At 36.9% G+C, this 144,179-nt stretch overlaps 10 protein-coding genes and 1 long non-coding RNA gene across 12 annotated transcripts in view; 7 read left to right on the forward strand and 4 right to left on the reverse strand.

Annotated features, from left to right (window-relative positions):
- Positions 1–22,812: 22,812 nt before the first annotated feature.
- LOC136241252 (uncharacterized) lies at positions 22,813–30,556 on the reverse strand. Its single transcript, XR_010694220.1, has 3 exons — positions 30,439–30,556; positions 29,847–29,964; positions 22,813–23,010 (listed from the first exon to the last, which is right to left on the reverse strand). It is a non-coding gene; the product is annotated as an uncharacterized lncRNA (long non-coding RNA).
- Positions 30,557–40,919: 10,363 nt separating this feature from the next.
- On the forward strand, positions 40,920–42,002 carry LOC136240697 (uncharacterized). Its single transcript, XM_066031723.1, has 3 exons — positions 40,920–41,003; positions 41,055–41,133; positions 41,441–42,002. The coding sequence occupies exons 1-3, from the start codon at positions 40,956–40,958 to the stop codon at positions 41,872–41,874; spliced, it is 561 nt and encodes a 186-aa protein (XP_065887795.1). The 5' UTR covers positions 40,920–40,955; the 3' UTR covers positions 41,875–42,002.
- Positions 42,003–47,647: 5,645 nt separating this feature from the next.
- On the reverse strand, positions 47,648–89,370 carry LOC136240680 (ragulator complex protein LAMTOR4-like). Its single transcript, XM_066031703.1, has 4 exons — positions 89,244–89,370; positions 89,050–89,118; positions 49,268–49,385; positions 47,648–47,803 (listed from the first exon to the last, which is right to left on the reverse strand). The coding sequence occupies exons 1-4, from the start codon at positions 89,244–89,246 to the stop codon at positions 47,724–47,726; spliced, it is 270 nt and encodes an 89-aa protein (XP_065887775.1). The 5' UTR covers positions 89,247–89,370; the 3' UTR covers positions 47,648–47,723.
- Positions 55,439–56,541, forward strand: LOC136240400 (uncharacterized). Its single transcript, XM_066031367.1, has 3 exons — positions 55,439–55,535; positions 55,587–55,665; positions 55,970–56,541. The coding sequence occupies exons 1-3, from the start codon at positions 55,488–55,490 to the stop codon at positions 56,401–56,403; spliced, it is 561 nt and encodes a 186-aa protein (XP_065887439.1). The 5' UTR covers positions 55,439–55,487; the 3' UTR covers positions 56,404–56,541.
- LOC136241063 (uncharacterized) lies at positions 67,904–68,926 on the forward strand. Its single transcript, XM_066032238.1, has 3 exons — positions 67,904–67,972; positions 68,021–68,063; positions 68,219–68,926. The coding sequence occupies exons 1-3, from the start codon at positions 67,925–67,927 to the stop codon at positions 68,677–68,679; spliced, it is 552 nt and encodes a 183-aa protein (XP_065888310.1). The 5' UTR covers positions 67,904–67,924; the 3' UTR covers positions 68,680–68,926.
- On the forward strand, positions 80,772–83,427 carry LOC136241216 (uncharacterized). The gene is made up of 4 exons (XM_066032400.1): positions 80,772–80,850; positions 80,909–80,987; positions 81,373–81,584; positions 83,323–83,427. The coding sequence occupies exons 1-4, from the start codon at positions 80,803–80,805 to the stop codon at positions 83,425–83,427; spliced, it is 444 nt and encodes a 147-aa protein (XP_065888472.1). The 5' UTR covers positions 80,772–80,802.
- A 41-nt stretch (positions 89,371–89,411) lies between the features above and the next one.
- Positions 89,412–97,555, forward strand: LOC136240681 (uncharacterized). Its single transcript, XM_066031704.1, has 8 exons — positions 89,412–89,543; positions 89,596–89,735; positions 90,329–90,716; positions 91,083–91,276; positions 91,493–91,659; positions 94,733–95,168; positions 95,219–95,282; positions 97,151–97,555. The coding sequence occupies exons 1-8, from the start codon at positions 89,456–89,458 to the stop codon at positions 97,408–97,410; spliced, it is 1,737 nt and encodes a 578-aa protein (XP_065887776.1). The 5' UTR covers positions 89,412–89,455; the 3' UTR covers positions 97,411–97,555.
- Positions 97,556–101,137: 3,582 nt separating this feature from the next.
- LOC136240853 (major facilitator superfamily domain-containing protein 8-like) lies at positions 101,138–107,010 on the reverse strand. Of its 2 annotated transcripts, XM_066031913.1 has the most exons (8): positions 106,907–107,010; positions 106,714–106,853; positions 104,331–104,718; positions 103,317–103,510; positions 103,036–103,202; positions 102,537–102,978; positions 102,351–102,414; positions 101,138–101,456 (listed from the first exon to the last, which is right to left on the reverse strand). In XM_066031913.1, exons 1-8 carry the CDS (start codon positions 106,968–106,970, stop codon positions 101,221–101,223), a joined length of 1,695 nt encoding a protein of 564 aa, XP_065887985.1. In that variant the 5' UTR covers positions 106,971–107,010; the 3' UTR covers positions 101,138–101,220. The 2 variants fall into 2 exon arrangements, with proteins under 2 accessions (XP_065887985.1, XP_065887986.1); XM_066031914.1 differs by lacking the exon at positions 106,907–107,010 and having other exon boundaries at positions 106,611–106,726.
- A 2,421-nt stretch (positions 107,011–109,431) lies between these two features.
- On the reverse strand, positions 109,432–111,064 carry LOC136240790 (probable succinyl-diaminopimelate desuccinylase). Its single transcript, XM_066031835.1, has one exon. The coding sequence runs from the start codon at positions 111,005–111,007 to the stop codon at positions 109,532–109,534; it is 1,476 nt and encodes a 491-aa protein (XP_065887907.1). The 5' UTR covers positions 111,008–111,064; the 3' UTR covers positions 109,432–109,531.
- Positions 111,065–111,732: 668 nt separating this feature from the next.
- On the forward strand, positions 111,733–121,096 carry LOC136240491 (serine-rich adhesin for platelets-like). Its single transcript, XM_066031482.1, has 11 exons — positions 111,733–111,870; positions 114,769–114,846; positions 115,325–115,494; positions 116,870–117,023; positions 117,109–117,207; positions 117,264–117,338; positions 117,435–117,494; positions 117,556–117,594; positions 117,654–117,753; positions 118,023–118,080; positions 118,484–121,096. Exons 1-11 carry the CDS (start codon positions 111,858–111,860, stop codon positions 120,869–120,871), a joined length of 3,234 nt encoding a protein of 1,077 aa, XP_065887554.1. The 5' UTR covers positions 111,733–111,857; the 3' UTR covers positions 120,872–121,096.
- A 15,339-nt stretch (positions 121,097–136,435) lies between these two features.
- Positions 136,436–144,179, forward strand: part of LOC136239868 (crystal protein-like) — a 10,832-nt gene continuing 3,088 nt past the window's right edge. Inside the window, exons 1-5 of the mRNA XM_066030617.1 lie at positions 136,436–136,509; positions 136,566–136,595; positions 142,891–142,951; positions 143,064–143,125; positions 143,188–143,248. The gene's annotated coding sequence lies outside the window, so the exon portion shown is untranslated. The remainder of the gene's footprint in view (positions 136,510–136,565; positions 136,596–142,890; positions 142,952–143,063; positions 143,126–143,187; positions 143,249–144,179) is intronic.

The raw sequence follows: 144,179 nt of genomic DNA on the forward strand, positions 1-144,179 counted from the left end.
TATCTATAGTCTGGAAGAAACACAGGATTACAACAGGCTACACAAAAGGTTACAACTATATGTATTAGTATTACTACTACTACCTTCGCAGTGTCCAGCACTAAAGGTTGACGGTCTTTGAATTAACTATCTTAATAAATAGAATGCTTTAGAATTTGCGAACAGCTCAGGTTACACAGGCTTCACAGGGGTAATTACATGAGGTTACAATGAGCTACACAAGGCTGCATTGGGTTACATGAGGATGACTACACTGAGGCTACAGGAGTACAAAGGGTTACAACAAGCTATGCAGGTTTACAACATGCTATACTTGGCTACTACACTGAGGATATACACAAGGTTGCACCAGACTACACAGGAGTTCATGAGGATAAGCCTGTTAAATGAAGCTACACTTGGTTGCAAGTGGATCTGTGGATACACCTAGGTAATAGTGGATCATGATACACTGGGCTACAAGTGCACATTACTACACAGTCACTTCTATAGAGGATACACTGGGTTACGTCAACTGAGTTACAACAGGGTTTCACATCGGTACACAGTAGGTATACTTTGTTACATGAGAATACACTGGGATACAAATGGAAGTACTGGGTTACAAAATGGATACTTGGGTGTATACATACAATCAGTATTTTTCCTATAATACAGTGCTGTAATTCACAATAAACTTGTGCTAGTCTCCATTTAACCGGGTTTTTAGCACAACTATATAGATAGATATGGCTTTGTTTCTTCCATATGCTCTAAGTTGTAAGGCTTTAGCAGGTTACTAAACAAGTACATAATAAGAATACAGATTTATCTTTATGTACGCTTGCTACACTAGTGGAAAAGGTTTAGTTACTCTAATAGACCAGTTACACAGTCTATTCATGATCAACCTCAACTCTATAGCTACTCTTCACTTAATTTTTGATTTGGTTATTCCCCTCAACATGTATCTATCACAAAACTTCAATGTAAATAATAGTCATGTAAAAGCAGCAATAAGATATTTAATATTGTTTAGTAAAAAGGTGAAAATTTTATCATAAATGTTAAGCCCAAATATGAGTAAGGCAAATTACAGTACACAACAATACACAAGAAAGCTTATGTAGTGTATGTGGAATCACATCAACCATTAGGTATTTGTAACTTTAAATTTATAACCACAACCCTTGATAAATTTACTCAACTTTTTTAGACTTTAAAGAACCCCTAAAGCTCATTTAAATATTTAAAGCTGAAACACAGTTTAATACACTATATACACAATCTCCTAGAGTATCTGTAACCAGGTGTAACCCTGTGTAGCCTCATGTATGTAACTGAGTGTATATATCCCCATGTAACCCTGTGTAGTCTCATGTAACCCTGTGTAGCTTCATGTAACACTGTGTAGCTTCATGTAACCCAGTGCATCCTCATGTAACCATTTAACCCTTTGTATCATCATGTAACCTCGTGTAGCTTCACATGTGATTGAAAATGGATCTTCCACACACATCCAACACTATGAACTGTGAAGATCACATATAAGCCTGAACTTCTTGCCAACCAATAATCCATGTTGGGTCTCTACTGAGCAAAATTCAAGTAACTAGCTTTTTCTCAGCTGAAGTTATAAATTGTCAAAGTTGGTAAACTGGATGTGTGTGGAATACCTCTTTTGCAAACCTGGTCACATATGTGACCGGATGTGCGAAAAGGAGTCTTCCACACACATCCAATTCTCTGAACTTGAGAGCCATGTTGGTACTCACTACTGACCAAATTTCAAGTCAATATCTTTTTCCAATTTTATAAGTTATTAATTGTCAAAGTTAGTAAATTGGATGTGTGTGGAATACCCCTTTTCGCAAATCCGGTCACATATAACCAGGAACTCCGTGTATAACAATAGCCTCGTGTATCCTATTGTAACCCTGTGTAATGCTGTGTAGCTTCATGTAACCATGTTGTAACCCTGTGTAGCCTAATGTGTGTATCAACATGTAACCCAGTTTAGCCTTCAATATAATCTGTGTTGCAATCCTTTGTAGCCTCCTAGCCGAATGTAATGTAATGTATTCTCATGTAACTCTGTGTAGCCTCATGTAACCCTATGTATCCTCATGTAAAGCTGTATATAACCTAATGTAACCTCATGTAATTTGGTGAAGCCTCATGTAACCTGTATAATTATCCCTTTGTACCCTGATGTAACTTCATGTAGCCCTGTGTAGCCTCATGTAACCAACTGTAGCCTCATGTAACCCTTTGTATTTCCTCATGTAACTCTGTGTAGTCTCATGTAACCCTGTGTATTGCCTCATGTAACTCTTTGTAGCCCCATGTAACTCTGTGCAGCCTCATGTAACCCTTTGTAGCCTCATGCAACCCAATGTAGCTCTGTGCAGCCTCATGTAACCCAATGTAGTCTCATGTAACTTACACGAGGCTACATTGGGTTGCATGAGGCTACATGAGGCTACAAAGGGTTACATGAGGCTGCACAGAGTTACATGAGGTTACATTGGGTTACATGAGGCTAGACATGATGTGGTTACATAAGGAGACATTGGGTTACATTAGGGTACACAGAGTTACATGAGGCAATACACAGGGTTACATGAGGCTACACAGCATTATATGAGGCAATACACAGGGTTACACGAGGCTACACAGGGTTAAATGAGACTACACTGAGTTACATGAGCCTACAAAGAGTTACAAGAGGCTGCACAGAGTTACCTGATGCTACATTGGGTTTACAAAAGGTTACGTGAGGCTGCGTAGCCTCATGTAGCCCAATATAACATCATGTAACTCTGTGCAGCTCATTTAACCCTTTGTAGCCTCATGTAACTATGTCAGCCTCATGCAACCTTGTGTAGCCACTGTGTAACCTTATGTAGCCTCATGTAACCTAGTGTAGCCTCATGTAACCCTTTGTAGCCTCATGTAACTCTGTCAGTCTCATATGCAACCTTGTGTAGCCTCATGTAACTCTGTGTAGTGTCATGTAACCTCAAGTAACCCAATGTATAGCCTTGTGTAACTCTTGTAACCCTTTGTAGCCTCATGTAACCCTGTGTAACATCGTGTGAGCCTGTGTAGTTTCATGTAACCCTATGTATAACCTCTGTGTAACCTCATGTAATCCTATGTATCCTTATGTAAATTTGTGTAGCCTCATGTAGCACAGTTTAGGTTCATGTAACCCAGTGTAGCCTCATGTAACTCAGTGTAGCCTCATGTAACCCAGTGTAGCCTCATGTAACTCAGTGTATCCTCATGTAATCCAATACAGTGTAATGTTGTGTAGCCTCATGTAACTCTGTTTAGCCCCATGTAACCCTGTGTACTCTCATATATATAATAATCCAGTGTAGCATCATGCAAAACTGTCTAGCCTCATATAATTATCCCAATGTAAATTCGTGTAGCTCCATGTAACCCAATGTATCCTCATGTAACCTTGCGTATAACCTCATGTAACCCTGTGTACCCTCATATATATAATAATCCAGTGTAGCATCATGCAAAACTGTCTAGCCTCATATAATTATCCCAATGTAAATTCGTGTAGCTCCATGTAACCCAATGTATCCTCATGTAACCTTGCGTATAACCTCATGTAACCCTGTGTACCCTCATATATATAATAATCCAGTGTAGCATCATGCAAAACTGTCTAGCCTCATATAATTATCCCAATGTAAATTCGTGTAGCTCCATGTAACCCAATGTATCCTCATGTAACCTTGCGTATAACCTCATGTAACCTTGTGTAGCCTCAGGTAACTCTGAGTAGCCTCCGGTAACTCTGTGTAGCTTCATGTAAGCTTGTGTAGCCTCATGTAATCCTCATGTAACCCAGTGTAGCCTCATGTAACCCTGTAAAGCTTCATGTATCCCAATGTAGCCTCATGCAACCTTGTGCAGTATCATGTAACCCAGTGTAGCCACATGTAACCATGTGTAGCATCATGTAACTCTTTGTAGCTTTAATGTAACCCAGTGTAGCCTTATGTAACTCTGTGTAGCCTCATGTAATCTTGTGTAGCCTCATGTAATCTTGTGTAGCCTGTTGTAGATGTTGATCGCAAGGTTTGTTAAGATTAACGGTACATTAAGTAAAGAATTTAATGGTTTAACAACTAATGGTTTAACAACTAATGTTCATGACTTAATAAATAATGAAAAGTACTATAGAAATCTTGCACATTTTTGGGTAAACAATATCAAGGAAATTTATTTCCATTTCTATTTTTGGCAATGTAATTAAAAACCTAAATTTTGATACAAATGGCATCTCAAAGTTCAGGTTTTGTGCCAAAATGTGTAACAGGACAACGAATGGCACATAATAGAGAAGATACTTGTCATTGTCTTGTCATTTGAGCATTATATATTAAATAATGTAAATTATTTATTTAAAAAGAGTCATTATTTATTTATGAAAATGTACATATGTATAAACCATGTACAGCAAGCACATATAACCTAGTTTTTTATACTTATTATATTGTTATAATTTTGATACAAATGGCATCCCATAGTTATCAGGGAGTTTATGAGATCTATACCCTATGTATATATACAGTGCAAGTTTTAATGGGAATTTTATTGACAAACTTGATTTGCATTGCAATTTCCCTTTCAAAATTTTAAATTTATTTAGTGTACTCACTTATACATACAGCATCAAAGCATTCATCAAAATCTTACTCCTCAAAATGCTCAATTTTCTGATTCGTCAAAATTTCCCTCATCAAATATTTGCACTATACAGTAACTTTATTGTGTGCTGAAATTCTGAGATACAGTTTCGTCAGATATATATCCTTAATAATCAGTTGAAAGATATATTCTCCCACATTTTCAAACTTACGTACTTTCACGCTGTTTCAAAAACTGCATAGTTATTATCATACCAAACATTGTAATGCTGTCAAAAATCGCTGTCCAGTCTTTCTTTAAAATGCCTAACTATATAATATATTATGTCTGCTTAGTTGATGATGCACAATTGAATTGCACTGTTAAATCTCAATAGCTGCATTAGGTAGGTCACTTTGTACACAAATGACTCACCTGTACAATTACCATTTGAGACACTCAGGTGACTGTTATCCTGATTAAGAAGCATTCCCTATACACCATTAATAAACTAAAAACAAGTTAGCTAATGTATAAATGTATAGGAGTATAATATCATGTAGTTTGAAATAACTACGTAGAATTCACATGGTTAACCATTACAGATAATTTTCATTGTTAATACAACATGCAATCAACATAATGCATAGTCCAATTCATGTTCTTGATTAGACTCTATTTCTTCTCTTTACTACAAACACTTTCTGGTTGGACACACATATCACAAGTGTGTGAGATCTGTAAGTGACTGAACAGAGCACAACACTTAATGCTCAAGTCACATGACCATATGATACAATGACAGTTTTATTAGAACTGTTATGAGTACTGTTAGCTAGAGTGTCTAAAAATAATTTTTGGAGCATTGTATAAGCAACAAAACATTATGAAATAGTGGTCGAGAGACTTGTTAGTAGTACAAGGTAAGCCTGAGTACCATATGTGTGGTAAAAACCTGCACAGTTCATAGATACTTATCTTTCAAGACTTGATTGGTGAAATAATGCATGCTGTGAAGAAAAAGTTATGCAACTTTTAATCCAGTGAAACAAATCTTAAAGGGACACTCTGACGGTATTGTTTACATCATGAAGCTGTTCAAGTTTATGATTATCTGATAATGTAAAATATTATAGTAGTGGGCTAAGGTATGCTGCAGTATTGTACTACTAGTGCTTCTGTGAAAGGATAGCAAGTTACAGCTGTACGTAATTAACACTATACAACAACTTGAGTCATGTATCACAACCAAGTGGATTGTTTGACTGTAACCATCGTGGTTGTTAAAGTGCTACACAGTGTAATAGTCTGCCACACAGTTGTGTGCTGAGAAAACATTTTAGGCCAGCCTAACTATCGGTGTACAAGCCCAAATCCTGTCGTTTCTTTTCCACTTGCCATAAAATTGTGTATAATTATGGTTATGTGATGATTTCAAGGAATGTGAAATAATGGGGAGTTGAATGGCTTTGATGCCAATGGAGTTCCCTTTAAACCACTTATCACTTGCTATACCATCTTGTTTCCCAATTCAAGCATGGAAAGTTGAGTTGAGTATCTTTGTTAAATTTCTGCAGCTTCAAGGGAACACAAGTAACCCATGTTTGTTAACAATGCAGTAGATGCAAACAATGTTGCTGTCATTTCTTCATTTGAAATGTCTTCACATACAGAACATTTATGTGAAGGCTAAAACTAGACATAGTAAATTTACCGGTTCATTTTCTAACACTTTGAGGTACTGATGTATGTCCAAACACTGTAGACCTTTCTGCAAATTTAAGCATTTGTAGTTCATTTTCAGTGTAATAAGTGCTGTTGTAAGGCTTTAGTTAGTCAGTCAGTCAATAGAAAAATTTAGTTAATTTGAAACAAAATGAAATTTTATAGAAACTATGTTGAGTTGTTCTGCAGGCATGTACTGTACAATAGGGATCAACGCTCCTGTCAATAAACATCACTTAAAAGCCAGCCTCACCTCACACAACTTGGCAGTATTGGTTAGGCATAACCAAACAGTACTATACATTAAACTTGAGAATGGTGAATGTGACCTACCATGAAAACACTCTGTATTGAAGTGTACTCTGGAGGATTTTATGCAAGTGAACACCATAGAGAAGTATAGTGAAAACTGCCAAAACTTTATTTCTTAGTGTGTATTTCTTACTAATTAAAATGTTGTGAGTTCCATGGTAAACAACTTAAATATGCATGTGATTAATGTTTACCTAATTTTGAAATAATAAACTGACAAATAGTAAACAGATTAGTGCCATCTAAACATCTAATTTTTTGGACTTAGCAAAACTTTCACCTTGTACAGTGAAACCTGCGTCAATGATCACCTGAACTAAGTGATTACTTTTGTATAAAAGCTGTTGTCACGAGGTCCCAAAATATTTTCTCAGTCTAACAGCAACTAGTTAGGAAATAACATACGAATCACTCTACAGATAACTTCAACTCTCATAATATAGTGGTAGCTGACTTATAAGGAGCTGTTAGTGGGCTTAGTTTAATTAACTTGCAATTATCACACTTCCTGCTTGTCAATGAATATAATCTAACTGGCTTCATTACTCAATGGGCTTGTGGCCATTCATAACAAGCTTATGTTGCTGTAGTGATAAAATGGAACTTCACAGTTGGCAGGAGCTTCATAATAGTAATTACCATTATAACGGTCATAGCCAAAAAAAATTCTGCTAACTTTCTGGCCAAAAAACAACTGTTATTCATAAATTCCACTGTATAATTGTTTTGTTGCTATGACAACAATACTAATACTGCAACTGGTAGAACATACCGGAAAGAATTAATAAAATACAGAACTGTATTAATGAGACAAGACTTTTAGGGGATATATGTATACTTTGAACAAGAAAATATTTCACTTACTAGACAATCTGTTGAATGTTCCCTTCCTGTAAAAAGTGTTTATCAGTCTGTTACAGGACATGGCCATACATAGAGCAATAGCTGCAGTATGTTCATCACCCAACAACTCTCAATCTGACTGTAATGGAGACACGACCAGTACTAGGGACCTGCCAATTATGCTGGTATAATTATAAGCATAATAGGTGCCTGAAAGTATTGAGCATAATGCTAGCATATAGGAAGAATATTTGAGCCATACTACAAATCCTTGATGGTCAAAATACATATCACAGAAAAAGATTGATATACTCTAATAGAACAGTCAATAACTCTATTAGAACAATCAGGCAGTTGACTGTACTATTAGAGTATATCGATCTTTTCTGTCACAATGATTTTGAAGAACAAAGATGTGCTTCAGCCACTTATTATGTGCCCATGACTGCAAATTTATTAGTAAAACATGGGAAATGAGGCATAAAGCTTGAACATAATTTTGAGCATAATGGGTAAAATTTTTGAGTAGTGCAGCATAGCATAATAGGTAAAATGTTGAGCATAATAGGCGGGTCCCTAATCAGTACACATGGAATACATGTTGACTTAGCTAGGTAGTGTACACATGTGACACAACTATTGTATGTGTTCAAGATTTATTGGAGTTACCCTACCAGTGAAACATGTGAAGGATATTTGCAACTTCTGATAATCAAAATAACTGTATTCATTTTATGTATACACAAAAAAATTCCAATAATTTGTTCCGTTATCAAGTAGTACTTGGCCGAAGGCATTGGTCAGTTGAATCAGACAGTCGGTCAGTCCGTCAGTTGGTCAGTCAGTCCACTGTCACATGACTTCAGACTAGCATGCCAGCACACACAAACAAGTATATTTTCTCAAATTTTGTAAATCAGGCGTGTGTCTCTACAACAAGCTTACAGGTACATTAATTTAAAAATAAATAAACAAAGCAATTTGATTTTGTAAAGATTTGATTTGCTAAAGCTTGTTGGAACACACCAGAGAGACACTGACATTTCATCATTCACTTTAGATCGGGAGCATGATGAAGCCATTTCAGTTATAAACAGTCACATGAGGAAATGGTGAGTAATAATCTAGTAAGATAGCTAATTAAGTAACTTAACTGCAAATAACTGATCAGAAAGAAAGAGGCATTATGGCAGTGGAGTTGAATGTACGTAGCTCTCGCAGATTCTACATGCGAACTGTTGGCCACCTTACTGTTCTCACAAATACAAAATCTCTATAGAAACTTCTGCATGCCATTAGGCTATATTTTAAGCACTGTTCTAGGTTTTTTAGTCCAGTTGTTCTCACAGGGACCACAAACATGAGCTATTATCCACATTATATTTATTGACTGCTATGTGCAATCCACCCATCCAGCTGAAATTTGGTGGGTGGATGCTGCTGATGAGTTGCACAGACTAGGGCAGAGTTATCAGGTGGAAAGTTATTGTCAGAATACAGTTGCAAAACAATAACATCTTTGTCATTACACTGATCTCAAATCAGAATTTATCCACATACTTACTTGTGCTATCTGCAAGTTGCATGCATGGTGAACTAGGTCAACATGTGGCTGAATTTTTTTCACCAAGTATGGTTTTTGCCTCCAGAAAATGACAGCACTTAGCTAACAAAATAACAAGTGTGTCTAACCATGGATCTCTTCATGCTGGCTGTAAAATTGTTTTAAACAATAGATAATTTACAGGAGAGTGCTTAAAACAGTTGACAACATTCAGTAAAAAGATAGGTCTGACACTTACTTGATATGGCAGTACAGTAAGGTGGCCTTATAATTTGCTATGAAGACGCATGGCCAGTGATTTTAGACATACGTACATAAGTACACTTTTACAACAACAACAACAACAAAGATATGCACTGGTCAGTAATTCACTACTTGCTTTGAGTTTCAACTACGTATCTAAGTACACTGTAGGTTAGATTATCTGCAAGTAAAAGTATTATACTTTGCAAGAGCCAGACATAAATATCAAAACTGCAGCTTTGTTGACATCAAAGGCTTCTTGTTTACATTCAAAGTTCACAGTTCAGTCACTGTGAACACATACATGTGCTCCATTCGTTTCCCTACAGCACCTGTAGTGCACCCACCTTGTAATGAGTAGTTGGCTATGCAACTACTTTTGTTGATTTGAATTTTCCACTAGAATTATGGGATGCATTTTTGTATAAGTAGTTCTGAATGAATCTTTTCAAGTAAAGACTACTGAAGATGGGAACTTTAACATGGTATGATGGTGTAGTTCATCCTTTACACGTAATCATCCAATACAATGTACGTTTATTATCTCAATGGAATATTTACATTTCTTGCACAATTTTAAATATACAAAAAACATTACACAGGTACTGAATACTGTACATATATGTCAGGTGTAAAGTCTGTGAATAACAAATTACACCATTGCTCCAGACAACAAGACAATATTGTCTAATCAAATAATTAGTCCACTCTTACAACACAGAACCTTTATTGTTAAGGACAGCACCAACATATGTAGAATAAAATTAATCAGCTTACGAAAATAGATTGTACAACAAAGGAAGTAAACATTGGTATTCGCATCATATGCATGTATACGCACTTGATGGACAGAATTCTTGTTACTTCCAAGATGTCGTACATACATATATTGTTTACCAATATGCAATAAAACCTACAAAATAAAGATTATATGCACATCACAAAACTGAAACAATGTAGGAACTCAGTATGGACCTTATCCACACTGACATCACAACATAAAAATGGCAGCAATAGTGTGGGCACTTTGTACAGGGTTGTATTGGGAGAGATAGTGTTTTGCTACGATAACATTTATGTACAGCAGGAAGAGACAAGGTGAGATATACATGCTTACTTACACGACAAAAATGCATGCAATTTTGTATCCATATCAAAACCATGGACTGGTGGGATTCTTTTGCATCACCACATCATGCTTACTAGCCTCTTACATTCATTCTCCAATGTGAAAGCTGCAAACAATGTTCATTTTAGTTACTACAAATGAAAATGTGATGAAATGTCCACACTATCACTGCCATTTTGTCAATTATGACGTCAATGTGGATAAGGTCCATACGTGACAAACTCTAACACACACCAGACAATTCCATGTAGCACATTACTGTACAGTACTTTAGTCCATATGCCAACCTACTATTCATGTCCATACACTTGTACACATATATTCACAGTAACTCATAGGTAAAGAAAAGGAGTTACATTATCAAAGGGTGTTATGCAACAAGAAGACAGTACGTACTACATATTTAGTATCACTTTTGGACTTCACTAATACACTCCATCATGGTACCGTACCAGCAAAAGGGACTGACTTACATGTTTGTCAAGTCCAACTGAGTACTGCAAAAATATACAATTTTTATGCCTATGCCTCACTTAAGTTTTTGATTCAACATTAAGGCACATAGAATGCTATAGGTGATATTCCATGTGATCAAATGCCAAATGTGCACCATAGCATTATAACCTTGATACTCAGATGTTGACAGTCTTCTTGGGTGTACTTTAACCTCAAACACACCTGGACACCAATCACCAACTCATAATCACTCTGGTCACATGAAGTTTTGCAGAAGACCACACACAAAAAACCACCCTTGTTAGTTGTTATCACTGACTAATTCACTATTACTACCCACTAGGTGGGCCACAACTCAGTCACATGACAATCAAACTACATTACAGCCAGTCAGAGAACTAGTATAAAAGAAGTATGGCCTGAGAACGATGGGCATGTGAAATTAGTGTCTTAAGCAAGCAGAGAAAATGATGTTCTCAAGTTTGCTGTTCACTGTGATGTGCTATGTTCTCCTTGTAAGCAGAAGAAATACCAGTAGAGTAAAATGGTTAAATTTTTGTCTCGGTAGGTCGGCAACGTCCATGGAATAAACCTGTATTCGTCCACTACCACTGAAAGTCAAGTGGAAGCAGCTTATATGATAAGTAAGAACATGATACAATCTTGTGTATGCATATTAAAAGAACCACACTTCTTCTACAGGTGATTCCAAAGCCAACTCTGAATACAATTCCCTTACTGTAAGTGCTACTGCCAAGTCCACTCTCCAGTGTGCCAATGGACCTTATCACAGATTTTACTACAAACCTGGCTACTTCTACTGGCCACCAATCAGAATAAGGCTGTGTGATGGACTAGTTTGTGCACAGCATTTTAGGAAATGTGTAGCCAGTCATATACGTGTGATCTACCGATGGGCCATTGTGTTCAAATGCACACAGCACCGCTGCTACTTTCATGGGATTAAATTCTTACGATTAATAGAACACCTCAGCTGTAAATGTGCCGAGTGTAAGGATGACTCAGACTGCACCTGGCCAAAGAAGTGCAATCAGAATACATGGACCTGCCAGTGCCCTGTAATTGGGCTTTGCCCACATGGACAGATATGGGACCACAACCAATGCAAATGCGTGCCTTGTCAACGTCACTCATGCCCTCCTGGGTATTATTTTGACTATGGCATTTGTGATTGCAAGAGTTTCGATCATCCTACAATTGCAGTTCCTTAAAATACAAGGTACAGCAACCCCATACTGTCAGTTGAATACTAGAACATTAGAAACAGGCTCACAAAATATTTCATGCACACATATTGTAGTGTTTTTTTTGTGCAAAAAAACCTTTGAAATGTGAAGTTTAATGTAATCTTCCTATTGAATCAAACCGCATGAACTGATAATCACTGAACATTCCACTACAAGTACAACTACACCTAGTCTAGCATGCCGGCTTGTTTGACTCTTGCTTCTTTCAGCAATCTCTATTTCCCATGTTTCGGTTTTTTAAAATTATTTTTACACTATTAGGTTTCTTGTCTGTTTTCTTATACACACATTCTTTTCTCATCACTTATACATAGCTGTTCTTAATTGCACAAAATTTTTGACACCATTATATCCCAGATGAAGTGATTCCCATTGAAACGCAAGGCTAGAAGTTTTTACTCACACAGGTGTAAAACGTCTGTACAGTACATAAGAATGCTTTACATACAATGAAGTCACATCTTTTAATGAAAAGAGCTTATAGGAGAGGTTTATTCTTACTGTACCTGGGTATTTAGTACAGTGTGTAAATGACATTTACTATACTACTTTTCTTTACCTGGGTGTGGACAGACTGCATGTAAACAAACAAATTACACACATACACACGGTTACTAAAACAAATAGGGAAAGTGGGGGCACCTCTTGTTAAAAAAATTCTAGGACATAGACTAGTCAAAAGTGCAGATACCTAGTCACCTGTAGTGCTAAGATGGATAATACCCTTACATATTACACCACTTTGTTGTCAAAACATTCCTAATTCTTGTCCCTATACAAACATGTACCAACAAATAATGCACCAACAATTTTGACCTATCCACCCTCTATTGCAAATATCCTGTTCAATAATCTTAAATCATTGTTCTGTATTTACAAATATTTTGATTATTTAGAATTTCTCAGCAAATGATGGGTTAGCATTGCAGGAAAATCTTGATATTTACATCAGTAGAAGTTAAAGACAGAAAGCAAATGCACACTCTGTTTTTAAATTAGAAGTTGGCATAGTTGGTCCCCTCTACAGCCGATCTATGTATTCTTTCCTCACACACAAGTTTGTTAGTTTAAGATTTCAGGGTTGCACTATACGTGCTTACTTAGTGAAATAATTATACAATTTGTTTTGCTTGTGATTTCAATTCATTCTGTAATTCATCAATTACCAATGAGTAAGTCATTTCAGAGACAGGTTTCACCACACTAACTGATTCCTTACTACAAGAGATATTATGTTTAACCACACCAGTACATACAGAAGTGCATTCTCATTATTTATGACACTTCTTTGACAGAAAAAGATTGAATGCCATTTGCAAAGCACAAAAGCATTGTTTTTCATAGTTAAATCAATTATGTTTTTATACTGAGAATACGTATTAATCCACAAAGTCTAGTAATGTCACATTGTGATGTGTATTACTGCTGCTATTATGCACATTACAACGGAAAGAGCATGAAAGTTTACTGTGTGGGTAGCAGTGGCGTGGCATAGCTAAGGTTGGTACTGGTAGGGCACAGGCCCAACCAATCAGTTCCAATGCCCTACCAACTCAGGTACTCACCATACATAGCTAGCTATAGCTAAATTGTGCAATATGAGGTGCAATATGAAGCCTCCTCAACAGGTACGTAACTAATAATTACTATGTACACAAAATGTACGTACAGCTAGTGTCTTACAAATTTTAGCTGTAAAATGCCACCAAATTGAATCTCAGCATGTAATTTTCCAAAAATTCCCTTGGGAGGGCATGCCCCCAGGCCCCCTAGTGCAGCATGCATCATGGTTGTGGCAGCTTGTATGTATACAATGGTGCCCAACCAATCCTTCTGAGCTAGCTACACCACTGGTGGGTAGCCTAACAAGATGTGTTCCTACCAAGATGAATTCTACTGGTAAATGATAACTGTGCTTATGCTTCATCATGCATCTCCCTTAGTAAGACTTGTCTAGGTGTGTTTACAAAACTGGGTTTGCAGTACCATGAAATTGGTGCAATTACACATCACCATTAGAGTTACTTGTCAATGAGTGGCACAATGATGGAGGTTTCTACGTAGGAATCCTAGTAGATGATTTGCTTTGTTGCAAATTGAGTTAATGTGGGGGGTCCATGATAACTTACTATCTAAGAGCACTCCCAGGTAGTGATGCTTCTCGACAACTTGTAAAAGGGTTTTGTAGATTGTATATGTAAAATTACTAGTAGTGTGTAGAGTAGATACCCGTAGGATGCAGCACTTTTTGACATTAAACCTCATCTACCAGATATCATCCCATATTGATAACCTGTCAAGGTCATCTTGAAATATCTTGTGATCTTCTGGTGAATTAATAGGGCGATAAACTAGACAATCATCAGTCTAAGTTGGCTGTGGATATTAGTTGTTATGTCATTTATGTAGATAAGAAATAAAACTGGACCGAACACTGATCCTTGTAGTACTCCGGATGTTACATTACAAGGAGAAGAGCATATACCATCAACAACAGAAAAGATTGGAGCCACTGCAGCAAGTCTCCTCTTATACCATAATAATCTAGTTTATGGGTTAACCTGGTATGAGCAACTTTATCAAATGCCTTTTCAAAGTCTAAAATGGCTACATCAACTTGAAGTTTATTATCCACTGCTCTTGCTAAATCATCTACAGTGAGGAAGAGTTGTGCTTCACATGATCGATTGGATCTGAATCCATACTGTACATCAGCTAGTATCTGATTTGACTCAAGGTGTTTCATGCATTTATTGGAGCAAGTATACTATTAGCTGCAGCTCTCACGCTATTAATCCTACATACTTGGGGATAATTGCTGCTTAGCTAGTGTAGGCTACCTTGTGGTACAATAACCAAAGTTGTTGGATTTCCATGAAGTGAATGGCAGCTGTTTGAAAATCATATTTCCCGATAATTGATACTTCACTCTATATAGTAAAGTAAGCTATAGAAATAGCAAGTAGCTAAAGATATATAATTTTTTACAAGCCTAGGTAACTACACATGTCTAGGTAACTACACACATATGTATGCGCTTTTTCAAATATGAATTTGTAATAAGTAAGAGTCCCAGAGATGGGCTTGTATTTCTAACTAAATAGCTCAGTGGCAAAGGAAGTAGTTCATGTGAGGGGAGCTGACCAGAGTATAGTACCTCTGGGGTCTGGGGGTGCAGCCCTCCAGAAGCTGTAGCCATTTTAGCTTTCATGATTTCTCAAAGTTCACCAGAATTAATTAATAAGTAGCTACAATTTGAAACATTACAACTAAAATTTAGTCAAAAGTATTTGCAGTCAATGAAAACCTAGCTTTTTTGGCAAAGCTTTTAGCTGTTCACTACAGGGTTAATAAACAAACAAAGCAGTACAAAACAACCTTTAGACACCTGGAACACTTGGTACAGTTATAAGATACACCAGCACTCAAGTAAACCAGCACTCAAGTAAGAGATCAGTGGTTCAATTCCCACTGCAGGTAGTTTTATATTTTTGATTTTTAGACTACTTTTAGGAACAAGTTTTTATGAAGTGCTTTGACTACTCTATTAGAGTATTTGAGTGCTCTATATTGATCTTTTTCACAGCTTTCAGCCCCACTCCAAGAAGGATAATTTCGGCTAAATGTCATTCTGAGGGGCTCAGCCCCTTCCCACCCTGCCACCCATGGTTATAAGGAACACATGCATCAATGTGTAAACTTCAAAAAACTGACTAACCTGAGTATGCTAAGAACATGCTCTAATGCTATTCAAATGGAACTTTACTTCCATTACATGATAGCTTCATTTAAGAAAGCCTTAATTTAACCCCTGCACCAAAATGAGAAAATCTTCTCAACGTTTCAGCAGCGTATCCAACATGTTCATTGACCTTAACATTCCCAGTTTAGAGCACCGCAGACAAGTATCCAGTATCACCCTCCTCTACAAAATTGTTCATAATCTCATTGAAATATCTCCTGTTGATTTAATCCCTGTCACTTCTAACACCAGAGGACATGACCAAAGATTTCATCACATCTATGCAAGGACCTATCAGTACAGTAATTCATTCTTCCCTAGATCAATAAGACTGTGGAATTCACTCCCACCTGACCTAATCCAACAACAATCATTACAAATTTTTAAGCACCAACTGAAATTATTATTACTTTCCCCTACCAATCAGTAATCCCATAATCAATCATATTGTAAAACATTTTGTATACATGTTTCATATGTGCATTAATCCTCAAACTGAGGCTGCACATTTCTTGGAAAATAAATAAAAAATAAATAAACAAATCAATAATGTAAAAGGCTAACTGGCTGATGTACTCTATTGTACTCAGTATGACTGGTGGTGAGACTGAGACTTACAAGGACCTGTCCTCGGACCTGTCGCATTATACAACCAGTATTATAACAAGGTATATACATCAGTGGCGAATCCAGAGGGGGCATAGGGGACGCACGTACCCCCTTCCCCCTCCCCATAAAGAGTTCTATACACAAGATCGAGATACTCTACTAGATCAGTCAGTAAAATACTCTAATAGAACAGTTACTGCATGTAGCACTAACAAGAATCCTCTACTGAGTGTGAAAACTTCCATCTGCAGCACCAACCCATGGGCACACTTAGCTATGTAGCCTGCTAGGAGTTTTGCAAACTATATCCACTTGGTCCTTTGTATAATGATATTCTAATATGACAATTTACTTGAGGGTCATTGAACTCATGACAGTCATTGATTCTTGCATGGGTATAGGTCTGTGTAGGCTCTGTAGGTTTAGCTGCTTTTTGTCTTTTCATTACCAAGTTTGGATGGACAAAAGGTTATGATTAAAAAAGGAAAAATAATGTATTGCAAACATATGGGAATGCAAATTTAAGGCAATGTGGCGCAGCAGTGTTGAATAGCATCAAAAGTTGTCAGCCATCTATTAATATATGATTTACCATCAGAAAATCAAGAAAATATTGGTGTTGTCACCTGGAAATTTCAGTATTTTATAATATTGCATTCCTAATACAAATGTACTATAGTATGTTCACGTTGAGCTGAATCCTGAAAAAGGCTAAAAATTATAAGTGTTTTTTCTCAACAGAGTTAACATTTCAGCCAACCAGATGATTATTGGTAACAGCAAAGGTGTTAACAACAGACACGTATGGTTTGGCTTCATTACAAGTTTGGGAAAGGGCTGTAATGGACAATGTACTTATATGGCTTCACCATAGGAAATGTATTGTGAAAATTTTGATTGGCCATAAATATTATGTCAAACATTTGAACAAAAAGATATTTTTAGCAGGTCAAGCAGTACTACAAATGAGCCAAATTCAAGATCATGTGTAATTGCATCCACGAGTTATTAAATGTTTTTGAGGATTCAGCTCAACGTGAACATACTATAGAAATGCAGTATTATATAAATACTGAAATTGCCAGATGACAACACCAATAATTTCCTGATTTTCCGATGCTAAATTATATATTAATAGATGGCTGACAACTTTTGATGCTATTCAACAGCAGCAGTCTTTTCACTGCTGCACCACATTGCCTTAAATTTGCATTCCCATATGTTTGCAATACATTATTTTCCTTCTTTTATCATAACGTCATGTCCCTTCTTCTACAGACAAAGTTGGTAATGTATAAATTAGGTTTAACTTCTAGCTAGAGATCGCCAGATCTGGGAGTATGGGAGTGCCATTAGCAGGGGCGGATCTAGGATTTTTTGAAAGGGGGGGCTAAGCTGGACAGGGACATAGGTAACTAGCCAGGCAGGGACATAGGTAACTAGCCAGGCATTAGAAGATACCAAGCCTTCTCACAAGGCCCTAGTGGTAAGATTCATGTAGTATCCATGGTCAAATTAGCTATTTGGATGCTTCACACACTAGCATGCAAAGCATGCTAGCCTAGGGGGGTCTGGGGGCATGCCCCCCCAGGAAATGTTTGAAAATTAGGCCCTCTAAAGGTGAATCTGAGTGTTTTTAGCAGTTTTTCAGTGGAAAATAATGGAATTTCAGTTTATCAAAACACATTGACTTTTCCATTAAATCAAGACTAATTGCAATATGCATTGAGTAGCTATGATCATGCATACATGACAATCTTATCATTTGTAGCTACCAAGCATTTAGATATAGCTAGCTATATACCATAATGCATCAGCTCCTCTTTAACAGCCTCAACTGCCTATCTTACTAATAAAATAATGTTGTTGAATCCTGCTGGAAGGAGTAGACTATTTGACACATCATGAAGTTGGAAGAATTGTGGAAAATGCTTACCCCAGCCTCAACATCAACAGATTCAAGGCAGACTCTCTTTATGGAACACCAGACTATCATCTTCTAAAGACCATCTGGGATTCATCAACATTGGGTGACTATGACTACAAATTACACAAGTTTGACTGTGATGATTTTGCAGTCTGCATGAAGGATGCTGTTTCTAAATACTCCCATGATCAAACAAAGCCAGACAATAGGGGAAGCCTTTGTGGGATAATGTGTGGAAGAAACATGTATAGCTAAACAGAGGCAGAAACATGTATAGCTAAACAGAGGCAGAAACATGTATAGCTAAACAGAGGCAGAAACATGTATAGCTAAACAGAGGCAGAAACATGTATAGCTAAACAGAAGCAGAAACATGTATAGCTAAACAGAGGCAGAAACATGTATAGCTAAACAGAGGCAGAAACATGTATAGCTAAACAGAGGCAGAAACATGTATAGCTAAACAGAGGCAGAAACATGTATAGCTAAACAGAGGCAGAAACATGTATAGCTAAACAGAGGTAGAAACATGTATAGCTAAATAAAGGCAGAAACATGTATAGCTAAACAGAGGCAGAAACATGTATAGCTAAACAAAGGCAGAAACATGTATAGCTAAGTAGTAGTGGTGTTTAACATCACAATTATTAGTACGCATGCTCGTTAGCCTAGTGACACTTTGTTAGCCTTAACACCAATAAAATGTACTGAAAAGCAGAATGCAGTGAAGGATACTAGTAGCTGTCAGCTAGTCCACTGGAAATCCTTAGCAAAGTGCAACTATATTTGCATTTATGGGGTTTCTGAATTTGCTGTTGTGATAGTCAACTTATTTCTAGATCTGCTGGTTATGAAGACTGATCTATAGCTAGCTACAAATAGCAGCACCATAACCCACAGCATGGGGTCATATCAGAAGGCAACTGATACAGATTTTACATTCATAGACAAAAGTGCTATGGCTGCCTTAAAATACCAAAAGACAACAGTTTGCTAAATGGCTGAGTTAGTAACTACATAATATTATACTGATAACACTCTAACCAATTAAACCATGACACTTTTTGAATCAAATAATCAATTCATTTTAAAATATTAAACCACACTAATTACCTCTTATAGCCATAGTGGAAAATACTGCTAATTATCTGAATAAAACAAAACCCACAATTAAAACTTTTGTAACTAAAAATGCAACCCACAATCGAAACCTTTTCTTGAAGAACACTTGAGGAAAAAGAAGCTGTACTCTCCTGGAACAGAGTTGAACAATAGGTATAGTTACACAGACATTATTTGTGCTGGTAGTGATGCATAGTTCCTGGAATAACTCTGCTTTTGATACACATAGAAGAATTAGGGTTTTGTTGGCCAAGTACTAACTTAGAAAGGAAAGGGGAGGGTGGCTACAGCACCCTTAGCCCCCCCCCCCACCCCTAAATCCGCCCCTGATTAGGGCCTGAATAAAAAAATATTTAAAAACAAAAATTCTTGTATGCAGCTGTACACCACTTAGAAAGCTAAATACGGTGCGTACCTCCATTTAGGCATGGCTGGATACAAACAGGGGTGGTAGAATACTACTGAGACTGTTTGCTTCTTTGGATCCCGGATTAGCTAGCTCAGTAGCTACACCTCATAACTCTCACACTTAGGCCACTCCAATTAGTAATTATGTTTCTGGACCAACGCCTGCACCCTCTTTTGGAGAATGTGAAATGAAATTTCAGAAATACATGGGTAAAATGCCTGCATCAGCTTTTTGAAAAACCTGGATTTCATAAACAAATATTGGGCTGCAACGAATATGCTAAATCTAACTATCTTAGTGCCATAATTTGTATTTTATCAGAAGAAATGGGCAGAGTGCATAGTACAGATTGATATACTCTAATAGAACAGTCAGTAAATCACATTCACAAAAATACTCTAATTGAGCAGTCACTTCATTGTTGCTGAATTCCGCCCGCCCGCCCGCCTGCACCTGAAATTGATTTTCAAAGGACCAGAAACATACTTACCAATTGGAGTGGCCTAGCCTGCCTAATGAAGAGAGTATATTCCACTCCAGCTCTCCATCATCACTGTTATTATATACACATGCTTAGGCTTGTACGTAGCTACCTTCCTTTTAAGTTGCAAAAATAACATAAAGTTAGGAACATAATGGAAACACTGAAGAGCGTAACAGGCAAAAATCTCAGGATTCAAATCCAGAAAGCATTTTTGGCATGTCTAACTCAGGCGGCAGGCCTATAGTAATTAATAAGTTAATATTTCAATAGCAAGTAGGTGATACTTTATATGATGTGTTGAAACCTAGCACTTGTTCTGAAGAAAACAAATTAGCTACATTTTAGGATATACTCTGTCCAGAAGATTGCAGTTACAAACAGTATAATAGTGACCATTCTTGCTTTCCAAACTGAAAGGCAACAGAAAAACCTGATCACAAGAGTGTATAACACTAGAAAGTTTAGTAGCCAGTTATATTATTATGTACACATTTCTTAGCAATGTGTCATGTTTAAAAGAAAAATGCATCAAATACATCTATAAAGTATATATCTGATATAGGGTATATGTATTTAAAGTTGAAAAGCGGTCACTTTCTAACTGTTTAATTTCATAGCTATTGTAAATGTTATTCTATACCCATCAGTGCTCAAGTATCAAAACAAATTCATGATGTTTTCACAGGTTGCAAATGAAGCAAGCATGCAGCCATACTAACTTTAACCTAGCTACTGTGTAAAGCTTATAGATGTTTTGTGATGCTCAGCAAAAATCCTCCTACTGAATCCTTGTGAACGCATGCACAGATTGTTCTGCTGACAGTTATCACAGTTTATGAGATCTCTTTCCTATGTATACAGTGTAAAAGTTTTTAATGGGAGATTTTTAAACAAACTTGATTTTGTATTGCAATTCCCTTTCAAAATTTTGCATTTATTTAGTGGACTCTCTTATACGTACAATATCAAAGCATTCATCAAAATCTTATGTATCAAAATGCTCAATTTTCTGATGTGTCGAAACTTCAAATACTTGCACTATATGTGACCGGATTTGCGAAAAGGTACCTTTTTCACACACAAATATTGACCCATTTTTTGAACTTCGAATCTTCATAACATTTTGATCATCAAATATAATTGCCTGAAATTTTTCATAAGTGTAGCTACAGTATCTGGCTGCACTTTGAGACTAAGAGCAAGTTGATCAGTATCAGTAGTCAAGTGTTACTTCATTTTGTTTGCTGGTATGTAAAATGTGTGGAAAAGGTACCTTTTCGCAAATCCAGTCACATATAGTAACTTTATTGGGTGCCAAAATCCTGAGATACAGTTTCATCAGATACATATCTTTAATAATCAGTTGAAAGATATGTTCTCTCACATTTTCAAACCTGCACACTTTCATGCTGTTTCAAACACTGTATAGTTATTATCATACCGAACATTGTGACACTGTCAAAATCACTGTCCAGTCCTTCTTTAAAATGATCTAGCCTAAATGGTCTAATTATACACGTCTGTTTAGGTGACGATGCACAATTGAATTGTACTGTTTAATCCCAATAGCTGCACTAGACAGGTTATTTTGTACACGAATGACTCACTTATACAATTACCAATTGAGACACTCAGGTGACTGTTATCCTGATTAAGAAGCATTCCCTATACATCATTACCAAACTAAAAACAAGTTAGTTAATGTATAAATGTATAGGAGTATAATAATATATGTGACCGGATTTCATATAACAAGGCTTCCACACAACAAAATCAAATTTACGTTTTTACCAGAAATGGATTGCTGGTCTAATACACTATCATATTCCACACTGTACTTCCTTCAGGACTGGCAAGTCTGGTTTCTGTAGCAGCTTTCTTCCAACCCTGTCAAAGCCATGAGTGGGAGATTGGCACCATTAAATGACCATGGCTTTGTGATAATGGTGTGTAGTGAGCTGGGACTTCACAGAGAGCTCGCCAATAGTGTTCTCAGTCAATTTGGAGTGATTTTAGGGCCATGGAGGGCCATGGAGAGCCCAAACTTGGCCTCTGGATTCCAATCGTCTTCTTACTTCATTTTATACCCCTATATTAAGCCCACTCACCACCCCCCACCCTATTACTACCACCTGTGATATTATTACCCGCTAGAAAAAAGCTGCCCAAAACAGGGCAAATTTTGAGTATCAGAAATGTATACACCCACTCAGTGATAGCTAGTAAATAGATGAATAATTGGTGCAAATTTTGTTTACACAGCTGTAGGCACTGGGAAGTTATTACACAATGATTACTTAAAATCGCCATATCTCCTAACGAAGCTTTGTACGTTGAAGCCTGGTTTTGTCAAATTCAGTCACATAAGTAGTTTGAAATGTGTAGAATTCACATGGTTAACCATTACAGATAATTTTCGTTGTTAATACAACATGCAATCAACATAATGCATAGTCCAATTCATGTTCTTGATTAGACTCTATTTCTTCTTTTTACCACAAACACTTTCTGGTTGGACACACATATCACAAGTGTGTGAGATCTGTAAGTGAGTGAACACAACACAACAATTAATACATAAGTCACATAACCCTATGATACAGTAAAACTCTAGTTATCCGTACATCAGTGTAATGAAAAATATTCTTAAACTGAACACAAAATGATAGTTATACTAGAACAGTTGGGAGTACTATTAGTTAGAGTGTCTAAAGGTAAATTTTGGAGCATTGTACAAGCAACAAAACATTATGAAGAGAGACTTACTAGTAGCACAAGGTTAAGGCTGAATACTACATATGTGTGCAGTAAAAACCTGCACAGTTCATAGATCAAGACACACGGTAGTGTGTCGTGTGGCCCAAGAAGCCGGCACGTAACACCCGTGAGTATATTGACTTGAAGAAAGAAAATGCAATTTTCGCACCTCCGTAGCTCTGTGCTTCCTTGATGAAACAAGACGATTTTTGCTGTGGACATGCCCTCCAACTGCAGCACTCCACACTCCAAATTTGAGCGAAATCGCTTCACGCGTTCCCGAGATATGCGACTTCAAAAATTGGCTCAGTTTCTTCGTTCTTTTTTCTTCTTATTTTTCTTTTTCTTGACGCACACTTACAAAAACTGCTATAAAACACAAACGCCACATCCGATTACCTTGACATTTGGCACACAGAAGGGGGATATAAAGGCGCATCTCGGTACCAACTTTGGCTGGATTACGATAAACAGGCGAAGAGTTATGAGCAATTATTCACGAAAAATAACACCAATATGTTGTCACGCTCACAGTGTAAACCGAGTATGGGAAGAAGCTGAAAATCGGTGGGTGAATAGGTTAACTATTGAATCTCAAACCTTTTGTGGTTTGAAAGAAATCGAGCTAAAAAACAGGAAGATACAACGAAAAAACCAACAATGTGTAACAATTATGCAATCGAGATTAGCAAATAAAAAAAAACCACTGCTTGCCACGCCTACAAGATAAACCGTTTGGGGTAATGCTTTGAAAATCGTTGTACAGTTGGAGTAATCATCTTAGAAAGGCTCATCAATGGTGTAGAAGAATCAGACTTAAGCCACGGAGTTATAACACGAAATCCAACTTGGTGCAGCAAGTGCGAGATCGAGATACTCTAATAGAGCAGTCATCCTAATAGAGCAGTCATCCTAATAGAGCAGTCACGCTGAAGAGAATTCAAGAGATCAGCTAGAAACAAAAAAACCTGTAGAGAGATCAGCTACACACAAGTCACCCTGTAGACAGATCAGCTAGAAGAAGTTACCTTGTAGGGAGTTCATGCAACTATGGAAATGGATAGTTCAGCTAGAAGAAATCACCTTGTAGAGTTCAGCTACAAAGAAACCACCATGTAGAGAGTTCAGCTACAAACAAATCGCCCTGTGGAGAGATCAATAGAAGAAGTTACCTTGCAGAGAGTTCAGCTACAAAGAAACCATCATGTAGAGAGTTCAGCTACAAACAAATCTCCCTGTAGAGAGATTAGCTAGAAGAAGTTACCTTGTAGAGAGTTCAGCTACAAAGAAACCATCATGTAGAGAGTTCAGCTACAAACAAATCTCCCTGTAGAGAGATCAGCTAGAAGAAGTTACCTTGTAGAGAGTTCGGCTTCAAACAAATCACCCTGTAGAAAGATCAGCTAGAAGAGGTCACCTTGTAGAGAGTTCAGTTACAAAGAAACCACCATGTAGAGAGCTCAGCTACAAACTAGTGACCTTGTAGAGACATCAGCTAGAAGAAGTTACCTTGTAGAGAGTTCAGCTACAAAGAAACCATTCTTTAAAGAGTTCAGCTGCAAACAAATCACCTGTACAGAATTAAAATCACCCTGTAGAAAGATCAGCTAGAAAAAGTTACCTTGTAGAGAGTTCAGTTACAAAGAAACCACCATATAGAGAATTCAGCTACAAACTAGTGACCCTGTAAAGACATCAGCTAGAAGAAGTTACCTTGTAGAGAGTTCAGCTACAAAGAAACCATTCTGTAAAGAGCTCAGCTGCAAACAAATTACCTGTACAGAATTCAGCTACAAACAAATCACCCTGTAGAGAGGTCAGCTAGAAGAAATTACCTTGTAGATAGTTCAGCTACAAACAAATCACCCTGTAGAAAGATCAGTTAGAAGAAGTTACCTTGTAGAGAGTTCAGCTACAAAGAAACCATTCTGTAAAGAGCTCAGCTGCAAACAAATTACCTGTACAGAATTCAGCTACAAACAAATCACCCTGTAGAGAGGTCAGCTAGAAGAAATTACCTTGTAGATAGTTCAGCTACAAACAAATCACCCTGTAGAAAGATCAGTTAGAAGAAGTTACCTTGTAGAGAGTTCAGCTACAAAGAAACCATTCTGTAAAGAGCTCAGCTGCAAACAAATCACCTGTACAGAATTCAGCTACAAACAAATCACCCTGTAGAGAGGTCAGCTAGAAGAAATTACCTTGTAGATAGTTCAGCTACAAACAAATCACCCTGTAGAAAGATCAGTTAGAAGAAGTTACCTTGTAGAGAGTTCAGCTACAAAGAAACCATTCTGTAAAGAGCTCAGCTGCAAACAGATCGCCTGTACAGAATTCAGCTACAAACAAATCACCCTGTAGAGAGATCTGCTAGAAGAAATTACCTTGTAGATAGTTCAGCTACAAACAAATCACCCTGTAGAGAGATCAGCTAGAAGAAATTACCTTGTAGAGAGTTCAGCTACAAAGAAACCACCATGTAGAGAGTTCAGCTGCAAAGAAATCACCCTGTAGAAAATTCAGCCACAAACAAATTGCCCTGTAGAAAGATCAGTTAGAAGAAGTTACCTTTTAGAGAGTTCAGCTACAAAGAAACCATTCTGTAAAGAGCTCAGCTGCAAACAAATCGCCTGTACAGAATTCAGCTACAAACAAATCACCCTGTAGAGAGATCAGCTAGAAGAAGTTACCTTGTAGATAGTTCAGCTACAAACAATTCACCCTGTAGAGAGAGCATCTAGAAGAAGTCACCTTGTAGAGTGTTCAGTTACAAAGAAACCACCATGGAGAGTTCTGTAATAAATATATGTATTATATATATAATTTGTACATTTACTGATAAAATCAGATATTTAAAGCACATCTGCTTCATCTTTTCTTCTTCCTGTGGTAAAGAAAAAAAAAGACAGGTTAAAAAAGTCCCAAAGCCGGCCTATGGTATACAAATACAAAAAGAAATGAAATCTAAAGCGGCACAAAAATTCACCTGAATTGTCGTTATTAAAATTTTTACCATTAACCTACCATCACAGCCATTTCTTGGACGCCACCTTGGATTTCACATCTTTTTTCACCATAGCCTTTTTGAGGGCCGCACACTTTTTTTACAGCTTGGCTGTTTTGGATTAGATATGTATCTTTCAAGAATTAATATTGGTGAAATAACATATGGTATGAAGAAAAATTGTTGAACTTTTAATTCAGTGAAACAAATCTTAAAGGGACACTCAGTCGGTATTGTTTACATCATGAAGCTGTTTAAGTCTATGATGCAATATTACTTATTAAATTAATATAGTAATGGGTAGTGCTGCACCGATAACCAAATTAGCCGATTATTCCGATAACCGATATTAAGCAGCCGATACCGATAACTGATCTGATATACACTAATAACACTATCTCTCAACCTCATCATTATATGACTCACATTAATGACATAAGCATTGATTTACAGTGGGAGGCGGGGGCCCTGGAATTTTACTACTGCTGTATGGTTGAGACAAATGGCTGGTACTACATAGAAACCTTAAACCTCAGTTTACTGTTGGGAAACCCTGACAGTTTATTCTGGGCATGGCTTGTAGTCACCACTAAACCATCAACACATAACTTAATTAAAATGCCAAATTACTTATGTCTAGCCTCCCCCACATCTTTATGCTACACAGCACAGCGGAGATTAACATCGGCTTTAATTTAATCAAAACCGATTAATCGGCTAGTAGCCAATATCGGCCCGATACCGATTACTGAACCGATATTATCGGTGCAACTCTAGTAATGGGCAAAGGTATGATATAGTATTGTACTACTACTTCTGTGAAAGGAAGTGAGTTACAGCTGTACGTAATCGTGTAACAACAACTTGAGTCATAAGTCTCTCACACAACAACTTGAGTCTGTATCACAACCAGGTTGATTGTTAGACTGTAACCATCGTGGTTATCAAAGCACTACACAGTGTAATCATCTGCCACACAGTTGTGTGCTGTGAAAACTTTTTTAAGCTGTATACCACCACCCTAACTATTAGTGTACAAGCCCAACTTGCTGTAAAATTGTGTATAATTATGGTTATGTAATGATTTCATGGAATGTGAAGTAATGGGGAGTTGAACGGTTCTGATGCAGACAGAGTTTCTTTTATACCACTTACCATTTACTATACCATCTTGTTCCCTTTTCATGCATGGAGAGTTGACTTGAGTGTCTTTGTTAAATTTCTGTAGCTTAAAGGGAACACAAGTTACACATGCTTGTTTACAATGCAATAGATGCAAACAATGTTGCTGTCATTTCTTCATTTGAAATGTCTTCACGTATTTTTATGTGAAGGCTAAAACGTGGATTTGCCAATTCATTTCAAACGCTGAGGTACTGGTATGTCCGAACACTGTAGACCTTTCTGCAAATTTAAGCATCTTAGTTATTTCAGTATAAGTGCTGTACAAATCAATTTTTAAGGCATTAGTTAGTTAGTCATTCAATAGAAAAATTCAGTAAAACAATTTTATAGAAGCTAGTTGAAGGCATGTTGAGTCTTCTGCAGGCACGTTTTGAGCTTGTACTGTACAATAGTGTATAATAGGGATCAACGTTCCTGTCATTAAATATCACTCAAAAACCAGCCTTACCTTTCCTTTACGACAACTTGGTAGTATTGGTTAGGCATAACCAAACAGTACTATATATATTCAACTTGAATGGTGAACATTATGTACCATGAAAACACTCTGTATTGAAGCAGGAGGACTTTATGTACATAAGAACACAATACAGAAGTATAGTGAAAACAGCCAGCAATTTATTTCTTTGTGTGTATTTCTTACTTTAGTGTTTTGTGAGCTCCATGGTAAACAACTCAAACATGCATGATTAATGCTTACCTAATTTTGAAGTAATAAACTGGCAGATAATAAACATATAGGTACCTAATTTTTCAGACGTAACAAACCTTTCACCTTGTACAGTGGAACCTGTGTCAACGGTCACCTGAATTAAGCTGTCACTTTAATATAACAACCATTATCATGAGGTCCCAAAATCTTTTCTCAGTCTAACATCAGCCAGTCAGAAATAATCTATGAATCACTCTACAGATAACTTCAACTCTCATATAGTGGTTGCTGCCTTATAGAGAGCTGTTAGTAGCTTAGTTTAATTAAACTTGCAATTGTCACACTTCCTGCATATCAAAGAATATGGCTTCATTGCTTGTGGCCAAATAGTAATGCTCATAACAAGCTCACCTTGTTGTACTGATAAAATGGAACATTACAGTTGGCAGAAACCTCTTAATAGTGATTACCATTTTATAATGGTCATCAGTGTTGGGAGTAACGCGTTACTTGTACATAAGTAACGCGTTATGTAATATTATTACTTTTGTGGTAACTAAGTAATATAACGAAATACACTATAAAAACAGGTAATATAACTCAAGTTACTTTACTCACAAATGTAACGCGTTACCTAAGTAATATAGTTACTGTAACGAGTCTAATATTATGCAATATTATTACTACAAGTAACAAAGTTACTAATTTTGTTAGTGATCCACTGAGTAACGCCTAGCCACAACGAAGTAATGAAGCCTACTGAATGAAGCTTATTCACCAGCTTCTTACTTATAACTAAGTTTGCACATTGTCCTACAACGCAATCATGCCACGTGATAAAGTGGTAGTTTCACACGTGATAAAGTGGTAGTTTCACACGTGACAGCTTAAAGCTGTGGACACAAAGTAATATAATATGTAATATTATTATAGTTACTTTATTTTATGGGTAATATGTAACTGTAACTAAATAGTTCAGTTGCAAGTAATATGTAATATGTAACTAGTTACTTTTACAAAGTAACTTGCCAAACACTGACGGTCATAGCCACTAAAACTCTGATAACTTTCTGGGCCAAAAACAACTATTATTCACTGTATAATTGTTTTGTTGCTATGACAACAATATTAATACTGCAACTGACAGGAACATACCAACAAGAATTAATAAAATACAGAATAGTATTAATGAGACAATACTTTAAGACTGTACAGTATGGATATATGTATACACCGTAGTGTTGCACCGATAATTGGTTCAATAATCGGTATCAGGCCGATATTGGCTACTAGCCGATTAATCAGTTTTGATGAGATCAAAGCCGATACTGCGCTGTGTAGTATAATGATGTGGGGGAGGCTAGACATAAGTTATTTGGCATTTTAATTAAGTTATGTGTGCTGATGGTTTAGTGGTGACTACAAGCCATGCCCATAATAAACAGTCAGGTTTTAGGCCATGTCCAACAGTAAGCTGAGGTTTTAGGTTTCTATGTAGTACCAGCCAGCTGTAGAAGCAGTAGTAAAACCTGTTTACCATGAGTAACTTTTACTTGTGGTATACATCTAACTAGCCTAGAATAGGTGTATATCAATACTTATATCACTAATATGAGTCATTTAATAATGATGAGGATGAGTGTTAGTGTTATCAGTGTAGATCGGATCGGTTATTGGTATCGGCTAATTCTGTTGCTTAATATCAGTTATTGGAATAATCGGCTAATTTGGATATCGGTGCAACACTAATACACTGAACAAGAAATATCATTTCGCTTACTAGATAATCTGTTGAATGTTCCCTTCCTGTTAAAAGTGTTCATCAACTTGTTACAAGACATGGCCATACGTAGTGCAATAGCTGCAGTATGTTCATCACCTAACAACTCTCCATCTGACTGTAATGAAGAAACAACTAGTTACACCAGTACAAATGGAATACATGTTGACTTAGCTAGGTAGTGTACACATGTGACACAACTATTGTATGCAACACTTTCACACTTCAGATCAAAGGAGCCGCCCGGGCTACATTTCGTATGTAGCCCAGCTAGCCAGGCTACATACGAAATGTAGCTGGTCTACAACTGGGCAGTGATTATATAGAGGTCGCTGCTGAAATCGATTGTGGGGATCGATCATCACTCACGTGATTAGGATGCATGAGCCTGGCTTGGATTTCGCTATGGAAACCACTCAGACGGAGTGTTTTGTTATCCTTACCATCCTACAAGTTGAAAAATGTTTGGCTAAGGTGAAAACTAGTGCTATAGCTTATTCATCGATCATTTCCGCATGTTTTCGAATATGGACACGCCCCCATCACGAAGCTACCACTCTGCACGGAGTAACCAATCTACAAGCAAGCTTACCTGTCTAGGCGTTTAGTGAACTGTGTAGTTTTTCCATAAACAATTCAATAGCACTGATTAAAACATTAAACTCTCGTAACGGAAATTCTTCGTGATATCTCTAGGATATGTCCATTTATCATAAACAAACGTAACCGGAACGTACTAGCTGCTGACCCCATAATTGAAATTTTTAAGTATGCATCTAGTGGCTGCACTCATATTGGCTTGGGTGATTGATCGCCCTGTACAGGCTATCAGCCTAATAAGTGTTACATATTAGCTGTAACACGGGCATTTGGGTTTTGCCTGATATGTACAACCTCGGGCAGTTGGGCATACATATCAGGCAAAGCCCTCATGCCCATGTTACAACTATTACATGTGTTCAAGGAAGTAGATTTATTGGAGTTACCCTACCAGTGAAACATGTGAAGGATATTTGCAACTTCTGATAATCAAAATAACTGCATTCATTTTAGTATACACAAAAACAATTGCAATAATTTGTTCTGGTATCAAGTACCACTTGTCTGAAGGCATTGGTCGGTCAGTCGGTCAGTTGGTACATCAGTCAGTCTGTCATTTGGTCAGTAATTCTGTCTGTTTGACGGTCAGTCAGTCAGTCAAGCAGTAGAAAATTTCATTATTCAAAAAAAAAATTCATATCGTACTGAAGGCACTTTTGGACTTGGTTAATACTGCCAAGGCACCAGGGTGGTATTGTGAGGCTGGTTTTAGGGTGATGTTTTTTTTTGGCCAGAAAAGCCCAAACTTCATGATCCCTAATATACTACTGTACTGTATGATTACTTTTGTGGCGATATATAATTTTAAGCTTTTCCTAACTAACCACTCGTAGTAAGCAATACAGACATCCTTGTACAATGTGCTGAGGATGGCATTAAATAGAACCAAAGTATGCAAACAATTTTAAGCTACAAAAGTGTTACATAAAATCTTGTACAATGTTTGCCACTCTCAAGTACTCACATCCCTTCATGCTATGCACAAAGAGAAAGACACACTCCTTCGTCCAAAAAGTCGACCTCTACAAACTGTCACATGACTTCAGATTAGCATGCCAGCACACACAAACAAGTATATTTTCTCAAATTTTGCAAACCAGGCGTGTGTCTCTACAACAAGCTTACAGCTCATACATTCATTTAAAATAAATACAGATAGCAATTTGATTTTGTAAAGACTTGATTTGCTAAAGCTTGTTGGAACACACCAGAGAGACACTGTTATTTAATCAATCACTTTAGCTCAGAAGCATGATGAAGCCATTGCAGTAATAAACAATCACATGAGTAATAAACAGTCACATGAGTAACAATCTAGTAAGATAGCTAATTAAGTAACTGCGACTAACTGTCGTGAGCGGAAAGAAAGAAGCATTGTGGCAATGGAGTTGAACATACATATCAGACGAAGGCTCTTGCAGTTTCTACATGTGAACTGTTGACCACCTTTCTGTTCTCAGAGTTACAAATCTCTATGGAAACATCATAGAAACTTCCGCAAGTACATTTCAAGCACTGTTCCAGGTTTATAGTCAGCTATTCTCACAGGGACCACCAACACAAGCTATTATCCACATATATTTATTACAATAACTTTCCACCTGATAACTCTACCCTACTCATCAGCATCCACCCACAAATTTCAGGTGAATTTGTGCAATAAAGTTGCAAAACAATAACACCTTTGTCAACACAGCAAAGGCTATAATCAATTGTCATCACACCGATCTTAAATCAGAATAATATATCTATATACTTGCTTGTGCTATCTGCAAGTTGCATGCATGGTGAACTAGGTCAACATGTGGCTGAATTTGTTTCACAAAGTATGGTTTTTGCCTACCGAAAATGACAGCATTTAGCTCACAAAATAACAAGTGTGTCTAACCATGGATTTCTTCATGCAGGCTGTAAAATTGTTTTAAACAATAGATAATTTACAGGAGAGTGCTTAGAACAGTTGACAATGTCCAGTAAAAAGATAGGTCTGACACTTTCTTGATATGGCCAGTACAGTAAGGTAGCCTTATTTGCTATGAAGACGCATGGTCAGTGATTTTAGACATACGTACGTAAGTACACTTTTACAACAACAACATCAACAACAACAACAAAGATATGCACTACTAGTTGATAATTCACTACTTGTTTTGAGTTTCAACTACGTATTTAAGTACACTGTAGGTTAGATTATCTGCAAGTAAAAGTATTGTATTCTGTGTAAAGCCATAAAAACTGCAACTTTGTTTACATCAAAGGCTTCTTGTTTACATTCAAAGTTCACAGTTCAGTCACTGTGAACACATACATGTGCTCCATTCTTTTCCCTACAGTACTTGTAGTCCACCCACCTTGTAACAAGTAGTTGACTACACAACTACTTTTGTTGATCTGACTAGAATTATGGGATGCATTTTTGCATATGTAGCTCTGAATGGATCTTTTCAAGTAAAGACTGATTTGAAGATGGTAACTTTAGCATGGTATGATGGTGTGGTTAATCCTTTACATGTGATCATCCAATACAATGAATGTTGTTTATTATTTCAATGGAATATTTATACAATTTTAAATATACAAAAAACATAAGACAGGTACTGAATACTGTACGTATATGTCAGGTGATGATGGTAAGTAGATTGTCCAAAGTCTGTGTTAAACAAATTATACTATTGCTCCAGACAACAAGAAAATATTGTCTAACCAAATCATTAGCCCACTCTTACAACACAGAACCTTTATTGTTAAGGACAGCACCAACATATGTAAAATAGAATTAATGAGCTTACAAAAATGGATTGTACAACAAAGAAAGAAAACGTTGCTATTCACATCATATGCATGTATAACACACTTGGTGGATAGGATTCTTGTTACCGCCAAGATGTTGTACATACATACCGTATATTGTTTACCAATATGCAATAAAACCTACAAAACAAACATTAGATGCACATCACAAAACTGAAACAATGTAGGAACTCAGTATGGACCTTATCCACACTGACATCACAACATAAAAATGAAAGCAATAGTGTGGGCACTTTGTACAGGGTTGTATTGGGAGAGATAATGTTTCACTATGATAAATGTATAGCAGGAAGAGACAAGGTGAGATATACATACTTACTTACAAGACAAAAATACGTGCAGTTTTGTATCCATATCAAAACCATGGTCTGGTGGGATTCTTTTGCATTACCACATCATGCTTACTAGCCTCTTACATTCATTCTCCAATGATCCCTTGTTGTGAAAACCGCAAACAATGGTTACTACAAATGAAAACATGACGAAATTCCCACACTACCACGGCCATTTTGTCAATTATGACATCAATGCGAATAAGGTCCATACGTGACAAACTCTATCACACATCAGACAATTCCATGTAGCACATTACTTTAGTCCATACGCCAACCTACTATTCATGTCCATACACTTGTACATATATATACACAGTAACTCAGATGTAGGTCAAGTAAAGGAGTTACATTATCAAAGGATGTTATGCAGCAAGAGGACAGTACATACTGCATATTTAGCATCACTTTTGGACTTCACTAATACACTCCATCATGGTACTGTACCAGCAAATGGGACTGACTTACACGTTTGTTGAGTCCAACTGAGTACTGCAAAAAATGATACAATTTTACTGCCTATGTCTCACTTGGTTTTTGATTCAACGTTAAGGCACATAGAATGCTATAGGTGATATTCCATGTGATCAAATGCCAATGTGCATCATAGTAATAATCTTGATACTCAGATTATGGCAATTTCTTGGGTGTACTTTAACCTCAAACACACCTGGACACCAATCACCAACCCATAATCACATAGTCTCTCTGATTAAAGTTTTGCAGAAGACCACACACAATAAACCACCTTGTTATTAGTCATCACTAATTCACTATTACTACCCACTAGATGGGTCACAACTCAGTCATATGACAATCAAACTACATTACAGCCAGTCAGAGAATTAGTATAAAAGAAGTACGGCCTGAGAACGATGGGCATGTGAAGTCAGTGTCTTAAGCAAGCAGAGAAAATGATGTTCTCAAGTTTGCTGTTTACCGTGATGTGCTACGTTCTCCTTGTAAGCAGAAGAAATGTTAGTAGAGTGAAATTATTAAATTTTTGTTTCGGTAGGTTGGTAACGTGCATGGAATAAACCTGTCTTCATCCAGTACCTCTGAAAGTCAAGTGGAAGCAGCTTATATGATAAGTAAGAACAAGATACAATCTTGTGTATACGTATACTAACAGGACCACACTTCTTCCACAGGTGGTTCCAAAGCCAACTCTGAATACAATTCCCTTACTGCAAGTGTTACTGCCAAGTCCACTCTCCAGTGTGCCAATGGACCTTATTACAGATACTATTACAAGCCTGGCTACTTCTACTGGCCACCAATCAGAATAAGGCTGTGTGATGGACTAGTTTGCAGGCATCCTGGAAAGTGTGTACCCAGTCATACACGTGTAATCTACCGATGGGTCATTGTATTCAAATGCACACGCTATCGCTGCTACTTTTATGGGATTAAATTCTTAAGATTTACTGAACACCTCAGCTGTAAATGTGCCGAGTGTACTCGTGACTCAGACTGCACCTGGCCAAAGAAATGCAATCAGAATACATGGACCTGTCAATGCCCTGCTACTGGAATTTGTCCACATGGACAGATATGGAACCGCAACCAATGCAAATGTGTGCCTTGCCAATACCGCCAGTGCCCTAATGGATATTACTTCGACTACAGTGTTTGTCGTTGCAAGAGATTCGATCGTCCTACAATTGCAGTTCCTTAAAAGAAGACTACAGCAATCCCTGGACTGTCATACAAATACTAGAATGTTAGAACTATTAACAACCCTGTATTCCATGCACACACAATTGTAGTGATATTGTTTTTCCAAAATGTGCAAGAAATGTCTAAAACATACATTTGAACGTGAGCACGTTTTCGAATCAAATCATGTGAAATATTAATCACCAAACACACTCAGCACATCCCACTTCAAGTACAACCACACCTAGTCTACGATGATAAAGTAGTTAGTACCTTCCAATGACAGTAAACAGGGCAGTCATTAGCTCATTATGACTATAGAGGGACAATTGGAAACCAAAACCTGGTCAGTGTTGGCTGGTAAATAATGGAAGTTAGTTCAAAAATAGACACAATGAAAGAATAAGATTAAGTAACCCACATTGATAGACTGAATTAGAAGCCAAGTAAACCAGAAAATAAAGTGTCTAGAAGATACCATACTGAATGATTGCCGTTATCACTTCACAACTTCCTAAACAACCCAGCTATGAATGGTGTGTGCTTGATTTAGTACATGTGTAAAGTAAAAATGCCTTTAAAAATAAAAGTATTGAATGGATACTACCCGTGACGTTCAGAATGGGTTCAAATTGCACCATTCTTGCAGTAGTGCTCAAAATAGACTATAACATCTTGATTATTAGAATCTTGATCTCTATTATCTGACTGTAATTCATCTATTAGTACACTTCATCAACCCAAAGTACGTCTTACTTATAGAAATGCAGCCTGGACAATATGTTTACACACAACTACTGTACATACACAGAAAGTATACATATAGTGAAGTCATGCTTTCTTTCAATGAAAACAGCCTATAGGAAAGGCTACCTTCCTGGTTATTTAGTACAGTATGTAAGTGACATTTAGTACAAGCCTTTTTACTTGGGTGTGGACAGACATGCAAACACAAAACACACACATGGTTAACAAAATGTCTGATTTAAGGACATAGACAAGCCAAAACTGCAGATACCAGCTGAAGTGCTAAGGTTGATAATACCCTGTACAAATTACACCCACTTTTATTTATTTATTTATTTATTTATTAATGCTTTACAGATCAAATAACACAAGTACAGAACATTAGACAAATCAAAAAGGGAAATTACATGATCTGAGGGTCAGCTAGCCACCAGTGCCAGCTGCCTTAAATTAATTAACTACTTAGCTACTTATTTACAACTAAACTTTACTTACGTACAGTACAACTACAAAATATTAAAGTTACATGAGTGGGGAAGCTTACTACAGTTCCTACAAGGACATAAAAAATGCAAAGTACAATTACTGTTAGTGTCAAAAGTATTTGTAAAATGATTCCATAAAAAAATAATAAGTTTATGTTTGATAGTAGGGAGGGAAAGGGATAAGTCAATGATAGGTAATGCATTCCACAATCTAGGGATTCTGTAAAAATATGAATTTGCTGTAATGACATTGTCAGAATTTCTGTGGCATAACTTGCTGCTGGATGATCTGGTACGACTGTTGTTGAAGCAAACATGGTCGGATATGTTGAAGCTACGAGTAGGGGAGTTCAAAGATTTTATTAGAAAAAGAACATCATGTAATTCTAACACATACATCAAAGGTAAAAGCTTCAGATGAAACAATCTTGTTTTGTAATCCATAGTATAGTTATTCAATATAAATTTAGTTGCACGGCGCTGGACTTGCTCTAACAACAAAATGTCCTTCATAAGATGGGGTCGCCATAAGGCAGAACAATATAAAAGCTTGGATCTCACTAGAGTCAGATATAGTGTTTTTCTAGCTTGAATAGAGAAGGTGTTCTTAAAAGTTCGGCGGAGTAGGCCAAAGGACTTATAAGCCTTAGCCACTGTAGAATCAATATGACTGGCCCAAGACAAATTTTTGGAGAAAACTATTCCGAGGTCACGATGTTCTGTGACATTAGATAGTTGAACACCATTAATGAAATAGTTTGTGTCGTGTAATGTGACCTTGAAATGTAAAACGACACACTTCTTAATACTGAAAGAGAGATCATTATCAAGACTCCATCCATATAGGGAGTTTAAATCATTCTGAAGTTGGTTGGAGTCAGTGATACAATGGATTGCCTTGAAGCATTTGAGGTCGTCAGCAAACTTAAAGATTGTGGAATTCTCAACTTTATCACACAGATCATTAACATATATTATGAACAGCAATGGTCCCAAGATGCTACCCTGAGGTACACCAGATTTAACAGGTAGAGAGCAAGATAAACTATTATTGACCAAAACACGTTGACTACGGTCAGACAAATAGGACCGTAGCCATGACCACACATCACCTGTGATGCCAACAGACCATAACTTCAACAACAGTTTAGTATGTGAAACACTGTCAAAAGCTTTGCTGAAGTCAAGGTAAATACTATCAGTTTGTTTCTTGTCAGAACATAGATCATCAAAATATAGTAACAACTGTTGCAAAGTAGATTTGTTTTTACAGAATCCAAATTGATGGCGTGATATGGAGTCTGAATAGAAATCAAGAAGTTTGTTATGTACTAGTCGTTCTAAAACTTTAGATACATTGCATAGTAATGAAATAGGCCGATAGTTTTTGACAGAAGATTTATCACCCGACTTATAAACAGGTATTATGTTGTGGCATTTCCAGTCACTGGGAATGACACCATTTGCCAAAGACAGAGAAAATAGATGATGTAGAGGTGCAGTCAATGAATCTGCACAGCTATTTAGGACTTTAGGTCCAATATTGTCTGGACCAACAGCTTTAGAAGTCTGTAAAGATCTTAACTCTTCAAATATGTCTTGGGAACTGAGAGTAATATCAGGAATAGTACTGGATGGAATGGACACCTCTTCTAAATTTGGTAAAGGGGTGGCAGCATCAGTAAAAACGGAGTAGAAATATTGGTTAAACAGTTCAGCCTTATCCTTATCTGACACAGCTTTTACAGAATCGTTGACTAAAATTGAGGGAAGGGATCCAAACTTAGTGATACTTTTGATATAATGAAAAAGTTTTGGGTTCTTAGATTGTGCGTAACTGTTAATCAGTTCTTTCTCATAAGTTTCCTTTGCATTATATAACTCTTGTTGGGTGAGCTCTTCAAGTTGGATCAAACGTTGTAGGGAGGCAAGAGTAAAATGACGACGTAATTTTTTACGAAGAGTACGGAGACATTTAAGATGATGTCTAATTGTTGGAGAAAACCAGTTGGGATACTGAGTGGGTTTTAGTTTGATTTTAGGAATGAACAAGTCCATGCCACTAAGTAATAGTTCCTTTAATATAGCCCAGGCACTGTTGACGTCAGTAGTATTGTAGTAAGCTGTTAAGTCACAAGTAGAAATGAACTGATTCAAACTGTTGTTGTCAAAACCTTCATAATTCTTGTCCCTATACAAACATCACCAACAAATTTTGACTTATCCACCCTCTATTGCAAATATCCTGTTCACTAATCTAATATCCTAAATCACTGTTCTGTATTTACAAATATTTTCATTGTTTAGAATTTCTCAGCAAAATGATGGGTTAACATTACAGGAAAATCTTGACATTACATTGGTGGGCATTCAAAGACAGAAAGCAAATCCATGTTCTGATTTCTTTTTTAGAAGTTGTGCACAGTTGGTCCCCTTCTACATGTACATTCGTTGGTTTAAGATTTCAGAGCTGCACTGAAATGTAAGAGTTGCCATGTTTACTTAGCGAAATAACTATACATTTTGTTTGTGATGTTAATTCATTTTGTAATTCATCAATGACTAATAGTTTTGTAATTCAATAATCGTTTATAGTTTTGTCAATTACCAATAAGTAAGAATTTCAGAGACAGGTTTCACTGTATGTACTAACCGATTCCTTACTATAGAAGTTACTAACAAAGAAATGTTTAACCACAACTGTACACACAGAAGTACATAAAGATTGACTGAAATTGAATGCCATTTAAACATACTGCTTATATTGTGCAAAACACGCAAGAAGTGTTTTCAATTACGTTGAGATACATATGAAACCACAAAGTCTAGTAACATCACATTCTGATGTGTAGTGTAAGAACTGAAGGTACAGTACTGTTGTTAAGATTGAAAGAACGTGAAAGTCTATTGTGTGGGTAGCAATACCAAGCTCACTCTTTTAATGACAAGTAGAAGGAATAATTAGGAATTTTAAGTTGGTTAAACTTATGGAATTGGTCTGAAGACAGTTTTGGGCTTGGCTGTGCCTAACCAATGCTGCCAAGCTGTCATGAAGGGAAATTGAGGCTGATTTTAGGGTAATATTTGGCTGGAAAGCCCAGTTCTTCATGGAGTCTACCAAGATGAGTTCTTTTGTAGCTTATGCTTCATCATGCATTTCTAGTAAGACTTGTTTTGGTGTGTTTACAAAACTGTGGTTAGTACCAAGAAATATGTGATGGTGCAATTACACATCACCGATAGAGTTACTTGAGTGGCTTCTCAAGGTCATTAGCTTTCTGCATATGGTGTAAACCATATGGGTGGAACCTTCACAAGTACTGTACGTATTGTTCTACCTGAGTGCTTATAGTAAATAACACCTGATTGCATGTAATCTGTTTAAATCAAGCAAGCATTGCTGTTAGGTTATACGTATGTCTCTGTGAAATACGTGTCACATCTCTTGTAACAGCCTCTATGAACTGTGTAGGTGGTTTGCCTCCAATGTCCATGATTAACAAATTACATTGTTATCCTGTGTACTAAATAAAACAATGTTATCTTAACATCGTAATGATCTATGCAATAATATAATCAACAACCTTAATCACATAATCAGTCTTTTTTCTGCGCAGACAGACTACTCTTACCAACCACAAATATTTAACCAGCTGAATAATGTACATACGTAACTCTGCCTGCATGTTCAGACTCTGGTCTCACTAAATGGGTTGGTGGTAAAACCCTGGTGTTAGTAACAATGGATGAGCATATATATTGAAACAGCAGCTTGGAATAATGACAATGTTGGAGCCAACCCAAGACCACAGATTATTCACTACTTCATTTATAAAGCTGGCAAAAGAAATGCATGTCATCTATAAAAGACTTGGCACCTTGCATCGTCAGTGAAAGAATTGGGACACAAAGGAGGACAAAGGTAAGTCCATGATGCACATATTATACATACTGCAGTCGGTGAAAAGGCATGTCTCAGGATGAAGCAACATCAAACAGTGAAAAAAAAATCTTGTGGCAAACATAACAACAATGTAATTCATTCAGCCTCATAAATATGTTGACCATAACTCAACTTATGTTTCTTGAAGATTGAAGATAGAGTGGTAGAACTGTAGATACAGTAAATGGATTAAAGTGCAAAGATCACATAATGGTGGGAAGTCAGAGCCTGTCCACTTTCTTGCTCTCAATATGGACTAGGGTCCCTACAATGTCTTTTGATGACTGTACTTTACCTCACAGCTAATGGGACTAACCCATAATGACAAATTCTTGGGAAGCATGTACTACTAAAGACAACACATCCACCCTTGTTTATTATTGATACCCACTAATCTATTAATACTGCCCACTAACAACATCAATTATGACGACAACAAAATACAATAAGCTATGACAGAGACCTAGTATAAAAGGGATACAGCTTGACCAGAAAGAGCATGTGAAGTCAGCATCTTAAGCAAGCAGAGAAAATGATGCTCTCAAATTTGCTGCTTACTGTGGCGTGCTGCATTTTTCTGGTAAGCAATAAGCAAATATTTAATATGAAAGGTTTTGGTTATCTTTGATAGGTTGGAAGTGCAAATGGAACAGTAGACCTCTTCTCTCGTAGAACCAGTTCCTCTGATGTCGGAGGAGCTTACAAGATAAGTTAGTACACAGTCTACATATGCATGTTAATAGCAGTACTATTTTTAGTATACGATATTTCTTTCGTGTTAGTTTTCTACCAGTTTTAAATTAAGCCTGCATATACCGGTGTGAACAGTTAGTTTAAATGGTTAAAAAGTTTCGGTCCTACGTATTATACTCAAACAACAAATATTAAAAACTTACATAGACAAATCTTGTTATCAAATTAGAAGTTAAAATACTCATGAAAAATATACCTTTAGTAACTACATCTACACATACTGTATATGACACTAGTATTAATATGATGCTCTTGTTTCTAAAGGTAATTCCAAAGCCACCAAAGAATACAAAGATTTAATCAGACCAAGGCGTTACCCCCACTGCACAAGTGGACCTTTCAGAAGAGATTACTACCAGAGTGGATACTTCTACTATCCACCAGTCAAGGTCTGGTTGTGTGATGATCTGTACTGTAAGCGTCCTGGCAAATGTGTACCCACCCGTATACGTCACTTCTATCGATGGGTTGTTGTGTACAAGTGCTCAAGCCGATATTGCTACTTTTATGGAATCCGGTACTTAAAATTCACCCATCACTTGAGCTGCAAATGTGCCGAGTGCACTAGTGATGCACATTGTCGTTGGCCTAAGAAGTGCAACAGATACACATGGACCTGTGAATGCCCTGCTACTGGATCATGCCATCGAGGCTACACATGGGATCGCTACAAGTGCAAGTGTGTGAAGAAGTACTGAAGGACCAAGGAAAACCGGATTGTCACATGAGTACACTAGAAACTTTAGAAATGTTACAAAAATGTTTTGTGTAATATCTGCATACACATTGTATTTACCACCATGCATTAAAAATTTATCAAAGAAAAGTTAAACGTAGGACTTTACGAATATCATGGGACAGCCCAACTAACACACCGAACACACTCAATACATCCCACTTCAAGAGTACGTACAACACACCTAGTCTATCATGATAAAGTAGTTAGTATCTTCCAATGACAGTAAACAGGACAGTTACTAGCTGTCCTGTTTATTGTCATTGGATTTCCAATGACATACTGACATGACATATTTCCAATGACATCCTTTACTGTCATAGGATTTCCACTGCAAAACAGGATGATTCCTCAGGTATTTTCATTGTTTCTGATGATTTTCACACAGACTGACCTTAAGATAAAATGAATAAGTGCTAATATATTATTAAACTCTGCATTGCTTTCAATATCAGTGCAGTTTTAACTATAAGTACCTAGAAAGTGGTTATAGTATAGCAGCGTAGCCCCTAAAATTGGCAATATTGTGCACTTTTTCATAAAACCATGAAACTTTCCACATAAATAGTACTCCTCATGACATGTAATTTTAGATATAGTGCCATCGCTGAGTTGACCTTTGGTGACCTTTACAGCCATTTTTGTACAGAAAATTGATCATTTTTGTCTTTAACTCCCTGAAGCAGTAATTAACTTGTTAAAACATGGTATCAAACAAAAGATCTTGCCAATAGAAACAACTTGGTTTTTATTTAAAGTTATGATCATTTTTACTAGCTGAAAAGTTTGTTAATTTACCTGCCCTCTAGATGTAAATTATCTGTGGGCAGATAATTATGCATAAATTTATCAAATTTTGCAGCTAATAAAAATACTCATAACTTAAGAATGAATCACCCATTGTCTTCAACTAAAAACCAAATTGTTTCTATCAGCAAGATATTTTGCTTGGTACTATGTTTTAACAAGTTAATTACTGCCTCAGGGAGTTAAAAACAAAAATGATTAATTTTCTGTACAAAAATGGCAGTAAAGGTCACCGAAGGTCAAATCAGCGATGGCACTATATCTAAAAATACATGTATTGGGAGGACTAATATTTATGTGGAAAGTTTCATGGCTTTATGAAAAAGTGCACAATTTTTGGGTTGCGCCGCTATACTATCAAGTGGCCAACAATCCTATTACAGCTATACAGGATGTACTATAGCACTACAAGATCTAAAAGTCTTCATTATAAGGTAAGAAATACACTGACTGTGACTTATATCACACTAAAATGCAAAGACTTTCAAATAAACAGTCCAATGTAACTATTATAGTATTTTTGGTCACGTGGCCACTTTTTGTATGTTTTTGTGTGTTAAACTTATGCTGATACCCAATACTACAAGCAATCCAATAACAAATTAGCACTTGTTTGCTTTATCTTAAAGGTCAGTCTGTATGAAAACCTCCAGAAACAACAAAAAAAGCACCTTGCTTTTTTGAGTTGGAAACCCTAAGTATTAACAAGATATATACATCAGTGGTGAATCCAGGGGGACATAGGGGGCACGTTCCCCCTCCCCCCAAAACAGTTCTAAACACAAGATCGAGATACTCTGATACAGCAGTCAGTCAAATACTCTAATAGAACAGTCACTGCATGTAGCACTAACAAGAATCCTCCACTGAGTGTGAAAACTTACATCTGCAGCAACAACCCATGGGCACTGGGGGTCAAACGAATATCAATCTGAATATTCTTCAAATTAATGAACAAATTTGAATTGTCCTTTAAGAATTTTTTGCATAGCTAACTAGGTGCTCAAAAGGGATAAAATCACTTTGATTACTACTACATCCTATTATGAAAAGTCCTTTACATACATATATTTGTCCTTAAAAGACAATGAATTACAGTTTAAAATGACAGCTTTCAGTTTATAGAAGCGGTTAGCTAAATGTGTAATTGTCTAGTGATTCAATGAATATTTCTTAACAAATACGAATAGCAAATATTCATACTATTCTTTTCAGCCTTAATGGGCACATTTAACTATGTAGCTTGCTAGGAGTTTTTGCAAATTATATCTACTTAGTCCTTTGTATATATATATATGGTATTCTATTATGACAATTTACTTTAGGCTCTAATTGAACTCATGACAGTCATTTATTCCTGCATGCAGCTCTACACCACATAGAAAGCTAAATACTGTGCGTACCTCCATTTAGGCACAGCTGGATACAAACGTTAATAGGGGTGGTAGTACCGTTACAGGTAGATCACAGCTTGCTTCTTTGAATCCCAGATTAGCAGCTACACCTCATAACTTTCATACTTAGCCTGCCTAATGAAGAGAGTATTCCACTCCAGCTTTCCATCATCATTGAATCGGTATTCTGGTTATGACGCTTGGACAGGCTTTATTTACTTAGAGTCTGTTCATTTAGTACGAGATTTAGCGGTTCATTGTTGCATTTTCTGGGTCCAAGCGACAAAACCATTTTCTTCTTAGTAATTCATCTAGTTTTTCTCACAATGCAAAAAAGATGCAAAACAGAGCATAGCTACTATACGTGAAAATTGTAAATGCAGGAATGTGCAGTAGACATAAATATATAAAATGAAAGCAGTGTAGCATGGTTCCAGTAGGCCACTCCAAATAAATTCTCTATTTTCCTCAGACATATTTGAGCTTTACAATCCATTATTTGCCTGGCACAATCATAAAAAGTTGTATAAAAGCATTGTACCTTCCTTTTCAGTTGCAAAATAACAGAAACATGGACTTGTTAGCACTGCTGACATGTGAGTTGACACTGTTACAAGATAGCTTTTACTGAACATGTACAGAATGCAAGAATAACCGGAAAATAAAGGAAGAATACGGAATAATGGAATATTTAGAATGCGGATGCTGGATAGGAAACAAAGAATGCATTTGGAGTGGCCTTAAATGAATGCTTCTAAATGTGAGGCCCTTCATACATATTTCAAATAAATGTAAGGCAATACTTTTGACTATGTTCAGTATGTTGTCACTTGTCAACAACTCTCCGATATTTAGAAGTCTACTGTGGGGTCAAGCTCCTTCAAATTTATGATGGTATGAGTTTGTGTCAGGCAAGTCTTTAAATTGTCTTAGACACAGCCTGTAGGGTGTTGCAACTGAAGCCAATTCAAGTCTATGGCTTACAAGTATCTCATGTGTCCATCTCTAGAGTATACTTGCACAGTGTGAACCCTCACACTGTCTCAGGAAAAGTCACACTAGAAACTGTTCAACAGTGAGCAGCTCGGTGGGTTTGTTGAAGTTGCTGCTCTCCTTGACAAATTGATGGAGTTTGCCTGCAAGAAAATGTCAACAGCCTACCATTGCATCACATCAAAAATACCTAAGTGTATATTAACGATGTATGACATTGTGCATGATCAGTACAGTTGTTTGGGTGGACTTCAGCTCCAGCTCCTCCTGCACTCATGCTCATTCCGTATCTCTTGTTCTGGCACAATTGTGTCCAGTTTTGTCATTGTTAAAACTTTGGCATTGCTTTTGTTGCTGTGTTGTTAATATTTCTACATTTAAAATGTCTTTGTGTTTTGGGAGGCACCCTCATACAGGTCGGCTTTGTCTATTGGTGCCACCTGGTCTTTTGACAAGTAATTGTTGTACTACCGGTATGTAAAACTGACACATCTTAGGCCACTCCAAGTAGATTCATTGTTCATTGACCATAAAATGCATGCACAAGGGTGGGCAGTTTACTATGGCAACTGCTATTAATTTTAAAACCCGCACAACAGATATAACATAAAAGCTTGATGAGCTAAAACTTTTTAAACACATAGTTTAAAATCTTTAAACAGGCTGTAGGACCAGGTGTCCTACAGACCTTCTGCAGCGGTGCTTAATTAAAAAATAAATAAAATAGTACCTTAGACAATTACATGATAAAAATTAATAATGAATAAAATGTTCAGTCGACCATCTATGTGTGGTGGGAGCAATATGAATCTCTTTGGAATGGCGCGGCCATATTTAGATAATGCATGCTGTACAAATTATTCCCTCTGGTGTTTCAGCTATTATAGTGGTAGTATGAGTTTGCTGCCACTGCAAAAAGTTGACTTCATGTTGACAGAAAACATGGAGTGTCAATTTTGTTGTGGTCGCATGCGTGCACACACACAAGGCAAAAAGTTTTGGCAACTGTGCCAACCCAGTGAACCACTGAACCCTTCGTATCATTACTATGATTCCTACTGAAATGTAATTTTTTATATTATGATTTAGAACTGGTAAACCAATTCATACTACATCAAAAGAAAGAATGGTGTCGGCCAGACATAATATATACAGAGCTATAAGAATAGTATGAGAAGCACCTTTGCAATCAATCCAGCCATTACGAATGATTGTCATGGCTGCACTGAAGCAACTCCTACAGGGACCTTCACACCAATATTCCCAAACCCTTCTACCACTTAGTCACTGTGAGGTGCTCACCTCACTTAATTTTCACATTATAAAGGAAAGTCCAGTGTACATGTGTCAAACGATCAAGGAAAACCAATGTGTTTGAGCATATGACAGTCAAGCATGTTTTTACAGGAACCAAGAACAAGCAATTTTCATGTATTTGCATACCTCAGTAATGGCCAAACAGAAATGGCTCATTATTTACATATATGAAACATTACTTGGGGTAGGACATCGACCTCGCTTGCCAAATTTGAGTTTAGTCTAACTAATCTGAGTTGAGTTTAGTTTAGTCAAACTTGGTCTAACTAATAGATGTCTGCTTAGTTGATGATGCACAATTGAAAATAGTAAGAAGAAAATATCTTCACTGCCTGGCAGACTCCTGTAAGCATTCGAGCGTTAATCGAATGGCTGCAGGTTCGAGGCTGCCCAGGTCCAGTCATGGATTTTTTCTTCTTTCTCCTACTTTTCAAACACAGTTAATAATCTTAGGCCTTCTGGTATACAGGCTCTGCCTTTACCAGGTACTTTAATCATAATAAAAAAAACAACAATTGAATTGCACTGTTAAATCCCAATAGCTGCGTTAGACAGGTCACTTTGTACATGAATGACTCACTTGTACAATTACTATTTGAGACACTCAGGTGGCTGTTATCCTGATTAAGAAGCATTCTCTATACACCATTAACACAAGTTAGCTAATGTATAAATGTACAGGAGCAGTGTTGGGGGTAACGCGTTACGCAATAATTATTACTTTTGTGGTAACAAAGTAATATAACAAATGCTGTAAAAACAGGTAATATAACTCAAGTTACTTTACTTACAAATGTAACGTGTTACCTAAGTAATGAAGGTACTGTAAAGAGTCTAATATTACTTTAAGTAACGAAGTTTACTAATCTCGTTAGCAATCCACTGAGTAACGCCTAGCCACAACGAAGTAACAAAGCCTACTGAATGAAGCTTATTCACCAGCTTCTTGCTTATAACCAAGATTTGCACATTGTCCAGCAACGCAATCATGTCACGTGATAAAGTGGTGGTTTCATACGTGACAGCTTAAAGCTGTGGACACAAAGTAATATAATAATATTATGTAATATTATCATAGTTACTTTATTATATGGGTAATATGTAACTGTAACTAAATAGTTCAGTTGTAAATAATATGTAACGAGTTACCTTTAAAAAGTAACTGTCCCAACACTGTACAGGAGTATAATATTATGTAGTTTGAAATATGTAGAATTCACATGGTTAACCATTACAGATAATTGTTGTTGTTAATACAACATGCAATCAACATAATGCATAGTCCAATTCATGTTCTTGATTAGACTCTATTTCTTCTCTTTACTACAAACACTTTCTGGTTGGACACACATATCACAAGTGTGTGAGATCTGTAAGTGACTGAACAGAACAGAACAATTAATACTCAAGTTACATGACCATATGATACTATGACAGTTTTGCTAAAACTGTTATGAGTACTATTAGCTAGAGTGTCTAAAAATAATTTTTGGAGCATTGTATAAGGAACAAAACGTTATGAAATTGTGGTTGAGAGACTGACTTATTAGTAGCACAAGGTAAGCTTGAGTACCATGTGTGTGGTAAAAATCTGCACATTTCATAGATAAGTATCTTTCAAGAATTGATTAGTGAAATAATGCAACAAATCTTAAAGGACACTCTATCGATATTATTTACATCATGAAGCTGTTCAAATTAATGATTATTTGATAATGTATAGTGGGCTAAGGTATGTTGTAGTATTGTTCTACTAGTGCCTCTGTGAAAGGATAGAGAGTTACAGCTGTACGTAATTAATACTACACAACAACTTGAGTCATGTATCACAACCAGGTGGATTGTTTGACTATATAACCATCATGGTTGTCAAAGTGCTACACAGTGTAATCATCTGTCATGCTGGGAAAACTTTTTAGGCTGTATTCCACCAGCCTAACTATCGGTGTACAAGCCCAAATCCTGTTGTTTCTTTCCACTTGCCATAAAATTGTGTATAATTATGGTTATGTGATGATTTCATGGAATGTGAAATAATGGGGAGTTGAATGGCTTTGATGCCAATAGTTCCCTTTAAACCACTTTAAACCACTTATCACTTGCTATACCATCTTGTTTCCCATTTCATGCACAGAGAGTTGAGCATCTTTGTTAAATTTCTGTAGTTTAAAGGGAACACAAGTTACCCATGTTTGTTTACAATGCAGTAGATGTAAACAATATTGCTGTCATTTGAAATGTCTTCACATACAATACATTTATGTGAAGGAGTAGTAAATTTGCCAATTCATTTCAAACACTTTGAGGTACTGATGTACGTCCAAACACTGTAGACCTTTCTGCAAATTTAAGCATTCGTAGCATATAAGTGCTGTACAAATCAATTTTAAGGCATTAGTTAGTCAGTCAGTCAATAGAAAAATTCAGTCAAAATGAAAATTTATAGAAACTATGTTGAGTTATTCTGCAGGCATGTGCTGTATAATGGGGATCAACGTTCCTGTCAATAAATATCACTTAAAAACCAGCCTCACCTTACAACAACTTGGCAGTACTGGTTAGGCATAACCAAACAGTACTATATATTATGGCAAGAGCTTCGTAATAGTAATTACCATTATAACGATCATAGCAAAAAAATTTTTTTGCAAACTTTCTGGCAGAAATGCAACTGTTATTCATAGATTCCACTGTATAATTGTTTTGTTGCTATGACAACAATACTAATACTGCAACTGACAGAACATACCGGAAAGAATTAATAAAATACAGAACAGTGTTAATGAGACAAGACTTTTATGGGATATATGTATACTTTGAACAAGAAAATATAATTTCACTTACTAGACAGTCTGTTGAATGTTCCTTTCCTGTTAAAAGTGTTCATCAGTTTGTTACAAGACATGGCCATACGTAGAGCAATAGCTGCAGTATGTTCATCACCCAACAACTCTCCATCTGACTGTAATGGAGACACAACTAGTTACATCGGTACAAATGGAATACATGTTGACTTAGCTAGGTAGTGTACACATGTGACACAACTATTGTATGTGTTCAAGACAATAGATTTATTGGAGTTACCAGTGAAACATGTGAAGAATATTTGCAACCTCTGATAATCAAAATAACTGCATTCGGTTTATGTATACACAAAAACAATTTCAGTAATTTGTTCTGTTATCAAGTACCACTAGTCTGAAGGCATTGGTCAGTCAATCAGTCAGTCAGTCGGTTGGTTCGTCAGTTGGTCAGTCGGTCCATCAGTCAGTCAGTCGTTTGGTCAGTCAGTCAGTCAAGTGGTAGAAAAATCCATTTAAAAAAAAATTCATATTGTACTGAAGGCATTTTAGGACTTGGTTATACCTAACTAATACCGCCAAGGCGCCAGGAAGGTATTGCAAGGCTGGTTTAGGGTGATCGTTAGGGACCCGCCAATTATGCTCATAATTTTACCTATTATGCTATGCTGCACTGCTCAAAAATTCACCCATTATGCATAAATTAATGCTCAATATTTACCTATTATGCTCGATTATGCTCAATGTTCATGCCTTAGTTCATATGCTTTGCTACTAGTTTAACACTGTATAGAAAGAAAAAAATGAGTGGCTGAAACACAAATAATAAATTCTTGCTGCATGCCTGCATGTAAGAGAAAAGATCTATATACTCTAATAGAACAGTCAGTTTGATGATTGCTCTATTAGAATTACTGACTGCTCTATTACAGTATATTGATCTTATTTTGCAATTGTCATTTTCCAGCAAGAATTTACACTATCGTACAAATATTTAACTTATTATGCTGGCATTATGCTCAATGCTTTTAGGTACCTATTATGCTCAAAATTATGCCAGCATAATCGGCGGGTCCCTAGACTGATCGTTTTTGCCCAGAAAAGCCCGATCCCTAATATATAGCACTACTGTACTGTATGATGATTACTTTTGTATGGTGATATATAATTTCAAGCTTTTCCTAACCAACCACTCATAGTAAGCAATACAGACATCCTTGTACAATGTGCTGCAAATGGCATTAAATAGAACCAAAATATGCAAACACAACTTTAAGCTGTAACAAAATCTTGTACAATGTTTGCCACTCTTAAGTACACACATCCCTTCATGCAGTGCACAAAGAGAAAGACTTACTCCTTCACAAAAAAGTCGATCTCTACAAACTGTCACATATCATTGACTTCAGATTAGCATGCCAGCCAGCACACACAAACAAGTATATTTTCTCAAATTTTGTAAACCAGGCGTGTGTCTCTACAACAAGCTTACAGCTCATACATTCATTTAAAAATAAATGTACGTTGCAATTTGATTTTGTAAAGACTTGATTTGCTAAAGCTTGTTGGAACACACCAGAGAGACACTGATATTTAATCATTCACTTTAGCGCAGGAGCATGATGAAGCCATTTCAGTAATAAACAGTCACATGGGAGTAATAATCTAGTCAGATAGCTAATTAAGTAACTGTGACTAACTGAGCAGAAAGTAAGAGGTATCGTGGTAGTGGAATTGAATGTATGTATCAGACAAAGGCTCTTGCAGTTTCTACATGTGGACTGTTGACCACCTTTCTGTTCTCAGAGTTACAAATTTCTATGGAAACATCATAGAAAGTCATTAGGCTACATTTTAAGCACTGTTCCAGGTTTGTAGTCAGTTATTCTTACAGGGACCACCAACACAAGCTATTATCCACATATATTTATTGACTGCTCTCACGATAACTTTCCACCTGATAACTCTACCCAACTCATCAGCCTCCACCCACCAAATTTCAGCTAGATGGGTGGATTGCAAAATACAGTTGCAAAGCAATAACGCCTTTGTCAACACAGCAAGGGCTATAATCACTTGTCATCACATCAGATTATATCTACATACTTGCTTGTGCTTTCTGCAAGTTGCATGCATGGTGAACTAGGTCACATGTGGCTGAATTTTTTATGGTTTTACCTCCAGAAAATGGCAGCACTTAGCTCACAAATTAACAAGTGTGTCTAACCATGGATTTCTTCACACTGGCTGTAAAATTGTTTTAAACAATAGATAATTTACAGGAAAGTGCCTAGAACAGTTGACAAGATTCAGTAAAAAGATAGGTCTGCATGACACTTCCTTGATATGGCCGGTACAGTAAGGTGGCCTTATTTACTATGAAGATGCATGGCCAGTGATTTAAGACATACGTATGTAAGTACACTTTTACAACAATAACAACAACAACAACAACAAAGATATGCACTGGTCGATAATTCACTACTTGCTTTGAGTTTCAACTACGTATTTAAGTACACTGTAGGTTAGATTATCTGCAAGTAAAAGTATTGTACTCTGTGTAAAGCCAGACATAGCTACCAAAACTGCAGCTTTGTTGACATCAAAGGCTTCTTGTTTACATTCAAAGTTCACAGTTCAGCCACTGTGAACACATACATGTGCTCCATTCTTTCCCTACAGCACTTGTAGTCCACCCACCTTGTAACAAGTAGTTGACTATACAACTACTATTGTTGATTTGAATTTTCCACTAGAATTATGGGATGTATTTTTGCTTACGTAGCTCTGAATGGATCCTTTCAAGTAAAGACTGTTCTGAAGATGGTAACTTTAGCATGGTATGATGGTGTAGTTAATCCTTTACATATGATCATCCAATACAATGTATGTTGTTTATTATTTCAATGGAATATTTACAGTTCTTTCACAATTTTAAATATACAAAAAACATTACACAGGTACTAAATACTGTACATATATGTGAGGTGATTATGGTAAGTAGATTGTCCAAAGTCTGTGATTAACAAATTACACCATTGCTCCAGACAACAAGACAATACTGCCTAATCAAATAATTAGCCCACTCTTACAACACAGAACCTTTATTGTTAAGGACAGCACCAACATATGTAGAATAAAATTAATGAGCTTATGAAAGTGGATTGTATACCAAAGAAAGAAAACCTTGCTATTCACATCATATGCATGTACACGCACTTGGTGGACAGAATTCTACCAATATGCAATAAAACCTACAAAACAAAGATTATATGCACATCACAAAATTGAAACAATGTAGGAACTCAGTATGGACCTTATCCACACTGACATCACAACATAAAAATGGCAGCAATAGTGTGGGCACTTTGTACAGGGTTGTATTGGGAGAGATAGTGCTTTGCTACGATAACTTTTATGTACAGCAGGAAGAGACAAGGTGAGGTATACATACTTAATTACAAGACAAAAATGCGTGCAATTTTGTATCCATATCAAAACCACGGACTGGTGGGATTCTTTTGTATCACCACATCATGCTTACTAGCCTCTTACATTCATTCTCCAATGATCCATGTTGTGAAAGCTGCAAACAATGTTCATTTTGGTTACTCAAAAGAAAGCATGGCGAAATGTCCACACTACCACGGCCATTTTGTCAATTATGACATCAATGTGAATAAGGTTCATACGTGACAAACTCTACCACCACACACCAGACAATTCCAATAGCACATTACTTTAGTCCATACGCCAACCTACTATTCATGTCCATACACTCGTACAATATATTCACAGTAACTCACAGGTCAAGTAAAGGAGTTACATTATCAAAGGATGTTATACAGCAAGCAGTGTTGGGCAAGTTACTTTATAAAAGTAACTAGTTACATATTACATATTACTTGCAACAGAACTATTTAGTTACAGTTACATATTACCCAAAAAATAAAGTAACTGTAATAATATTACATATTATATTACTTTGTGTCCACAGCCTTAAGCTGTCACGTGTAAAACTACCACCTTATCATGTGACATGATTGCGTTGTTGGACAATGTGGAAATGTTGGTTATAGCTATGCTCCGCCCACTACACAGCATTACAAACGAAGAAGCATTTCTACCAGTGGCTATGGAAAATACGGACAATAAGCATAATAGCCAACACGAACATGCATTTGGCTATTGCAATATTTTTATTTAGAAGTTGTGCACAGTTGGTCCCCTTCAAAGCCACTCTACATTCGTTGGTTTAAGATTTCAGAGCTGCACTGAAATGCAAGAGTTTCCATGCTTAATTAGTGAAATAATTATATACTTTCTTTTGTGATTTTAATTCACTTTGTAATTCATCAATGACTAATAGTTTTATAATTCATCAATCGTTAATAGTTTTGTGAATTACCAATAAGTAAAAATTTCAGAGACAGGTTTCACTGTAAGTACATATAGAAGTTACTAACAAAGAAATGTTTAACCACAACTGTACATACAGAAGTACATAAAGATTGACTGAAATTGAATGCCATTTAAACATATTGCTTATAGCAGCAAAACATCCAAGAAGTGTTTTCATAATTCAATCACGTTGAGATACGTATGAAACAACAAAGTCTAGTAATGTCACATTGTGGTGTACAGTGTAAGAACCGAAGGTACAGTACTGTTGTTATTAGCACATTACAATGGAAAGAACATGAAAAATCTATTGTGTGGGTAGCAATACAAGCTCACTCTTTTAAGTTCCACAATAGTTAAACTTATGGAGTTGGTCTGAAGACATTTTTGGGCTTAGCTGTGCCTAACCAATGCTACCAAGCTGTCATGAAGGCAAATTAAGGCTGATTTTAGGGTGATAATTTTGGCTGGAAAAGCCCATTTCTTCATGGAGCCTACCAAGATGAGTTCTACTGGTAAATGACAACTGTGCTTTTGTAGATTATGCTTCATCGTGCATCTCTAGTAAGACTTGTTTTGGTATGTTTACAAAACTGTGGTTAGAAGTGCCAAGAAACAAGTGATGATGTACAGTAACTACACATCACTGTTAGAGCTACTTGAGTAGTTTCTCAAGGTCATTAGCTTTCTGCATACGTATGGTCTAAATTATATGAGTGGAACCTTCACAAGTACTGTACGTATTGTTCTACCTGAGTGCTTATAATAAATAAAATATGTGCAAGCATTGCTGATAGGTTATATGTCTCTGTGTGAAATACGTGTTGCATCTCCTCTATGAACTGTGTAGGCGGTTTGCCTCCAATGTCCATGATTAACAAATTACACTGTTATCCTGTGTACTAAATAAAACAATGTTATCTTAACATCATAATGATCTATGCAATAATATAATCAACAACCTTAATCACATAATGGGTCTTTTTTCTGTGCAGACAGACTACTCTTGCCAACCACAAATATTTAACCAGCTAAATAATGTACATAGCTCTACCTGCATGTTCAGACTCTGGTCTCACTAAATGGGTTGGTGGTAAAACCCTGGTGTTAGTAACAATGGATGAACATATACATTACATGCACTGAAACAGCAGTTTGGAATAATGACAGTGCTGGAGCCAACCCAAGACCACAGATTACTCACTACTCCATTTATGAAGCTGGCAAAAGAAATGCATGTCATTTATAAACGACTTGACACCTTGCATCATCAGTCAAAAGAACTGGGACACAAAGGAGGACAAAGGTAAGTCCATGATGCATGTATTGTACACACTGCAGTTGGTGAAAAGGCATGTCTCAGGATGAAGCGATGTTGAACAGTGAAAAAAAAAGCGAAAAAAAAAGCGAAAAAAACAAAACCTTGCGGCAAACATAACAACAATGTAATACATTTAACCCCATAAATATGTGTTGACCATAAACTCAACTTATGTTTCTTGAAGATTGAAGATAGTGTGGTATGTAGAACTATAGATAGAGTAAATGTGGGAAGTCAGAGCCTGTCTACTTTCTTGCTCTCAATGTGGACTAGGTCCCTATATTGTTGCTTGATGAATGTACTTTACCTCACAGCTAATGGGGCTAACCCATATTGACAAATTCTTGGGAAGCATGTACTACTAAAGACAACACATCCACCCTTGTTTACTATTGATACCCACTAATCCATTAATACTGCCCACTAACAACATGAATTATGACGACAAAATACAATAAACTATGACAGAGACCTAGTATAAAAGGGATACAGCTTGACCAGAAAGAACATGTGAAGTCAGCATCTAAAGCAAGCAGAGAAAATGATGCTCTCAAGTTTGCTGCTTACTGTGGCGTGCTGCATTTTCCTGGTAAGCAATAAGCTAATATTTAATATGAAAGGTTTTGGTTATCTTTGATAGGTTGGAAGTGCAAATGGAACGGTAGACCTCTTCTCTCGTAGAACCAGTTCCTCTGATGTCGGAGAAACTTATAAGATAAGTTAGTACTCAGTCTACATATGCATGTTAATAGGCAGTACTATTTTTAGTATACGATATTTCTTTCGTGTTAGTTTTCTACCAGTTTTAAATTAAGCCTGCATATACCGGTGTGAACAGTTAGCTTAAATGGTTAAAAAGTTTTGGTCCTACGTGTTATACTCAAACAGCAAGTATTAAAAACTTACATAGACAAACCTTGTTACCAAATTAGAAGTTAAAATACTCATACCTTCAGTAACTACACCTACACATAAAAAAAAATATATGACAATAGTATTAATATGATGCTCTTATTTCTAAAGGTAATTCCAAAGCCACCAAAGAATACAAAGATTTAATCAGACCAAGGCGTTACCCCCACTGCACAAGTGGACCTTTCAGAAGAGATTACTACCAGAGTGGATACTTCTACTATCCACCAGTCAAGGTCTGGTTGTGTGATGATCTGTACTGCAAGCGTCCTGGCAAATGTGTACCCACCCGTGTACGTCACTTCTATCGATGGGTTGTTGTGTACAAGTGCTCAAGCCGATATTGCTACTTTTATGGAATCCGATACTTAAAATTCACCCATCACTTGAGCTGCAAATGTGCCGAGTGCACTAGTGATGCACATTGTCGTTGGCCTAAGAAGTGCAACAGATACACATGGACCTGTGAATGCCCTGCTACTGGATCATGCCATCGAGGCTACACATGGAATCGCTACAAGTGCAAGTGTGTGAAGAAGTACTGAAGGACCAAGGAAAATCGGACTGTCACATGAGTACACTAGAAACTTTAGAACTGTTACAAAAATGTTTTGTGTAATATCTGCATACACATTGTATTCACCACCATGCATTAAAAATTTATCAAAGAAAAGTTTAACATAGGACTTTACGTATATCATGGGATAGCCTAACTAACATACCAAACACACTCAACACATCCCACTTCAAGAGCACACCTAGTCTATCATGATAAAGTAGTTAGTATCTTCCAATGACAGTAAACAGGACAGTTACTAGCTCATTATGACCATAGCGGGACAATTGGAAACCAAAATGTGGTCAGTACTGGCTGGTAATAAAATAATGGGAGCTATATATATACAGTTAAAAATGGAAAGAATGAAGAAACAAGATTACAAATCCACATTGATGCAATAATCAGAAGCACAATAAGACTGACTAATTAAGACTGTGGAAGACACCATATATACTGACTGCTTTTAAACAGTTCATTTAAAAGGTACACAATATTCTGAAAAAAAAAAAAAAATAATAAACAACAACATACAGTATAACCACAGTATGGTGCACTGTTTTTAAACCATTTTCATGCCATGTACGTATCTGCCGGTGGTGTCCATGGTACTAGTTTATACAAAGAATATAGGTGTGTGGGATCTGTATGCATTTAGGAACACATATAACACAAAGCTCTGCCACAAGCCAATAATTACATACTGTAACTGTTTTTTAATGCATATGCTTCTCACACAACAAGTTATCAGGTGGATTTGAATAAAACAACAACGATAGTACAAACTACAGACCTAGGAGTAATACTTAAACAAAATGTGAAATTATAAAATTAGCTATAGAATTACGAGAGTATTCAACTACTCTAGTAAAGCTTCATTTATTTAACAGAAAGAGTTTAGATAGCCAGTATTTGGATAACCAAAGTTTACGTTATGAAGATTTTGGTCCTATGTGACTATGCGGTTGTGACTTCACACTGCATGGTTCTGTTGTAATACCATCAGACCAACAAACACACATAAAACAAATGCACCTTTTCTAAAAAACTTTAAGTGTGAGCATGGCTGAGCCAGACACTAAGAACGCTCATTTAAGGACATTTAGATCTTTAATTTTGGCTGTAGGGTAATTTCTCTGTGTGAAGGGAAATGATGCAACCCCAGTCTTCCTTAAACTGCATGGGTATAGCAAGACTAAATTTGGTATTGTTTGCATAATACTGTAATCAAATAGACTACATCATTGTTCAGTGTACATAAGACAATGTCACCTTAAAGGCACAATAGTTATATTATATAATTTGCATGTTTCGCGTATGCACACAAGCATGGCAGCACACACACTTTTACCTAACTGTGCAAGTATCATTCCTTTGATTGACTGGAACAAAATACTAGATACTGCACCAATCGTGTAGAGTACTTTAATCTCAAAAATGACATTTGTGGTCTACAAAGACAACAAAGAATCGAACGGAACTTGTTGCAAGGTGATAGGAGCAACCGTTATCATGTCATGGACCACTTTATTTAGGTATGCAAAGGGTTTGGGTGCTTCCTTACCAAAAATTTATTTACACGGCTAGTTTTGGTCTCACCATTCAGTGTTAGGGTAAAACCCAAGGTATTATTTTAATCTTTATTACACTACAAGTAGAATAACAAAAAATTGTATAGCCATCGGACAGATGCTTCAAAAGTTACAGTGTTTTGTGCAAGGCATATTATTATAAGTTTGAATCCAGTTTTCTTGGTTTAAAGGTTAAGACAATGACTTCTAACGGTCATTCTAGTCAGGTCGAACTTTTATACTATACAGTTCCTAGTCAGATCTTAATGTAGTTTTTATTCTTCATTTAAGCTTCTCCAAGTAGCCCAGCGAACAGGCTTTCAACCAACATGTAGTTTTAGACTATGAGAATTGTCACTGTACATCACCTAATGTCGCCATGCAAGCCCATATTGTGTAAACAAGCATTCCCCATAAGTTATCTGCAGGTTTAAGGGTTAAGCAAGCAGAGAAAATGACACTCTGAAGTTTACTGTTCACTGTGATGTGCTGCATTCTCCTTGCAAACAAAGTGAATATCATGTGAGTATGGCATGAAACATTGCATTTCTTGATGTTGAGAGTGCACATGGAATAGACCTCTATTCTTCTTGTACCAATAATTCCCAAGTGGAAACTTACAAGATAAGTCATTACAAATACAAGTAGAAGGAAAAATTAAGAATTTTAAGTTGGGAATATAAAAAGTGGTGAAACAGGAAGGTTGCCTATACTTGCAGATATTCTAGTGGAAATAACCCCCAAACTTCAGTATACTAACCATGACTGAATTAGGGATTAAATGTCCACCAGTATATAGGCAATCTTCCTTGTTTCACCGTTTTTTAGCTATTCCCTTGTTTCACAACTTTTTTTTTCTTTGATCCTAATACAACTTAAAATTCCTAATTTTTGTTTACTGTAAAATAACAAAATGAACCCATGTATACACCACATAAAAGAAAGAACAGTGCCAGGAATGCCATAAAAGTAATCTTGAGTCAGAATGCGTACCCCAACAATCAATTATGTAACGGAAAGGGAGGTGGCCATTACACTTTGTTTTCAGCTATGCTCCACCCACTACGCAGCATTACAAACAAAGAAGCATTTCTGCCAGTTGCTATGGAAAATATGGACAATAAGCATAATAGCCAACACGGAGATGCATTGGGCTATTGCAATTTTTATTTTATTTTAGAAATTGTGCACAGTTGGTCCCTTTCAAAGTAACTCTACATTCGTTGGTTTAAGATTTCAGAGCTGCACTGAAATGCAAGAGTTGCTATGCTGCATTTCCATTATGGTATCTTGAGCACAGTATGGATATGACACTTCTTATTGTTTTACTGTGATTTAATATCGTGCTTGTTTCAGTAGTTTCTATCAACGTGCTATGGTCTCTACTCTAGTTGAAAATTCCAAATTTTTCTGTGTACTTATTTGTTAACCATTTTTGTAAATAATTATGACTGGTGAATCCATGCATACCGCATCTGAAATAGCATTGTGCACCCCAATTATCATCTGAAAAGTGAAGTATCCATTGCGTTTCATTGTCAGTTATGTTCAACCCGTTATGCAGCATTTCGAATCAAGAACTATTTGAAAAGCATCTCTGCAATCCACGCATAACGAAAGAAAAAAATGGTGCTGCACGCCCCAGTAATCATCTGGAAAGTGAAGTATCCATTAAGTTTTGTTGTTGGCTATGTTCAACCCGTTACACAGCAGTACGAATCAAGATCAGTTTGAAAAGCACCTCTGTTATTAAAATAGCCACTATGAAAAATACAGACCATTTCCGTTACGAAGAAAAGCCATCACGTGCTATTGCCAAATCGACATTTTTTGCTGTCAGCAAAGATGAATGGGACACAAAGGAGAGCACTGGTAAGTCCATGAAGAATGCATTGTACATACTGCGGTATGCCAAAAGGCACCTGTCGGGCCGAAGTGAAGTTGAACAGTGAAATAATCAAGCACATAGTCGTAGACATTATCAAGTTACGCTTGTCTGAAGGCATCAGTCAGTCAGTCAGTCAGTCAGTCAGTCAGTCAGTCAGTCAGTCAGTCAGTCAGTCAGTCAGTCAGTCAGTCAGTCAGTCAGTCAGTCAGTCAGTCAGTCAGTCAGTCAGTCAGTCAGTCAGTCAGTCAGTCAGTCAGTCAGTCAGTCAGTCAGTCAGTCACTGGAAAATTCTGTTAAATACATTTTTTTTTAAAAATTCTGTAGCAACTTGTTGAAAGCCTTCGGGTTGATCTGAAAAGCTTGTTTGGGCTTAGTTTTACCTAACCAATACTGCCTCATCGTTGTCAGGGGAAATTGAGGCTGTTTTTTTTTGGGTGATATTATTTTGTGGACCACGCCTACTCCTTTGTGGTCCCTACTATACAGTACTATCGTACCGTATAATTAAGGACCAGACATTAGCTGTATTGTTGTACTACATAAAATACAGTAAGTATACACCTGTAGATCATGGTGACACTTACATACATATGTTGGACTTTACTAATACATTTACACTCATGTCTTCATATGCTCACAAGCATGCAAATATGCACTGTTTCGACCAAACTGTGAAAGTTAGTTTTTTCATTCTTTTGCTTGACTGAACAAAATACTAGAAAACGGAATCCACTAAACTCAAAAATGACATTTGTGGTCTACAAAGACTACACATCCACCCTTGTTTACAATTACCAGTTACTAATCCACTATAACTGCCCACCAGCACAAGAATTACCTGTCATGTGACAACAAAAACTATGACAAGGAACTGTACAGTATAAAAGGAGTACAACCTGACTAGAACAAGCACATGAAGTCGCTGTCTTGAGCAAGCAGAGAAAATAATGTGTGCTCCAGTTTGCTGTTCACTGTGATGTGCTGTGTTCTCTTTGTAAGCAAAGCAAATACTGTATGTGTGTGGTACGAAAGGTTGCATTTCTTGATAGGTTGAGAGTGCACATGAAATAGACTTCTAGTTCCTCTCGTACCCTCGTACCAATAATTCCCAAGTGGAAGCAGCTTACAAGATAAGTCATTATAAATACAAACATGCCTTAATTAGTATTGTCTGATTATAGGATTGGTAAATACGCTATACAACCTAGTTTAAAATTATATACAGCATGAATCTCAATCTAACAATCATACTAGTTTAGCAATAGGGATTACTCATGCATTGAATTACTCATCAACAACTTTGACTTTAAAAGATATATTAAAATGATTATAGGATTGGTAAATACGCTATACAACCTAGTTTAAAATTATATACAGCATGAATCTCAATCTAACAATCATACTAGTTTAGCAATAGGGATTACTCATGCATTGAATTACTCATCAACAACTTTGACTTTAAAAGATATATTAAAAGAATCAAGACACACGATGGTGTGTCGTGCGGCCCAAGAAGCCGGCGCGCCACACCGTGAGTATATTAACAGGAAGAAAGAAAACGCAATTTTCACACCTATGTAGCTCTGTGATTCCTTATCCGATTGGAACCAAATTTGCTAGAGACGTGCCGCCCAGTTAGGGGAGTCTACATACCAAATTTGAAGAAAATCGCTCCAGCCATTTCCGAGATACGAGCGAACAAAATTTCGTTTTAATTTCTTCGTTTTTTTCTTCTTCTTCTTCATCTTCTTCATTTCGCACACTTCGCAAAATTCGCCATAAAACACGAACGCATGCTCGGATTGGGCTGAAATTTGGTACACTTAAAGGGCTCATTAAGGCGGATCTCCGTACCAACTTTGGTAGGAATCCGATAAACATTCACGGAGTTATGACGGATTATTTGCGTAAAATAAGGTCGAAAGTCTGTCACGCCTACAGGGTAAACCCATTGGAGGAATCAGTTGAAAATTGATATGTGGATGGAGCAACCATCGTAGGAGTGCCTTTTTGTGGTTTGAAAGGAATCGGGATAAAGACCATGGAGATATGACACATAACCCAACCTGTGTCAAAATTACGCGATCGATTTTTATGAATAAAAAAACTATTAGTTTTCGTGTCTACCAGGAAAACCGCTTAGAGCAACGAGCTGAAAATCAGTATGTAGCTGGAATAATCATCATAGAAAGTTCTTGCAGTAGTACAGAAGAATCGCATTACAAATCACTGAGTTATGATTCGAAAGGCAACTACGTGCAGCAAATGCGAGATCGAGATACTCTAATAGAACAGTCACCATAATAAAGCATTCAGCTGCATGTATAATTTACACAGTTATATTACATTGCAAGTTATTCTGTAGGGAATTCAGCTACAAACAAGTCACCCTGTAGTCAGATCAGCTAAAAGAAGGTACCTAATAGAGCGTTCAGCTACAAAGAAGCCATCATATAGAGAGTTCAGCTCAAATAAATCACCCTGTAGAGAATTCAGCTACAAACAAATTGCCCTGTAGAGAGATCAGCTAGAAGAAGTTACCTTGTAGAGAGTTCAGTTACAAAGAAACAATCATGCAAAGAGTTTAGCTGCAAACAAATCACCCAGTAGAAAGTTCCGCTATGAACAGATCACACTATAGAGAGTTCAGTTAGAAACAAGTTATCCTGTAGAGAGATCAGCTAGAAGAAGTCACATTGTAGAGAGTTCAGTTACAAAGAAACAATCATGCAAAGAGTTTAGCTGCAAACAAATCACCCAGTACAAAGTTCCGCTATGAACAGATAACACTGTAGAGAGTTCAGTTAGAAACAAGTCATCCTGTAGATAGATCAGCTGGTAGAAGTCACTTTGTAGAGAGTTCAGCTACAAAGAAACCACCATGTAAGAGAGTTCATATGCAAACAAATCACCTGTAGAGAGTTCAGCTAGGAACAAGTCACCCTGTACAGAGATCAGCTAGAAACAAGTCACCCTGTAGAGAGTTCAGCTAGAAGAAGTTACATTGTAGAGAGTTCAGCTACAAAGAAACTACCATGTAGAGAGTTCAGCTGCAAACAAATTGCCCTGTAGAGAATTCAGCTACAAACAAATCACCCTGTACAAAGATCAGCTAGAAGAAGTTACCTTGTAGAGAGTTCAGCTACAAACAAATCACCCTGTAGAGGGTTCAGCTACAAACAAGTCACCCTGTAGAGAGTTCAGCTAGAAGAAGTTACATTGTAGAGAGTTCAGCTACAAAGAAACTACCATGTAGAGAGTTCAGCTGCAAACAAATTGCCCTGTAGAGAATTCAGCTCCAAACCAATCACCCTGTAGAAAGATCAGCTAGAAGAAGTTACCTTGTAGAGAGTTCAGCTACAAACAAATCACCCTGTAGAGAGTTCAGCTAGAAACAAGTCACCCTGTAGAGAGATCAGCTAGAAACAAGTCACCCGTAGAGAGTTCAGCTAGAAGAAGTTACATTGTAGAGAGTTCAGCTACAAAGAAACTACCATGTAGAGAGTTTAGCAGCAAATAAATCGCCCTGTAGAGAATTCAGCTACAAACAAATCACCCTGTAGAAAGATCAGCTAGAAGAAGTTACCTTGTAGAGAGTTCAGCTACAAACAAGTCACCCTGTAGAGAGTTCAGCTAGAAGAAGTTACATTGTAGAGAGTTCAGCTACAAAGAAACTACCATGTAGAGAGTTCAGCAGCAAACAAATTGCCCTGTAGAGAATTCAGCTACAGACAAATCACCTTGTAGAAAGATCAGCTAGAAGAAGTTGCCTTGTAGAGAGTTCAGTTACAAACAAATCACCCTGTAGAGAGTTCAGCTAGAAACAAGTCACCCTGTTGAGAGATCAGCTAGAAACAAGTCACCCTGTAGAGAGTTCAGCTAGAAGAAGTTACATTGTAGAGAGTTCAGCTACAAAGAAACTACCATGTAGAGAGTTCAGCTGCAAACAAATTGCCCTGTAGAGAATTCAGCTACAAACAAATCACCCTGCACAAAGATCATCTAGAAGAAGTTACATTGTAGAGAGTTCAGCTACAAACAAATCACCCTGTAGAGAGTTCAGCTACAAACAAGTCACCCTGTAGAGAGATCAGCTAGAAACAAGTCACCCGTAGAGAGTTCAGCTAGAAGAAGTTACATTGTAGAGAGTTCAGCTACAAACAAATCACCCTGTAGAGAGTTCAGCTAGAAACAAGTTACCCTGTGGAGAGTTCAGCTAGAAGAAGTTACATTGTAGAGAGTTCAGCTACAAAGAAACTACAATGTAGAGAGTTCAGCTGCAAACAAATTTCCCTGTAGAGACAAACAAATCACCCTGTAGAAAGATCAGTTAGAAGAAGTTACCTTGTAGAGAGCTCAGCTAGAAACAAATCACCCTGTAGAGAGTTCAGCTAGAAACAAGTCACCCTGTAGAGAGTTCAGCTAGAAGAAGTTACATTGTAGAGAGTTCAGCTACAAAGAAACTACCATGTAGAGAGTTCAGCTGCAAACAAATTGCCCTGTAGAGACAAACAAATCACCCTGTAGAAAGATCAGCTAGAAGAAGTTACCTTGTAGAGAATTCAGTTACAAACAAATCACCCTGTAGAGAGTTCAGCTAGAAACAAGTTACACTGTAGAGAGATCAGCTAGAAACAAGTCACCCTGTAGAGAGTTCAGCTAGAAGAAGTCCCATTGTAGAGAGTTCAGCTACAAAGAAACTACCATGTAGAGAGTTCAGCTGCAAACAAATTGGCCTGTAGAGAATTCAGCTACAAACAAATCACCCTGTAGAAAGATCAGCTAGAAGAAATTACCTTGTAGAGAATTCAGCTACAAACAAATCACCCTGTAGAGAGTTCAGCTACAAACAAGTCATCCGGTAGAGAGATCAGCTAGAAGGATCACCTTGCAGAGAGGTCAGCTACAAAGAAATCACCATGCTTCATCTTTTCTTCTTCCTGTAGTAAAGAAAAAATGACAGGTTAAAAAGCCCTAAAGCCGGCCATAGGCCGGCTTTGGGGTATACAAATACAAAAAGAAGTGAAATCTAATCCAAAACAGCCAAGCTGTAAAAAAAGAGTGCGGCCCTGAGAAAGGCTATGGTGAAAAAAGATGTGAAATCCAAGGTGGCGGCCAAGAAATGGCTGTGATGGTAGGTTAATGGTAAATATTTTAATAACAACAATTCAGGTGAATTTGGTGCCGCTAGGTCTTGGCACAAAATTCACTTGAATTGTCGTTATTAAAATTTTTACCATTAACCTACCATCACAGCCATTTCTTGGCCGCCACCTTGGATTTCACATCTTTTTTCACCATAGCCTTTCTCAGGGCCGCACTCTTTTTTTACAGCTTGGCTGTTTTGGATTAGATAGCTACAACAGCGTGATTGTAAAAAAACATGATACGTAGTTTGCTCCTAATGGTACTAGTGATGCACTAATACCGATGCTAGTATCGGTATCGGCCCTATTTTGGCGGTATCGGACTTGTATCGGTAAAGCTATAAAAGCCCGATACCAACTGATACTTTAAATGACATCATTAAATTACTTATCAAGATGGCGGCGTACATAGCACATCAAACAGAGTTGAGCAAAAGCTGATATAAGCCATGAATTCCTTAAAAGAAGCCAGCCACTAGCATTATTTGGAAACCTGAAGTAAGCCACGAAATAAGATTCATTGAAGCCATAAACTATTATCTTCATGCAAATTAATAGCCACAAAACCAGCAAACTGCACTTGATGAGATTAGCAAATGAGTTTAGTAATAAGTTAAATCACTAGCTGGTTCTTGTGAGAAACACCTGTGGGGAAAAGTATTGGTATCGGCCATTTCCGGAATCAAATGTATTAGTATCAGATCAGTAGTGAAAAAGTGATATTGGTGCATCACTAATTGGTACAGGCAATTTCAACCAGAGCACAAAGGTCTTGTCCCTAAGTTTACACCAAACACATGCCCAAATGGGAACGTGCCAAACACAGATGTGCCTCATGTCCATACCACAAATGTCCTTTAGGATTTTACTTTGATACGAGGTTGTGCAAATGTATTAGAAGCAATCGATCCACAGCTAATGTTCCAATTGTAAGACCACAGCTAACCTGGATTGTCAGACACTGAAGTGGCTACTGATATTCATCGATTGATAACTTGTATATAGAAGGTCACATAGACTTGCAATTTAGATTGTGGAATGCTGACATCATAAAGAACAAAATGGTATAGGAGTTTCACTGATTGGGATGTTCCTTCATCAAATAATGATTTAAACGCAGTGTGTAATTCATGAAATGTTTGATATCCTTGAGATTTGTGAAAACTCTGTAGATTCCAGTAGTGTGAAAAGTTTATTCATTCACAAGTGGAGTCTTCAAGTAATCTAAAGGCAATTATTGTTGATTGAGGACAGATTTTCAACCAACTAGAGAAACAGCGCTAACTGTTTTATTGTTAACATCTGTGTATATGTACAGCAGTTTCGTTGCCACAACAGTTGTTACGTAAACATTATGTGTTTTTCATGTGTAATTTTTAATATTGTCACTATTGTGGCTTAAAGAGATACAAGAGAGAGTATCACTGGATAGTAGTGTTGCACCGATGATCGGTTCAATAATCGGTATCGGGCCGATATTGGCTACTAGCCGATTAACCGATATTGGCTACTAGCCGATTAATCGGTTTTGATTAAATCAAGGCCGATGTTAATCTCCACTGCGCTGTGTAGTACAATGATGTGGGGGAGACTAGACATAAGTTATTTGGCATTTTAATTAAGTTATGTGTTAATGGTTTAGCGGTGACTACAAGCCATGCCCATAATAAACTGAGGTTTTTAGGTTTCTATGTAGTGCCAGCCACTTGTCTTAACTGTATAGCAGTAGTAAAATGTACTTAAAACCTGTTTACCATGAGTAACTTTTACTTGTGGTATACATCTAACTTGACATTTTAGCCTAGAATGAGCTGTATATCAATTAATATGAGCCATTTAATAATGATGAGGATGAGTGTTAGTGTTATTAGTGTATATCGGATCGGTTATCGGTATCGGCTAATTCTGTTGCTTAATATCGGTTATCGGAATAATCGGCTAATTTGGATATCGGTGCAACACTACTGGATAGCCAAAACTAAAACACCAAACACACTCAGCACATCCCACTTCAAATACAACCACACCTAGTCTATGATGATAAAGTAGTTAGTACACTGTATCTTCCAATGACAGTAAACAGGACAGTTATTAGCTCATTATGACTATAGAGGGACAATTGGAAACCAAAACCTGGTCAGTACTGGCTGATAAATAATGGAAGTTAGTTCAGAAATGGAAGTGACAAAAAAATAAGATTAAAAATTCACATTGATGCTGTAATCAGAAGCACAATAAACCAGACTCATCAGTGTCTAACAGAAACCATATCGACTATCTTTTACTGTTTTCCAACTTCAAGTGTAACAAGGTGCTGTATGAAGGCTATTGAAAGCATTACCTGTATTATGATGTGTTTTCCAAATGCACATATGTATTCTATAGCTGGTATATGCTTGTAAGAGTGGCAGTTACGTATAACAGCACTAAGAGAGCTAAACCTCCAGCACAATATGTTATATGGATTCTTGACTTACCAATGTTATCTTGCTCTTTAGTGTTGGTCATATAATCCCTTTTTTTCATTTACATGACAGGAACTGGTGTTCAACCACAGTAATGATTATATTATGACGCTCACTACTATATACCATTGTGATATTATTAGTTTACAAAACGCTGTTGAAGCCATATGAACAGTGTTTCGAATTACACATACAAGATACCAAATTTAGATATTTCACAGATGTGCTAAAGTCACGTATACAATGTATTTTAACCTCAAGGATAACCCATCCTTATGTAGCATGTTTTATAAAAGACAAAACATCCACCCTTGTTTACCACTAATCCACTATTATCAACATGGAATGACCAAACCACAACAGGAACTGTTTAGTATAAAAGGAGTTTGAGCTGACCAGATTAAGAATGTCACATCTGCATCTTAAGCAGGCAAAGAAAATGATGCTCTCAAGTATGCTGTTCACTGTGACATGCTGCGTTCTCCTTGTAAGTAGCAATTGAAAGGGTTGTACATAATTCTATACCATATCATAGGTTGGGAGTGTACATGGAATAACATCTCAAGCTAACAAGATCAGTGAGGCCAAAATAAATATATAAGTGTACAGCTGCTACAACAGACAGATTGTATCTATACAGTTTTATGCACTTACGTTGATAAAGTTGTAAAACACTGCAAACTAAAAGTCAATGTGCTAACACTTTAAGGTATTTCAAACTTGTTGTTCACAGGTAATTCTGCAGCCACTACCCCAATACACATGCCCCATTGTTCAAGTGGTCCTCTTAAAAGAGATTACTCCGAGCCTGGATACTTATTCTCACCAACAGTAAGAATCGGGTCATGTGCTGGATTGGTTTGTAGTGATGATGACAAATGTATAGTCACTCATACACGTACATGGAGACAATGGGTCAGTGTGTTCAAATGCAAAGATCAAAGTGATCGATTCTGTAGTTTTGTTGAAAAAAGGTATTTAGAATTTACTGAAGACATCAAATGTGACTGCCGAGAGTGTACAAGTAATTCAGACTGCGAATCACCAAAGAGCAGATGTGACAAAAACACGAATACCTGTGAGTGCCCTGTTATTGGATTTTGCCCCCCTGGATACATATGGGACCCTGACAAATGCAAATGTGTCCGATGCCCGTACATCGGTTGTCCACCGGACGGAGTTGAAGATCCCTAACTGTATGGCGATAGCCAAAATCTGGACTGCCTCCAAAACTCTGGAAACATTTTGAAAATGCACACATATTCTGTAGCAGTATTGTAGTCACCGTGTATTAAACACATAATTATTATGTATGTCAAAAAAGAACAGTTCAATTAAACACATGCAAATATTAGAATTTGGCTAATCCAACTAAAATACCACAGACACTCAACACATCCTACTACAAGTACAACTACACCTAGTCTATGATGATAAAGTAGTTAGTACCTTCCAATGACAGAAAACAGGACACTTATTAGCTCCATTATGACTACAGAGAGACAACAGCTCTTCTGCTGCTGCTGTCACACCTTCCCACACACACATTTGTCATGTTACCAATTTACACTTCTAAATGCTTGTGCAACTTTAGATGCCCAACAGTGACGTATCTATATCCTTATGCACCAAAGCATATGTAGTTGTAATGCTTGTGTGTATTTTTCTCTTGTTAAAACACATCGTGTTAATTTTAGCATTGAGTCAAAGTTGTGCTAATCACGAAAATTTGTTTATCACTGATCAGTCATGTGACATCGTGGTAGTGTGAAACAACAGTTGGTTGGAGAAGTAGTGTCTCACGTATCTGTGTGTGATGGAATTGAATACAACTATAACCGATGGATCATCTGTAGATGATTACTTTGATACAGCATATTCTCTTTATGCCACTTTGCTGAAGCTGTTTTTTTCGTTGTTGGCAGTCCCTGTTACAACCATTCCAATTTTGATGGTCATCTTGGTCATACTCTGCAACAAAGAATTGAGGGATTTAAACAACCTACTGATTGTCAATCTTCTTGGTTGTGATGTTGGATTTGTAGTAGTACGTTGCTTCAATGATGTTTTTTTGATAATAATGTATCTTGTAGGTCTTGATACGATTATCAATTGTAAAGTAGTGATAACCTTCTTTGTGGTTAGTACTATGGTAGGTAGGCTAATGTTTCTGCCACTAGGGATTATTTGGTTTGTCTGTGTTGCATTTCCGTTTACCCACAAGAGAATTCTGACTACCAAACGTATTACTGTACTGTTAACTATCTTGTGGCTGTTAGGAATTGGCTTGTCATTGATCATTTCGTTGAAATCTGACCTGCTCTACATTCCATCATTGGGGGTCTGTACGTTCTATGAACACAGTATGGTATCTCTTGTTGCCATAGTAGCACCTGTGTTTGTATCTGCCTCATTGGTTGGTATATCCAGTCTTTACCTGCGCCACAAGATGATCCGGTCAAACAGGTTTATTCATGGCATCAGGAGAAGTGTTGCGGAAGAAGAGAAGGTGGTCAGATTAGGGAGGTTAGTGGACATACTGAGAGAGCAGCTAGAGCCAACTCTTGCAGTATTCATCGTTGGTGGGGTTGATGTGTTACTCAATCTGGTTTTTGCTATCGTGCTGGGAGTTGCATCCTACTACCATTCTCCAAAGGCGCTCATTCTGGTTTACGAGTTTGCACTAGTCCCACTGCGCTTTTTCCAATGTCTATGCCACTCTCTAACCTTTGGGTTGTACAAGAAGGAGATCCGAGACAAAATCTGTGGCTGTACAGATCTGTGCCCCAAACGCAGTAGAGTAGTTGTACTCTCTGATGTCAGTGGACACTAGCCTTATGAGAGTGAACTCACTTGTAACATTCTATAACAATAATATAAAACTGCTGTGGCCATATTTATTGTTGTATCGCTTATTTACTCCTGAATGTACTTATTACACATATACTGTATGTCTGCACAGATGACACAGTTTTGCCAAGATTGTATTGATCCATGTTGTACTTTGCAAACAGTATCTGTTACCTGTATATGTGTAGGCAGATATGTACAGTATGTGTCTTTACTGAAACTTATATTTACCATTTAACCTATTATCCACCAAATTCTCAGTGACCGCTAGCCGAATTGCTGAATCGTTTCGTACTAATCATCCAATACACAACTTACGTAGTGACTGCACAATAGGAAACCAAAACGTGGTCAGTAGTGGCTGATAAATAATGGAAGCTCGTATAAAAATGATGTGATTAAATACCAAATGTAGATAGATGGAACAATAGCTCAGACTCATTAGAATATTAAAGATATCTTACAATGGTTTCAAAAAGCCATATCACTTGTAGGATGCAATTAATCGTTATCAACAACGGAGCAGTGGTTATCAAGAAAAGAACCACTTTCTCACAACTAGCATACAATGCTGCATACATGTACACAGTACATACATAGCTAATGAGACACTCTCTTTACAAATTCGGATCATGGGTAGACACTAGTTTTGTAGCCAACATGTAAGTAAAGTTTCTTTAATATACAGTGCAATTGTGAATGGCAACACAAAGATGGTACCCACACTGGTATGGTATGTAATCAAATTATTGTTGCCATACTCAAGTATGAAGGAGTGCTTGTCTGGGAAGTTGTTACAGGAAAACTTATCAACTATGAAGACTACCAGTACCTTTCCTTATACAAGAAAAGAGTTTGCTATAAAAAGGTTCACCTAGTTGATCCAACACGTAGAGATCAAGCAACAGCAAATTTGAATTGATTTGAATTGCAGTTATTTCGATGGAGATTGGCAAAATTGCTTTCATCATCCTTGGTATCCTGGTGAGCCAGCAAACACACAGCACAACACCTTGCTAGTTGTATCACCTTGCTAGTTGTATCAACGACTAGATGGTTTTACTAATAATGCACTATAGCAATGCTTGAGAGCTACTAGAGATGGCCACTATAAACAGGTGGTCTCTTAGCCAGTTTTATTGTACTGTTGTGTTTCATTTCACTAGCTGAAGAAATGGCATTTGGATTTTACAATGTGTCACTGAGCTCTGATGGTGAAGATGACTTTGATCTGAAGTTCGTAAGCTCTATTGGGTACTACAGGCCATATCCATATGGCTTCTGTCCAAATGGGCCACTCTGGGGAGTACACTTTGTATATGGATACTTCTATTTGGCCACCAATTGCAAGATGAGTTTGCGCCCGCCCCTGTTCAATATTTGGCCACCGATGTCGATCATCTTGTTGTGATACACCTTGCCTCTACCGTTACGTGTGGCAGTGTTACTCAAGTCCGACATTAGGCTACTACTGCAGCAGGATCGGCTACAAGCATTTATGTTACGAACAACACAACTGCTGCAAGTGTACATGTGCTTATTCCTCTAAATACTGTCGTATTGGATACCCTTAAGCCACAACCATTTACATTGAAACAATGAACTGAACATATACACATTCACTATAATCACAACTGTACACACGTATGTATGTACCTGTGTATGTATGTACGTCTATCAAATACACACAAAAATTGTATCATTTGCACTACTCATTGTAAGTTGGTGTCATTATGAATTCATCTAAGTACACACATACGAACGATTCAGCATATAGTATTCAAATCATAGTTTTCTATAGGTACACACTGTACTAAATACACAAAGTATTGCTTTAAAATTAGTTTAAAATGTAGAGATTTAGAACTCGTAATTCCAAAGACAGTTAGCCAGCTCAGCACACAGTACAACTACCTCAGAGCACATGCCAATGGACCTTTCAAAAGAGTTTACTCCAGGTCTGGATATTTTTAATGGCTTATGATCAGTAGCTACAAGGTAGTATGATGGATTGGTCTGCAGGCATTCTGGACAATGTGTACTCAGCCATGTATGTGGGTTCAACTGATATGTAACTGTGTACAAACTGATACTACTATACTGTGTATATCAGAGCAAAGTTTATAGTGTTGCAAACACATGATTGTCAAGAAGCAACTCAGAATGTACTTTTGAATATGCACAGCAGAATTGGTCCATTAATTCTCAGCTGATGGATATGCACACTGTAGCTCAGTAACCCCTTCCAACAAGTAAGAAAACAGTTAGACAATTAATAGTGAGTACACCCACTAAACGATTCATACAAGCAGTAAAGCAAAGAGGGTTATTGGGAGGAACTTCAATTCCTGGTGCACTCTTCATGATACAGTCCATGAAACAGAATGTACATTGTTAAAAGAATGTCAGCCAACATAATCATGTAGTATTAAAAGCCAATATGCAATGAAGTTAACTGGTACCCTTAATCTTAAATTTCTGCAATACAGCAGTTCCAAATTGTGTCAAATAGCCACCGTTAGCTCCATCTACTGTTACATTGGTCTCCTGTAGCACCTGTAAATAGCCACATAGTTCAAGTACAGTTGGCATACAGGCAATTGCTTAAAACTGCAAGTACATACTAATAAACTATCGCCTACTATTTGTGTATAAGCAACCAAGAAAAAAGTTCTGTTTTACTGTTCCTTAGCAACCCACTACAAAAATTAACAAACTCTACATATTAGCTAATTACAAATTAACAGTTCAGACATCGGCGGTGTCGTACAGGATAAAGGACATCCACTTGGTTTTTTAAACATTCACTATTCTTGTTGTTGTATACCCACAACTATCTACTGTTTCCTAAACTAATGCATAGTTATAATATATCCTCATTTCTACAAGTCCATGTCACAGTGAGTATAAATCAAATTAAAATGAGAAATCAAGAGCATTTCTGTTCCCATGGTAATAGACTAGTTACACAAACAAAACGGTATGTCCACGTTGACCTGATATGTACCTAGTAAGTAGATATTTTTTATATAAATGCAACCTAGACAAATGGTGATGACTGTGAAAGTGCAAAGAGCAGACTTGGTCAGTATAGCACCAAACACTTTGGAAGAGACATGTAAACTTTATAATAGGAAATGTATGACCACAATTTTGAAGTGCTGTATCTTAGATGTTATGAGACGCCTTGAAAGATAAAGAAATAGGTGCAGAAAGCTGTTTACTGTTTAGCTGAGGAATATCTACAACCAACACAACATAAACTATTGACAATAACAACTACAGTACATGACGGCCAGATAGGGAACTAGTATAAAAAGAGTAGGATTCAACCAAAGTGAGCAAGTGAAATCATAAAGCAAGCCAAGAAAATGATGCTCTCCAGTTTGCTGTTCACTGTGACCTGTTGCGTTTTCCTTGTAAGTAAAATGGACACTCACACACCTTCGAAAAATTGCATTTTTCTTTGATAGGTTGAGAGTGTGCATGGAGGAATAGATCTCAGCTCAACTCATACTACTGCAACTCAAGTGAAAGCAGCTTACAAGATAAGAGATAAAAATATAAAAATATAACCATTCATACTTGAGATAAAAATATAACCATTCATACTTGATACATAAGCACATATATAGTATTACACACGTTGCCAAACTTTTGCAGAAGGACTCTGCAATTATTAGGCTTGCTGGAAGTTAGCAATGAAATAAAGCTTTAGTAATCTTATATTCATAACCATGTAAGTATACTGTATGTAAAAATATTCAAAACCACAAATATCACTATTTTCAAATTTTAGACATAACTTTCAGGTACGTACACATACATATATATACATATGCATAGCAAAAAAATATTAGACTACGAATTTCTGGCATAATTTATTCAACCTAAGAAATACACACTGTTTAAAAGTCAATAAACGGAGATAGCAACACACTTATAATGTTAATTGTGACATACTCTATTCTATAGGCAATTCCAAGGCTAGCTCAGCATATAACACTAAAACTAAGGGAGACCGTGGCCCAGGAACCGATTGCTCCAGAGGACCTGTCAGAAAAGATTATTCCAGGCCTGGATACTTCTACTGGCCACCAATCAGAATCAGACAATGTGATGGACTGATCTGTAGTCGTCCTGCGAAATGTGTAGCCAGTAGGACACATCTGGCTGGCCAATGGACTAATGTATACAGGTGTGCCCACCACCGATGTGAATTCATTGCCACTCAATTTTACTGGCTTCTTGAACATGTCAGCTGCCAAAGTCGTGAATGTACCCTGCCAATGTCGTGAATGTACCCGTGACTCAGACTGTTCCTCACTAAAGAAGTGCAGTAGATTATGGACTTGTCATTGTCCTCTACAGAAGGGTTCACCATGTCCAGTTGGCTACCGATATGACCGACGAACATGTAAGTGCAGACGTAATCTTCCAATTGGACCTCCTGGAATGCCCTAAAAGAAAGACTACAGGAAAACCCAGACTGCCACAAAACACTAGTTTTAGAACTGTTACTAGGAACACGTGTATTACATGAATGCACAATTTGTTAGAATTGTAGTCACCAAGCAATTGTGTCAAAAAAAAACAACAAAAAACAATCTATTTAAGTCTAGATGCTTTTCTTGTACGTATCGAAGTAGGGCAATTGTGATAAAACTCAACCAAACTCTAATGCCTTTCAATATTACAGTACTCTGTAAACTTATCAAATATCCAGATACTACATTTATCACAAGCTTGAGCCTTTTTAAAGATCTTAACATGCAGCACTGACTAGTTTGTAGCCACCTCTCAGAGGTTTTAACATAAATCATACAGTAGTAACAGCACGGTAGTACTGTATAGTTGGTATTCCCCCATTAAATTGACACATGTTTCCAAAACGCTGCCCATAAAAACATTATATATAGAAAATGTTTTACGCAATGATAGGCACCAAGCCTTAGTGGCACTTACACCAGGTAAAAGCCCAAACCCAATTTTAGTCTGTGCCTACCTGCTGCCTGACTACCTGACAAGGCTACAGGCTAAACTATGCATTGTATGACCACCATGTTAAACACATCATAGCATAGCTACAGTATATACTATAACAAACGACTACATCTATAACTAACATCTACTATAGCTACTAAAGCCTCACCAGCACTTTATCTTCAACTACATTAACAATGATTGCAATACTCTAATAGAGCAGTCAAGGCTACAATCAGTCATTTGTTTACTCCACAGTATTAGAATATTGGATCTAGTGTGATTGTTAACCAAAACCTGAAATCCAATCTCAAGCTTTCAAAAAAATTATTTTTGGAGGCACTGTATGATTGTCTTTAAATACCACTAAAATTAATTTTCAGATCCGCCACTGTTTACTATGTAATTATAACGTGTTACTTTACACTGTAGTAGCAAGTAATAAGTAATATATTACTTTTAAAAGTAACGATCCCAATACCGGTAATTATACTGTACATGTACGTATGTACTCTACACAATGCTTCAGATAGAGCTATCCCAATAAGGTGTGTACACATATACAGTACATACAGCACACATACTGTATTAATAAAATTGTACTACTACACAAATAAAAAACAAGTGAGCTCTACATTGCTACTCTGGATTACCAGAATTTTACAATATATGGTACTGCTCAAACATAGCATTGCACTTTCTCGTACCACTCGATTGTGAGTGATTAAAAAACTCACTAATTAAAGGGCGTGGCACCCGTTTCCTTCGTGAATTTTCATCTCATACATGTTACGTTTGAGCGGTACCGTATACGTACTATGTACGTATCTCTTCTCACAAATAAAAAATTAATAGTATTAAGACAAAGGACACCCACTTGGTTTTCTAAACAATCACAATTCCTGTCATTGTATATTCAATTATAATTTATCCACCCCCTATCTGTTTCCTAAACTAACATATAATATATCCTGCTGTATTGTGCTGAGAATTGTACAAGTCAGATTATCAGACTACTTGGTAACACATGCAGGGGAGGAATGTACGGTTCCATTGTTTTTCCTTTGGTGAGGTATGCGTTGGTTGGTATGCGTTGGTTCACCAGTCATAAATTGTGTTACAAAAAGGCAAACAAACAATGTAAGGAAACAAAATTATATTTACCATAGGCATCATAGTAATGAAAAACAATGAAACAAAGGTCATCTACATATGCAGCTGTACTAGTAGACATATAATTCCCATGGCTATACTAATAGCAGGTTGTACTGTGGGAATTAAATGTCCACTAGTATAGAGCTGCAAGTGTAGATTACCTCCCTTTATTCATTGCTTTTTTACATGTTTCTTATGATCCCTTCTCAAATTAATTTCCTTACACTTCAGAGCACCAATGGTACTACGTACTGTACATACATACATGTATTTCATCAAGCATTGTACATCAAATTATGCAACATCAAAGGACAACCGATTGAGGACACATATGTGAATACACTTACCCACCAGTGAAGCAGTATATCAATCTTTAAGATTGCCAAATTAAATATAACAATTTACAGATAGTCAGTTGGGTCAATTAAAACTGTGGCGTACCATCTACGTAGTTGAAGATTTTGCAGAATGCATGTTTGGGTAAGCATAGGGATATGGTGATGATTGTTCCCAACAAGCACACTTCTGTCAGTACCGTAAGAACATAACACTGTTAAACACACTGTACATGTAGTACATGTACACAGGGAAATATGTTCACGCACAATAACCAAAACATCCCACCTTCTCAATATTAATTACCCACTAATTTAAATTACTGCCCACCAGTAACACTCAGTTGTATGACAAAAACCACATGACGCTGGATAGGGAACCAGTATAAAAGAAAATAACTCAACCAAACTCGGCACGTGACATCAGAACAAGTAGAGGAAATGATGCTCTCCGGTTTGCTGCTCACTGTGATGTGCAGTGTCCTGCTTGTAAGGAAAATGAGTGCACATATATGTGCAGTTTGAAAGGTTACATTATCTTTGATAGGTTGGGAATGTACATGGAGGAATAGATCTCAGCTCACCTCGTACTACTGCAGCTCAAGTGGAAGCAGTTTACAAGATAAGTAAGGCAGCGATAGAAATATATATACATACAGGGTGTACATACGTAATAAAGTCTACGTATGATAAATTTCTACTAAAGGATTTCAGGTTAGCTGTAAGTTAGCAGTGAAATTAAGGCACTTAGTAATCTTACATACGTACAGGATGTACATATGAATGTACTACTCTGACCACAAACACTAAAAGGATTGACGTCTCACACATTGAAGCTAAATCTATTTTCGCAAGCCATATTTAATTAAAAGTGGAATCTAAAATGCCATTCCTATAAAATCACCACGATAGGCTGATACTGGGCAAAGTTGCCACATACAATAATAATGTTAACTTTTGGTTCTATAGGCAATTCCAAGGCCAGTTCAGAATACAGAAGGTTTGTTATTGGTGGTAGAGGCCCAACTGGCCCAGTTGGTCCAAGGGCTTATTGTTCCAGTGGACCTTTCAGAAGAGTTTATTCCACACCCAGTTATTTCTACTGGCCACTGATCAGAATCAAACAATGTAACGGACTGTTCTACAGACATCCTGGGAAATGTGTAGCCAGTCGTAGACAATTGGTACGCCGATGGGCTGTTGTGTATAGGTGTACCAACACATGCTACTCCATTGGAGCTCAATATTTATGGCTTTTTGAACATGTCAGCTGCCAATGTCGTGAGTGTAGCCGTGACTCTGATTGTACTGCACCAAAGAAGTGCAACAGATCCACATGGACCTGCCGGTGCCCTACTGCTGAACACGATGGAGTATCATGCCGAGTTGGCTACCGATGGGACCAACGAACATGCAGATGCAGACCTATTCTCCGAACTGGAGTTCCTGGAATTCCCTAAAAGAAAGACTACAGGAAAACCTGGACTGCCACAAAACACTAGCTTTAGAACTAATATGTGTATTTCATGCATGCACAGTTTGTTAGCATTGTAGTCACCATACAATACGTCAAAAAAATCATTTATACAGTACATATCTACAATATTAGTAAGACCATGTAGCCATTTGTTAGAATGTCTGGCTAATCGGGTGGTGATTTACAAACTAGCCAATGCTGCATATTAAGACCCTTTAAATTAAGGCTTCAAGCCTGAAATAAATGTCATGTTTGGATACATAATGCACAAGTATTTGAAAAGCTTATGGAATATTGAACAGCATTAGGCTGTAACCACAAGTTGCTGTATTTCCTTGATTCTCATTTCATCTTTATGTGATAGACAACACACGAAGCCATTGACACTCTACCTGCAAATTTCCAGCTATAAAAGCAATAAAAAAAGTGGCACATGAAGGAGGAGAAAAGTCAGTCCATGATGTGTGCATCATGCTCAAGTCCCTGTAAGTTACGTACACTGTACGTAGTTAGTTACAGTAGCTCCATTAATTTTTTTTCTTCAAATCTTGTATCAGGCTGCCTTGTATGCATGCTTGAGCTCGACTTTTATACTGCCAAGGTGTCACGAAGGTAAGTATTTTTGCAAATCAATGATCCTTCCATACTAATGTACATACATATGTACGTATCCAGTTTGCTGCTCATTGTGATGTGCAGTTTGAAAGGTTACATTTTAGATAGGTTGGGAGTGTACAAGGTTTTACTCACAGACAATAACCTTGTGCCCAGACAAGTGCTTGCTCCCCCAGATGGGAAAGAAGCAGCAGGAACATGCTGGAATGTGTTGGTATCATCAACAGATTAATGATTGTTGTCAACACTGCCTAGCTTTGAGGCTATTCCAAGGCCAGCTCAAAATACAAAAAAAGACAATTGGCCTAGTTGGTCCATCACAAAGCCATTGATGTACTGATTAACACCTTACACTGGGAGGACAAAGGTGATGCATGAGTGTACAAACTGTGATAGGGCAAAAGTACGCAAAATACAGTCAGTAATTTTTTTTTTAAATAGAACAATTCCATCAATCTAATTTTTTTTCAAAAGAATTATTTATTAGAAGCATCTCATGAAGACATGTTCGGGCTTGGTTGTCCATACCTAACCAACACTCCATGAACATTGTGATTTTGAGTCTTAATATGGTCACAATAACATGACAGGGACAACAACAATGTTAGGCCACAATAACGATCAGTTATATGTAGTTACTTTTCTGTACAGTACCAAGAGTCACATGCTAACTATTTTATAATATGAACTCTTTGACAGTACATACAGTGCAAGTACAGATACAGGCTGTATCAGTAATATCAACAATATTGCAGATAACCAATTCACTACACTGCTCTGTACATACAGGGTATCTGCACACGTATTGATGAATTAAAACAGTAATAACCACCACAAACAGAGTTCTAAATTTCTGCTCTGCGTAAACAGTAAATAGAGTACTATTTAAAATCCTGATACCCTAAACAAGTGTATATGTGCATTTTCTAAAATAAAAATGCAGTCTTTAGCAGCATACAGACACAGAACATCCACTAGGTTTTCTAAATAGTCAACCATTCTTGTCACTGTACATTTGATTGTAAGTTACCCACCTCCAGCGTGCTTTCTAAACTGATATGCGTATCCTGTAATTTTATTAGAATTTATACAAGTCAGATTCACAGAGACCATGTCACTTAGCAACACATACTAGGGTGGAACAACTGTTTAATTAATAACTCTTCAAGACCCACATTCACATTACACATTTCTATAGCATCGTCAAAGAGCATGTTAATTGGTAACACATACGTCTGTTTAATTTCAAAGCCCACATTCATATTACACTTACTACTACTACACTGTATCGCATTGAACAAAAAATCAAAATCAATCTAACATGCGAAACATTTCATACACACACTCTTGTTTATCAAACTGCAAGTCCGACACTTTTCTATTACAAATATCTCATTAAAAAATGACTTTATTAAGAAACTGCATGGCAAGAAACAGTGGAATAGTATTTGTAGGAGTGACATAAGCGCATGTATTTAAAATTAGAAGAGTGGCTTTAAGATCAATCTTAAAGAAGACTGCCTAAGGTAAATATTACAGTAATCATGTAAGTCAGTTGAGATGCTTATAGTTTAGGTTTTGTGGAATGTGGTTTATATCAAAGTATGAGGTAAACAAATTTGGGTACACCAGTTATATGCCACTACGAGGCCCACACACAAGCACACTTCATTCAGCACTAGTGTCCAAAATAACACATCTACATGTAGGGTACAATAGACAAAACATCCTGACCTTGTAAATATTCATCTCCCACTAATTCACATTACTGCCCACTAACAACACAAGTTGTCAGTCATTTGGCAATAAAACCTGTACGGCTCCCTGATGGGGAGCTAGTATAAAATAACAAGACTCGGCCAAAACAGGAAAGTAAAGCCGCTACACGAGCACGCTGAGAAAATGACGTTCTCAAGTTTGCTGTTCACCGAGATGTGTTGTATTCTCCTTGTAAGTAAAATGGACACTCACGATATGTGCAGTTTGAAAGGTCATGTTTTCTTGACAGATGGAGAGAGTACATGGAGGAATAGATCTCAGCTCACCTCATACTACTGCAGCTCAAGCGGCAGCAGCTTACAAGATAAGTAAGAGATACGTAGAAATATGTACATAATCAATTCCATGCACAATACATTGGTTAAATTACTACCTAGTGTATCTCTTTAAAGTTAACTGGAACTTAGCGTTTTATAACGACATCACATACTGTAGGCGTATGCATATTCTAAGTAAAAATGTAAAGCTATGAATTTGTAAAATCACTTGCGTACACATTTTAAATGATTTAGTTTTAGGTACAGTATGTATGCATCCATATACTGTATAAAATGTTTTAGCCCACAAATTCTACAATAGCAAATACCACTCACCCTAAATGATATATCACAAAAAAGCCATACACATACTGAGAGTACTACTTTAGTCAGCACTATCATTAATATTGATTGCGATACACTCTCTGTTTTACAGGCAATTCCGAGGCCAGTTCAATATACAATACTAACGTAAAGGAAGAGCGTGGTATAAACACTTATTGTTCTAGAGGACCTGTCAAAAAAGTTTACTCCACGCCTGGATTCTTCTACTGGCCAGCAATCAGAATCAGAAAATGTGATGGATTGATTTGCCGTCCTGGGTATTGTGTAGCCAGTACTAAACGTGTGCTCAGCCAGTGGACTAATGTATACAAATGTAACCACAGCCGATGCAACTTCATTGAAACTCGATTAATTAAGCTCACTGAACATTCCACCTGTGAATGCCGTGAGTGTATCAGTGATGCAGACTGCACTGCACCAAAGAAGTGTAGTATATCTACATGGACATGTGCCTTTATTGGACTTCCTGGAACTTCCTAAAAGAGAGACTACAGGAAAACCTGGACTGCCACAAAACACTAGCTTTAGAACTAATATGTGTATTTCATGCATGCACAGTTTGTTAGCATTGTAGTCACCATACAATACGTCAAAAAAAGAACTAACATACATTTCTGTTATTTATCCACGTACTGCATCAACTGCAACACAACAAAACTAAATATGTCAGTTAGTCAGTCAGTCATTCAGCAGTCAGTCTGTCTGTCAGTCAGAAAATAGTTCTATCAATAAATCTTTAATAATACATAAAGCTTCAGGTTGTTTTGATGGCAAGATTTGGCTAATGTTATCTGTTTCCTAAACTAATATCCCATAATGTGATCAGAATGTCTACAAGTCAGTTTCACAGAGAGCTAACACATATAGAACATCTGAGGCCCATGTTCACGTTACACAATACTAGGGTATTCACTAGCACAAGCCCAGAAGTACAATTTGGACTATGGTCAAAGAGATTTGATCAACAAAAATATATCTTGAATGTTTGATTTCACCAGAAAAACAGCCTTGACCGTTTGACAATTTAAATATTACTTGATTTAGTTTTGATCCCAGTAACCCTGTTGCAAATACCTATTGGACAGAAATAGTCTAAATGCTGAAAGACACATTTCACACACACACACACACTCAAGAGTTGATTGCAGGATTTAAGCAGTAAATTTAATTAAGGCAATTAAATTGTGCACTTTGAAGAATCAACAAAAGAGTAGTGTACCATACAAAAATAAGAGTTGTACATGCACATGTGCACACACAGAGCAAAGCCTGTATACAGCAGCCGTGCGAAACGCAGCTATTGCCGCCCAGTGAACCAGCACTGGGATGCCTGTGTACCACTCAGACACTTGAGCCTTGTGCAGGCAAATCTTCCTGGGCAGGCTAGTAACCCACAGGAGGACTGTCCAGGTCTCATGGAGAGAAGTTGCGGAACCTGAAATTCCACCCCCCAACACTGCTAAATGAGACACGATAGTTAAGCATTTGCTTCCCCAGTAAACACCAGGTACCCATTGATGTTCTAGCTGAGTGGGCTGTTTCCCCAGGCCATCAAAACCCCAATATACAGCTGGGTAGACTGGAGCAATGTGTGTAAAGTTTCTTGGTCAAAGAACACCAATTTGGCATAACTGGGAATCAAACCTGGAACCCTTCGATTACCAGGCCAATGCTCTAGCCACTTGCATAGCTACTGTATGCTGCCTCAACAATAACACATACACACACACAAAGCAGAGCAGCATGTTTTACAACAGACACAACATCTCATATTCATCACCCACTAATTCAAATTACTACCTGCTAGCAACACAAATTATTGGTCATATGGAAAAACTACATAATGGCCAGACAAGGAGCTAGTATAAAAGAATACAGCATATACAACTTCAGCAAAATCACCAAGTGACATCAGGGCAAGCTGAGAAAGTGATGTTCTCAACTTTGCTGATGTGCTGTATCCTCCTTGTAGGCAAAATGGACACTCACATACAGTGGGTATACGTGCAGTTTGAAAGGTTGTGTTTTCTTTGATATGTAGGTTGAGAGTGTACATGGAGGTATATATCTCAACTCAGCTTGTACTACTGCAGCTCAAGTGAGCAGCTTACAAGAGAAGCAAGAGAGTGGTATAATGGCCTCTTGAACATGTCAGCTGCAAATGCTCTGAGTGAACCCATGACTCAAAAGTGCAACAAATAATGAACCTGTCATTGTCCTACCCTACAGAAGGAAGCACCATGTCCAATTGGCTACTAATAAGACCAACAAACACGCAAATGCAGATGTAACCTTCCAACAGGAAAGCCTGGACTGTCACAGAACACTAGCTCAATGATGTATACGCAGTTTGTTAGCATTGTAGTCACCATGCAATAAGTATGTCAAAAAATAATTAATCAATGAAACTACATTATACTGTTATCTCTGTAGAGTTCATAATATACTTTTAAGGGGAGTATCCAATGCTGTATATTGCCCCTTCAAAAATGCACTGGTTATAATGTCATCATCACCAAAAAGTGTTAAAGGGTACACCCCAATGACTTTTTAATATAAGCATAATATGCATATTCTGCAAGAGTAATGAATGGAAGATGCTACCCTGTACCATTCTCTCAGCTATTCTTGATGACGATGAAGAAGAAGAACGTAACAGTAAAGAGACAGAAATTCGTTGTAGCAAGAAACCAGATGCCATCACAAACGGTGGGTGAACAAAGAAGCTGTTTCTCGCAAGAAGCTTAACCTATCAACAAACACTACTCACCGACACTAGCGATATGATCCAGCTGGTGAAGAACATACTAAACCGGAACCAGCCACTCATGTGTGGAGGGAGGACTTGCTGTAATGCTTAATACTCCTTTTAAGATGTCCTAAACAGTGCTTGAAATAATGGTTAGACATCTGACATTTTCTGACCAAAATAGTTGTTTGTCTGAGCATGTTCCATTTTGGCCAGACAAAACGTCCGATCATAATATGCTCTCTATTGGTAGAAAATTCACCCAGATAAAATACATAGATATCATACTTGACAGTGTTTCAAGGCAAAAAAATATTCGATGTGTGAGCGTTTAGCAGTCCTTGAAATAAACACACAGAAATATACAAGGATACAGTGTCTGTACAAAAATATATTTGATAAGACATTCGTACAAGCTTGCTTCTGATACATAAGTTTTGGGGAAAAAACTGTTCTACTAATGACCGGGTAATTTGGTATCATACATGCATCATGAACTGACCTTTTGTGTTCCTTTTCTTTTAGTGTAAGGTATTGATTTATAGGTAGTGAATGCATAGATGGCTTCATGTGTAATGTCTATGATATAAAATTTAAAAACAAAGGGAATTGTCTGTAATAATCTCACCATGCCTCCAATAGTACAGTGGATTGTAGACATACTTCACAAATTGGCAATACTGTACACTTTTTCATAAAACCATGAAACTTTCCACACAAATGGTACTCCTTATGATACGTGTTTTACAGGGGGAGTAGGACAAGCCCACGTGAACTCGTCATAGTATTGCACAAACACTGAAAGAATTTCACGTGAGCCAATAGTCTCTGTACAAAAAGTAGATGAAGGGGTGTGATACATATTTCGGTTCTACTTCATTTGTTGTTTGTAACATGCAGTGTGATTCTCGATTGAAAAAACCCAGCCGTTATGGTGAAACGGGGCTTATAGTGATGACGATGCATGGCAGTCACGGTTTTCACGCAACAGTAACACTGATTATAGATGATTATTATAGGATCATTGATGTGTGATCTGGTACTTCCAACAGGTAGTATCACTGTGTTTAATAAAAATATTTTAAACTGGTGCTTCATAGTGCATGTGGGTTTAAACGTGCCACGACCTCCCTCCCCCGTGTGTTTTAGATATAGTGCCATCACAAGATTTGACCTTTGGTTTCCATTTTTGTACAGAAAATTGATCATGTCTGTCTTTAACTCCCTGATGCACTAAGCAACTTGTTAAAACATGGTACCAAAATAAAGGTCTAACTGCTAAAAAGGAACATGGCTTTTACTTGAAGCAAGAGTTAATAATAGTGGAGGTGTGATTTCATTCTGAAGTTATGGCATAGTAGAGTGCATAAAAAAATTTAATGCTCTAAATTTTTCACGAACTTTCATGAAGGCTTACTTGTCATATAATAGCTGGTGAATTCACAAACTGCTCATGAACTTTACAAATAGCTGTGCAGCTATATGCATACAACTCGGTTCATGAATGTTCACAACTAGTTCATGATATCCTATGTTTTGATTAGAATTTCTACAAGTCAGATTCACAAAGACCACGTTACTTGGCAACACATAGTTGGGAGGATTTAATTTTAAGGCCCACGTTCACATTGCACATTTCTACTAACAGCATGTTACTAGGTGGAGTGTCTTTTTAACTTTAAGGCCCACGTCCATATTACACCATGCTAATAGCATGTTACTTGGCAACACGTACTCGGGCTCTGTTTAATTTACAAAGTCCACATAAATTTCTACTGCACTGTATAGCATATAACAAAAATCAGCGTAAGATGTGAAAAGTACATCATTTCGCATTACAAGTACCTGGAAAGAATGACTTAAGAAAACTGTATAGCAAGAAACTGTGGAATAGTTGTACCAGAATCTGTTGGAGTGGCATATGAGACCTGATTGACAATAGATATGTATGTGATAAGAATGTATATGTATTTACAATTAGCAGAGTGACATTAAGATCAATCAGTCTTAAAGGAGATTGCCAAAGGCACAGGGGGGTATATACTACAGTAGCATATATGTTAGTTGAAATGCTTATAACTAGAAAGTGGCTTATGTTTAGATTTGTGGAATATTAAAGGGTTATTCTGCACGTGGTAAACATATTAGGGTACATCGGTTACATACCACCATGAGCAAGCAAGCACACTTTGTCCAAAATACACGTACCCACGCATAGGATACAACAGACAAAACATCCCGACCTTGTAAATATTCATCTCCCACAAATTCACATTACTGCCCACTAACAACAAAAGTTGTCAGTCATTTGGCAATAAACCTGCATGGCTCCCTGATGGGGAGCTACAAGTATAAAGGATCACAATTTGACCAAAACAGGAAAGTGAAGTCAATACTAGCAAGTAAAGAAAATGATGTTCCCAAGTTTGCTGTTCACTGTGGTGTGCTACGTTCTCTTTGTAAGCAAAATGGACAGTCGAGTGTACAGTTTGAAAGGTTATGCTTTCTTTAATAGGTTGAGAGCGTACATGGAGGAAGAGAGATTGATCTCAGCTCACCTGATACTACTGCAGCTGAAGTGGAAGCAGCTTACTACATAGGTAAGAAATTACCGTATAGCTAGAAATATTCAAATAACAGCTTTTAGCAATACGTGCACGGTACATACATACACTGTACACAAAACCATAAATATCACCATTAATTTCAATGTAACCTTCTAGAGTATTTTATACTTCACTACATGATACACTGCTAAGTAGAAAGATAAAATTATAGTTCTAAATATTAATGTCAAGATGACCTTTATTTCTGTAGACGATACCAAGGCCAGCTTAGAGTACAACGCTTTAGTTGCTACTAATGCTGGCCCACAAAACATGCCCAATTGCTATAGTGGACCTCTCAGGAGAGCTTATTTCAAGCCTGGATTCCTTTACTGGCCACCGATCACAGTCAGCCGATGTGGTGGACTGGTCTGTGGATATCCCAAAAACTGTGTACCAGGAGGTACACATGTGGTGCGCCGATGGGCTTTTGTGTTCCAGTGTATAGATAATCATTGTTCCTTCAAAGGAATCCAATATATGGAGCTTACAGAACATCTCAGCTGCAAGTGCCTGTGCCCTGCTCCTGGATCCTGCCCAGATGGATATATATGGGACAACAGGAGCTGCAAGTGTGTTTATTATTGTCCAAGTTTCATTAAATGTCCTCTTCGCTACTACTTTAACGTACATGAATGCAAATGCAAACTTCAATGCAGATTTGATGATGACTGCTAAAAGAAAGACTACAGGAAAACCTGGACTGCCACAAAACACTAGCTTTAGAACTATTATGTGTATTTCATGCATGCACAGTTTGTTAGCATTGTAGTCACCATGCAATTGTGTAAAAAATTCGACAAGTTTATCAATCCATTTTGTATGGTATATGTGCCTCCCTGCTTTTCTTGGACACATCAACAAGGAAACATAGCAAACTTGTGGTGAATGTTCAGGCAAAATCTTATGCATTATTAACAACCCATTCATAAGCCATTCAATATCTGGATAAACATTTCAGGTGCTTATCTGGCAGGTTTGAAAGCCACATCTCAGAGATTCTAACATGAATGACTTATAAACAAAACAGTATTTTGTTTTACAAGAGGCTTTCAAATAACAACTCAAACATTCTAACATTCAGTTTCGTAGCTGTTCTAATGGATCACACTACATATAGAGGTCTTCAGAAAAATCTAAGAACATGCATATTTAAGGGACATCATTACATCATGAGTACATTTTACAGAACACTAGAGAACTATGAACATATAAAATATGGGATGTTCTATTCGTATCTCTAAAACCACCAGTGAAGTTAATGAATGAATATATTTTCACAGGTTTTTGCAATTGAATTCGGCGACTTTGCAATTGAATTTGTCCCGTTTGCAATTGAGTTCGTCGCTTTTGCAATTGAATTCGTCCCGTTTGCAATTGAATTCGTCGATTTTGCAATTGAATTCGTCGATTTTGCAATTGAATTCTTGCAATTGAATTCGTCGCTTTTGCAGTTAAATTCGTCGCTTTTGCAGTTAAATTCGTCCGTAACAAGAATGGCAGCTGGAGCAAACACGAAAACATGATGTAGCAGCTGCTACAAGAACTTGTTCAAGTACAACAGTAGTAAACAACTCTTTATAAGGCAATAATTCTTCCTCTACAGCCTCTCCAGCAACATTCCAAACTCTACTACGCCACTCTCGAGCAAGCTAATTAACTTGTCAGACAGCTATCAGCTTCGCGTACTACCAGCTTCAATTACCTTCTAGTGTCTCAAGTGTAACTCTCAAAGGCATAAATAGTTCATCTATTAATGAACGGGTCGGTTTCTTGGAGCCGTTTTGCTTATGACGAATTGTAATGCAAACGCGACGAATTCTATTGCAAAACCGACGAATTCAATTGCAAAACCGACGAATTCAATTGCAAACGGGACGAATTCAATTGCAAACGGGACGAATTCAATTGCAAAGGCGACGAATTCAATTGCAAAAACCTGTAAGCACATATTATTTTGTGTATTGTAGTTGTAGCTGTTTAACTGTGGCTTGTAGGGTGAATTTCACATTTGGGCTAACAACCCTTAGCAACTAAAGCAGTTAGTCTTCTTTGAAATAATTATAGTGCTGGATAGTCATTTACATCCATCCTTCAATGCTTCTTTAAACAGCTTCTAACAACCATAACTGTTACAATAATTCACACATACCATCCTTTTTGACATTTTCTCAACAATTATTACAATTTATCAGGATGTAATGGCATCCCGTACATATACGTGTTCTTGGTATCAAACACTTCTATATTCTCATCTATCAAACAAGTTTCATATTCTGTCTGTATCCACAGAACAAACCAGTTTGCCCTTTCATAATATTGATAGTGCGTGATTTAACATTTGGGGGTTTTCACCCCCTGGGCAAACCCGCTGAGCTGACTGCCCAGTATCTTATCTTAAATCTACACTCACCGTGACCACAGAGCCATCGCTGCCTACAACCATAAACCCAACCTGTCCGGGAACTGTCTCCAAACCAGACTATGGTAGAGAGAAAAAGAAGGTATAAAACACGTGACTACATGTGCGATGGTGTTCACGAATAATGGACAACTTTTGCTTGCTCGCCTGTATATTACTGATTATAGTTCTAATTACAATCTTACCATCTTTTCCTAAAACACAGAATAAACCAGGCGATAAATCCTGAGATGAATCCAACGTACACTTTGATTGTGGGCAACGAATTTTTACTACCGTAAAACTCTTAAGTGCACTCTTTTTACAGGCACAAAATTTTACCTTGTTTAGTTGAAGGCGCGGGGTGCTTATCACAATACTGACATAAGCGCATACGGCAAAATTATAGTGAGGAGACATGCAAAACAAATTGCAGAGCTGCACCAGCCGCGTCTCCTGCGTTTATAGCAAGTACCTTGACGTAGCTTCGTGCAGCAAAGATAGTGGTGTGTTTATAATGATGGTGTTACGTGTTTACGTCGAGAATCATTGTTTTAGATGATGATGAAACACGGCGCTACAAAAGAAATTGGATCATAATTCACGCAGCTAGTTTATTGATGGGAACAACCTACACTATCACACTGTCTTCACAATACCAGTTTGTCACTAACCCTCGACACCCTGAGGATCCTAACGTACGTATAAATCATAGTGTAATATTGCACCTATCTCACTCTCCCACCCTTGAGCTAAACATAGATATGCATAAAAATAATTAAGCTGTGTCAAGTAGTAGTCTGCAATTTTATTAGAATGTGCTATCTGAATCACATGCGTACATATTTCAACTGCTTGTGTTCCAACTGTATGTATCTGTATAAATCACTGTATAGTGTTACATGAAACCTCAGCTGTGAATTTACAGTATGTGCAAACATGTGATAAAAAGCTAATGTCAATCTCAAGGTTTCTTTTGTATGCATTAATGGGTTTTTTGTTATTCCTTTTATTGTCTAGTTTAGAAAACTGTGATCATCAGTTATGCATGCCTATATTTCATAACCCACAGTACAGGAAAATTGGGATTGGAGGGGAGTGGTTTGCTAGCAAAACAACTTCCAGGTGCTGGTATTTTCCATTTTGGTTATTTTTGTATGTATCTCATGGCTGATGGTTGGTGCCCTTGTAGCAGAATTATATCCTCATGAAGCCACATTATCCTCACATGCACCATGAACATGATGGCTAAACATTGACGTTAATATAAATTAATGTGTATCTTCTCTAGGAGCAAGCAGGTTTAGGAGAAAGTGATGTGTTCTACTCGCTCACTATTGCCATATTCAGTATCGGAGAACTGTTTGCTTCATTGATATTTTCTGGACTGAGCAGTTGGCACATTAAACTGAAATACTTAATGTTGCTAGGATTGATATTGTTAGTGGTTGGTGGTCTGTTCTACGGAGTGGCATATTTTGGTTGGATGGTCCTTGTTGGGAGGTTTCTTCAAGGGATTCATCTGGGTGGACAGAGTACATTATTAAGAATATACATTGGAGAGACTACCAATACTGTGAGGGATATAGTTGGAGAAGATCCTGAGAAATCTCAGTTAAAGAATGTTACATTTTTACTAAATTTTATGTTAGGGACTCTTGGTATTGCATTTGGTCCAGGTAATTTTTAAAATATTTTGTTCGTCCTTACCATCCTATTTTATGTGTTATGCACATGCATGCACACGCATACAGATACGCGTGGGAACCTTAGTTAGAGGTGAATCTGTAGTGGTTGTTGAGTGGTAGTGGTGGCTACTTTATTTGAGTGGTGGCTTGTCCCGACCACAATATGCTCATCCCTGACTGTTTATTACAAGTTATAGTACCACAGAATAGATAGAAGTAAAGTCCTGGCTCAGTCAATCACTAGCTGCAAATGCACTCATTTCTGTTGCATACATATATCCATACACACATATACACAGTTGCAGTACGTTAGTGTAGCTATGCATGTATTGTACTTCACATGCTTATCTTTGACAGGAATTGCAGCTCTAGTTGCTCAAATTCCTTTGGTGGATGACTTCCGATGGTCTGGATGGTTCTATGTGTTTTATGGGACAATGCAAATGTTAATCACTGTGGTGATGTTTAAAGAGAAATGGACAGACCTAAAGAGAACTAGTATACAATGTAGGAGGCTGTCCATCTTGAGTGGCATAGCTGTACCATTCTATGTATCCTTGAATTCATTGTGTGTGTGTAGTGTAGTATGTGAGTGTAGATGTGTGTGCGTGTGCGTGTGTGTGTGTGTGCGTGTGTGTGTGTGTGTGTTGTATAGTATGTGAGAGTCTGTGTGTGCATTCATGCGGGCAGTGTGCATGTGTGCACTGTGCAAACGTGAGTTTCTGTAGACAACACAATTTTTTATCCTTAACAAGTTACAATAATAGTGCTTGGTGTTTATGATTGTGGCATTCTTTATTATCAACTGTGCCCTTGCTATCATTGAGACACTGCAAAATCCAATTCTATCAGACAACTTTGGAATAGATGTAAAGTGGTCCTCATACATATTCCTCATATCACTGTCCTTCTTTCCACTATCAGCTGTCACCATGTAAGTATACATACAACAGTACTGTAGTAATGCAGTACAGTACTATTACAAGCAAAGATATGTTGATTTTGCCTACAATACTTTTAGACATATAGCAGAAATTTTGAGGATCAAAAATTTTGCATAAAGTGTAAAGAAGCAAATTTTGCATTTTAAAAGAAATCCCAGAGCAATCAATGGTAGTACGTGTGATGCATGATCATAAGTGAAGCTCTTGTCACTCCCAAAATTCACGAAATAATTGTCCCTCAAAATTTTCCAGCTACGTATATAGTGGGATGAGAAATTCAAGCAAAAATGCATTTGTGCTTTGGATTAGTGATAGTAAAACGTGATTAACTGCAGCATCAATCCACAGTAACGAGTATGCATTTCCTTCCCTGCAGCAAGTTGTACCATCGAGATATTCTAATAGAACAGTCATCTATTCTGATAGAATCATCATTTTAAGCACGCGATTTTTAAAGAATTGAAATGTGATGTATGTTTGAATAAAATTTTGAGCAAATCGTGTTAGGAATAAAAATGTTGAGTTGTTGGATGCTGGCGTTACCAACCTTATCTTCTTTGTACTCTGTATAGCTATAATTCTACATATAAAAGTTATTTGCATACTCTCAAAGAAGTGGGGAGGGAGAAAGGGTGTTCATATTAAGCTGCTGTGTTCTTGCTTGTGTTTATTGTGTGTTGGAATGATGTGCCAAATAGTTGGCAGTTTGCTTACATAAAAGCCACTAAAAATAACATTCAAATGCTCTAGTATAGCAGCCAGAGCATAACATGTTTAAAACTATACCACAAGATTGAATTGAACAATTCTTAAATTTTGTGCTACTAACAAATTGATATTTTTAATGTTTATGTAACTTTCTAAATACTAAAAATTTGGCCATAACTTTTGCTGAGATGGTCTTACTTTTAGTCTAACTAACTGCCTATGCTGCTAGGAAGCTGAAGTTGAAGATGTTGAAGATGAATTGCTTTCATTTATGCCTATTTAAAATTCAAGCACCACAAATATTAAAGCAGCTACAGCGTGTATGGATATAGAACATTATGGGAGTTGGATATGGCAACAAGATAAGATTACAATGGAAAGTTGATTATCCAAACTAATGTGGAGGGAGAGGTGTCATTGAAAAGTGCATAAAATCAAACAGCCTACTGTACATGTGTATCCATGTAAAAAACAGCTAAGCTGTAAAAAAGGGTGTCCTGTGGAAAAAGTTGTGGAATTAAAGGTGGCTACCAAGAAATGGCTGCTGAACAATCTATATTTTTCATTTAGTAGATCTATGCAATTGTGAACATTTAGTATTGTGTGGATACTAGAATTTTCATTTATAAGGAAGAAATTACTGTAAGTAAGCTGAGCAGCTGACAACAACAGCTCAGTAGTTAAAGGTTTGGGAGTTAGGTATGAAGGTCAAGTTTTGATCAACTTTTTGTTAATATTTTTTGTACTTTTTGTACTGCTTGGTTGTATTTTACATGCACCATTTTGCATGACGTTAGGATTTTTTACTTGTAACTAACTCTCACAGCAATTTCTTTTAAACTACAAAAAGTGTGAGCTACTGTATGATGGTTAAACAACACACAAACCGATTTTCATGACAAAAAAAAATGGTCTTTTTATGCAAATAGTTGTTCATAACTCTGTGAATATTTATCAAATTTGCACTATACTTGGTATGTAAATTCACCTCAATACTTCATTAATGTGTACCAAATTTAGTGACAGTTGAGTTGCGCATGAGTGTGCAAAAATAAAGAAAACTTTAGGCCACCGGAAAAAACAAACGAAAACAAGTTGTTGTGCTACTTCTAAAAGCCAGGCACCATGCAGCTAGCTAACTCATCTGGAATTAACCATAGATAGTATATGCTACTATGAATTAACCATGTAAGTATTACTATTTTATTGTTTTAACCAATAGGGTAGTTTTGGGTTGTGCAATAATATTACTAGCTTATTCTCGTATTTTGTAATTCATGAATTTTTTGTAATTCATTCAATTATGTTGCTATGCACTGCTAAGGAAACACTTGTTAAACAAACCACTTTTACCGACATATTACGCACAGAATTATCTTCTAACTGTTTTATAGTTTGACTATCGTGTTTTTTCCCACAAATTCTCTCGACATAGCCTCAAAGCTGCTCTTCATTATTGTTCGCGTATGCAAGGGATACATCCCCTTTCAACTCGAAGCGATAGGCTATTCCTGATAGTGTACGAGGCCTGCACCGTTGTTTTTCAGTTGTTAAATACCTGAAAACCTCAAAGGGAAAGTAATTTACAAAGTCTGAGGAAAGTCGCCACACCCGTATTTCAGTCCGCCGAAAAGAAACCACCTCACAGCAAAGTTCACCTGTACAGAAGTTTAATGCAGGTTTCATTTTGCTTTTATTTCTTACGTAAAAGCTGTTTTTACCATTATTTAATGATTTTGCTCACATGGGTGCATATGGACAAACATAGATAGGTAGATTAGGTAGATAGATAGGTACACACACACACTTTTATGAAAACAATTTCAGTAAACCAGGCACACGCCCACAGCCGGTCAAAGGCCGGCTGTGGGCCTTCGGCCGACTGTGGGCGTGCACCTGGTTTAATAAACAACATAAGAATGAAGATAAGCCTAATTTTGAGGGGTTGTAATTTCATGAATACATGAAGCAATTTTGCTGAAATTTGGAATGTGAGGAGCCGAAGGTAGCTGGCAATTATAGCACAAAAATCATGTGCTTTCGTGAAGTGACCATGGAGCTATGCATGCATAAAAAGTGTTTTCTTTCTGTCAATATACTCATGGTGGGACTTGCCGGCTTTTTGTGTGCATAATTCTGTTGAGTTGCTCTAATAGAGCATACACCTGTTTGATTAAGAAAAACAGTATGTTTAACACTCACAGTTCAGTTAATTGATGTTCAGATAATTAACTCCACATTGTAAGAAGTGTTGGAAGGAATATAAGTTTCAAGTATAATGTGTAGTCCTAATACAGTACCTACATACATAATACACCATGTACTGTATCAACGCCATGTCGGATATTGTGGTAGATTTCTACTACAGAGAAGGGGACTGGATAATCGGTTCATATTTCTTCTGGGAATGTCACTCACACTGACTACTTGTATGCTAATAACAGACTGGCAGGCTATTGGTGGTGATCCTTGTGATAAGTTTAGTGGACCTTGTAACAATCGGACTAATTTAGACTTCAATAGCTCTATAGAAACAATTCTGGAATCAGACAATGCTTCATGTGAAGCTTGTAGAATGCACTCTGGAGAGCCATATCATTGTTTCTGGAATCCAGATGCTCGAATATCCCACGAGTTCTGTTCTGACTGTGAACCATTTTGTAGAAGTGAATTACACACTGTAAACTTTATCCAGTTTTTGATTGGTGTGTGCTTGTTTAGCTTTAGTTTTCCTATGATGAGAATAACATCAACTGTCATAGTATCAGATTGTCTGGGCTCAGCATCACAGGTATGAATTAATTATGTGTTTAAGTGTTGGCTTGCATTGTTTCATTTCAGAGTTTAGTGATGGGTATTCTGGTTAGTAGTGGAGCTTTGTCAAGATGCACTGCTCCCTTGTGGGGTAAGTTACACTATATACAGTAGTGTATCTCTCTATTACAGACATTTTGGGACCCAGAATGTTTGACCACCTTTTGCTGTAATATAGAGGTTTTCCTCTTTCAGAAGTAAAAAATGTATTAATATTAACCATACGTACCTTTTGGGCCGTCCTTATTATAGAGGTTTTTTTCTATTGTGTCCTTAATTTCGGGGAGTATGTTAAGAGAGGTTACATAAAAGTTCCACATATTCTAATTAAGTTCCGTATGTTCTAATTGCTTCAGTACACACTGAAACAAAGTTCAACTCAATAAAACCAGTCTTCAGGTTTGCCTGTTCATGGAGAGTAAGAAATGTTCGTTTCATATTTGTACAGAAAAAAGAACATGAGTTATGGGTGCTCGATCATTTACAATGTGGTAGAAATAAAGTTTACCGTCATCATTTTTATTATATATTGTATTCTTGATTGTCCACACAGAGAAGTATAGGGACAGTACCATATATTGATGGATTTGCCAGTTTATGGTGAACAGGTTGAGTCAAGTCCCGTCTTCATAGCTTGTTTTAGTTGTGAATTATGATTGATTTATTTAAGTGCCTGTAATTTTCCCTCATGTTGTTGCTGTACAAATCAAATTTATTGCTGTTCTGACTGTCTAGTGCTCTTCCATTCACCATAAAATGCTGAAATTTTGTCTGTCTACTCCTTTTTTGATAGCACAGAAGCAATATAATGGAATTGAATGAATTTGCACGGCTTTTGCTCAGCTGGTTGTAGGGTTGGGCGATATACTGGTATGATGGTAACAAAGCGATATTACAGCTGGCAATAACCAAAACCGCCTTGTTTTTGAAAAACCGCCATACTGGTATAAATAGTTATTGAGATACCATGGCAGGAATACAGCTACCACTACACACTTACACATGTTAACAATGCCATATTGTACTTGTCAATCACTATTTCAGCCTCCTTGTACTAGCAAACAAGCCTAACCCATGCACTACTACAAGAAGGACACACTGATTATTAGAAGACATGCAGTGTACCAGATGCAACACTACCGTGATTGTGGGATAAAAATTCTGGCCTCACATTAGTAAAATTATCTGCTAGCTGTATACATAGGATCTATGCCTCCTTCAAAATTTATAGCACTCCATGGCATCTCGTATAAGTTAGGCCAAACTCCTTGCAGTTGTGGTAGCTAGTAAACAAAGTTCACCCATGCAAATGTAATGTGTAAGTGTACTTGCTATAGTTCATTTCAATACCGTGATATTTGCAATAATCGTGATAACAAGCTCCACAATTACCGTGGGAAGAAAGTTCAATATTGCCCAACCCTATAGCTGGTTTGCATATTACAACACAGATGTAGTGGGAACTGATGGTTGTTATATTAGGGTGGTTCAGTAGTCAATGCTTCTATATGTTGAATTTTGAAGAGTTCTGTATAAGTACATACGTATATGATTTTAAGGCAAATTAAATGTACATACTACATCATTCCCTTCCCCATCATCAATCTGGTCCATTGCATATATTGTCAATCAAGTGTGTTGGATACAACTCATTGATATAATTGATCACACCATTCATGTATATGTAATAGTCAGAATTTATTACAGTGAAGCCTGTATATTAAGGACACCTTGGGACTGATCAAAAGTGTCCTGATTATCAAGGTGCCCTGATTTTCCTGGTCAGCTTACATGCTAAGGGATACTTTTGGACCATTACCAAGTGTCCTGATTACACAGGTGTCCTCATTTCAAGTGTCATGATTAACAGGTTCCACCGTAAAATGTCATCAGTAGTTTGCTTTTATAAAGACTTTGTTTTTAAAACACCTGAGTAATTCACATTTTGCCATTTGTTAGGTGATGCAGCTTACGTGGCAGCAAACCATCGTACTTACCTCCCAATATTACTGCTAGCTGGGTTGATATCAACTGTGGTAGTGATCTACCTGATTTTGTTTAGAAAGCTTAAACCATACCACAGCATTAAGAAGGGACACAAGACAGCAAATGGTGCTGTGAGTAATGGTGATGTCAGTAATGGTGATGTAGTCGAACTGGTTGAAGCTGAGCAAGATGTTAGCCAGGAAGTTGTTGAATCAGAAGTAACGTCATTATAAAATCACAATGCATCTTGTTTTATATATGTGTATTTATTTATTTATTTATTTATTGAGTGTATATATACGTATCAACTTTTAGCATATTAAACTGTTGTACAGCTATCAAATTCAATCATTATCCTTTCAAGTGTGTTAAGATGTATTTTGCAATTACACATATGCACAGATACTATATAATCGATTGCAAGATTGTTGTTTAGGAAGGACCAAAGAATCACATGATATAACCATATGAAAAGAAGAATCTTGCTGCCAAGTAATAGGGACCTATACAATAATTTTTGACACCTCATAAGGCCACCTCTGAGGACTCACCTTCATTCAGTTGCTTGAAAAACTTAATGTGGTCAAAACAATGTAAGATATGCATATACCAATCATCTCAACACAACATGAGGCATAACAAGGAGCTATTTGCAAGTTAGCAGAATCAGAGATCAAGAAAGTCTAACAGAATAATCACAGAGGGTAAACACTGCATATTAAAAAATAAACTTTATGCCTTGACTTTCAACTTACTGCCTGTTCACTTTATCAATAAGACAATGTTGTGCTAGTTTTGTTACAGTAATTTGGTTCATAGTATAATGCCACTGGCCTAATATCAACAAAGTAGATTTATTTGAATTCCTCATAATTACTGGACAGCCAAATAGTGCGTAATTGGTCAAACCCCTATTTTGATGTCATTGTTATTACACTAAAGCCCATCACAGTCATGTGTAAATATAACCTTCATTAGTATATGTTGTTGTGTACTATTTGGTCATTTGAGAATTGTAGTAACCTTCTTGATCCACAACAATCACACATTATTACAGGAAATTTGAAAATACTTACCCGAAGATGTGCTAATAAGTTAAAGTTATTAACAACAACCAAAGAATCATTCATGGAACTGGACCTGTATATATATAATACTGGAAATGAGGTTTTTGACGTTTTGTCATAATTGGATCGACAAAATTAAGTACATTTAATTTAGTTATTACTTTCCATTTGTATACACACCCATACTACACACTTATAATATTATGTAAGTATTTCTCCTGTATGTCAGCATAACATTCGTTCGAGATATCATTGTAACATAATTATATCACAACATAATTACATGTCAGAATGCGCATGCAATATATCCATGTGAAATATGCATTCAATGTACCATTGAAGAAATTTTCAGTATAGAAAGAAACATTCTGTAAGGAGAATGTATGCAGGGCACTTGAATTTTTTAAAAGGGGGTTTTCATTAGCTGGCCAATAAAGTTACAGTATCCCCTATATATTTCCTAAATGAATGTTCTATTAGAGTAGTTTATATTTGTTTGGTATTTCTAGAGTATTTATGTACTGCCTAATTATATTACTATATCCACTGCTATCATTAGTAAGAAGCCATTGCTTATTATATACAACTTAAAAATGTGAGGAAAATCAGCCTTATGTCACTTGAGAGAAATATTTAGAATTTACAATTACCTTTTATACAGTTATGTACCCAGCCTGTTGCATGATTAAACAACTCACAATCACTGAAATAATTAATCTGTGCTATTCAGTGTACATGTGTGAGCCAAATTTAGTTTTCTTTAATCTGCGCAATTGAAACGACTACTCAGCAGAAAGAATTATTTCATACAAACTATATATTATTATTCTACACCATAACTTTATAAGTATAGAACTTTACCCTGCATGGTGAGTACTCTGGTACTCCTCTCCATCTCCCCTTTGTCTCTGATGTTCAGTTATTTCCCTGGGAACTAAGCAATGCATTTCTTAATAGTGGTATAGCTACATGATAAATTTGTCCTCTGGAACTGAAGTGTGAAAGTGTCACATAAAGTCACAATATTTATCTACCTATAGCTATACCATGCATAAAATAATAATTTTGGCATGATTACATCAGCATTTATATTATAGTTGGTAACCAAGATAGAGTATAATTATATTAAAACAGTTATATAGTGTCAAAATTTGATACTCCTTGCATACAGCTTTCTTGTGGGTCCTAATAGCACTTCCAGTAAAACAATTAGGAAGTCCAGCAATGTATTCAAATTTAGGTTGAATGGTTGAATGTAGAGAAACTTGAGGCTCCTACATGGTATATAACTAGCTACTGTAGAATCACTGCAGCGGTGGGTCTGTCTGTACAATTAATGTTTTTGCGTCAAGATTCTGTTGCAGGCCAGGAATTAACCTTCTCACTTGATAATTGTAGTAATTGTTAAAGTTAGCTATGAGGTTTAAAAGCAACTGAGGATGGCAAGGAATTTGTAATATTTGGGAAACGGCCGAGGATTAAAGTGAATTGGATTTTATGTATAGTAACAGTAGACTGACATTCAGGGATCTGTGGCTGAAGTATATACCAAATCAATGATGTACTGTACCATATCGCAGGTGCAGAGAACAATGGGGGTGGCAATTTAAGTCATGTGGGGTGGCTGCAAGTTACAAAGTGTTTAAAATTATTAACTGCAAGTACCATAGTGTGTGAAGCACACTAGCATGCAAAGCATGCCAATACTAGGGGGTCTCAGGGCATGTCCCCATAGGAATATTCTGAAATTTGCATGCTTTTAGGTTGAATTTGAGAGCATTTTCAGTGGCAGCTACATGTGTACTTGAATAGGATACTCATATAATATTATTATTAACAAAATATGGCAATGACTACATGTATCAATAAATTACTGACAATAAATTATATTAGATACATCAGTAAATGAAGACATTTCAGATAGACTCATGTTCTTGGTAACGTATAGATATTATGTGTTACTGAAAATATATTGCGTGGCAGGACCAACTTATGATTCCGCTGAATGTTCTATTAGAGTAGTTTGGTGACTGCTCTATCAGAGTATATCATTCTTACATAACCTTTAGCACAAATCCCAGTAACCAAGTTGGCTAACGACAATAGTTGCTTTACTTTAGCAACTGGGCATTGGAAAAAGTTAGGAGTCACTGCCCCCTATTTCTCTTCCTCTGCCATACTGCATATTTATCTGTGCATGTGTATATACAACAACCACGCATTGGCATGCTACAAACCAATTCAAAGTATAGTTTCTAGGTACAAATGACTGAAAATTAAATTTGTTTCTATTGCCTAGATAGTCAGTAGGGTTAGGCTATACTAACTTGTGATTTTTACATGAGTTATTTATTGCAATATTGCATATGAAAATTTAAAAGCCTGCAATGTCAATATAAATGCTTGTTTTCACTGAAAATTATTTTATTAACATAATCTCTTTGCTAAAAATTAGAGTTAAACACTTGAAATGGTCAGCAATAGTACAGTATGTAAAACTGCATCATATATGAGGTCAATAGACACAAATTAGATAATAAGTGTGGTAATTATTGCAAAAATATTGCCTATGTGATATTGCAAAGACTAAATATAATATGATAATTGTATATACTGCAAGCACTTGATTAGGCAACATTGGCAATTTTATTGAAATATTGCTCAAGCCTACAGTAGTCAGTTAATACCTTGAAAACCTGAAGCAAGAATGTACAGTATTAAATGAGCTATAACAGTCCTATATCAATGATCCCTGTTACAGTTTTATGCAATGATGCCGGTGGTGATTCAGTGGTGAAAAACTTCATAGATTTTAAACGTATCCTATACACAGTCCAGTTTCTTTCTTTCTTTCTTTCCATTCATGTTTCACTACTACCCCAATGCATTCAAGTTTCCAACAACATTCATTTCTACATGAGCTATGTACAAATATTTAAAAATCCACAGTGCATACATACTAAATAAACAATAATATCAACTTAATAATGAAGTATCTTCTGAATCAGTTACACTCTTCATCATCTTTTTACAACATGACTCAGTAGCATCGTCGTCATTTAATTTGTTGTAATCCTCCTTCAATGTGTTATAGTTTGGCTTGAGTTTTCTAAAAAGAACAACATACACCACTAGAGCAGACAGGAGTAATCCAGTCAGCAGTAATATTGGGAAGTAAGTACGATGATTTGCTGCCACGTATGCTGCATCACCTACATGGTGAGTAAGACAAATGCAAACTGACAGTTAATCATGAATGAAATAATTATATATACTATATTTGACCAGTTAATAGCCATGGCTACTAGTGATGCACCGATATCACTTTTTCACTACCGATCCGATACCGATACATTTGAGGCCAGAAATGGCCGATACCGATACTTTGCCCCACAGGCATTTCTCACAAGAAACAGCTAGTGATTTAGCTTACTAAATTCATTTTCTAATCTCATCAACTGCATTTTGCTGGTTTTGTGGCTATTAATTATGCACGAAGATAAGTTTATGGCTTCAATGAATCCTATTTCGTGGCTTACTTCAGTTCCACTGTACTAATAATGCTAGTAGCTGGCTTCTTTTATTGAATTCATGGCTTATATCAGCTTTTGCTCAACTCTGTTCAATGTGCTATGTACGCAGCCATCTTGACTATGATAAGTAATTAAATGATGTCATTTATTTAAAGTATCAGTTGGTATCGGGATTTTTTAGCTTTACCGATACAAGTCCGATACCGCCACCGGTGCATCACTGATGGCTACTATAACTTTCAGTAAGGAAAACCCTGTGGCTACTATGTGAAGGTGACTACTATCCGAGGCAGCTATTAACTGGTCAAATACGGTATTCATTAACCAAAGCTGAAGGATAGCAAAAATTTGATAATGTGCTTGGGATTGCAGCCATCATAAGATTAGTAGGAGGGAGCTATGTTCCCAACTATAATTATAAAAACGTTTTCTACTGTACACCATTATACAGATGTATGTATCTATACAACGCTCTAATGTTCAAGGGTTAACACAAACAAGCTTGCACACATTCACGCATTTACATGTGTACACATACAACACACACATTATGTGACACATACACACACTCACCCCATATAGGAGCAGTACACCTAGACAAGGCTCCACTGCCTATTAGAAGACCCATCATTATGCTCTGTAATAAAATGAACTTATATGGTTAACTATATTGAGATTCCATTATACATAATTATAGAAGTGAAGGTATGCAATTATTACCTATTTACTTCGCATGTTTATGCACTAAAATATACATACCTGTGATGCTGAACCAAGACCATCAGAGAATATAATAGTCATTGAAATCCTCAACATTGGAAAACTGTAGCCAAACAAACATATGCCAACCAAAAACTGAAAAAAATTGACAGTGTGTTGTTTACTTCTACAAAATGGTTTACAGTCATGGCATTGATCATGAGATATACGAGCGTCTGGATTCCAAAAACACTCATATGGTTTCTCAGCGTGCATTCTACAAACTTCACAAGAAGCTAACACAGAATTGTTGCCTGATTTAAACACCATCTCCTCTGTCATAGAGAAGTTAGTTCCATTGTAACATGGTCCACTAAACTTATCACAAGGGTCACCACCAATAGCCTGCCAGTCGGTGACCAGTGCACAAGCAGCCAATGATAGTACTAACCCTATTAGAAATATGTACCTATTGTCTATTCCTCTTCTCTGCATTACTAACCTGTGAGGATAGTCTATTATGGATCAGCAACTACAAGGTGTATATACAGTAACTTACATTGTTATAACTGCCATTGGGAAAAATGACAAAGAGAACAAAAATATATAAGATGCCCACGTGATGGTCATTCCAAAGTTATCTCCAAGAATTGGGTTTTGGAGAGTCTCAATTAGAGCAAATATACAGTTGATGATAAAGAATGATGCCAGCATAAATAAAATGCACTGATTTGTATCGTTAAGGAATGGTATCACTATAGACATGTTAATGCAGGCTCATGTCAAGAGTTCATAATACTTGTTATGAACCTTCATCACAGAAACATGCTCTAAGGATACATAAAAAGGCACTGCAATGCCATTCAAGATCGACAACTTCTTACAGTCTATGCTTGCTCTTTTCAAGTCAGTCCATTTTTCTTTAAACAGAACAGTAACGATTGTTACTTGTATGATCCCATGAAAGAACACATACCACCCTGGCCACCTGAACTTGTCAACCAATGGAATTTGCACTACAATGGCTGAAAGGCCTATAGAGCAAAAAATACATAATCATGCTGTGCATACATACTGGTACTATACGTTGCTAAGGTGTTGCATATGCTGAAAATAGCTATTATATTATTGAGATAGTAAGTAGGGGTGGATACAGGGGGGTCAAGGAGGGCTATCCCTCCTACAAAAATTTTTTGTATACCAAGATCGAGATACTGTAATAGAGCAGTCACTCTACTAAAACAGTCACAATATTAGAGCAGTGTGTAGCGAGCTTTGTAAGGCTATCATTATTAAATTCCTTGTGTCTCATTAACGCCCACATCAATTTATAGATAGTAGTACCAAATTTTAATTATTTGATTATAGATCACGTGAATGCACTATGAGAGCATGGAGTGACTAAGTTTTGAGGTAAATGCACTGATTTGCTGTGCATATAAAGTTGGCAGAAGGTTGGAAGTCCCTCCACTCTTGTTCAACAGGCTGCATGGGTACACAGTCCTGGCAGCCTTTAAGATCAGGATACTCTAATAGAGCAGTCAGAGACTGAAATAACAAGAGACAAGTGTATAATTAATAATCAACAATCACCTCCTGCCCGCATCACTTTTTATTCCACTGGGTGATGGGAAACAAGCAATAATATAGTAATGATGGTCTAAGGATTTTTATGTACTTTATCAGCAATAAAAGCGTTGTTGGTAAGTTGGGCAGCTATTGTCAGCTGGCCTGACTTTTTTTTTTGGGTCCTTACCAAATGTTGTGCCTCAGTTCGTTTGATCCCCCCTTTCCATAAGTCTTAAGTCTGGATCTGCCCCTGAGACTTTTCAACTACGTACATCAATCACTCACCTGGACCATAAGCAAACCCTATAGTTCCAAGAATGAATCCTATAAGAAAGTTTGTGTTCTTCAACTGAGACTTCTCAGGGTCCTCTTTAAGCATATCTCTCACAGTGTTACTAGTCTCACCAATGTAAATTCTTAGTAAGGTACTTTGAGCACCAAAGTGAAATCCATGACACAACCTCCCAACAAGGACCATCCATCCGTAATCTGCCAATCCATAGAACAGACCACCAACCACTAACAATATCAATCCTAGTAACATTAAATACTTCAGTTTAATGTGCCAACTGCTCAGTCCAGAAAATACCAATGAAGCAACTAGTTCTCCAATACTAAATATTGCAATGGTGAGCGAGTAGAATACATCACTTTCTCCTAAACCTGGTCGTACCTAAACACATACCACAGTACAGTCATGAACGTGCACTGTATAAACATGATCTGAAATAAAAGATTTTTAGCCATTAAACACTTGTTCACTAATTGAGTACTACTGAAAGTGAAAACTAGTAAAATTTTAGGACTTTCAAAACAATTAATTCAAACTAAAGCTAATATAAAAATCACGGTTGTTACAGTATGCAACTTTTCATTGCAAGGTAATCTACAGCTGAGCACTTTAATTTTATTTATTTTTTATTTATTAAGGCTTTACAGCACAAGTGCTGAAGGCCTGTAGGACACCTGGTCCTACAGCCTGTTTAAAGTTGTTACAGAAAGTGTGTTTGAAAAGGTGAAGAAAGGAGAAAAAATCCATGACTGGACCTAGGCAGCCTCGAACCTGCAGCCATCCGATTAACGCTCGAACGTGTTCGAGTGTTAATCGGATGGCTGCAGGTTCGAGGCTGCCTAGGGAGTCTGCCAGGTGGTCAGGATATTTTCTCCTTGTCAATTTCATGTATATGTATTAAGTATTGTGCATTGATGTGGTTCATTTGTTACAGAGCAAAACAGTTTGCTTATTAGAGCTATAGTGCTTTTTTTGATTTACAAGAACTTATTACCATTATGTGTCGGTTTATTATTCCTTCCCACATGACCCTATAAATTACAGAGGTAGACAGTATGCTTATTGAACTTAAAATGGTGTGCGTAGTTCACTTTGCTATGCACGTTTAATACAAATAATACCATGTAAATGCAAATCTGTGACCAAATTTTTGAAAAAAAAGGTTGATCTACACACACAATTGAAGTTGATTATTCACTATCAATGAATAGCCACACAAACACACTACATATTTACACCACAGCCATGCCACTAGTTGTTTATCACGAGTGGATTTCTGGAGATGTGTATTAGCCACTAGGAACCTTTGAAATGCCACTGACCAGCTGGAACACAAGGCTAAGAAAATGGACAGTTGCCTATATGTCTTTATATTTTTTTCATTATGGCTTTACAGCACAAGTGCTGAAGGTCTGTGGGACACCTGGTCCTTCAGCCTGCTTATTACCATACGGTGTACCGTAAATTGACACTACCTGGAAATAGCTGCAAACTTTTAGTAAGGAAAAGCATACAGCTACTACAGTATGTGAAGTTGCTACCATCTACGCATACATCAAAAAACAGTTTCACTATGTGCCCAAATGCACTGTCCTGCCAGTATTTGATCATTAATAATAGCGTGACTTTCCAATTATCGGCACCGTTTCATCACACAATTGTAATTCCATAATTCAATGACGAATAAACTTTCGATTCAAACCATTTAACAGAGCAGTCCTTTGTCTCTTAACGCACCAAATTTTAAATATATCACGTGAGTGAACATGTTGTTATAAGGAAAATTGCAAACTTGGTAGCCTCCATATACCCTGTAGCCTCTATATTTTACGAGCTGATAATTGATACCTGCCAATAAATGGCGACTTACGCTAACACTTATTAACCTGATACATTCATGCAATAAACTATGCATTATTTAAAGTTTAAAGGATGACATGGGTGGTAATTCGAACTGCAGAAATTGTTAGTAGTTATTGTCCCAAACAAATCAACCAAGCAATCTTTTTGTTTATATGAATGCAGCTCTATTTGAGGAAATTACACAGGTGATAGTAATAAGAAATGCTGGGTGGTTCATGTTATGTAGTTGGTAAAATTGTCTATGAAAATGATAATAATAGTGGTATTCAATTAGTGGCCACAGTTTATACAAGGCCATCACATGATATAACTATGTGAGGTAGGCAGATCACAAGATGTAAGTAGTCTGGCTAATATACAGCAGGTAGAACCACGTTCTATTTTATTACTTGTGTAACATGCACACTCACTTTTACAGGCGCGTCTTTAGATACGTACATAGCTACGTAAGTAGCTCCTCCCTCGGCCCCGCCCCTATAGCGGTGTTGCAAACCCCGCCCATGTACAACTTACGTTATGATTATCAGGATGTCGTGCGTTAGTCACAAATTGATGTTGTGTTGGCAACACGATCGTGTAACTGGTGAACATCAAGAATGTAGTCGTGTGGAGCACGATCCAGTTTCTTCTGTACCGTCGAACTTCGTTGTCATCTACATCGAGGATTCATAATTGCTACAATAGCAACGTAAGCACAGGTGCTTACCGTTGTCTCGGCTGCATGAAGCAATGTCTAAGCATTTCCCAGGCAAGCTAAGACAACTCGTCATGTGCTTTCTCTTCACTTATAAGCGCCTCAATATAAAATTTCCAAAATTTAAGTGTGCGCGTCTAGTTGAGCATAGATATTATCTATGAGTTGAGGTACTATTGTCATTATTATTAGCATATCTATGAGTTGAGGTACTATTGTCATTATTATGATCTTGCAGTCCAAGTTGTATACAAAGATCCCATGCGTATAAAGTAGAGCTACTAGCTATATGGTACGTATCTAGTACCCAGCTGAACCTACATCTGCGTATAACTACACTGCACTGATCCACTGAGACTCCATCACATGTTTTTTTATCACCTATGTATATAGATTACTTTTGATTCTAGCTTATGTGGCAATGTAGTCTGCTTTGCCGGATGACCATACAATTTGCTGCCACAGATCATCAGTGTCACCACTTCTGTACCAACGACAAGTGCTTTAATAATACATGTCCCAATTGCCATCACATGTTCCTTTATGCTATGGTAACTTTGGTTTAACATTTCTTGAAGTGGTAAAAGTAACTTGTCAATGAGTCATTATGCACAATTCAGACCATGGCCAGTTAACGATAACCTGGCACTGTTGCAACCTTCTCCTAGCTATACAAGTCAGTTGCAATTGTCAATGAGGAAGTTATTTGCAAACAATACCTATTAGCTAACTATTAGGATTAAGTTAACAGGTAACAGTAAATGTAGATAAAATATATCGTGGCAGTTAACCATCATAAATGTATGCTGTACGGCATTTGTGAAAAGCATATTTATACTGGCAAAATTATTAGCATATTTACGTGTTCATGACCAGGTAATCTAGATAGAAAGCTTGGACTCGGGGTTCAGAGTATAATAGTTAGCTAAGGCCATGCAGCAATTGAATAAGATGCTTAAACTTGTTTTTAGCAATACACGTGGTTTTGTCAGTGGTATGGGATTTCCATGTTGATCAAAAAGCAGGAAAGCATGCAGTTGTGTGGTTATAGCTAAATCTGCCAGGGAAGAGTAGCTACGTAGCTATGTTCAGTACTTTTTATCGATGTGCTATGACCCCTACTCTAGTTGAAAATTCAAATTTTTTTGGTGTACTTGTTTGTTAACTTTGTTTGCAAATAATTATTATGACTGGTAAACCCATGCATACAGCATCTGAAATGGTGCCACTCCCCAGCTATATCTGATTCAATTATTGTCTGAAAAAAGTGAATATCCATTACACTTCATTGTCAACTATGTTCAATCTGTTACACAGCATCTCGAACCAAGAACTGTTCGAAAAGCACCTCTGCTATCCACACATACCAAAAGAAAGAAATGGTGACGCATGCCCCAGTTATATCAATTATTGTCTGAAAAGCAAAGTATCCATTACGCTTCGTTGTCAGCTATGTTTAACCCATTACACACCAATACGAATCAAGAACTATTCAAAAAGCACCTCTGCAATCAAAGTAGCCACTATGAAAAATACGGATGATTTCTGTTATGAAGGAAAGCCATCATGTGCTACTGCCAAATCAACACTGTTCACTGTCAGCAAGAGTAAATAATTAGAGTAAATAATTTACTCTTGCTGTCAGCAGAGGACACTGGAAAGTCCATGAAGAATGCATTGTACGTACTGCAGTATTACAAAAGGCACTTCTCGGGCCAAAGCGATGTCGAACAGTAAAAAAACCAAGCCATTGTCTGAAGGTATCAGGCAGTCAGTCACTAGAAAATTTCATTAAATTTTTTTTTTAAATTCCGTAGCAACTTGTTGAAAGCGTTTCGGGTGGATCTGAAAGCTTGTTTGGGCTTAGTTTTACCTAACCAATATTGCCTCATCATCGTCAGGGAAAATTGAGGCTGGTTTTTGGGTGATGTTATTTCGTGGGCCCACGCCTACTCCTCTGTGGTCCCTACTATACAGTAATATCGTCTGTATGATATCCAATAGCAATTATGTGTATCACCATCAGACTGGGGGGTATGTACCATACCCATTGAGCCCAAATACAGATCTGCATGTGACAATTTCAAGTGTTAGGCTATAAATAGTTTGATGTGGTCTGTTGTAATTATATTCATGGTGTGAGCATGTAACTGCCAGTATACATAACCAGTACAAATTAACCACAAAATAATAGAGAACTGTGGTGGATAAGCACTATAATGGAACAAATGGGAATATTGAACCTCCACTTCACACAGATGTTACTGAATGCATATAGTTAATATATGTTCAATTTCCCCTCACAAATATAAATCACAGGTAACATTAACTATTCTTGTAGCAGTCATGCACACATGGATGAAGGTCCACAACATGGATGACTGCATCCAATCTTACTACATAAACAAGATTCCATATCCAGTAATGTGCAAGACAGGATTAACTACTACGCACACATTACCACAGGAATTTCTAAATATCCTGTATATATATATAGTCCGAGTGCATGTAATACACCCATTCAGTGCATTCAACCATTACAATCATGACTTCAAGTACTATAAACCATTCAAACTGTATGTACAGTGTGACAAACAACTGCAACTCTTTCCATTACATGTATTATATTCAAAACAACTATTTACCAAGTGAAGCACTACACAGTTCCAACACTGACTCTGCTAATACACCAAGTCCCCATTTGAAACCATCTACTGGTATCCTTTCATTTACTCCATGAAACAATGTGGAGAACTTTATACTATCAGGAACGCGAACAGGAGAAAAGCCCAAGCAAATAGGTTTACGTTTTGGGTGACACATGTACTGAGCCTGATCAGTACGACCAATTAACAAGTATGGAGCAATCGGACTACCTCCAGATCTCCTAGAAATTACCTGACCAAGTGTTTGAAGTATACCAGCAAGCACTGGCTCATTAGGATCTTGAGCAAAACCCTCTCCGTTAGCAAGAATTTCTAGTTCAAGCTTTGCTTGACATCCATCTTGTGCCTTGAATTTTTCAGGACCAATCACACTCTTTAGATCATCTTGTACTTGCTCAACAGTTATACCAGGTAAAACACGGCAGTCCACTATTACTGAAGCAGTAGAAGGGATTTGGTTAACTTGATCACCGGCCTGGACAATGGTGGTGTTGGCTGTGTTATGTAACATTGGACCAAACACATTTGCCTGTTCTTCCGTTAGCAAGTACTCCATTAACCAAGGCTCAATTTTTGGTGACATTATAGTACGGAAAACCATACCCTTATGCCAGGATAATAATTTGGAAATCTCCCAAATTGTATACTTTGCTGCCTCAGTGAGTCTGTGTGGTAGTTTCTGTTTGTTCAGAGTAACGCACACTTCACTTATATCAACAACAGGGTTGTCTTTATGATAAACTGAACCATGACCACCTGGACCTCTGGCAGTGATCTTTATCAAGCATGCACCCTTTTCAGCAAACTGTATGGGAAAAAATTCTTTTCCATCCAGATGATTAGAAAATGCTCCTAGTTCAGTCATAACGATGTCAGCCTCAATAAGATCTGGATGGCTTTCAACTAAATACTTGGCACCATACTTCGCATCATGCCTTTCTTCATCTGCTACAGCAGCAAATATCAAGTCTCGAGACAGCTTTATGTTGTGTCGCTTCAGAAACAACAGTACACTGATGGACATTGCTGCCATGTTCTTCATGTCAACTGTACCTCGACCATAAAGACAGCCATCTTCTTCATCAATCTCAGCACCAAAAGGATTGTGTTTCCATCCCTCTTGTTCCCAATTTTCTGTTGGAGCGTGAACAGTATCTAGGTGAGCACTTAATAGAACAGGACCAAGCCCAGAGGAGCCATCGCCACGTACGCGCGCCACCAAGTTACCTCGTCCTGGTTTTGCTTCTAAAATATCACTACATTCAACCCCAGCATTGTCGAAAAGTTCCTTGATATACTTTGCTGCCAATGTCTCGTTACCATCCTCACCGAAGTTTTGAGTGTCAAGGCGAATCATTTTCTGTAAAATGGTTAACGACTCTTCCTCTATACTACCCCAAGAATCTTTAAACGTTTGTAAAATCGATTCACCAACACCGTTGGCCATTTTAGTAGAGCGACCCCGATAGTATGGAGCTTGGAAATGGCATGGAAATCGCAATGGGAAGTTATGTGGAATTGGCATGGAAGTTTCCCGGAACCAACACAACTATGTACGAAAAAAGCTACATAGCTAGCTATATGACGTACGCGAGCGTCACTAATTATCTTAGCTATAGTTAAGTGATGTTTGCGGGCTACCTTTGATCATTAAACCGATATAACCAATGTTATGATAGCTATCCCACAGTTTGTAAGGTCATCAACCATTCACCGCAGATTCAGTTGCAGCAGCCTTGTAATCTAGCTAGCTATATAGCTAGCTAGCTTCCGCCTTTGATGTAAGACAACGTAGCTGTACAGCCGGAGGTTCTGTTTGAAGCATATGGAACTGCTGAAACCCTCTTAATAACGTGCTACCTTATTTTACCAGTTACCAGCCAGACTATAAGTGCCATCTCGAATAAACTCCGCTAATGACAACGACCACAATAACTGAAAAGGCGCGTGTATGCATGTGCTTAGCTAGCTATATGACCTCGAACTCCCAGAAGCTAAACATTACTGCATAGCTACGTTTACTTGTTGTATTTTATAATTAAACATAGGTATTTAGCTGCGGACTGCATCATAAAAGAATAAAAGTGAAAAAAATTAAATTAAAAAAAAAATCATAACTCGTAATGACATCACAATCGTTTTAAAAAATCTATGTTGACGTCACTAAGCTTGGTGAGCCACTCCACAGTATATAAAGAATCGATTGTACTATCTCGCGCATTGTGCAGATCAGTTGTACTGCCAGTTGGAGCATATTACACGGATCAAGCGACCAACACGCATCCAAGCCAATTGCAATGTATACAACAGGTGAGTTGTTGTCATGGTTTACTATTGATATGCATGCTGCTATTTTTTTAAATTTTATTTAAAGTTTTAAACTCAAGCCAGTCGACATAGCTCTTCCCGGCCTGGCCGAGGATACAGAATTAGCTATAACCACACAGCATGCATGTTGCTAGCTAACATTAGCTGCAGTCTGAGCAGCCGACGAGGTGCCAGCTACTGACTGAGTTGCATAATTGGCGTTATTGATGGCTATAATCATATGTCAATGTGCTATTAGTTATACTACGTATGTGGTGGGATTAGGTCAAATTGACTAGATGGCTGTTGTATAAAGAAATCCATGCAGATTATAGGCGTGACTTAGCTACTACAGCTACATCATTTTACACACCATGTTCATACGCACATCTCCTTCCAAACCACAGGAGCATGTAACCTAAACTACAGATACAGCTTCTAATTTAATGAATGCATGATGCCGATGGTTTGATGTGGGTTATTCAAAAAAAGAATATGTATAGATAGCTACTCTGATTAAAGCTTGATTCAAAGTTCTACACTATACGTATTGAAATATATAGCTACAGTTTAATATTATTATCACTGCATGAGTATCTAGCTAATAGCTATAGCTATCATATATTAATAGCTAGCAACTGGGTAATCACTAAATTGTATTCATGAGTGCTTGGAAAATATGCACTAAAAACCACTCACTGTAGGACTTCTCTTGTTACTTCATTTCACTAAAATCCACTCACTGTAGGACTTTTCTTGTTACTTTATTTCACCAAGTATTTAATTTAGAATCACACGTGGAGCATGTGTGTGTGATGTATAAGGGCATATTTGTATGTGCAGTACATCATGCGTATGTATGTGTGATTCATGCACATGTTGTTTGTCACTTAAGAATAGTTAACAGACTTCAAGGCTCCCCGTATGGCTTGAAATGCACTTAAATCCTATTATGCAAAGTAGTTGTAATGTTCTTGTATCAACACAGTGATGATGTAAAAATATTGCCAAAAGACCATGCAGCTTTGTCAGTAACAAAGATTTATTTATTTATTTATTACTGTGTAGGACTCCATCAAGGAGTATAACACACAGATACAAAACAAAATCAAAGTAAATTCAGATGGTTTAACAAAACGTCCTATAAACAGTTTATAGATGGCTGATTGACCACATCTTCTGGCAAAGTGTTTTGTAATTTAATAGTGGATGGTAAAAAGGAAAAGATATATTTATCATCATGAAACTGCACAGTTATCGTGCATGTGAGTGTTCTATATGGTCGGGCTAATGCCAAGTCCTGCTGGCAAACACAATGTGGTATTTGAATAGTTACCAGTCTGGGAAAAAGTGTTTACTTACACCAGCACTTTAGAAAATAGGCTTAAGAAATAAGTGCTAAGAACCAAGTCAACTCAAAACAACTCTGAAGTACGTACACTCATTGACAATGCCTACAACTGTGCGAACACCACTTTTTACTTAGTTTAGCAATATAACTGGACCACTGCATGCAGATATGACTGGCCATGGATATAAAAGAATCAGCTGTTATAGCTATTATTATTATTTCGTGTGTGTGACATCTTACATGTCTCCAATTGCATGCAATTGAATGGTTTGATAAATGTGCCTGGCTTCTTTCTCATGTAAAATTTTAGTCAGAGTGACTGAGCAACAAATCCATGAATGCTCCCTACTGTATGTGTGTAATCAAACAGTTTGTTTTGGTGGCTTCATGGTTGCTATAGCTTCATGGTTGCTACATGATCTCTTAGTATTAGTTCATCATCCTAGCAGTGCTGGAGGGCGGATTTTTATTTTATTAGCTGGATAGCTGAATTAGCTAGCTAAGAGAATTTCCTTAGACTGTGTTCTAGCTAGTTTCCAAATTTATAAAGGTGCTGGATGGCTGCACTCAGCCACCAGAGGCACAAAAAAATCCTTGATGCGGTAATAAAAACTGAGTGGGGATAAGAAAATAATAATTAAGTTACAAATAAAATTTTAAATCCTGGAAGCTACAATAGAAACCGACTTATAAAGCTGACATTCTTTAATAAGTCATGAATCACCTAATGTCAAAGTGCTATAATGAAATCATATACATTGGTGTGTAGCTACATATGATGTATGGCTGCCTGGCTGTTAATCTGAGTATGTGCATTTCAAATTGTAAGACTTGTCAAGCTGTTGAAACGCATTTTTTGTTACAAAATTTTTCTGGCTTCAACTGTTGGATTTGGATTGTAGGCTGTGTCACCATACGGCTCGATCAACTGTTTATGTTACAGAATTATAGCATTTATACAAAGACCCTGTACAAACTACGAGTACATAGTTATTTGTACTGTATTTAGGACAATATATGCCTATTGGTATAGCTACAATACATTCATGCTAAAAGTAATTGTATTACTTTCGTCAAGCACCTGTTTTTTTAATCGCTGGCCATATGATACAGTATATGCCAGCATCATTCTGTATATTTTCACAATGAAGTTAGTAACGTATGTTACATACTGTTTGGAGGTGTGCATGTTTAAAAGAATATTTAAAAGAATAAGCCATATGACTATTGATATAATTATGATAACATACAAGTACATATCTATATTGAAGCATCTGTGTGTGTATTTATGTCACTGCTCCATCACTTAAATAATTTGCTCATAATACCACATCATGTAAGTCTACTACTATAGACTATACATGTTTTTGAAGTTTAACTTGTCACCATGCACTTTGCTAAACTTTTGTGTAATCATTTTGATACATTAGCTTAATTATATTCATTTCAACATTGTCTATATCATACATGCAATCACCAGTCAGAAACTGCTTTGCTATAATCAATTGTAGTATATTTGGAGTATTATGTATTGTGCTATCTCTTTATAGTGTTCCATTTGAAGACAACCGGTGTTGTTACTATGACATCAATACTGTTGCTACTTCTAGTTGGTGCACTCAGTCAGGGTAAGTGAAGCTGCAGTACTGACTCCATGAGTAATTAATGACTTATTTAAAAGGTTGCCATAGGTTCAAATGTGAATGCATGCACATTAGGAAGCAGCTATGTTGGTTGTGAAGTTGCTGTTACAAAAAGCTGTTCGAACAAGTCATTATCGTTAATGACTGAGCATGCAGTTCCATGCATCTATGGCATTGCCCCCTCTATAGTGGTTTAGCATTACAAATATGATTATTCATACCACATTATATTACAAAGCTTGAGTAGTCATTTGTGTATCATATTCAGTTTTGGAAGTCATGAGTGTCATGCTCAGTGAAGTCTGTAATGAGGCATGTAATCAATATGATTATGGTTTATAGCTAGTATATGTAGTTTATGTAGCTACTGTAGTCTGATGTGTAGCTAGATTTATTATACAGTATTCTAATATTAGATTTGTGATTGAAAAACAATAAAGTAAAATCTTATACGTTTTATCAGATTTAGGCAAGCCGATGATAGAAGCAAACTGTTCCAGCAATGAAGAGTCACAGGCTAAATTTTTAAATGTAGCATGGGGTTTTGAACCATCTGTCTCACGGGATGTTATTGATGACAATATAATGACATGTTATGCAGTAATTGATTGTACCAGCTCTGACGATACCACAGTAAGTTTGTGTTGACAAATAGCCATGATGTGTGTGTGTGTATGTGTGTGCGTGTGCGTGTGTGTGTGTGTTAACGATCATGTGGATTTGGTCATATTATGACTAGTCTTGCCACTCACTCAATCTTAAGCATGTTGGTAACTGGGGATGAGATAAATGTATGATAACATAACCAGATGTTGTTGATACACTGATTTGTGGCCACTAAAATGACACCAATCTGGCTTTAATAAAGCAATTGCAGTTGTTTAGACAATGATCACATTGTTTAGTTTCCATTCCAGTAGCATACCATTAGTTAACCACTAGGTCTTTGAATTTTTATGATGTCATACGTACTTCCCAATGTTACTTTAGCAGGTTGTTATGCTAATCATCACACCAACGTGGCCAGTGAGAAGTCTGTAAAAGAATGTGGTTGCTTTGTTGCTGTGAATAATTTGCTACGTATCTCCATTATTACTATGACCAACACACACACACACACACAAACACACACACACACTCACACGCACACTACCCTCTCTGGGTGCACACTAGTGCATACCTGGTTTACTGGTAATGGTCATGGTGCAGGCCTGCACATGCACAGAAACCAGAGGGCCAATTGAACCCCAGCATGTGCCCTGGATTTATAACTATGGCCACCAAGCTGTGCCTGTCCTAATAGTAGACTTCAGTATCCCCTGGGAGGTTTGCAAAACCTCCACAGAGGCACTTGTTTGGTGTGTTCCAAATGGTACCATCAGGTGGCGTCCTGGCTTGATACACAGTAACCCAACCTTGTGATTGTTGTCAACTTAGCCAGCTAAAAGTCATTGCCCGTGAGTCACCTTGTGGAGGTGCTGACTGACATGGTTTTAAAAAAATACCTGACCTACACACACACACACACACACACACACACACACACACACACACACACACACACAATTATTACTTCACTGTAGTGTGTAGAAACTGTGCTGTACGACTTGAATTAAAATTTAAAACAGCTTCTTGTTAGGTATATCAGGGATTCATACTGTAACACAATATCTCTGTTAATGTCATTGATGTTGGAAGTTAAATACTTTCTCAAATATTATTAGATCAGTATTGATGGGCCTACTTATTTCAGATAATCTGTCCTATCAACACCTGTATGGCCACATTACAACCAACTTTGTGATTTCACAAATATGCTACAGAACATATCTACTGCACCTGTTTTCACAGTTGCAGGGAATTAAAACCATAGAGATCTATGGATCAGATTTCAGTGAAGCACACTGCATTATTTTAACAAAAATGGGAACAGTTTATAGATAGGACATGTTTGTTTGCATGTTAATAATATATAGATGCATTATAGTTGTATGTGTTTTACTGATAGGAACCTTATACAACCGTGAGTACAAATTATGGCTGTTTGTATGAATGGAGATTTAACATCTCTTTGGATTTTGACTTTTGTCAAGTGGTTGTTCATTATGATCATATTGATGATGGTTATGCTAAGACTTCAGCTACAAACTGCTCATTCTCAGGTTGGTTAAATAATAGGTCATTCATTTAAGTAGACAGCTATATTATGTAAGTATATAATAATATGTATTTGTTTCATTTCCGTAGAACATCTCATGGTTACCAGTACACCTTTTACACTTTCAGTTCCAGGAAATGATGGTAGTTCGAATATTGTTGACTCAGACATACCTTCGGTTCACGCAGGTTTGTATAATGATAATAGTAATATCGCTTATTATGCACAATATTACTCAATGCAGTTACAATGCATACTATTTATACTGCATCAGAAGAACACGTGGATCCTACTATTACATCATCACCAGTTTCTGTAGGTATGTATTTATGCATGTGATTTACTATTAAAACCGATGCACACAGTATGTAGAAATTTTCCTGTAATCCATTGTATGTTAAATTCCTTGTTGCAGCAATGACCATTTCTACAAGAACATCCTTGAATTCTGTTAGGACATCATCAGATCCTGAAGGTATCAGTTTAACTGTTGTGAAGCGAGATCACATGTTGTGACTAAAGTCTCTATTCAATAGCTACAGTTTCTAGTGCAACTGCACATCCACCCAATGCAGGTACAGTGGTTGTGCATATAATTGTAAGGCTTTACACCATTATTGTCCACTTGTTACAGGATCTTCTCAAGTTGCAATCATTATCTCACTTGTTGTTGCCTTGTTGATGCTTATTTTTGTCATCGTTTGTCTTGGAGTAGTTTTGTACAAATTACGAAGGTGAGTATGTGAGTATACATAGCTATATAGTAGCAAGAGTAATTATTGATAGGATCAAAAGGAATAGAAATGAATATTAGACCTTCAGACATAACAAATAACATTAACTAGTGAATGACACATATAGTCACTTATAGAGTTAACTCAGTATAAACTGATTCCTATGTGTCATTCACTAGGTAATGAAGCAATATACTCTAGAGCCACAAATGGCCAGTGGCCAGATGTAAATGTTAATGAAAATACATTGTTTAAATTTACTTGCATAGGAAACTGCCACTAAAGATGCACATGAAAAAGGAGAAAGACACCAAGTTGAACTATATGGTATGTGACATGCATTTTACATTGACTGTTAGCTATGTATAAAATCAAAGCCAACTGCTGTTCATATAATCTACATGCCTGTGAGCTTGATTGTAACAATATCTTTTAGAAAGTAAGATTGGCGAGAATTGTATTGCTAAAATCCAGGTTGAATTGTTTACAGAGTAAAATAAATTCTCTACTACATATGTGCCCAATAGAATACTCACAATAATATTCAGCAATAGTATAAGCAGATGTTGACTGCAAAGTCTCTGTTAAACAGACCAGATAAGGATCAGTAGGTCATTTATGCGGACCCTCACTATAGTACCTTATTAAGTACGTATATAGGGCCATATGTATGAATGTATATTGTTAATAACTGCTATAAATACTTATATTGTACATGTGTTTGCTGTAGATTCCACCGTTTTATGATGACAACTATGCTTATTCAACTTATGGCAAGGATGCATCAAGTACAGTAGAAAGCCTTGGTGTAAATGACAAAGTGACTGATTGGATAAGAGACCTACGCATGCCAAGTATCGATGAAGAATGTGGCTCTGTTATTTCTGATGACATAACAAATGAAGAAATGCTAGATCATCTTTATGGCCACAGCACTACAATCCGTAAGAAAGAAGTGAAGCCTCGGGTTTCTGTCGGATCTGCTGACTCAGGTGTTGGCTCTGAAAACAGCAAAGAACCATCTCAGAAAAACCTATACATTTCAGAACAACAGGTTGACGAGTTATTGCATACTTCTAATGAAGAAGGACAGGTATCACCAGACACTGAAACAGCATCATGGAATGAAGGCGATGGCCAGGGAAACTCCAGACCCAGCAGTTTAAGTGGTTCTCTTATTAGCACTAACAAACATAACCAAGAGATGGGCAACCCAACTGCAGTTGATACACCCACCACACCAGTTGTGGGAAGTTGTCAGAGAAATTCGTTTCCAAAATCACGAAAGTTTGCCCCCTTGGTGATCAGCAAACTGCCATCAGTTAGTGACAGTGTCTTCACACACTCCTTGTCAGAAGGAAACTATGTCGATCACAGACTTGCATCTACCAGCGATTCTGCCTGTCAGTCACCTGATATGAGTGCTGGTGTGGGAAAGACAAGCCCTGGATTTGAAAATATATCTACCCCACCTTGCTTTGTTCATGATAGCACTTCCCACAATACTTCCTCTTCAGATGACCGATGTGTTACACCAACTATTGGTGTATATCAGTCACAAAATATTGCAGCTGAGCATGACAGTGAGGAGAATAGCTTACAAGGTGACTCTATTGATTCAGAGGTTACTTGTACTTTCCTTCCACATCCAGCTGACACCAATACTGTAGTTGTAAAGGAAACCATAACTGGCTTAACTTCATGTGCAGCTCCTTTTCATATTATGCCAATCAAAGACATTTTCACTATACCATTTAGTGGATGTGGTGCTACTTCAGAAGAAGTAGGAACTTATGTTAGCCACAATATCATGTCAAATGATGAAAATGACAGTCACTCTGCTGATGATAGCACTACTGCAAAACGAGAAGCTTTCTTTCCATCCAAGTTACGTAACAGCCACATCAATACTTCCTTTACAGTTGACCAACATGCTACGCTAACTGATGGAGTGTATTTGCCACACAGTGAGAGTGTATCCAATGTAAACACAGTGATGCCATTGTCAGTGTCTGCACAGTATCATGCACTAACCACAGGGCAGTATACTTCATCTGATGTTCCAGTAAATCACAATGACACAATGGGCAGTAGAACTGACAACTTGTCTCAATGCTTTGGAAATGACTCCTTAGATTTAGACAGAACAACTCCAATAGTGGAAGGAAATTATGTTGGTCATGATATTGCATCAAGTAAACAAGGCTCAGATAATTTTACTGTTACTGCAAGCAGTGTTTCATGTTCATCATTTCCATTGAACTTATCTATCAATCTTCAACCCATTACTCCACCAAATGGAGAATACATGCCATACAATGTTGCTGTGGAAGAGTTTCAAGACACAGTACCGCAAGTGCCTTTAAGTCAAAGTACATTAGACAATCTTGAAACTGGAGGCTCTGAGAGCAGCGAACCATTTTTGGCTAATGAAGTTACCAATGCAAATCTGTCATTTTACGATGAGCATGACACTACAACAACTGGCTTATATGTCTCATGTGGTACTGCATACAGTTGCAACCAACTTACTATTTTGAATAAAACTAGTACTACTGGTCATCATCTGCAACAGTCATATGGCCAAGACCATACATCAGGTACAACTGTTCCAGTAGCAGTGAGTAATTATATCAGTCACAATGTTGTAACAAGCAAAGAAGATGCAAAAAGTACCAATAACCATGAGCATGATGATGCTCTTACTACTGTGTCTATTGCAGACAGATGTGATACACCAGTTACTGGAATGTATATAGCTTACAGTGCTACTGTAGAGGATGCACATATTCTTTCTAATGACATCTTGACTCTATCTCAACAAAACACAATTGATAGTCCTCAAGAAGAAGATAAAGATTTGTCATCTACAAATGATCATTACAATGCACCAATCACTGGGCAATACTTTCCATATGGCACTCTAGCAAGCAAATCAGCTCAATTTGACAGCTCTCTGCTGTACCAAGATTCAAGTGTAACTCCTGGAAATTATGTCAGCAATGACATCACAATAAACAATGAACAGCAGTCTACATCTTTCAGAGCAAGAAATCCTTCTGCATCTGATCACTCTACACTAACTATTGGAGTATACATGCCCAACAGCTATGTATGATTAATTGCCAATTTGATTTTTTGTTTTATTTTAATACTTGTGTTAAGTGCTTTAGTCATTATGTTGAAAGTTTTAATGTGTTGTATAGTGAACGGCATTTGTCATTTTATATTTCTGTGCGGTTGTATTTATATAGTTAGTTGCAGTCTTAATGATAGTTAGTTTTGTACATAAAAACAGTTGTACAGTATTTCTTTCAGAATTAAAAATTAAATTTACAATCTATTTTGATACATGTAGTATAAGGTCATGGCCATTTCATCATCTCATACTAGAAGTCATACAGGTGTATGCATAATTGTATACACACGTTATATTAGTGCACAAAATGGTAGGTGAGCCGAAGAAAGTTTCCGTTCTCTATATGTATCTATATATATATATATATATATATATGTATATATTTTAACTGAAATATTTCACAGTAATGTTACCTATGTGATCATGATTACTAGCTAGCTATATTGAAAAGGTTGTAGCTACCTAAAAACGTGGTCACTTTATTACTCGAACTCTAGATCTGTAGTTTGATAAAATAATAGTCTATTCTCAGTGCAACCTACTATGCAAGAAGTTCATTGCTTCCTTAAAGCTGAGTAGAAGTCTAGTTGTAATGCCTTATGATCATAAATATTCCAGTTGTAAAATGTGACATTAAGGCTGTTTTTTCAAAATCTGGTAACATATGTTTTCCAATAGCTCAAACATATTTTTGTAGGCATATCACTGGAGTGTATTGGTAACTGTAGCTGCTATAGTCCATGTTGGTAGTTGGTATCATGAAGTAAGATGTAGCAGTATAAATTATTGCTCACCTGCGACATCATTTGTGCACTTAATGTAGAAAGCAAAGGCTAGACCACTAAAAATAGTGTTCTACAGTACAAACTATACACAACAGTGATGTCAAATACAATGGAGCCTAAGGCAAAGAGCACACTGCATACTTATCTGTTTTGACTTCATCAGCCACAAATGCATTCATTAATAAGTATATAGAAATAGTCGGTAGTTTCACATGTAACTTCCTTTGTAATATGTTCATCTACATCCATGAATCTGTAAAAGAGAACATAGCTATGTAGACTAGCAGTCTCATCTTTATATATGTATATTATTATAGTTGATCAAGTGATGAAATTCATGCATGGAGTATAATGTATATTTCAGAGAATTTTAACTCATATCATTTCTGATTCATAATAATGTTATTTAGATATCAAAATCATGTTGCAATTTCACATATACACATACACACAGACATACAGGTGGACAGACACTCACACATACCACACACACACAACACAAACATTCATTATTTAATTTATTTATTAAGGTTTTACAGCACAACTGCTGAAGGTTTGTAGGACACCTGGTCCTACAGCTACTTTACATACACCACCAGCTCACGATTATAATATATTATCGTATGCATCAAGAAAAGATTTTAATATGTTGAGCTAATGTATAGTTAAATTATGCAAATGTCAGTCAACACTTAGAATAACAATATTGATTGATACCTCCAATGGCTCACATTTCCATTGAATTGATGCATAAAATCAATAAAATGTGGATGCTTGATGGTTTGGTGGTGCAAATGCATGTAAACAAATTGAAGTACATACACATGCTGAAGACTCAAGTGTATATTAATATACATAATTGTGTACAACATGTATACCTTTTGCATATAATTTTGCTTTGCAGCAAGTATTTTGTAATGCTGTAAATGTTTAAGGCATTTAATCCCATAGGACATGCTTTCAAAGAAAACTGCTACTGACCACAAAATAACTATTACTACTATTATTGTTTAATGGAAAATACAATTTATCACTTTTCTATAGAGTATGTGTGACAATATATTGTGCCATTAACTGAACAATTATCAAATTCATTAGATGGAGACAAAGAAAGATGATTTAAATTTTAAGCTTAAGGCAATATCTCTTTATCTTGACAATTTGTACATGCATGCATGTGTGATGCTGTAGGACCTGTAGATGCAAGGTTCTTGATATATACGTACATTGACAAACACCAATGTGAAGAAATGTCTCTTGGGGTCTTTAGTTGGTCAGACAGTAACACTATCTGTTGCTATGAATTTTGTTTGGACTCTATTACAGTATACTGGGTAAAATTCATAGAACAGTTATAGAAATAAATATAGTTGTTACTTATACAGAAATTGTCCTGGTATCTTATTGAAATTCTACGAACCATTAAGCTAGTCATGCATAATACTTTAGCACTATAAATCATTGATGACATAATGACACCGCAATAAAGCTGGTATTTTTATCAATTGTAGTTGTTACCAGCTGCTGGTACCAGTTAATTTTATGATATATCATTATAATCGTCGAACACCTGGTAACTCTATACTGTTTTAATGGTGGACTACACATAGTAGCTAAAGCAGCTAGTAATGATATGTTGTTTACTATAGCTACAGTAATAGCCTAATAGTGAACTTATTAACGTATATCTGAATGTGGTATATGACCACATTTTGGAAAACCAATCTTAATGTTACCACATTGACAACTCAAATATTTATGACTGAATTCATTTCAATCCGCTATCAATCTGCTTTACATTATTAGCTATGCAGTATCTTGAATTACAACATATTACTTTTAGTGAAATAATCCAACAGGTACCTAACTGTCTAAATGGGAGCACTATGAATTGTATAATTCTAATTGTTCAGATTTTCCAAATTCAGTCGTATGTACTGTATGTATCCACATGTATGTTGCAATACAAAGTAACATAATTGCTAACAATTGGATACAGTAAAATAGACAGAACAAGTAGCTGCTCATCTTTGCTATTATTTCTTCATGTACTATGCTGAGAGCATATAGATACAGCACATACTGTACCTACGCATATTTTACTTGCTTTGAAGGATTTTGCTGATATATACACCTAAAGCTGGAGGGTTGCAAGCCTAAGGGTGTATATATCAGAAAAACCATGAAATATATCATAGGTGAAAGAATTACAGAGAGAGCAGTCACCCTGTTTCTTCTGTTATCATGCATGTGCATATACGAGTAGTTAGTGTTCTGTATGGTCGGGCTAATGTCAAGTCCTGCTGGCAAACACAATGTGGCACTTGAAAAGCTACCAGTCTGGGAAAACGTGTTTACTTACAACAGCACTGTAGAAAATAGGCTTAGGAAATAAGTACTAAGAACCAAGTCAACTCAAAACAATTCTGAAGTATGTATACTCATTGACAATGCCTACAACTGTGCAAACACCACTTTTTGCTTAGTTTAGTAATGACTGGATTTCATTACCCCAATCTATTGTTGATTCTCCCTCTGTCAATGATTTTAAAGCACTGCTGGACAGACGCTACAGTAATTGTGACATCTTATACGTCTCCAAATGCATGCAATTGAATGGTTTGATCAACATCCCTGGCTTCTTTCTCATGTAAAATTTTAGTCAGTGACTCAGCAACAATTCCATGAATGTTCCCTACTGTATGTGTGTATTGAAGCAATTTGTTTTGGTGGCTTTATGGTTGCTACATGATCTGTTAGTATTAGTTCATCATCCTAGTAGTGCCAGAGGGTGGCTTTTTATTTATTAGCTGGATAGCTGAATTAGCTAGCTAAGAGAATATCCTTAGACTGTATTCTAGCTAGTTTCCAAGTTTATAAAGGTGCTGGATGGCTGCACTCAGCCACCAGAGGTACAAAAGATCCTTGATGCAGTAAGAAAAACTAATAATTAAGTTACAAATAAATTTTAAATCCTGGAAGCTACAATAGAAACCGACTTATAAAGCTGGTATTCATTAATAAGTCATGAATCACCTAATGTCAAAGCGCTAAAATGAAATCATATACATTGGTGTAGCTACATATGATGTATGGCTGCCTGGCTGTTAATCTGACTATGTGCATTTCAAATTATAAGAATTGTCAAGCTGTTGAATTATTAAATTACGCCATTGTTTGTTAACACAACTTTCCTGGCTTCAACTATTGGATTTTGGTTGTAGGCTGCATCACCATATGGCTCAACCAAATGCATGTTTATGTTACAGAATTATAGCATTTATACAAAGACTCTGTACAAACTACGAGTACATAGTTACTTGTACTGTATTAGGATAATATATGCCTATTGGGTTTAGCTACAATGCATTCATACTAAAATTAATTGTATTACTTTTGTCAAGCGCCTGTTTTATTATTTTTAATCGCTGGCCATATGATACGGTATATGCCAGCATCATTCTGTATATTTTCACAATGAAGTTAGTAACGTATGTTACATACTATTTGGAGGTGTGCATGTTTAAAAGAATGTTTAAAAGAATAAGCCATGTGACTATTGATATAATTATGATAACATACAAGTACATATCTATATTGAAGCATCTGTGTGTGTTTATGTCACTGCTCCATCACTTTGTCCCTACATAATAATGTGCTCATAATACCACATCATGTAAGTCTACTACTATATAGACTATACATGTTTTTGAAGTTTAACTTGTCACCATGCACTTTGCTAAACTTTTGTGTAATCATTTTGATACATTAGCTTAATTATATTCATTTCAACATTGTCTATATCATACATGCAATCACCAGTCAGAAACTGCTTTGCTATATTCAATTGTAGTATACTTGGAGTATTATGTATTGTGCTATCTCTTTATAGTGTTCCATTTGAAGACAACCGGTGTTGTTACTATGACATCAATACTGTTGCTACTTCTAGTTGGTGCACTCAGTCAGGGTAAGTGAAGCTGCAGTACTGACTCCATGAGTAATTAATGACTTATTTAAAAGGTTGCCATAGGTTCAAATGTGAATGCATGCACATTAGGAAGCAGCTATGTAGGTTGTGAAGTTGCTGTCACAAAAAAAGCTGTTCGAACAAGTCATTATCGTTAATGACTGAGCATGCAGTTCCATGCATCTATGGCATTCCCCCCCTACAGTGGTTTAGCATTACAAATATGATTATTCATACCACATTATATTACAAAGCTTGAGTAGTCATTTGTGTATCATATTCAGTTTTGGAAGTCATGAGTGTCATGCTCAGTGAAGTCTGTAATGAGGCATATAATCAATATGATTATGGTTTGTAGTATAATTATGTAGTTCATGTAGCTACTGTAGTCTGATGTGTAGCTAGATTTATTATACAGTATTCTAATATTAGATTTGTGATTGAAAAACAATAAAGTAAAATCTTATACGTTTTATCAGATTTAGGCAAGCAGATGATAGAAGAAAACTGTTCCAGCAATGAAGAGTCACAGGCTAAAGTTTTAAATGTAGCATGGGGTTTTGAACCATCTGTCTCACGGGATGTTATTGATGACAATATAATGACATGTTATGCAGTAATTGATTGTACCAGCTCTGACAATACCACAGTAAGTTTGTGTTGACAAATAGCCGTGATGTGTGCGTGAGTGTGCATGTGTGCGTGCGTGTGTGTGTGTGTGTGTGTGTGTGTGTGTGCGTGCGTGTGTGCGTGTGTGTATGTGTTGGTCATAGTAATAATGGAGTGATACTTTAGCAGGTTGTTATGCTAATCATCACACCAACATGGAAGTATGTAAAAGAATGTGGTTGCTTTGTTGCTGTGAATAATTTGCTACGTATCTCCATTATTACTATGACCAACACATACACACACGCACACACGCACACACACACACACACACACACACACACACACACACACACACACACACACACACAATTATAACTTCACTGTAATGTGTAGACACCGTTCATGTGTTGTATGGCTTGCCATGAATTAAAATAAAATTTAAAACTGTATCTTGTTACGTATGTCAAGGATTCATACTGTAACACAATATTTCTGTTTACGTATGTCATTGATGTTGGAAGTTTAACACTTTCTCAAATTAGATCAGTATTGATGTGCCTGCTTATGTCAGATAATGTGTCCCTTCAACACCTGTATGGCCACATTACAGCCAACTTTGTGATTTCACAAATATGCTACAGAACATAACTACTGTACCTGTTTTCACAGTTGTACGGAATGAAAACCTTAGAGGTCTGGGGATTTCAGTGAAGCACAGTGCATTTAACAAAAATTGGAACAGTTTATAAATAGGACATGTTTATTTGCATGTTAATAATATATAGATGTATTATACTAAGTTGCACTTGTTTTACTGGTAGGAACCTTATACGACGATGAGTACAAATTATGGCTGTTTGTATGAATGGAGATTTAACATCTCTTTGGATTTTGACTTTTGTCAAGCGATTGTTCATTATGATCACATTGATGATGGTTATGCTATGACTTCTCTTACAAACTGCTCATTCTCAGGTTGGTTAGCTGAAATCAATAATAGGTCATTCATTTAAGTAGTCAGCTATATTATGTGAGTATATTTTTATATTTATTTCATTTTCATAGAACATCTCATGGTTACCAGTACACCTTCTACAATAAGCATGCTATCAGTTCCAGGAAATGATGGTGACTTAGACATATCTTCGGTTCACGCAGGTTTGTATTATTTATTATTATTATAATAATAGCAATATCGCTTATTATGCACAATATTACTCAATGCAGTTACAATGCATACTATTTATACTGCATCAGAAGAACATGTGGATCCTGCTATTACATCATCACCAGTGTCTGTAGGTATGTATTTATGTTCGCATAATTTAGCATTAAAACTCATGCACACAGAATTTGCCTGTAATTTGTTATATGTTAAATTCCTTGTTGCAGCGATGACCATTTCTACAAGAACATCCTTGAATTCTGTTAGGACGTCATCAGATCCTGAAGGTATCAGTTTATCTGTTGTGAAGCGAGATCACATGTTGTGACTAAAGACTCTATTCAATAGCTACAGCTTCTAATACAACTGCACATCCACCCAACACGGGTACAGTAGCTATGTATATAATTTTAAGGCTTTACACCATTATTGTCCACTTGTTACAGGATCTTCACAAGCTGCAATTGTTATCTCACTTGTTGTTGCCTTGTTGATGCTTATTTTCATCATCGTTTGTCTTGGAGTAGTTTTGTACAAATTACGAAGGTGAGTATCTGAGTATACATAGCTACTGTATATAGTAGCAAGAGTAATTATTGATAGGAATAGAAAACCTTCAGACATAACAAATAACATTAACTAGTGAATGACGCATATAGTCACTTATAGAGTTAACTCAGTGTAAACTGATTCCTATGTGTCATTCACTAGTTAATGAAAGAATATACTCTAGAGCTACAAATGGCCAGTGGCCAGATGCAAATGTTAATGCAAATACATTGTTTAAATTTACTTGCATAGGAAACTGCCACTAAAGATGCACATGAAAAAGGAGAAAGACACCAAGTTGAACTACATGGTATGTGACATGCATTTTACATTGACTGTAGCTAAGTATAAAATCAAAGCCAATTGCTGTTCATATAATCTACATATCTGTGAGTTTGATTGTAACAATATCTTTTAGAAAGTAAGATTGCATGGTGAGAATTGTTTTGCTAAAATCCAGGTTGAATTGTTTACAGAGTAAAATTCACTACTACATTAACAATAGAATACTCACAATAATATTCAGCAATAGTATAAGTAGATGTTGACTGCAAAGTCTCTGTTAAACAGACCAAATACGGATCATTAAGTCATTATGCGGACCCTCACTATAGTACCTTATTAAGCATATAGGGCTATGTGTATGAATATGTAAGCTTGTAAATACATGTAACTACTATATATACTTATATTGTACATGTGTTTGCTGTAGATGCCACCATTTTATTGCTTACTCGACTTATGGCAAGGATGCATCAAGCACAGTAGGAAGCCTTGGTTTGAATGACATAGTGACTGATTGGATAAGAGACCTATGCATGCCAAGTATTGATGAAGAATGTGGCTCTGTTATTTCTGATGAGATATCAAATGAAGAAATGCTACATCATCTTAATTTCCACAGTACTACAATCCGTAAGAAAGAAGTGAAGCCTTGGGTTTTTGTTGGGTCTGCTGACTCAGGTGTTGGCTCTGAAAACAGTAAAGATACATTTCAGAACAACAGGTTGACGAGTTATTGCACACTTCTAATGAAGAAGGACAGGTATCACCAGACACTGAAACAGCATCATGGAATGAAGGTGATGGCCAGGGAAACTCCAGACCCAGCAGTCTAAGTGGTTCTCTTACCAACACTAACAAACATGACCAAGAGATGGGCAACCCAACCAACGTTGAAACCGGGTCACTACTGCTGACCCGGATGACCCACTGACCCGGATGTGACCCGGATTAATTAAAGCCGAGACGTGTTTCGGCTAGTCTCGGGTGAGCGAACGAGTCTACATTTTGAGCGTTCGATTCCTGTTGAGTAAATATGCAACTTCAGCCTAGCTGTAGGTTGAAGACCAAAAAAAAAAAAAAAGGTCTTCACCTACTGACAATAGCTACCCCTCACCATAGATACCCTCAGTTTCGTGCTACATACTGCACTCACTAACAAATAGGCGTGGCTGAGCATATGTTGGTAATGCGATAAGTGGGCGTGGCTCACGAAAGAGCTACGCGATAGCGTTTATAAGTTCCACGTCGTCAAACGAACAATTTCGTTTCTCACGTGATCCAATCCGGGTCAGACCCGGATAAATTGTAAACCGGGTCAGACCCGGATGACCCGGAGAAAATGTGACCCGGATGACCCGGATGACCCGGATGACCCGGATGACCCGACTCGGTTTCAACGCTGAACCCAACTGCAGTTGATACACCCACCACACCAGTTGTGGGAAGTTGTCAGAGAAATTCTTTTCCAAAATCACGAAAGTTTGCCCCCTTGGTGATCAACAAACTACCATCAGTTAGTGACAGTGTCTTCACACACTCTTTGTCAGAAGGAAACTATGTCAATCACAGAATAGCATCTACCAGTGATTCTGCCATTCAGTCACCTGACATGAATGCTGGTGAGGGAAAGGCAAGTCCTAGCTGGATTTGAAAATATATCTACCCCACCTTGTTTTGTTCATGATAGCACTTCCCACAATGCTTCCTCTTCAGATGACCAATGTGTTACACCAACTATTGGTGTATATCAGTCACAAAACATTGCAGCTGAGCACGACAGTGAGGAGAAGAGCTTACAAGGTGAATCTATTGATTCGGAGGTGACACGTAATTTCCTTCCATATCCAGCTGACACCAATACTGTGGTTGTAAAGGAAGCCGTAACTGGCTTAACTTCATGTTCAGCTCCTTTTCATGTTATGCCAATCAAAGAGATTTTCACTATACCACTAAGTGGATATGGTGCTACTTCAGAAGAAGTAGGAAATTATTTTAGCCACAATATCATGTCAAATGATGAAAATGACAGTCACTCTGCTGATGATCGCACTACTGCAAAACGAGAAGCTTTCTGTCAATCCAACTTACATAACAGCCACATCAATACTTCCTTTACAGTTGACCAACACACTACACTAACTGATGGAGTGTATTTGCCACACAGTGAGAGTGTATCTGATGTAAACACAGTGATACCACTGTCAGTGTCTGCGCAGTACCATGCACTATCCACAGGGCAGTATACTTCATCTGATGTTCCAGTAAATCACAATGAAACAATGGGCAGTAGAACTGACAACTTGTCTCAATGCTTTGGAAATGACTCTTTAGATTTAGACAGAACAACTCCAATAGTGGAAGGAAATTATGTTGGTCATGATATTGTATCAAGTAAACAAGGTTCAGATAATATTACTGTTGCTGTTGCTGCAAGCAGTGTTTCATGTTCATCATTTCCATTCAACTCATCTACCAATCTTCAACACATTACTCCACCAAATGGAGAATACATGCCATACAATGTTGCTGTGGAAGAGTTTCAAGACACAGTGCCTTTAAGTCAAAGTACATTATGCAATCTTGAAACTGGAGGCTCTAAGAGCAGCGAACCATTTTCACCTAATACAGTTGCCAATGTAAATCTGTTGTTTTATGATGAACATGACACTACAACAACTGGGTTACATATCCCACGTAGTACTGCATATCCCATGTAGTACTGCATATCCCATGTAGTACTGCATACAGTTGCAACCAGCTTACTATTTTAAATGAAACTAATACTACTCATCATCTACAACAGTCAGATACAACTGTTTCAGCAACAGTGAGCAATTACATCACTCACAATGTTGTAACACGCAAAGAAGATGCTAAACAGACAACAAGTACCAATAACCATGAGCATGATGATGCCCTTACTACTGTCTCTATTGCAGACAGATGTGATACACCTGTCCAGTTACTGGAATGAATATAGTTTACAGTGTTACTATAGAGGATGCACAGTATCTTACTGATGACATCTTGACTCTGTCACAACAAAACACAGTTGGTAGTCCTCAAGAAGATAAAGTCACAGCATATTTGTCATCAACAAATGATCATTACAATGCACCGATCACTGGACAATACTTTCCATACGGCACTCCAGTAAACAAATCAGCTCAATTTGACAGCTCTCTGCTGTACCAAGATTCAAACGTAATTGCTCCTAGAAATTATGTCAGCAATGACATCACAATAAACAATGAACAGCAGTCTACATCTTTCAGAGCAAGAAATCCTTCTGCATCTGATCACTCTACACTAACTATTGGAGTATACATGCCCAACAGCTATGTATGATTAATTGCCAATTTGATTTTTTGTTTAATTTTTATACTTGTGTTAAGTGTTTTAGTCATTATGTTGAGTGTTGTAGTGATCGGTATTTGTCATTTTATATTTCTGTGTGGTTGTATTTATATAGCTAGTTGCAGTCTTAATGATAGCTAGTTTTGTACATAAAAACAGTTGTACAGTATTTCTTTCAGAATTAAAAATTAAATTTACAATCTATTTTGATACATGTAGTATAAGGTCATGGCCATTTCATCATCTCATACTAGAAGTCATACAGGTGTATGCATAATTGTATACACACGTTATATTAGTGCACAAAATGGTAGGTGAGCCGAAGAAAGTTTCCGTTCTCTATATGTATCTATATATATATATATGTATACATTTTAACTGAAACATTTCACAGTAATGTTACCTATGTGATCATGATTACTAGCTAGCTATACTGAAAAGGTTGTAGCTACCTAAAAACGTGGTCACTTTATTACTCGAACTGTAGTTTGATAAAATAATAGTCTATTCTCAGTGCAACCTACTATGCAAGAAGTTTATTGCTTCCTTAAAGCTGAGTAGAAGTCTAGTTGTAATGCCTTATAATCATAAATATTCCAGTTGTAAAATGTGACATTAAGGCTGTTTTTTCAAAATTTGGTAACATATGTTTTCCAATAGCTCCAACATATTTTTGTAGGCATATTGCTGGAGTGTATTGGTAACTGTAGTTGCTATAGTCCATGTTGGTAGTTGGTATCATGAAGTAAGATGTAGCAGTATAAATTATTGCTCACCTGTGACATCATTTGTGCACTTAATGTAGAAAACAAAGGCTAGACCACTAAAAATAGTGTTCTACTGTAACAGTACAAACTATACAGCTAATTAACAGTGATGTCAAATACAATGGAGCCTAAGGCAAAGAGCACACTGCATACTTATCTGTTTTGACTTCATCAACCATAAATACATTCATTAATAAGTATATAGAAATAGTCGGTAGTTTCACATGTAACTTCCTTTGTAGTATGTTCATCTACATCCATGAATCTGTAAAAGAGAACATAGCTATGTAGACTAGCAGTCTCATCTTTATATATGTATATTATAGTTGATCAAGTGATGAAATTCATGCATGGAATATAATGTATATTCCAGAGAATTTAACTCATATCATTTCTGACTCATAATATTGTTTTAATCCCATAGGACATGCTTCAAAGAAAACTAAAGTAATTGCTACTACTACTACATTGACTACTACTATTATTGTTTAATAGAGTTTATAATTTATCGCTATTTTAGTATGTGTGATGATTATATTGTGCCATTAACTGAACAATTATCAAATTCATTAGACTGGAGACAAAGAAAGATGATTTAAATTTTAAGCTTAAGGCAATATCACTTTATCTTTACAATCTGTACATACATGCATGTGTGATGCTGTAGGACCTGTAGATGCAAGGTTCGTGATATATACGTACATTGACAAACACCAATGTGAAGAAATGTTGTCTCTCAGGGTCCTTAATAAATTATCAATGCATATGTGAATGTGGTATGTGACCACATTTTGGAAAACCAATCTTAATGTCACCACATTTAACAGCTTAAATATTTATGACTAAATGCATTTCTATCAATTTGCTTTACATTATTAGCTATGCAGTATCTTGAATTATAACATATAAATAATCCAACAGGTACCTAAATGTCTAAATGGGAGCACTATGAATTGCATAATTCTAATTGTTCTGATTTTCCAAATTCAGTCGTATGTACTGTATGTATCCACATGTATGTTGCAATACAAATCAACATAATTGCTAACAATTGGATACAGTAAAATAGACAGAACAAGTAGCTGCTCCTCTTTGCTATCATTTCTTTATGTACTACGTTGAGAGCATATAGATACAGCACATACTGTACCTACGCGTATTTTACTTGTAAAGCCTGAATAATCAAGCAGTATTTATGTAATAGAAATACCATGGCTTTGAAGGATTTTGCTGATATATACACCTAAAGCTGGAGGATCGCAAGCCTGATGGCTAAGGGTGTATATATCAGAAAATCCATGAAATATATCATAGGTGAAAGAATTACTGAGAGAGCACTCAGTAACTCTGTTTCTTTTATACACACATTAAGCCTATATACCAGTCAGGACCAGCTGCATCTGGTTCATATTGCCATGTAAGTTCATTATTGTATATAATTCATAACAAAAAAAAATCTTGAAAGCAATTAGTACCTACGCATAAACTTACTTATTAGCTTATGAGCTACCACTATTCATTAAAATTGTGCACTTTTAGACAATTTAGCCCTGCTTTCCAAAACTCTTTGTTAACTTCAAAATGTAGATGGTTGAGCAGCAACAGCAGCAGCAGCAACCAACAGCAAACAGCAGCAACCAACAGCAAGCAGCAGCAACCAACAGCAAACAGCAGCAACCAACAGCAAGCAGCAGCAACCAACAGCAAACAGTAGCAACCAAAAGCAAGTAGCAGCAACCAACAGCAAGTAGTAGCAGCAGCAAGTAGTAGCAGAAGCAACAGCAGCAGCTCAATATTGAAGTTTCACAATAACCGGACTATAAGTACTTAAATATTGTGGTAACCACTTTATTAGTTGGCTCATAGCTATAGATGGTCAAGGAAACACATTCCGTAAGCAGCACTAAAATATGTATTAGGACGGAGTCTCATCTTTATATATGCAATTATAGTTGATCAAGAGGTGAAATTCATGCATGGAGTATAATGTATATTCCAGAGAATTCATTTCTGACTCATAATATTGCTATTTAGATATCAAAATCATGTTGCAATTTCACAAACACACTGACATACAGACACTCACACGTACCCCACACACACAACACAAACATTCACTATTCAATTTATTTATTAAAGTTTTGCAGCACAAATGCTGACAGTTTGTAGGACACCTGGTCCTACAGCCACTTTACATACAACACCAGCTCACAATTATAATATATTATCGCATACATCAAGAAAAGATATTAATATGTTGAGCTAATGTATAGTTAAATTATGCAAATGTCAGTCAACACTTAGAATAACAATATTGATTGATATCTCCAATGGCAATACTAATCACATTTTCATTGAACTGATGCATAAATGTGGATGCTTGATGGGGTTTGGTGGTGCAAATGCAGGTAAACAAATTAAGGTACATACACATGCTGAAGACTCAAGTGTATATTAATTAATATGTGTAATTGTGTACAACATGTATACCTTTTGCATATAATTTTGTTTTGCAGTAAGTATTTTGTAATACTATAAATGTTTAAGGCATTTAATCCCATAGGACATGGTTTCAAAGAAAACTAAATTCATTGCTACTGACCACAAAATAACTATTACTATACTGTTGTTGTTTAATGGAGTGTATAATTTATCACTATTCTATAGTATGTGACAATATTAATTGAACAATTATCAAATTCATTAGACTGGAGACAAAAAAAGATGATTCAAATTTTAAGCTTCAGGCAATATTTCTTTATCTTTACAATCTGTACATGCATGCATGTGTATATGCTGTAGGACTTGTAGATGCAAGGTTCTTGATATGTACGTAGGTACATTGACAAACAGAAATGTTGTCTCTCAGGGTCTTTAGTTCGTCATGATTAGAGAGTAATGCTATCTGTTTTTATGAATTTTGTTTGGACTCTATACATTATACCAAGAGTCCATAATGGACTCTTGATTATACTTAGTAAAATTCATAGAACAGTTATAGCAATAAATATAGTTGTTACTTACACAGCAATTGTAATGGTATCTAAATTCTGCGAACCATTAAGCTAGTCATGCGTAATACTTTAGCACTATAAATCATTGATGACTTAATGACACTGCAATAAAGCTGGTATTTTTATCAATTGTATTTATTGTGGTTGTTACCAGCTGCTGGTGGCAGTTAATTTTTTAAGGCATATATCATTATAATCATTGAACACCTGGTAACTCTATACTGTTTTAATGGTGGACTATACATAGTTGCTAAAGCAGCTAGTAATGATATGTTGTTTACTATAATAGCCTAATAGTGAACTTCTTAATGCATATGTGAATGTGGTATGTGACCACATTTTGGAAAACCGATCTTAATGTCACCACAATTGACAGCTCAAATATTTATGACTAAATGCATTTCAACCTATCAATTTACTTTACATCATTAGCTATGCAGTATCTTGAATTATAACATACTAATTTTAGTGAAATAATCCAACAGGCACCGCCTAACTGTCTAAATGGGAATACTGTACTATGAATTGTATAACGCTATATACTTGTTATGATATTCCAAAATTCGGTCACATATACTGTATTAAAATTGTGCACTTTCAGACAATTTAACCCTCCTATCCAAAAACTTTTTGTTAACTTAAGCAGCAAACAGCAGCAGCAAGCAGCAGCAACAGTAGCAGGAAGCAGCAGCAGTAAGCAGGAGCAGCAGAAGCAAGCAGCAAGCAGCAGCAGCAAGTAGTAGCAGAAGCAACAGCTCAATATTGTAAGTTTCACAATAACCGGACTATAAGTACTTAAATATTGTGGTAACCACTTTGCTAGTTGGCTCATAGCTATAGATGGTCAAGGAAACACATTCCGTAAGTAGCACTAAAATATGTATTAGGACGTGGTTCGAGTACAGCTGGCATGATTGGAAAGGGTACTAGCTATACTTTACCTAGCTGTCTGGCAGTCTATGCTAGCCACACCTATTGTAATTTGTTAGTCACATGACTGTTTTTATTAACCCTGTGCACTGAGAAATGTTAACCGTTTTGATATTGTCGTTGTTCCTCTCTGCAGTATCGTCGCAGTTTCTTCCGAGTGTGGTGGACACAAGCTATGGAAAGGTACAATACGTATCACACACTGTTTTAATATTCGAACACCAAAAATTATTTCGCAGGTAAATGGACTGATCACCGAGACAGCTAAAGTGAGTAATATACCTAAAATAATTATTTAAATCGTACTTTTGATGCTGTGATGACAACCACTATAGCTACACATGTAGCCTATACACTCTGACAACTTTCAGAGTAGTATTTGGAGAATAACGGAAATTATTAGCATTAATATTATCGTGCTTCGGCTTCTGTATAACTCTTAACCTAAAGCACATTGCTAGAAGTGATCATGTGTTGTTGGCAAAACTATAATGCACCTATCAATGTTATCCCCCACCCTGGCACAGTGAGGTAGAATTTGACTTTTTAAACTCTAATTCTCCACTTATATGGGGGCATGACTAGTAAAATCCCCATGCAGTATGGCTGCACTACATTTTAGGAAACAGGTTAGTACCAGTGTTGGGCAAGTTACTTGTTAAAAGTAACTAGTTACATATTACATATTACTTGCAACTGAACTATTTAGTTACAGTTACATATTACCCGTAAAATAAAGTAACTATAATAATATTACATATTATATTACTTTGTGTCCACAGCCTTAAGCTGTCACGTGTGAAACTACCACCTTATCATGTGACATCATTGTGTTGTTGGACAATGTGTAAATCTTGGTTATAAGTAAGCAGCTGGTGAATAAACTTCATTCAGTAGGCTTCATTACTTCGTTGTGGCTAGGCGTTACTCAGTGGATTACTAACGAGATTAGTAACTTCGTTACTTGTAGTAATAATGTTATGTAATATTAGATTCGCTACAGTAACTATATTACTTAGGTAACATGTTACATTTGTAAGTAAAGTAACTTGAGTTATATTACCTGTTTTTAGTGTATTTCGTTATATTACTTAGTTACCACAAAATAATAATATAACGTGCGTTACATAAGTAACGCGTTACTCCCAACACTGGTTAATACTTATGTAGCTTACAAGTTAAACAAATGCCAAAAATTTCAAATGGTCAAATGCCTTACTAATGGGGCACAATTTCAGATCAGATTGGGCCAAAATCCTCTACTAATAGGAGGGGGTATTGGGGCGCTTAATATTGATAGGTGCATAACTATATACGGAACAAAACATACACAAACAGTATGCTGCTTGAAGCCTAGCCACGATGGTAACTGTTTTTGATGTGTACTTAAAGTCAGAGGAGGTCGGCAGTAACATATGCTTTATGAAGTACATTTCTAGCTCAATACCTACATCCTTTTCTGAGAACGTGAAATTCACAAGATTGATTGATCAAAACTCAAGCAGATTTCAGAAATCTATATTGGACTGCAACAAAAAAAACTATACTAAAAAGAGAGTCTTGTATTCAACATTTTTACTGGAAATTATATCTAATCCAAAACAGCTAAGCTGTAAAAAAAGTGTGCAGCCCTCAGAAAGGCTATGGTGAAAAAAGATGTGAAATCCAAGGTCGCGGCCAAGAAATGGCTGTGATGGTAGGTTAATGGTAAAAATTTTAATAATGACAATTCAGGTAAATTTTGTGAAGCGGCACAAAAATTCACCTGAATTGTCGTTATTAAAATTTTTACCATTAACCTACCATCACAGCCATTTCTTGGCCGCGACCTTGGATTTCACATCTTTTTTCACCATAGCCTTTCTGAGGGCCGCACACTTTTTTTACAGCTTGGCTGTTTTGGATTAGATTTCATTTCTTTTTGTATTTGTATACCCCAAAGCCGGCCTATGGCCAGCTTTGGGACTTTTTTAACCTATGCTTTTTTTCTTCACTACAGGAAGACGAAAAGATGAAGTAGATGTATATACTTTAAGTATTTTATCAGTAAATGTACAAATTATATATATAATACATATGTGATCGGATTTGCGAAAAGGGGTCTTCCACACACATCCAATTTGCCAACTTTGACAATTGATAACTTCAGATTGGAAAGAGCTATAGCCTTGAAATTTGGGCAGTGGTGATTTCTTTGCAGCTGAACTCTCTACATGATGGTTTCTTTGTAGCTGAACTCTCTACAAGGTAATTTCTTCTAGCTGATCTCTCTACAGGGAGATTTTTTGTAGCTGAACTATCTATACAAGGTAACTTCTTCTAGCTGACCTCTCTACAGGGTGATTTGTTTGTAGCTGAATTCTGTATAGGTGATTTGTTTGCAGCTGAGCTCTTTACAGAATGGTTTCTTTGTAGCTAAACTCTCTACAAAGTAACTTCTTCTAACTGATCTTTCTACAGGGTGATTTGTTTGTAGCTGAACTATCTACAAGGTAATTTCTTCTAGCTGATCTCTCTACAGGGTGATTTGTTTGTAGCTGAATTCTTTACAGGTGATTTGTTTGCAGCTGAGCTCTTTACAGAATGGTTTCTTTGTAGTTGAACTCTCTACAAAGTAACTTCTTCTAACTGATCTTTCTACAGGGTGATTTGTTTGTAGCTGAACTATCTACAAGGTAACTTCTTCTAGCTGATCTCTCTACAGGGAGGTTTGTTTGTAGCTGAACTCTCTACAGGTGATTTGTTTGTAGCTGAATTCTGTACAGGTGATTTGTTTGTAGCTTAATTCTGTACAGGTGGTTTCTTTGTAGCTGAACTCTCTAAAAGGTAACTTCTTCTAACTGATCTTTCTACAGGGCAATTTGTTTCTAGCAGAATTTTCTACAGGGTGATTTCTTTGCAGCTAAACTCTCTACATGATGGTTTCTTTGTAGCTGAACTCTCTACAAGGTAATTTCTTCTAGCTGATCTCTCTACAGGGTGATTTGTTTGTAGCTGAACTATCTACAAGGTAACTTCTTCTAGCTGATCTCTCTACAGGATGATTTGTTCGTACCTGAATTCTGTACAGGTGATTTGTTTGCAGCTGAGCTCTTTACAGAATAGTTTCTTTGTAGCTGAACTCTCTACAAGGTAATTTTTCTAGCTGATGTCTCTACAAGGTAGCTAGTTTGTAGCTGAACTCTCTACATGGTGGTTTCTTTGTAACTAACTTTCTACAAGATGACTTCTTCTAGCTGATCTTTCAATATGGTGATTTGTTTGTAGCTTCACTCTCTACAAGGTAACTTCTTCTAGCTGATCTCTCTACAGGGAGATTTGTTTGTAACTGAACTTTCTAAATGATGGTTTCTTTGTAGCTGAACTCTCTACAAGTTAACTTCTTCTAGCTGATCTCTCTGCAGGGTGATTTGTTTGTAGCTGAATTCTGTACAGGTGATTTGTTTGCAGCAGAGCTCTTTACAGAATGGTTTCTTTGTAGCTGAACTCTCTACAAGGTAACTTCTTCTAACTGATCTTTCTACGGGGCAATTTGTTTCTGGCAGAATTTTCTACAGGGTGATTTCTGTGCAGCTGAACTCTCTACATGGTGTTTTCTTTGTAGCTGAACTCTCTACAAGGTAATTTCTTCTAGCTGATCTCTCTACAGGGAGATTTGTTTGTAGCTGAACTATCTACAAGGTAACTTCTTCTAGCTGATCTCTCTACAGGGAGATTTGTTTGTAGCTGAACTCTCTACAGGTGATTTGTTTGAAGCTGAACTCTCTAAATGATGGTTTCTTTGTAGCTGAACTCTCTACAAGTTAACTTCTTCTAGCTGATCTCTCTACATGGTGATTTGTTTGTAGCTGAATTCTGTATAGGTGATTTGTTTGCAGCTGAGCTCTTTAAATAATGGTTTCTTGGTAGCTGAACTCTCTCAAGGTAACTTCTTCTAGCTGATGTCTTTACAGGGTCACTAGTTTGTAGCTGAATTCTCTACATGGTGGTTTCTTTGTAACTGAACTCTCTACAAGGTAATTTTTTCTAGCTCATCTTTCTACAGGGTGATTTATTTGTAGCTGAATTCTGTACAGGTGGTTTGTTTGCAGCTGAGCTCTCTACAAGGTAACTTCTTCTAGCTGATGTCTCTACAATGTCACTAGTTTGTAGCTGAGCTCTCTACATGGTGGTTTTTTTGTAACTGAACTCTCTACAAGGTGACCTCTTCTAGCTGATCTTTCTACAGGGTGATTTGTTTGAAGCTAAGCTCTCTACAAGGTAACTTCTTCTAGCTGATCTCTCTACAGGGAGATTTGTTTGTAGCTGAACTCTCTACATGATGGTTTCTTTGTAGCTGAACTCTCTCAAGGTAACTTCTTCTAGCTGATGTCTTTACAGGGTCACTAGTTTGTAGCTGAATTCTCTACATGGTGGTATCTTTGTAACTGAACTCTCTACAAGGTAACTTTTTCTAGCTCATCTTTCTACAGGGTGATTTGTTTGAAGCTGAACTCTCTACAAGGTAACTTCTTCTAGCTGATCTCTCTACAGGGAGATTTGTTTGTAGCTGAACTCTCTACATGATGGTTTCTTTGTAGCTGAACTCTCTCAAGGTAACTTCTTCTAGCTGATGTCTCTACAAGGTCACTATGTAGCTGAGCTCTCTACATGATGGTTTTTTTTGTAACTGAACTCTCTACAAGGTGACCTCTTCTAGCTGATCTTTCTACAGGGTGATTTGTTTGAAGCTGAACTCTCTACAAGGTAACTTCTTCTAGCTGATCTCTCTACAGGGAGATTTGTTTGTAGCTGAACTCTCTACATGATGGTTTCTTTGTAGCTGAACTCTCTCAAGGTAACTTCTTCTAGCTGATGTCTTTACAGGGTCACTAGTTTGTATCTGAATTCTCTACATGGTGGTTTCTTTGTAACTGTACTCTCTACAAGGTAACTTTTTCTTGCTCATCTTTCTACAGGGTGATTTATTTGTAGCTGAATTCTGTACAGGTGGTTTGTTTGCAGCTGAGCTCTTTAAAGAATGGTTTCTTTGTAGCTGAACTCTCTACAAGGTAACTTCTTCTAGCTGATGTCTCTACAAGGTCACTAGTTTGTAGCTGAGCTCTCTACATGATGGTTTTTTTGTAACTGAACTCTCTACAAGGTGACCTCTTCTAGCTGATCTTTCTACAGGGTGATTTGTTTGAAGCTGAACTCTCTACAAGGTAACTTCTTCTAGCTGATCTCTCTACAGGGAGATTTGTTTGTAGCTGAACTCTCTACATGATGGTTTCTTTGTAGCTGAACTCTCTGCAAGGTAACTTCTTCTATTGATCTCTCCACATGGCGATTTGTTTGTAGCTGAACTCTCTACATGGTGGTTTCTTTGTAGCTGAACTCTACAAGGTGATTTTTTCTAGCTGAACTATCTCTTTCCATAGTTGCATGAACTCCATACAAGGTAACTTCTTCTAGCTGATCTCTCTACAGGGTGACTTGTGTGTAGCTGATCTCTATACAGGTTTCTTATTTCTAGCTGATCTCTTGAATTCTCTTCAGGGTGACTGCTCTATTAGAATGACTGCTCTATTAGAGTATCTCGATCTCGCACTTGCTGCATCAAGTTGGATTTCATGTTATAACTCCGTGGCTTTAAGTCTGATTCTTCTACACCATTGATGGGCCTTTCTAAGATGATTACTCCATCTGTACAACGATTTTCAAAGCATTACCCCAAGCGGTTTATCTGGTAGGCGTGGCAAGCAGTCGTTTTTTTATTAGCTAATCTCGATTGCGTAATTGTTACACACTGTTGGTTTTTTCATTGTATCTTCCTGGTTTTTAGCTCGATTTCTTTCAAACCACAAAAGGTTTGAGGTTCAATAGTTAACCTATTCACCCACCGATTTTCAGCTTCTTCCCATACGCGGTTTACCCTGTAGGCGTGACAACATATTGGTGTTATTTTTCGTGAATAATCGCTCATAACTCTTTGCCTGTTTATCGTATTCCAGCCAAAGTTGGTACCGAGATGCGCCTTTATATCCCCCTTCTGTGTGCCAAATTTCAAGACAATCGGATATGGCGTGCGAGTTTTATAGCAGTTTTTGTAAGTGTGCGACAAGAAAAAGAAAAATAAGAAGAAAAAAAACGAAGAAACTGAGCCAATTTTTGAAGTCGCATATCTCGGGAACGCGCGAAGCGATTTCGCTCAAATTTGGAATGTGGAGTGCTGTAGTTGGGGGGCATGTCCACAGCAAAAATCGTCTTGTTTCATCAAGGAAGCACAGAGCTACGGAGGTGCGAAAATTGCGTTTTCTTTCTTCCTGTCAATATACTCACGGGTGTTACGCGCCGGCTTCTTGGGCCGCACGACACACTACCGTGTGTCTTGATATCAGTGAAAACTTGTCAGAAATTGACAAGGCACATAATGTAAATCAATATACTTTAGCAGAGCAATCCATCGTAAACTATGAGAATATCCACTAATAGAGCAGTCATTTTTATTGTTGCACTGTTGCTGAATCCTACCAACTGCATCTAATTAACATGCATGTTATTCATAATAATACTGTTATCTAGCTACCCACTGCAAGGTAGCTTCGAATTGTTGCCCAGCTATAACATGGGAACCAGCTGCAAGGTGAGGGCATAGATCATTCCAAAGAATGAGAATTTAGAGTCTGTGTAATCAGTTGCAAATAGTTTATGTAGCTTATGAAATTCAACTCTTCTTTGTTTACTGACTGTTGCAGGTATTCAGGAGTATCCCATATGCTAGGCCACCAGTCAAAGAGCTCAGATGGCAGGATCCACTGTATGTACACTTGTGTATGAATGCTGTAATTCACAATGGCCTCCTACTTATGCTTAATATAGACCACCATTCCCATGGCCAGGCATTTTACAAGTCACTGAAGATCCACCAGGATTTCCTCAGGTATCAATGACGCTAACAGTTGCAAAATAGTATTATAAGCAATAAAGTATTGTCCTTTTTATGTCCCAATTTGTGGAATTTTTATTCAGAATAAGATAAGCATAATCTAGCAATAGGCAATTTAATACTCTGGGAGAACACAGCGTATATACCAACTTTCAAAGCAGTGACATTTCTCAGCAGCATTGGGTAAAAGGCAGTGGTAAAAAGCATCAGTTATCACCATTTGTCATCCCATCAATAACTTGCATGTTTTATCATTCAGTTTAATGTATTTTGTTCTCATTCCCACACAGTTCAAAACTATGATATTGCCAATAGTGCAAAACAGGCTAACAGTGCTGTAATTCTACTGAAATTTCAAGGAAGTGTTTTATGGGAAATTTGTGAAATACTCTCAAGATAATTTCTAGCAAAACAAATACTTGGACATTTTAATGCTTTAAAAAGTAAATAATGCAATACTATACAGTAGCATCATCAAGAATAGTATGAAATTTAGCTGTAATTCTGGTGCCACTGGGGACAGCTAAAGATACTTTAGTTTGTTCCCAGCCATCCAGCAATGTAGTCAAAAATGTATTGGCTTCCTTCCATAAACAGTGGTATGGTCCTTTAAAAATAATTATATATAATAATCAACAGTTTCTACACACTGTCTTTCTTTGCTCCTGAGCCTGAAGACTGTATTACTTAACAGCCTGCGGTAAACCTCCGAACTTTTAACAGCAACTGCAAGTTGGTTGATGGTGCCTGAAAGATTTTTCCAGCTTACATGTAGCTGTTATTTAGATAGTCTCACAAGATTTTGCTTCTATTCACCTTACCTTTTCCTAGGTAGTTCCATTGTTTATCACTTCAACTACCAGAGCAGATTTTCCATTATCTTTGTCAACAAAAAACAATTCAAAACAGCTAGTATTGTCCAGCT

Source organism: Dysidea avara, chromosome 12, assembly GCF_963678975.1.
Source record: "Dysidea avara chromosome 12, odDysAvar1.4, whole genome shotgun sequence".
NCBI lineage: Eukaryota > Metazoa > Porifera > Demospongiae > Dictyoceratida > Dysideidae > Dysidea > Dysidea avara.

Bases quoted from the DNA above. Each gene is read 5' to 3' on its own strand.
- LOC136240697 (XM_066031723.1), top strand. From the start codon at position 40,956: ATGATGCTCTCAAATTTGCTGCTTACTGTGGCGTGCTGCATTTTTCTG. The intron at 41,004-41,054 runs GTAAGCAATAAG...TATCTTTGATAG, and splicing joins TGGCGTGCTGCATTTTTCTG to GTTGGAAGTGCAAATGGAAC. The intron at 41,134-41,440 runs GTTAGTACACAG...TTGTTTCTAAAG, and splicing joins CGGAGGAGCTTACAAGATAA to GTAATTCCAAAGCCACCAAA.
- LOC136240400 (XM_066031367.1), top strand. From the start codon at position 55,488: ATGATGCTCTCAAGTTTGCTGCTTACTGTGGCGTGCTGCATTTTCCTG. The intron at 55,536-55,586 runs GTAAGCAATAAG...TATCTTTGATAG, and splicing joins TGGCGTGCTGCATTTTCCTG to GTTGGAAGTGCAAATGGAAC. The intron at 55,666-55,969 runs GTTAGTACTCAG...TTATTTCTAAAG, and splicing joins CGGAGAAACTTATAAGATAA to GTAATTCCAAAGCCACCAAA.
- LOC136241063 (XM_066032238.1), top strand. From the start codon at position 67,925: ATGATGCTCTCAAGTATGCTGTTCACTGTGACATGCTGCGTTCTCCTT. The intron at 67,973-68,020 runs GTAAGTAGCAAT...ACCATATCATAG, and splicing joins TGACATGCTGCGTTCTCCTT to GTTGGGAGTGTACATGGAAT. The intron at 68,064-68,218 runs GTGAGGCCAAAA...TGTTGTTCACAG, and splicing joins ATCTCAAGCTAACAAGATCA to GTAATTCTGCAGCCACTACC.
- LOC136241216 (XM_066032400.1), top strand. From the start codon at position 80,803: ATGACGTTCTCAAGTTTGCTGTTCACCGAGATGTGTTGTATTCTCCTT. The intron at 80,988-81,372 runs GTAAGAGATACG...TCTGTTTTACAG, and splicing joins GGCAGCAGCTTACAAGATAA to GCAATTCCGAGGCCAGTTCA. The intron at 81,585-83,322 runs GTATACAAATGT...TTTGATATGTAG, and splicing joins TGCTCAGCCAGTGGACTAAT to GTTGAGAGTGTACATGGAGG.
- LOC136240680 (XM_066031703.1), bottom strand. The intron at 49,386-89,049 runs GTGAGTGTAGAT...TCTCCATTACAG, and splicing joins GCGATGGCTCTGTGGTCACG to TCAGATGGAGAGTTGTTGGG. The intron at 47,804-49,267 runs GTAAGTGAAATT...TGTTCTGTTCAG, and splicing joins AACATTCAACAGACTGTCTA to TCACTTACAGATCTCACACA.
- LOC136240681 (XM_066031704.1), top strand. From the start codon at position 89,456: ATGCAAAACAAATTGCAGAGCTGCACCAGCCGCGTCTCCTGCGTTTAT. The intron at 89,736-90,328 runs GTACGTATAAAT...TATCTTCTCTAG, and splicing joins GACACCCTGAGGATCCTAAC to GAGCAAGCAGGTTTAGGAGA. The intron at 90,717-91,082 runs GTAATTTTTAAA...TATCTTTGACAG, and splicing joins TGGTATTGCATTTGGTCCAG to GAATTGCAGCTCTAGTTGCT.
- LOC136240853 (XM_066031913.1), bottom strand. From the start codon at position 106,970: ATGACGAGTTGTCTTAGCTTGCCTGGGAAATGCTTAGACATTGCTTCA. The intron at 104,719-106,713 runs GTAAGTTGTACA...GTATGTGTTTAG, and splicing joins GACATCCTGATAATCATAAC to GTACGACCAGGTTTAGGAGA. The intron at 102,979-103,035 runs GTAAGTTACTGT...CTATCCTCACAG, and splicing joins CCAATGGCAGTTATAACAAT to GTTAGTAATGCAGAGAAGAG.
- LOC136240790 (XM_066031835.1), bottom strand. From the start codon at position 111,007: ATGGCCAACGGTGTTGGTGAATCGATTTTACAAACGTTTAAAGATTCT.
- LOC136240491 (XM_066031482.1), top strand. The intron at 114,847-115,324 runs GTAAGTGAAGCT...ACGTTTTATCAG, and splicing joins AGTTGGTGCACTCAGTCAGG to ATTTAGGCAAGCCGATGATA. The intron at 117,595-117,653 runs GTACAGTGGTTG...CACTTGTTACAG, and splicing joins TGCACATCCACCCAATGCAG to GATCTTCTCAAGTTGCAATC.